Source organism: Abrus precatorius, unplaced genomic scaffold (genome assembly GCF_003935025.1).
Source record: "Abrus precatorius isolate BTA unplaced genomic scaffold, Abrus_2018 Scaffold4, whole genome shotgun sequence".
In the NCBI taxonomy this organism is placed as follows: Eukaryota; Viridiplantae; Streptophyta; class Magnoliopsida; order Fabales; family Fabaceae; genus Abrus; species Abrus precatorius.
Window position 1 is genome coordinate 3,048,970 of NW_020874384.1, and position 144,179 is coordinate 3,193,148.

Here is a 144,179-nt window from a genome sequence, read left to right on the forward strand (position 1 = left end):
ACTGCAATAAATCAACTCCACCACCTTGTCTTTTGTTAAGTTTCTAAGAAAATGAAATCTTATATCAATGTGCTTGCTTCTACCATGGAAAATAGGGTTTTTAGATAACTTTATAGTAGAATTGTTATCACACTGAATCAAAGTACTCTTCTCCTCTTTATGACCTAGTTTTTCTAACACCCTTCTTAGCCAAATACATTGATAAGCACAAAGTGCAGCAGCTATATATTGCTTCTATAGTAAACATGGTCACTACAGGTTGTTTCTTAGAACAACAAGAAATTGCTCCAGATCCAAATAAGAAAACAAAGCCTGAAGTACTCCTTCGATCATCCAAATCACTGTCAGTGTAAGCCACTAAATCTGTGTAACCTCCATTTTTATAAAAAAAATTTCAAGATCTGTTGTTCCTTTCAAATACCTTAGTATTTTTTTTGTTGCAAGCCAATGAGATTCAGTTGGATAAGACATGAATATGCTAATAAGACTTACTACATACATCAAGTCCGGTCAAGTTGCAGTCAAGTACATCATACTTCCAAACACCTGTTTGAACAAAGTTTCATCAACTTTTGTTCCAACTTCATTCTTAGACAACTTTGTGCCTGGAACTATAGGATTTTTTTTACTAAATTGCTTTTATCTATTCCGAACCTTGCTAAAACTTCATGAGCATATTTTCTCTAACACACAAAAATTTCATTTGAACTTTGTATCACTTCAATCCAAGGAAGTATCTCATCTTTCCCAAATCAGACATGTCAAATTTCAACATCATTGAATTCTTAAAATCATCACATACCTGTATCATCTTTAGTATATATTAAATCATCAACATAAAGGCTTATGATTAAGATTTTACCTCCCTTCTTTGACTTTGTGAACAATGTGTGTTTACAAGAACACCTTTCAAATCCTTCTCGAAAAAAATAAGCCTTTATCTTGTTATATCATGCTCTTGGTGCTTGCTTCAAGTCATACAATGCCTTTCTTAGCTTAACAACTTTCTGTTCTTCACTTTTCTTCTCAAATTCCAATGGTTGTTGTACAAAGATTTCTTCATTGAGTTCACCATGAAGGAATGTGCTCTTTACATCAAGCTAAAAAACGTCCCAACTATTTTGCGCTGCCAAAGCAAGTATCAATCGGATGGTGTCAAGTCTAGCAACCGGAGCAAAAACTTCAGTGTAATCAACTTCGTACTGTTATGCATACCCTTTTGCTACTAATATCACTTTGCACTTATCTATCTCTCCGTTCTCATTAAGTTTAGTCTTGAAAATCCATTTAACACCAATTCACTTCACTCCTTTCGATAGAACAGTTAACTCCCAAGTCTTGTTCTTTGCAATTGACTCAATCTCTGCCATCATTGCATCCTTCCACTTCTTGCTTTTCACAGCTTCTTTAAATATAAGTAGGTCATTTTCAGTGAACATTATCATAGCATTCAAGCCATCTTCATCTAACAACCCTTCACATGTTTCATAATCTACCATTCAAGATGGTGCTCTTCTAACCCTCCCTTCATTTAGAGTGGGAGAATTATTCTCATGTGGTTCATTAGAAGGTGAACCAACTTTACTTAAATCTCTTCTATCAACACCATTATCTTGTTCATTGTTATCTACTCCGTCATCAGCATCACTCTCATCATTATCCTTCCACTTTAAAACATCTAATCTACATTCTTCTTTGTTGTTATCCCAATTCCAGCCTTCATCTTCTTGAAAAATCACATCCTTGCTAATGATGATTTTCCTTGAAACTGGATCATATAATCTATAGGCCTTTGATTCATCACTTAGTCCCAAGAAAACACATTTCTTGCTCTTATCATCTAACTTGCTTCGTTTTTGGTCTGAAACATGCGTATGAGCTACACACCCAAAAACTTGAAAGTAATCAACTGTTGGCTTCACACCGTTCCATGCCTCTTCCGAAATTTTGTTTTGTACAGCTACAGTAGGACATCTATTAAGGATATGCACACTCCATTTTACAACTTCAGGCCAAAACATTTTAGGAACTTGCTTCTCAGCCAACATTGAGTGCACTATGTTCATTATCGTTTTGTTTTTTCTTTCAACAACTCCATTTTGCTGAGGGGTATAAGCTACAGTCAATTGTCTGCTTACATCTTGATCTTTACAAAAATTTTCAAACTCTTTTGAAGTGAATTCACTGCCTCTATTTGTCATTAAACAAGCAATATATGCACTGGTCTCCTTTTCAACAAAAGCTTTAAAAATTCTAAACATTGCAAAAGCCTCTGATTTTTCATATAAGAAATATATCCATGTTTTTCGAGTGAAATCATCAATAAAAGTTATGATGTACCTCTTATTGCTATTTGATTATGGTTTAATGGCCCTACATGTCTGCATGCACAAGTTGTAGCTTGTTGGATGCTCTCCATGAACTCTTCTTAGGCATAGGGTCTCTGTGTTGCTTTCTAGTTAAGCACTGTATGCATAACTTCTTTGGGATCTTGGGTGAAGGTAGTCCATTCACCATATTCTTATAATAAAGTATCATCAATCCTAAACCCTAAACCCTAAACCCTAAACCATCTTCTTATAATAAAGTATCATCAATCCTTTATAGCTTAAGTGACCAAATTGGCAATACCAAAGATTATATTCATTTATGTCGTAGTTTGAAAACATGAAGAATCTTTGGGTATCAAGGTAGCTAAAAATACAAACATTCTATTGGCACTCATATATGTCTGCATAATTAATCCTTTCTTAGGGTGATATAACCTACACTTCTCATGTTGAATCAAAATATCCAGGCCTTTTTCTTGAAGTTGCCCTATGCTCAATAAATTATTCTTAAGTTCAGGAATATAGTAAACATTAGAAATTACCCGAGTAAATGCACTTTCATACGAACATTGCCTTTTTTCGTCATTACCTGAGTTCAACGTGAGACATTAATAGTAATTTATCATCCTCTTTCTCTTCTAATTTAGTATAGTTGGCCTTTCTCTCCATATCAGGACACTCATATTGATAGTGTCCTAATTTGTGATATTTGAAACACTCAATAACAACTTTATTGAATGATTGTCTTCCCCTTCCTCTTCCTTGACCTCCTCTAAATGCACCTCTGCCTCTACCTCTCCCTGCTTTGTCTTCATGGAAGATCTTCAAAACCTGTACTTCTTCTACATGGCTTGTCATCCTTTGCTCATGAACGAGAAGACTACTTTACAATTCATCAATAGTCATCATGTTCATGTTGTTAGATTCTTCAATCAAACATACCACATAATCAAATTTTGAGACCATTGATCTCAAAATCTTTGCAGTGACGAGTGTTTCGCTCATACTTTCACCATGGGCCTTCATTTTGTTGGCTATGGCTAGAGTACGAGAAAAATATGGATTCACGGTTTCTCCTTCCTTCATGTGAAGTATCTCAAAATCTTTGCATAGAGCTTGCAACTGGGCTCTTCTAACTCTGGTTGAGCCTTGAAATTTTTGTTTCATCGAATTTCATATACATTTGGTTGTTTCCCTCTTGAGAATTGTTTCAAAGACTTCACGATTGCTTGGAAAAGGTAAATCTTTACTTTAAGTCCTTTAACTTCTGCTCCTCGATCAATTTGTGTTGTGCCTCGATAGGCTTGACTCCATTTTCCATCTCCAATATTCCATTCTCAATAAGAAACCAATATTCTTTGGAACGGAGAAAATTTTCCATCAACATTGCCCAATGGTTATAGTAACCATCAAATTTGGGAATAGCGGGCTGAACAAAATTACTACTACCACCTTTCACCATTAACTTCAACTACTACCTGAAAAAAATATGTAGTTTCTTTCGTATCACACTCTCTCTCACTATTTTTCTCACACTTAGGACAAGTTCTCGATAACTAGCTCAGATACCAATTGTTGAACATAACAAAGGTACACAAATTTTATTATGAGAGAATGTATGTTTTAATTCAGAAATTAATATTGGCTTTATAGTCTTACAAAAGTAAAAACAGAAGTAATAATATAGAAGTTTGTTTACCAAACTGATAAAGTAAAAATAAGAAACAATAAAATAATAACTAACATACATTTCCCTTAATTGAGATCTAAACTGATAATAATTCAAACTCCTATAATATTAGCGGGCCTTAGCTATAGCTATAAATCCACAATGATTAAGCAAACTGAGCATATTCACTCACTCTTTAACCCCTCAAATTGGACCATAATTTTGCGACTATGAGTTCTGTGTGAACAATAACATAAACAAGGGTGTGTGTGTCTCGTAATATTGTGAATTTTAACGTATTAACGGGGCATGCATTCAATAACGTTCAAGCCTTCCAAGTTGTGCTGTGAACCTTGATAATGCTAAATCTTCTCATAGTTAAAATTATTTATTAATTCTTTAATATTATCTTAAATGTAATGGTCAAGAAAACCATTTTAATCTTGATAGCTTAAAATCTTTCCTTATAGTTAAAATTTTTGTTTTATAATAAAAATCTATTTCGAAATCATTAATGAAAATGCACATTGATAAATATGTCCCACCAATCAATACATAAATATTAATTACCTATTATATTGTGCATTTTAAGGGTGCTTGTAAAATTGATTGAAAAAATGGAAGGTGAGTAAGTTTTTTTTATTTATTTGAATAATTAATATTTAATTAAATAAGAACATATTAATATAATTTGACCTACAGGTAATTCATAAAAAAAGAAACATGTGATTAAATAAGAACGAAAGGCATAGAGGTTAATCTGTTATAAAATTAAAAGCTCAAAGTTGTTTTATGATAAAACATTAATATTTATTTTTAGAATTATTACCAATTATTGGTTACAAAATTTTAAATATAGAAAATTATAATAACTTGAAAGCAAAATTAATTTTTTTAATTAATTAAACTGATTGTCCATCGATCAAATAAATGAAAGATAAAAAACGTATCTAAAAGGAAGGATTGTCTTTCCCTGTCACAATTGACTCAAAACTTTAAAATTAACGTCTAGGCTGATATTCTAGGGAGCTTATTGTTATAATGATCATTAAAGATAAACTTTCAATATTCAATAAATGACCTCTATCTTTCAAGTTCAAATTACATGAGAATGGCTCCATGTATTTCTCATTTTGGATTTCATGGCAGCAAATGTTCAAATCAGCATTAATGATAATTAATAGGAATATAATTTTCTGAAGAAGAAACTATGTCTTTAAGTGAAGATGCTTTCTTTAAGTTTTAAAATGTTTAAAACAAATAATGTAACAAACTAATTATTATGTTAAGGAGAATGATTATTGATGCAAGTTTTTATACCAGTAATTTATCAGAACATGCAGAAATTCTTAAATTTAGACATCAAAATGAATATGAAAGGCACGAATACAAAAAAGTAATAACCGTGTGTAATCTTAATTTGTTCATATGATATTTCCTTTGTGACGCTTAGCCATTTTCTAAATGTAACCTTTTCATAAACAGCAATTATATATCATAATATATCCCTCACAAATAAATGCGGAGTTACATATAAAACTACAAATATAGTTTTGTTAATGTTAAGGATAGAGTAGCAGCTCGTCTAATAAGAATTTTCACACCATCCAATTAACCCAGTGGACTAACAAAACAAAATTTCAAAGACTACTATTTTGCTTTGCAACTACATCAGATTGGACCTTTGATCATGCTCTGCACAAACTGATTTAAACATTTTTGGAATAATATGCAAAAACATCTTCATTGACTTTGTTTCATGTAGCTACTTTTTTTTAATTTAAGATCGTTATCAATTGGTTAAGAACCCCTTTTCTCCCCCATCAAGCAAACGTTGGTCGGTGGCGTTTCATTGATGAGATGATCCTAAAAGATAAAATGATCATATCCTAGTGAGACATTACCCTTTCTATTTTGTTTTTTATTTTTTTCATTTTAGCTTTTTTTTTTTTCCTTTAAATCTTGGTAAGAGAGGTGCATTTGGAAATATACACCCAAGGCCCATGTAGGGCCCAGAGGTGGCCCATTTTCGCGGGCTACAGAATTGTCTTCTTGACTCCAGAAAGGCAAAAAGTTGCGCCTTCTATGCACCCTGCTTCACTACTCAATGCCTAAGCTTCCAATTTTGTTTCTTAAGCATAAGAACTTACTTAACACCTAATTAGAATTAATTATACATACTTCTAAACTTTGAAACATATACTATTGATTATCATGAAATCTAAAATCTATTAATCAATTATTGACTTATAAAACTTTATAAAAATGTTCTGTTCATTTATTATCAACTACTGACATTGCATGTGAGTTGCACATTCATTCAATAAGGAAAGTCCAGAACCAAGCGCGAGAAGGAATAAGTGTTTGGTGGAACCAGAACTCAAAAACAAGGGACCTTAAGGGACTTGAGATAATTTATGTAAATAATTGTAACACCGTTATATTGTTAATTTGTTGTACATATATTTTGTTATATTATTTCAACTATTTAATTTAAATTTATCACTTTAATAATATATACAAAGTTTGTTTAACATATTTTATATATTGAAATTATTTTTAAAAAATTACAATTAACCTGTCCAACGCATAGACATTATAACTAATGTAATACACTTCTTTTGTAGGTGAATTTTGCGACTACATTGAAGATAACAAATTGATAAGGAGAATACACAGGGAGATTACACATGCCTGCCATAACTTCTCTAATTTATGTTCATTGAAGTTTTTCTGTTCATAGTTAATATTGTTGAGCTAATTTAGCTACTTAGGAGCTTCCAACTACTATTCTCCCAAATAAAAGACAAGAGCTAAAGACTAGTATTCATGGAAGAGCTATTCATAAACAAGCAATTGATTGAGAGCCAAAAACCGTTGAGGTGATTTCTTGAACCAAAGGGTTGCCTTAATAGAACTTAATTTACATCAAACAAAGTATGCTAAAGTAAGTGGAAAAAGTATGGAGTCTTCATCTGTCACCCAGAAAAGCTTCAAGGTTTTCCTTATCCAAATCAAGAGGGTAATTTAGTCATTTGGAGGTGGATGAGTTGAGGAATCACATCAACAACGATTTTATGCTTTAAAAATAAGAAACAAGTCACAAGCAAATGAGAGTTCTTGAGTTACAAGTACTAATAATGCTCACGCAGAAAGGGTCCCTAAAACCCGTGTTAATATGTGTCAGCATGAAACACTTGCATCAACCTTGTTCAGATTCCATTATTTGCCTAACAGCAATCAAGAATAAGCAAGAGGGAAACTTTCTTCAAACAAAGGAAACTAAACCAAGAGGGGAGAACCTTTCTAGTTGTTGGGGTTTTTGTCCCTCTTTTTTTTAAATGTGAACTTCCTTTGGTGGAAAACCGAAGCACAAGAAGATTTATTTTTTTCTTCTTGTGCTTGAACGCCACCACAGAAAGGAAAAGTAATTTTGATTCCAAATACCCTCTTATTATTTGGGTGGTTTTCTTTTGAATATGGTTAAGAGAATGGTTCCAAGGAAGGTTGGTATCCAAGCTGATCATGTCAAATTTGATAAGCATTTGGCACTCCTGAAGTCATCTTCCTCTCAGCACCAAGACGGCAAAAGCAAAGGATTTGATAAGATGAATGAAATGAAGGAGTCCAGGTCAATTAAGCGTTCTGATTTGGAGCATCCTCAATCACCACCTTCAGTCAAGAGCTTATTCCAATCAAGACAAGCACCACTTCTTCATGTTCCAACAATTGCTGCACTACCACAACAGCAGAAGCCGTTGGTGAGAAGGTCACCAAATTACATGAAACCTACAACCAGTTCAGATGCAAAAAAGGAGCTTTTGCTGGTGAGTCTTCAGAATACTCCATCCGGTTCAAATGGTAAGAATCCACCACGAAAATGCTCGAGTATTTCAAAAGCTACCAATGTTTCTAGCAAAGATCCTGCAAATACTTTGTCAAGATCATCTAGTTTGAATTCGGTGAGAACATTGACAAAGAGTCCAAGTTTTATGCCTTGTAAAGCTTGTTCGAGAAAATCTACTTCAGCAGTTTTGTTTGAAGATATGAATGCACCAGATAAAGCTACCTGCTCTTCAACTTTGAAAGACTCAAAGTTCCCTGCATACCTCACGCTTCATCCTGGGGGAACCGAGTCTGAGGGAGCTTCAGTCATGAAGGTTTGCCCATATGCATATTGTTCTCTTAATGACCATGGTCATGCTTCTTTGCCTCCATTGAAGAGCTTCATGTCAGCAAGGAGGCATCTTTTGGAGACTCAGAAGAATATAAAGCCAGAAGTTGTGAGCCCTCGGAGATTGAAGGTGCCACGTGATACAAAAGAAGACTCTGATATTGAGCAAGTTGTCCTTGATGGAAAACTTCCACGTGATGAAGCTGATAAGGGTAACCCAATAATCACTTCCTTGGTACAAGAAATTGATAGGGATTTCTTTATTGAAATTTATGATGAGGAAAAGGAACGAGCTGACAAAATGGGAAGATTCAACTCTGTCAAAGACCTTGAGGATAAAAAAGATATGGTTATTGCAAACGAGAAGAATGGCACTGCAGCAGAAGAGAATGACATCAAGCAAGTTATTCCAGGTGCGACTCATGATATCCCAAAGTCCCAGATCAATTTCGAGGAGGATTTTAAAAACTACTTTGATGATGCTGCTGCAGTTGAAGCAGATAGCAAGGGGAGCTTTCACTTAGAACAAAATGCTGAAGATGCCGATGAAAACCACCCACCTGGCGGGTTTCATGAAGAAACCTGTACGAGAAGCTACTGCGATGGGAAACACCAGGAGAATATTGAATTGGATGAGTCCGATTCCCAGTACACTGATATGGACTGGGAGGAGGAAAAATTCCGTGAATTCAACTATGAAGAGGATATTGGTTCTTCCATCCGCTCGATGGATGAGACTGGCTCAAAACTTGAGTCTTTATCAGAGTGTTCGCATGATACGTGTGAAATGTGGTTAGATGACATCTTTAGCAGCCATGACGAAGACATTCTTGTTGAAAAGACACCCCAAGAAGCCGAAGAAAAGAAAAGCACATGTTTTGAACCACAACATCATTGCACTAATTTTGTCCAAGAAGGAACCAATGAAAGCATCGAGTTGGATACTCAAGAAAAAGAATATCCATCCAACAATATGAGTTTTGAGTATAACCAATATACTTTGACAGAGGAAGTATTTCAGAATAACACAGATGCAGGAGATAACAGTAGAGAAAACGATAAATATGTGGATTACGAGGCCAGTTGTGTCTCAATGGTACTTGATGCAGCCACAGTTGTCAATAGTGAAGGCCACAAGACTAGTGACACTTGCAAGATTGATGATAGCCAAGACAGCAAAGTAAGCCAAGAGAATAATGATGATAAAATAAGGCAGAATATATTGGAGGAAAATCAAGTTAAATCTAGTAAGTTTCAGAGCAGAAGCTGCACGGGTGGTGAAGAGCAGCATACAAGCAAGAAGTGGCAATGTGCAACTAAGCGCAAGAGGCCTATGGAAGATGATGAGGAAATGAGAAAGATCAATCCCCGAAAGCCGAATTTGCTGCCCATGGCTCCTGACCCAGAACCACAGAAGGTTGACCTGAAGCACCAAATGATAGATGAAAGAAAAAACGCAGAGGAATGGATGCTTGATTTTGCACTCAGACAAACTGTCACAAGACTTGCTCCAGCAGGGAAAAAGAAGGTGGCATTACTAGTTGAAGCTTTTGAAACAGTAATGTCAATACCTAAATGTGAAACTCGCATGAGAAATGATTCACCCTTTGCTCATGCAAGACCTATTCAAGCATGTAGCTGATGTAAGTTGCTGGGTTAAAAACTGAGGTTTTCTTATCCCTTCTCTGATTCCTTTGAAAAGTGCTATATTGCACAGGAATCAAAGGACTAAGACACCCGCAAAAAGGCGATTTCCAGGACCTGGAGTAATCTGAAAACCTGTCACAAGGAGTAACTTGTTATGCATCTCCTCTTTGAAGATTGGAGAAAATTCAAGTTGCAGGGTCGTGTGACTTTTACATGGAAACTGAAACACGAGTGAGATTTTGTGGATCCCCTAAGCTGTGTGGATTTGCTCCACAAATTTGTCATATTACTTTGGTGATTACTTTCTTTATGTTGTGTTTGATGCACTGATATTTTTGTAATGTTATAATACAGGGAAATTGTGCTTCGAATCTGTTAATTTTTTCAATTTGTCTGTATCATGCAGGAGCATAGCTAATAATATGTGCTTTATATATAATTTTTTCTTCTATCTTTCATCATCAGGAATTATAGAAATACAGCTAGTGAATGTTGTGTTCAATAATAATTTCAATGAAATATAATAACGCTGACTTGCTGAGGTTTTGTAATTCAGATTGTGCTTGGTAGTTTATACATATGTGCACCGAGGAATTATAAAATGCAGACTAACAGTGTAGAGATCAGATAAAGAATAAACTTTTTCTGCCGTGTTAATTCATGATGAAGAGCATAATGTAAGATATGAAGGAAACAACACAGCCAGTATCGTGTCTAGCTCAAGCCATATATATACGAGACTAATGAACAAACAACTATAAACTACCGAGTTAAAAAGTCCAATTAGGGGAAATTTAAGCAAAAAGTAGTTATAATTACTTCATAATGTAAAATTATGAAAAAATGACGTGATGATGCACTCCACTGAGATTTTTTTTTTTTAACTACATGCTCAACTTGATTTTTTATCAAGCTCAATAATATTGAGGTTCTTCTTGTTACAGTTCAGAAAGCAATTATAAGCACATTTCAACTTGTTTTATTGGATTCAACTGTGTTTAAATTTTAAGTTGAAGCCGCAAGTGCAACATTATCTATTTATTTATTGCCAATGGTGGATTCGACGAAAGGTTAAGAGCTAATTCTGCTTTGACCATTAAGTTTAATTGCCAATTATATTTATGATCAATACTACTGACGCTAAGAAAAAAAGATAAAAGGACAGATACAACTATAATTTTTTTTTATTGAAAATTTAGTTTTCGTTACCAGCAAAACAATTTCTTTTAAAATGTATGAAACTCAACAATTAAAACAATAGATCTGTTTCTACAATCATAAAAATGGAAGATATGTTCTACAAGCAACTCTATCATTCTATGCCAAATTGTCTTACCCAAAATATAGTTATAGATTTGTACATGGGAAGGTTGCTCTTGCAAACCTGCAGCGTGATGACTAACTTGAGCTTGTTCACTCTGTTCCAAAGCTTCATGTGCTTTGATTTCTTCATTAAACAATCTAAGGGCATTTGTTGTTGACAAACAGTGCATTGATTCATACACCCCTTGGAATTCGTTTCGTTTTTCCAGTATCTCTACCAACCTCTCTTTTAAATTTAATTGACATGGAAGATGAGAAAAAGCACTTCACAAGAAGCAAACAGCCAAAAACAAAATTTCAAAAATATAAATAAATTAGGGAACCAGTTATAGAGTTAAAATTCAAATAACCAGCTATAACCAGCAAGGAAAACTAATTCAATATTGAACCCCTCCTGTGCAGAAGCTTGCTTCCCTGCCATAAGACCATCTCGATACCCAATCTAAAATATGATGCCAAATGAAAATAAATTGCTAATCACTGATTAGAAAGTAAGAAATTAGAAACTAGAATAAGGAAAACTAATTCGAAACACCGTATGGAATTGATCATGCCTCCTCTGCCACTCCCTGTCCAAATCTGATGAACTATCCAACTTGTCATCAGACCCATCCCACAAAGAACCATCAAGGGTTACATCATCACCATCACATTCTGAAAGCATAATACACAATTAGATGGCTAAGGAAGAGACTGAAAAACAATTTCACTAGTTTATATAACTCTGAAAATTGCATTGTTTTCCTGTCAATTCTTGCTACTTTTTTACTAGCTGGAACCATCAGACTAATTTCAAAATAAATTATCTAAAGCACTTAGCATTAGTAATAAAGTTTCCATATCAATTCACACATGCTATATCTTACCATTTGACCTATTTTCTTGATCAACAGCAGTGGTGGATTTGAGCTCTAATTTTGACCGTCGTAAACTTTTAGCATAAAGTTGACAAACCCACACAAACTACAAAAGGAATAACGCTAACACACTCGTTGAAACACATATTTAATATTTACTTTATTGTTAACTAAACTTAATTAAAATTTACAAAAATACTGATCTCACTTTTTTCACTCCTAAATTGATATTTTATATATATATATATATATATATATAGGACATGATGTTCTTATACCAATAAAAGTCTAAAAATTTTTAAATTTAATCTAAATCTTTTATTTAACTTACATTTAATGGTAAGTGAAATAATAAATTATAACTCATTAGATATAAATTAAATGAAAGACTCAAATTAAATATAAGAATTTTTAAACTTACATCATAAAAAGGCTATGCATTAGTTTTTAATAAATAATTTTAATCAACCGTAAAAAGCATGTTAAAAAAATACGTTAAAGAATACTTTACTAATATTTTTTAAATAAGAAATAAGCTAACTTGATAATTTCATAAGGCGAAAACAAAGGTCGAAATTTCAATTTAAGAAAATGAAAGACTCATTTTTGGACCAAAAATAATTAACAGGCTGGGTTGAAATTCAGTACTAATTTGGGCCTCATCATATTATTTGGGCTTCTTGTTCAAAGTTACAGCGAAATCCACTTGTGATGTTTCAATTGGTTAATACTTAATATACTTAACCTTTCTCCCAAGTAATTGCAAGATCCATTCTTAGCATAACCGTTACGTGAATTCGTTATATATATATAAACGAAAGTTTCTTCTCAACTCCTCACTCTTCATTCTCAATATGAATCGAACTCTCGTCTTCTTCGCTCTCTTCTCCGTCCTCTTCGTCTCTGCAATTTCCTCCGACGGCGACGGAGACACCTTCATCCGGCAGGTGGTCGACGGCGTGAGGTTGGGTGCAGAGCACCACTTTTTGGACTTCAAGCGTAGGTTTGGCAAGGCCTACGCTTCCCAGGAAGAGCATGATTACAGGTTCAGGGTGTTCAAGGCTAACTTGCGCCGCGCTCGGCGCCACCAGAGTCTGGACCCTTCGGCGGTTCACGGCGTGACTCGGTTCTCCGACCTGACACCGTCGGAGTTTCGGAAGAACGTTTTGGGACTGAGAGGTGTGAGGTTGCCTTCCGATGCGAATAAGGCTCCCATTCTCCCCATCGATAATCTTCCAAACGATTTTGATTGGAGAGATCATGGAGCAGTTACCTCTGTCAAGAATCAGGTACCGATGTTGTGGCTGTTTGGGTTTTGTTTTTGGCTTATTTGAATTAATGTTTGATTTTGATTGTTTTGGGAATTAGGGTTCGTGTGGTTCGTGTTGGAGCTTCAGCACCACTGGGGCACTCGAAGGTGCTCACTTTCTCGCTACAGGGGAGCTTGTAAGTCTTAGCGAGCAGCAACTTGTTGATTGTGATCACGAGGTTTGTGTCTAACAACTTTTAGCCCATTGTTGTTCATGCAACTTTTTGATATTACCTGTGTATCTATTTCTATACTCTCTATCATTGCTTGTTAAGATGTAATTTTTGTCTGAATTTAATTTAATAGACCAAGTTTGATGGATGTCCTCTGGAAAATTAGATTTACACATGTAGATGAAGCATAATGGTTGATTCTATTTTGGGGTCTTTAGTAGTGTAAGTGGCATGATGGAGTTATAATATAATTTGGCATTTTTGCATTAAGGTATTTCTAGTGTAACTATTCTAGTGTAACTATACTCTTTTTATTATTGATTTCAAATTCTGAGTCTGCCATAGTGCTTTATGGAAGTCATATATAGCCATCGGATGTTCTCTTGACTGCCAATGACAGAGAGTATGGTATTGTTAGATAATAGATGTGTTCCAATCCAAGTGTTCGTATCATTTTAAAATCACCATTTAAATATGTGTACCTTGCAGGTTCCTTACGTATATAGGGTTGGAACAGTTCAGTTTTAGAATTGACAAAAAAAAGTATTTGAAATAAATACTTTACAAATTATCTCAGAAGGGAAATGATAAATCATAAGATATTTACCCGCTAAATAATTTGTAAATGAACTGAATTCTTGAATTAATCATTCTAAACTAGTTTCGTAACAGTGAAATGAATTCTTTTGAATTTAAAGATTGAAACATGAAAAGGGAGAAGGATTATCAACGAGCAGCTGTTCCTTGCTTATTTTGTCTAAAATCGACACATTCCTGTGTGCAGTGTGATCCAGATGAACCGGGTTCTTGCGACTCCGGGTGCAACGGTGGATTGATGAATAGTGCTTTTGAGTACATCCTTAAGTCTGGTGGGGTCATGCGCGAGGAAGACTATCCTTATTCTGGCACTGACAAAGGGATCTGCAAATTTGACAGAGCAAAGATTGCAGCATCAGTTGCAAACTTCAGTGTCGTTTCACTTGATGAAAACCAGATTGCTGCGAATCTTGTGAAGAATGGTCCTCTTGCAGGTGAGTGCTACTACTATGAACTACCTACTCTGTTTGGAGCAATTTTTATTCAGTTTAATTCCTAATATCTCACGGCACTTTGAATGGGCACAAATGCAGTGGCCATCAATGCAGTGTTTATGCAGACATATATTGGGGGAGTGTCATGCCCATACATATGTTCAAGACGGCTGGATCATGGGGTCTTACTGGTGGGATATGGTTCTGGTGCCTATGCACCCATTCGGATGAAGGAGAAGCAATATTGGATCATTAAAAACTCCTGGGGAGAGAACTGGGGAGAAAATGGATACTACAAGATTTGCCGAGGACGAAATATCTGTGGGGTGGACTCCATGGTTTCAACTGTGGCAGCTGTTCATACAAATACTCAGTAGGATTAAGATGTATGTTTGCTTAGTTCACTTTAATTAAACATAATAGTCTTATCTGTTCTGTTTTTTTTACCATAAAATATGAATTGCCACCCCCGTTTTAAAGCGGTGCCGAAGCAATTAACCCATACAATCTTTAGAAACAGATTCTAGACCCTTTATTTATGAGATTTAATTATCTTAGAAGATGTGTAGAGTAAAAAAAAAAAGAAGTATATATTTATTACTAATTTAATTTAAACATTTATTTTATATTACTAACTTTTAAATCTAAGATAAGTGAAAATGTACTTTCTCAATTTACATATTTATAACCGAGGGCTTGCTCTTTCATTTGCAAAATATTACAAACAACTGTAAGCTGAGTGCGAGTAATTTTTTCGCGAAATATTTAAATTCAAACCTTGCTCTTCATTTGCAAAATATTACAAGCAACTGTACAGTGTGTTGTTAATAAACGGCATTATTTCACGTCCCTTATATTTTTTCTACTTTTGCATAATAAATTTTAGTCTTAGACATAATATAAAATTTAATATAATAATATATTCTTAATTTTGAAACAATAAAATTTTATGTCAAATCAATTTAATACTTTCTAAATTTTTAAAATTTTAAATATATATTAAGTATAATAAAAATTGTATAACATTATTAAATAATTAGAAAAAGAGCTTACTGGTTATAGTTATCCTACTCAATTTGAATATGATTGTTTTTATTGAAAAATACATATAGTCTAAAAAAATTATCTTTTGAATTCTAATTTATATGTTATTATTAAAAAATAATTTTTATAAATAAAATATTTTTGAATTTGTACTTCTACATCTCATTTATATTTATGATAATTCATGCAATGTATGTACAGTTTGTTCATGTCATTCACCTTTTTTAAACACAAGAAGGTCTCGATTAAATTTAAGGAGAAATCATCATTATAATTTTCATAATTTTTAGGGCACAATAAAATAATCATCAAGCTAAAATAATAGTTATATTAACTCCTAATATATACAATCATCAATCGTTTTTTATTTTTGTCCGTAGAACCACCGATTGTTAACTAAGCTAACAGAGAGGCTAATATAACACGTAAAGCAACAAAGGAGATGCACATGTAACTTTGATATTGGGTAGCATGGGAGCAATAGTTTCTAAAGTTCGGTAATTTAGTCCCTAGAACATAGAAAAGTCATTTTCGTCTCCAACTTGGTCCTTCTTGAGACCTTTTTCTCGTTGTCAACAACCTTTTCTCCCGCCATCGCCTCTTCCTCACTTATTTTCAACATGAATCACAACAAGGATGGGTGAATCACAAAGACAAACAATTTATTGAAGTTGGGAACATTGATGAGTTAAGGGACTACCATAGCAACTACAACAGTGAAGATGAGTTGAAATCAGGAGGAAGAGAAAGGGGATAATGGGTAGTGCAAACGTAGTAGTGTGATTTTAAGTAGAGAAAGGCAGAGTTGGTGAAATGAAATTGGGGAGTTGAAAATGCAATTAGAGATGAACTGCAAGAGTCATCGAAACATTTGTTGACGTTGCTGTGGTGACGTTGACGTTGCGTTCTCCACGTAGCACATTTCTTCTTTGCATTTTTTAAATGGTTTTAAACTTTAAAAGTGACGAAGACAGCATAAGTGAATGTAGATGACAATGAAGAAAAGGTTTCAGGAGAGTTAAGTTTGAGATAAAAACAATAAAGACAAAAACGATATTTTGTTTAGATTTAGAATTCCAGAATCTAAATTGACAAACTTCAAAAGTAATTCCTTTTTATAACAAAAATAATTCCTTTAACGTCACCCATCATTAAGGCCACCTTACATGTCTCATTAACATTTTTATTAGCCCAGTTAACTGTGTGTTATTTTAAGAACCAAAATAACTACCAATTGTATAAGCTGAGTTAATATGACTATTTTTTTTAGCTTGAAAACTATTTTAATAAATCATAAAAATGATGAGAAATAAAATGGTGATTACTTCTTAAATTTAATGATGAGAAAAGATGGCAGGGCCATATAACTTCACGTTGTACCAGCAAATATGCTTTCATTTTTAATTACTACTGAATCATTCCAATATTATGTAAAGACATCAAACTAGGGATACTTATTGTAAAATAAAACAAATTAAGATATCAATATTAAGTTATTTTGTAAATTATAATTATTACACCTGACCACGCCTGCCTAGCTCGTACAATGTTACTCCCCTAATTGGGAAATATTTATTCCCTCAATGGATAAATAAACAAAATACGGCACGATGTTCGATGAAAAAGCTCCAAGGATTTCATCGCATACAATGCCGCAGTGCGCAGATACCAATCACTGACTTGTTACACCATCAAATGAAAGAATCAATTCCGGTCCAAAGCTATATAACTCCTCATTCTTATTAATGCTACTTTAGAGGGATGTCATTCCTCATCGTCTAGCAATGAGAACGCGAAAGGGTGAAACTTGTAACCATCGCCCTCATAAAACTTGTTTTGGAACTCCACCCAGTGAAGTCGTAACGCATGTAAGAAGGCACTCAGAGTTTCCATGACAAGTAACACTCCAACGGTAGCAAAAATGAAGACAATGAGACCCACTATCAGGATAATCACATTATTGTACCTGTGACATCAGGCAGAGTAATTGAGTTAGAGAAAAACTGAATGATTTAGAGAATGAACAATGACCGTTGAGCAACAAGAACCAGTGAGGCTCATGCGTTTATAGCCCATCGGTTCATGTTAAACGCTGACCACTTTACCCTTCACAATCCACATCATGGAAGTAAGAAAATGTAACAGTAATATATAACATACCCCCATGCCATCATCAGAACCTTCTCGTAGAATACACTTGATAACTCTGAATGAGCAAGACTGGGTACAAATAAAGGAAAACTCAGTAAATGCACTACTGCGATCTAATACCCGCATAAAACATATATATAGATGCATACATAAACAAAAGCAATAATCTGCATGATGTGAGGCCCCAATGTTGTTTATCCGGTGGGACTCAAGCATTAGTATTAGACTAGAACAATTGCTACTTACGAACATACCTAAGGGCCCATAGACGGAGGTAGGAAGCTGTATTAGAGACTGCTCCAAGTACAAACTCTATGGTGTGTATGAGTTGATGAACAAAGACTTCACTGAACTCAAATTCCGCATGACCATGAGAATCATGATTTGACTCAACTTGCAAGCTCTCGTCTGCACTTTGAAGTGGTGTATAGGATTCAACCCCATGCCTCTGAAGTAGTATAAGTGTACAACTATTAGAAGTTAGAACTAGAACAAATATAGAAGTTCCATGCAAACAAATACAAAAAAAGTTCAAAAACATACCGCTTCATGTTGCTTCTTCAGAATAAAGGGTTTTGGCAATAGCATCCAGGGCACAGAGACAAAAGCCAGAAGCAAAAGCACAAGCTGTTAAAAACAGAACGATTACAAAGCATGTAAATGTTATTCAAATAGAAATACATCATTCAAACTTAAAAAGGTGTCTAGGTGGTCTTGGAAGTATAACTAACCTGTAGATTTTTCTGGCCAACAAAGAGTTGGTTCTCCCCCAACTCATCTGTTGGGCTCAGGAACATGTAGATCATTATATGGTACAAGTCAGCTTGAGAACCAGTGCACCACTTGACAATGATTAGAAGGGATAGGTAACCAAACAGACTGTTCAGAAATATCATTTGGGGAATAAATTGGAACCTGAAAGAGTCAAATATTGAAATTGAAAAAAAAATCACATTAATTTTAAATTAGTAAGCAAGTTTATACTGATAGACAGAATCAGTGCAGAAATAACTGCACATAACTACATGTGATAATAAGTACCATTCAAATACCTATTTAGTAACTTACCACACGTTTACATTGTTCTTGAAGAATTTGGCATTGCAATAGCTCATTATAATTCCAAGGTTCATTTGAGCAACTCCGAGAAGAATTGACATTTTCATCTTCAAAGAGTTCAAGAATGGTAGTTCACTTCGAGTACCATGCCATACAGGATCCACTCCAAAAGGGTAAGTGCGACGCACTTTTATCAGGCCCACTGTTGTAGCGTCCCTGCAGCAAAAGGAGGGGATACAAAAAGAGCATAAAAGACAGTGACGAGCTTAATGAAAGCATATTGCGCAATATTAAATGTTATGAATCAACGGGTTTTGATTTACCTGCAAGAAAGGTCACGACATTCATATGCAGAGGGACCAAAGATTTCAAATGGGACAGAAAAGAACTCGTTATAGATAAAGCCAGTGTAAATTGAGAAGAGTGCCATCAACAAAATAACATAGCGACCTCCAAAAGTCATTTCTGTGATGTCGTCAAGCTTCTGTTTTTCACCCAAAGATTCCATGTTAGTAGACTGGCTAAAACATGTGCATATACACACAAAAAAAACAAAACAAAAAAAAACCTTGAAATATAATTATGCAGGAAGAATAAAAGTAATGCACCACCAAGCAGAAGTTGAAAAGTTTTCACCAAATTGCAAAGATTTTTCATTATCTATAGTTACAAGAAAAAAATGAAATTGTGGTCAGAAGTGTTAGTTATCTGGGTGGGTTAGCAATGTCCTTTGCAACAACTTCATGGGACCAGCAGCCAAATACCCAAATCCACCTTCATTGGGAATGAAGAGGACCTACCCCATTAACACACCAATAAGAAATGATGATCTTTTTACAGTAAAAACAACCACCAATTTGAATGATTTAAAGCACTCCTGATACTCCAGAAATAATTCTGTATCTCAAATGTCATCAGTCATCATTCATCATGCAGTACTATATGCTATAGAAGAGTTTCTCCGTAGTTAAATAAAGGTTTTCACTGACCACAAGGACTCTAACCTCATCAAAATGTCAGCACTAATTACCAGTTGGGTAATGCATATACACTCATCAAGTCATCATGCATAGCACAAGAGAAACTTGGACATTTTCTGCTAGGGCGGAGAAAATCTACTTATTTCTCCCATTAAAATAAAATTTAAAGGGTGAGTTTTCAAGGCAAACTGAAAGGTCACCTGGCTAGAAAGCTTCCTCTCCCTTAGTATGAAATATAGAGCTGCCAGCAGTAAACAAATTCCATGCCCCCAATCACCAAACATTACAGCAAAAAGAAATGGAAAGGTGACCACAGTATACACAGTAGGATTTGCCTCCTGATACTTAGCAACCCTGAAATACCAGTATAAAAAATTAACAGTATAAGATTGATATCTTTCAAAAATAAAAGAAACAAATATGGGAGTAAGTTCTTAAACTGTCAGGATAATTGCAATCTCTCTCTTTTTACATTTCAATATAAATTTTGACCAATATATTTAGAAAGTAAAGCACTTCAATGGAAGAAATCAACTATATTTAACTTTTGCATTAGAATTGTTCAGATAATATGAACTTAAGAATTCTCATTTCTAAATAATATGTCAATGAATTTCCATCCAAGTCTCAAATCTTGTCCACATAACCTCCCTGTCTATTTTTACATTGTGGCTGCTATTCCAATTACTTCAGTTTGCTTACTCAACCTATTACTTTATTGCTATTGAAGTGCAGGACAAATTCAGGTGGGTCCAGAACCAGAATATGCCTTCAACTCTGTCTAAATGTGATGTGAAATTGATAGTTTTATTCAAGACATAAAATATCCATCAATATTTGAATTTAAATGAAACCATTCATAAATTGAATTTTTTTTTTTTGCCCAGCGGACCAAGTCCAATGAATCACAAATTGGAGATGGTATATTAATAAATATCTGCCAAAAAAAAGGGATAACCAAAATGGGTAGTGCTAGTGGAGGGGTCCACACTCCACAATATTACTTCTAGTAGAACAACAAAAATTTATCAGATTGTGAAAATGATTGATCTAATTATATGTTGATCATGACCTGCAACTATAAACATCATTATTTTGGTATGTCCAAACTCTAATGGTATATTGAACATCAAACTTACAGTGAAACATATTGCAAACATGTGATCATGGAAACAATATGAATGTTGCACTTATTCTGCACATATTATTAATAACTAAATCTCCTCTTTGCACAAAAAAACACAACTACAAATAAATGAATAAAAAGGGGAAAAAAAGAAATCAGCATGATGCTCACCCATATGAGTCAATAATTCCTTGATATGAAGAAGTAAATTTGTTTGTGCGAAAATAGGTAGGTGGCAACTCCCTAGTATGCAAAACTTGAAAAATGGCACTGACTTGAGAATTAGAATCAAATGCTGCCCGCTGTAATGCATCCTGTATCTGAAAATTAAGGTATGTTCCATAAAATCAATTTTACCATCAAGAAGTATTAACTCTGGCCAGACCAAATGAAAATCCATGATAAAAGGAACCTGCAAGTACAATAAATACCTGCTTAGATGCAAAAACAGGACTCCACCCCTCAGCCACAAGACATTTTTTCGTCACATCAAGGCTTAGCATGTTCAAGGTATGGTGAATAGATTTCTCCTTTTTCACCTTCATGAGTTTAAAGAATATTGTCAAGTGAAGAGAAATTAATCATTGATGCCAATGGAAAACAAAAAAGAATAATCTATGAGTAACTTGCATACTTTAGAAGTAAAATTACTCAAAAACAAGATGAAGAAAGTAGGAGATTGGGCATCTACATTCATGTTAATCACATGCTTAATGTTAGAACATGGTGAGGTTTAATTTTTGGCTTACCAATAGATCCCATTCCTCAAACTGAGCCCCAATAGTATTTAACAAGTTGTCGCGGTGCAAGAGTCCAGCATCTATAGTGGTCTTCAATTCTAAAAGTCTTCCAGAAACCTGCAAGTGAATTTGTTAAAATTGTTGACAATTAAAAAGTTGTAGGTTTCCTAATACATTGCACAGACAAAGGATGAGGTTTCTTTGAAATAAAACATGCATAAAAACAACTTAGCTAGATAAATGCCATTGTTACACATAAAAAAGAAAGATTAGGCTATCTGCAAACAACTATAATGATTAATTTTATTATTAGATAATTTCTTTCACCAGTAAGAATCATTTCAGGAGCACAAAGTCTGAGTGATGCAACTATGAAGGAAGAATATCTAAGTTACACAATCAACCAATTATAAACTGTTCTGACAAATATTTGCTTTCAATAACAGCATGTGTAAACATCACAATCAGTAACGGACTACATGTTTGCAGTACTCACTGTCTCACTGTAAGCATGGTTATGTAGAACATCTTGGAGGAAATGATTCTTAATTACCTTTTGGCCACTCACTCAATGCCTAATGGTTACAGAAGACATCACAGAAAAACTTAGAAATTGAGCCAATCCTCTCTTGGCCACCCTAGGGCCACAACAAAAGCTAGTGTTCACTCATGGAGGGTGAATCACATTGTTTTCATTTAATCTTAACACTATATCTCGCATATTACCCACAATAAAAATATAAAAAGAGGCGAATCCATATTTTATCTAGGAATTCAATATCCAATCATTTATGGCAATCAATTCATTATACTGAGATAAAGCAGTACTACACCACCAAGAGACTTGGGGGGGGGGGGGGAGTGCAGAAAATTTTCCTTAGAAAAATTAAGAACCAGTTACAAACCTCTGTAATCATTTGAGCTTGTTTTCCAAGTTCTTCAGCAAAAGGATAACGATTAGCACCAAAGGCTTCACATATTTTCAGAATCTTGGCTTTTGCTTTTTCACCAGCATAGAAGACCACAAACACATTTTTCTCAGTCTGCAGGTGAACATCCGTCAGTCAACATAAAATAGAATATAAAATAGAAAAATATAAATCAACAGGGAGAAATTTATTTCAACCATGAATCAAAAACCTCATTTTTTGATACAATCACTAACAACCATATATTTATAGGTACGGCATTGAAAAGTATTAGCTTATCACTGAATATTACCTCCATTTTTCATTCTGACATTCTGTACAACATTAAAAATTTAACATAATAGTCAAATACAATAGGAAAATCCAATATACAAAACAATCAACAGAACTTGGCCTCCTATTCATATTTCAAAAGAAAATACACAATTAACAGAGGAAACTGTCAATGATTTTTTTCTAGAAGAGCAAGGCAAGCTGTGCTATGTGTGTGCACATTGCACAATACATTCTTGACAAGAATCAATAGTCAACAGACCTAAGTAATTAGACCAACAAACTCACTGTATCTAATGAGGTTTATGTAATGATGCACAATAGCACCCATTATGCATACAAACTCTAAAAAAGAACCATTGAATTCATCCAGACTAGCATGCCTCTGGACAAGATTTCAGTATGGTTTAGTACAGCTATATTGCATGCAGCAATATATGAAAATTAATAATAGCCTGCAACAGTACAACTCTATTTAATTTTATAGATTTTATGAGGATGGAGGAAAGATAGATAAGCACCTTTTCTCCAGAAACAGGGTCTATGACAGGATCCTCAACAGTAGCCTGCCTCAAAAATACATTTCCTCTAGTGGCTCGAAATAAAATTCTCTCAAATGTCATGGACTTCTCCCGGGGAACAAGACCTGCTAAAAATCCCAACTTAACTTGCTTTGATGAATCACCTGTCAATTCCTTCACAACAAAACCAGCAGAAGGAACCAGTTCATCATAAAAAGGCTATCGCCAATTTTATAAAAGAAAAAAGTTAGATATGAGCAATAAGAAGCCTACTTGGTCCTGTAACAAAGGTGTTTCCATCGATTCACCACTCAGATGACGTGATTCATATTCTCTCTGCTGCTCTATGGCACGACTTTGAGCTGAGACAAAAAATTCCCCAGCCTGAAAAGGCAAAACAACTATTTAATGATTGGCCTGTCATACCTTAAGAGTTACATTATATGTCTAAAATTTCAACCCTATACAATAACAATAGAAAGCTAATATACCTCCCATATCCAGACATCAGCATTAATAGAATGTTAAACTTTAGCAATCAAAAAAGTATCGAGAATGATTACTGATTCAAGGGATATTTGACCACCCCAATCAACATACACAAAAAATTGATAAACTGCATTATACTACATGCATTTTACAAATTTAGTCCAATCAACATACACAAATGTAGAAGTACAAGTATAAGCCATGCCACATTTTCAACTTCATTTTGCCTTCTATCAAGCAAATCCTAGTTTCAGACTGCCAAGTATTAGGACAGAAGGGTAGGGAGTAGTTAGGGACAGTAAGAGCATTTAGTTAGTTAGATGGGATATCAATTAGATTAATGAGGAGAAATAAGGATGAAGGGGCTCAATTAGAGAAATGATGAGTATGAGAGGGGAACACCATGAAAACATTTACTTGTGCTAAATTTATCCTCAATGCAACAATTTAATAAGCAGAGGAATAATGCAAGTCAAGAAGCCCCCAAGCAAGTATATGGAAATAAATTGAGTTTCATTTAGGATTACAAAGAGTAGAAAATAAAAGTTCAGAATTGATTCAAATGAAAATATTTGATTTTAGTGAGTTTCACAAAAACAGCCTTTCCAGCTAAAAACACTCTCTCCAAGGTTATGGTTATAGACATTTTTTAAAACAAAATGAGATGATCCAAACAACAATGGGTAAAAGTGAAACTTCCATGTATTCTAGTTCTAGTACAACATCAATCCAAAATACTTAGTATTAGAAATGGACCAAGCTTAACCCGAAAGCTAGTTTTGGGGGAAGGAAATTGTCCAAGTCTTATAATAATTATTTTGTTCATATTACTAGCCAATGTAAGATATCTTAACATACTCTCTCGTGCCTAAAATAAGCCATATGGAACATGAAGTATGCACAACTGACAATCTGTGTTTTCCAACATTAATACTAAATAGGCTCTAATACCATATTTGAAATGGATTGAGCCACACTCAACCTTAAAAGATAGCTCAAGGAAGGGGATTGCCTTAGTCTTATATTGAGTATTTCAGTCATATTCTTAATCAATGTGGAACATCTTAGCACTCATAAACATTTTCTAGTTTCATGATTCCATGTAATTAAGGAAAAGTCATCAATTTACCCTTTCTTTAGTTATTTTCATAACTATATATCATGAAAGAGCATAGTGCTCATTATAGACCCCTTAAAAAAAATATGAAGCAGTAGATAATTAGCATAGTTCTCCCTTGATTATTCATAATATTAGAATACAATACACATAATAGCTTGTGGTTTAAGCATAGAAGAATGTACCTTCTGCAGAACAAGCTTATACTCCACAAGTTCATTGTATGAGCGCTGCAATTTTTCACCATTTGCATTCATCTCAATTAAGTCTGACTCAATTTCTGTAAGTTTCACCTATTTCAAGACATAACAGATGTCAACTAAAAAGATAAATCAAAAGAAAGAGGAAACCAACTTTGTCTACAAGCATGTTTGTGTACCTCAAGGTCATCAATGTTCACACCAGCTGGTATTGTGGAATATTTTGGTGAAACACCTGCCTTCAACATTTGCTCCTTGAAAAAACGCAATCTACGAGCCATCTCTCCACACCTTTTTATCTTCACAAGGACCAATATATACATCCCCAAACATATTTAAGAACATAATATCAATATTTTGTTGTTGGTAAAACAAGAAATTCATAAACAGAGAAAGAAATACAATGATTTTGGAGGACAACAAATCCTACTTAACAATGTAAATGCAAAACAAAAAAATAACAGAGAGAAAAATAAAACATCAATGGAGAAAAACTATCCAAACCATCAGCAAAATTCGTCAGGAAACCTCCTAAAAAAGATTAATGTGCTTTACACCAAATGACCAAATAGATGCCAAACAGGCTTATCCCAGATCAGTTGATGCGCTAAAGACGCCTCCTTAAGATACAAGTTACGGTCCAACCATACTATTAATATATGTACCAAAAGCTAAATTCCAAGGTTAAGTAATGTGCAAGAAATAATAACTCCAGAGGAAAACTCTCAAAATTATCCACAATACACTACCCAGGATCTCCTCAACCCCCCCCCCCTTCTCTGCATCACTAGCCATTGATCTTATAATGAAGGAGAATTCTTGGCACATCAATTAAAATGAAAAGATAAACAGGACAACAAAAAGGCAAAACGGATGTCATTTTCAAATAAAAAAATCATTCCCAAAAAAGAGCAGACAAAGAGAAAGTAAAAACATTTCCACATAATTATCACTTTCAAAAGGTTTTGTCAAGCAGTTAGTTTGCATGCAATGCAGACAAGGCCAGCGATATATGATAGGCCTTAATTATCATCATCATTCAAAACAATTCACTGCAAAACATTTTCATCGAACTTTTCTACACAAAGAGCATTATGTTCAGGTTCCAGAAGCAAAGAAAAAAAGTGGTTTATCATATCAGAAACCAAACGCACCTGAGCTGCATAAGTCCGTTGAAAAGGGCTCTTATCTGCATTGAGCTGGAAACAACATAAGAAAAAACACATTATGCTTATATAGACCTCTCAAAGCAGCATGTCGTCATGCTTCAGTTTAAGAAACTAGGTAACAAGCTTGATTAATTCATTGCCAGAGTTATCACTTTTCCTCAATCTATTCCACACAGTCCTTTTCCCCTTGATTAAACACAGATATAAACCAAAATTATAAAAACAAAACCGTAGTCACAATCCGACGAGACCACGATCAATATCATCGTTCCAGGCTGTTCCGCTTTCCAATATCAAAATTCTATTACCAAAACTACATTCACCATTCATTCAACAGCGATTTGAGAAACAAAGCGATAAGGTTCAATTAATTAATCAATGATCGTGAAAAATATCAAAATAAGTCTAGTCATCTACTCAGTAACAGGGGAATGAAGTAGGAGAGTACACCCGCACTCATCCTATGCCAAAAATAAAAAATAAAAATCGCAGTTTCTTTTTAGATCAATAAGCAGACAAATTATAATCGGAGAGCAAAGGAAAACCTAATTACAAGCTAGCGACGAAGAAATTAGAAGTGAGGAAGGGTTTATGAATAATCGGAGAGGGAAAGCGATGGAATACTGACATCTTTGAACTGAAGGAGGCCAAGGTCGCCGAGGTAGGAGACGGTGCGGTGAGCGGATTCGATGGGGATGATGAGCTGAACCAGTTGCATCGGCTCCGAACGGAACAGATCCATCGGAGGGCAACAACCTCCACGCGCCACCTCTCCCATTCTCTCTCTCTCTCTCTCTCTGCTGCGAATTCGAAGACGGATGATCGAGGCAAGGCAAGGATCGATCTCAGTCTCAATTACGGCCTCAGAGTCAGAGAGACTTTCTCTTTCTCTCCTTCCCAACCCTCTCTCTCTTACTCTCAATATAATCTCTCTATCTAATTACGAGCTTCCAATTCCTTCACGTCCCCTTCCTTTTTAAATTTTTTCATTTTTCCAGCTATTTTTACCTGGCACCCAATCCAACGATTACCACACCTTATGTAACCCCCAAAAATAATAATAATAATATATATATAATTTACTTTTCTCAATTAATAAAAAATATTATGATAAAATAACTATGATTGATATAAATGGTTTTTGGTACAAATAATTTAGTATAATTTGCCCGTTTATATTTAATTTTTAATATAGTACTTTTTTTTCTATTATTCTCTTTATTTTTTTTTACTTTTATTATTCACCGTTATTTTTTATAAATATATAAAATTATAAATAATGGATGACAATAAAAGTATAATTGAAGAAATTAATAAATAATATGATCTTAAATTTTTAAAATTGATAGATAAAATTAAAAATTTCTTCTAAAAAAATAAACAAATGAAAAATTAAATGAGCAAGGAAAGTGATGAATTATGGTAAAATCGCATGTTAAACAAGGGAAAAAATAGTCAAATATTTTTTTAAAATGGAAAAATTATGTAAAGTTAAAATAATAACTTTTTCTCCAACTTTGATTTGAAGTGGGCTAATTTCACGAAGTATAATAATTAAAGATTCTTGTTAATTAGTGTTCTAATGATATTAGTTGTTAAATATGGAATTAATAATTAAATTTTATTAAAATTACAGTATAAATGTATTAATGTTGGTTAACATTTTCTCAATTTAAGTTAATGGTGATTGGACACATCCTTTAAAATTTATTTAACTTAAATATTTTTGTACTTTTATTTCATGTCTTTTTATAAATAATTATAAAAATGACACCTTTTTATTCTGTTTTTTATTTTAAAATATTTACATAGAAAATTGTGAAAAAATTATTTCTTTAGTTAACATGTGATGTGATTTTATCATAATCCATCACTTTTTTTTTTCTTTCAAATCTCACTTATTTATAATTTTTAAACAAACACTTGTAGTGTTTTTATGTTAAAATTTCTTTTATCTCCCTAAATCACATATGCTTATATTTTTTAACTTAAAATTTATTATCTTTTCCAAATATCAACTGCTCCACTAATACTTGTTAAATTTGAATAAACCCTCTTTAAAATGCTTAATCTTTTTCTACTAATATCCTTTCAAAAGACAGATATTGTCCTTTTTTTTTTATTCAAATTTAATCTTGTGTATCAAAATTTTCAAATTTTATAATTTTTTCAACAAATATATGTTTTTATATTTATTTAAATTAGTCACTGCACAAGTAAACTGTAATTAATTATTCCTTTCAAACTACAGGACAAGAAATTCCAGTAGCTGTCACGGACATTATGAAACCACCTACATTCGGGGATTCGTGGTGCGACATTATGCAAATGTGTCCGTTTGCTATCATTGGACCCCAGACTTTTTCTTATGTATGCATATATATATTGACGCTTTGTTTCGAATGCTGTACGAAAATACAATTTGATGCATTACATAAAGGATATGCAGATAATTTAATCAACTGCACAATATACTGAAAATATCAAATTCTACTATTTTGTATTCTTAGAACCGCAGGCATCTATTTTAATGTTCTATGAATTATATTAGAAAAAAGTTAAGATCAAGTTACTTCAATGAAAATTCGTATTGAAGTTATTTGACGTAATAATCCTTTATAAATATTAAATTTTCTCAATTCAACACGCCACAATATCGGTTTCGTTAAGAAATGTATATGTTGAAATTACATGAAATGCTTACCTAGTAAAACTATTTTATACTTCAGACAGGGGCAGGGTTACAAGAAATGAAATAATCACCAAAAATTACATTCACTAAACACCTACAAATTTACTGTATACATAAAACTATATATGAAACATTTAGCACCGGGTACCGAACTGTTGGCTAAAAGGGTTACAATTAATGCAGAAAACCAGTAGCCACCATAAATATCAAAGTCCACTGAGCACTAATGAGCCTCATGTAATCACGACCTTTTTAAGCTGTCACCATGCATGGTAACAAATCCTTCGCTAGCGAGAGTAGCAATTGCATTCCTCAGCTGTATTAACACGAGTTTAGTCCATTAGTCCACTAAAACACAGGTTTAAAAATTGCTTTTTAAGGGGAAGGCCACACTTACATCAGTAAGATGAACTTCAATGCCAGTATTCTGTTTCTTCAATTCTTCCAACAACTAAATGATCATTTCATCCATGTTAGAACGTCATCGCAACATTGACAATCTAGTGTAATGTTTCATAGAGCAAAGCTAGCATACCTCCAATAACCTCATAGATGGACCCCCAATTTGCATCTTGTCCATGATTATGTGGCGAGTTGCTTGTTGCAGACTTTCTCGTCTCATCCTTTCACTTGCCGAAACTCCAGTGGTAATAAGATCCATGTCAATAGTTCCTGTGAAGAGAAAAGGACATGAAACGTAAACATATTTCGATCTTGTTTGTTGTCTAGGTTAAATATAGGAGAAAATCAGGCTTGTTTAGGAAGCTACCAGTAGAGTGATCCGTTGCAGACTGCTGCATTGCAACTTCCAGAAGCCGAAATGCCTCCATTACATCACGCTTTTCAACCTGTGTGCGTCAAGCTATTTAATAACTGTACGTGCTATTCCATTTTTACACATCACGAAGAAATAAAGCTTAACAAACCCATTCTGAGAAGCGAATCCGAGCCAATGCTTCACTGAGGCGTATCAGACTCTCAATCTGTCTTGGTGTCGCTGTTATCACCTGTTTAATTGAATGACAAGATTAGCATACCTAGCAAAGAAACTATTAAGAAAATCCAAAACAAGCACGCATACATATCGAAGAGAGTATGAAAACTGAAAATCGGCACAATTCCAATATCAGGATTTAATTCATTCACACCATAGACATCAACACAATTTATTTGTAGACAATAACGGAAACCTATCATGCACATCATTCTTAATTGTAACGAAATTACTCAACTCATTACAGCAAACAAAGGGAATTCATGATCTAAACAGATTGTTGAGCAATTGAGTAATATTCTAAGAAACAAACATTTTAATAGCACCCAACAAGTAAATATACAGAAAATAAAATCATTTTGAAGAAATGAGAGGTGTTACCTTTTTGCTACTCCCAGGAAAATTTCCTCTTCTTCTTATTTCCACGTAACCTCTAGTCAATTCTTCAGCAGCTTCATCAGACAGCTGTGGGTGTATGTGCTTTCGGGCATAGCTAACATAATCAGTTAGCGTAAAAAGGTCCAATACATCCTGCTCCATGTTCTATAATTACAGACACAGTACATTGTAAGCAAAAGCACTGAAGTTTGGATCTTAGTCTAGAATGAGACAATTACAAGTTTTCTGGACCTCGGGATTCTCAAAGTGTAGGGAAACAATATGTTTGGCAAGTCGTCTGTCAGTCTGTTCATCAGCCTTGTCAAGAATCAAGTAAATTAAATCAAACCTGCAAGAACAAAGATCAACTAAATTCATAGTAACCACTGCAAAATTGTTGAGTAACTGAAGTTTATTTTTACTGGGCATCATTAAAAACCTCTATTTTAATCCCTACTTCTCACACTTCGGTTTGATACAGAGAATTAACTGATTAATGGCATGCTTAATATTACTCTTGCTTGAGAATGAATCATAAAAAATTTGAAGCAATGCCAGGGTACAAAATAGCTAACAGCATTAAGATGCCTATGTAGGAAATTGCATAAATATGCAGCCAGACCCATAATCTAGTTAATGGAGCTTATGTCCAGCGTCTAACCTGGACAGAAGTGTGGGAGGAAGGTGTATGTTGTCAATAACGGACAGACGAGGATTATATCTTGATCCACTAGGATTTGCGCAAGCCAACACTGAAGTCCTAGCATTGAGGGAAGCAATAATACCTGCCTTTGCTATTGAAACGGTTTGTTGTTCCATTACCTGGAATAGAAAGTAATGAGTGCATTAGTCTTCAGTCATTCGATAGTAGAGAGCTGACAGTCTTAGTCTTGAGGGAATTGTCGAACATATATCTTATACCATACAAGTTTTGGAGAAAGAATAGACAGATATGACTGCAAAAATTCTTTGTTTGCAACTATATATAGACAAAGAATGTAATCAACCTCATGTAACATGCTCCTTGCATTGTCAGACATTTTGTCAAACTCATCTATACAGCAGATTCCTCGGTCACTCAAAACTAGGGCACCACTCTCTAGAACCTGTAGTGCAAGCAGAAATAATTAGGTTCCATTATGTTTCTTGTATGGAAGAATAAAAAATCTTGTATTCATGGTCCATACAGTTTCGCCTGTTTCAGGGTCCTTGGTTACATAAGCAGTCAATCCAACAGCTGAGCTTCCTCTTCCACTGGTGTAAATGCCACGTGGAGAGAGTTTGTGTATATATTGAAGTAGCTGGGATTTGCTTGTCCCTGGATCACCAACAAGAAGAATATTTATATCACCACGGAAGCTAGCACCAGAAGCCAATTTCAAAGCATGGCCACCAAAAAGCTGCAAAGAAGTACAAACTAGCATCTTTAGAAAATTAGTCAAATAATCAATGAATGCATAATTAGGAAGATGTGTTACCTGACAAAGAAGACCTTTCTTCACATCATCGAGCTCCCAGATGTTTGGTGCCAATGATTTTGTCAGTCTTTCGTATATATCTGGCTGTTTTGAGAGCTCCTTCAGTTGAGCCACCTGCAACTCATACAGGCATGCATTTAGCAAGTGAAAAAGGCAAGCAGTGGATTTCAAAGATAATATATAGAAATTGTACTTTTTCTTCGTCAAAGAGAACTTCTTCTGCGTTTCTGCCTGCGCCGTTTTCAACATCCATTGCATCATCTACCAGCATCCTGGACTTATCAGTCTTCTTTATGTGAAGACAATCAATATATGTCTACAACATGACAAGGACAAAACAAAAATCAATTGGACAAGATACAAAATGTGAGGGTGGAGCTCTAATTGTAAATGAGTTAAGAATGTAATGCATACCTTGAACAATGACTTGACAGTTCTCTGAGTTGGTCCAACCCTCACACTCATAGCCCTATAAATACCAGTCACCTGATGAAAACCAAAAAACTTGTCACGATTAATCAAGCTTATAGGCATTGACTTGTCACAAAGTATGACATTGTATGGTCTCACCTCAACTCTGTCACCTGGCTTTCCAGCATCCACAAGCTTGTCATGCATCAGCAAGCTGACTGTGTGAGGTGTACCTCCTTCTGGTATCTCATCAGGTGTTTCCTGGAGCCTCACAATCTGCTTGTCAGTGAACCTGATTTTAGAAAGTAAAAAAAATGTAAATCACAATTTCATAGTTACCAGATCTGAAATTCAAGAGCATAATTTTAAGCAGAATAGTTACAAATAATCAAGAAAACTTTTTAAAATAGAGGCTAATGGCCATAGTCATCATCCCATTTATTTTATGGGTTACTAAATTCTTCCCACTATACTTCAATTATAAGCTCTTCCTTATACAAATTAACCACAGGTGTGGATTACCTGCATCGGTTGTGAACCAGTGTCATGGAGTTCCTAGATTGACACTCTTCCCTCAAGCATACAGTGGGTTCAGTTATTCGTCCTAAAAGTCACAATAGTCAGCCAAACACTACAAGTGTAAAAATAAGATTAAATTGATAACTCACTACATAAACAAGCAGAAATGTCCCAAGGAAAGTTACCTCTCTCCACAGCAACTGGGTCAGAGCAGAATCCACAAACAAGACACCTAAATATAGCTTCCCTAATTTCCGGTATGATTGAGCTACATCTTATGATCATTCCCTTCAACGACACCATCCTCTCAATATCTATAACAAAAGGGGTCCTCAGATCATTAAAACAGCCCAATTGCCTACAATAAGACACAGAATTTTGAATGATGCACTAAATTCTCACCTGATGGGTTCAAATTCCTCATTGAGATTGAAGTTTTGAGATTGAAAATCCGAGTTTGAATGTGCTTCTCGAACATGGGTTTGATTCGGCTGACCATATTCATCAAAACCAAGTCAAATATTGCAAGCACCTCGAGGGGGTACCTAACCATCTTGGTGTACAAATCAGGGTCATGATCAAACACGTCACACGCATTAACATACAGAGAATCCCCTTCAATTTCTATAACCTGTTTGATCAACTTCTCATACTTCCCTTCCGTATGCAAATGTAACCCATCGTCATCACCCTGCGACGAAGATGCTTCTCTGAAGTCCCTCAAAAACCTCTGAATCGCATCGTTCACGTCTTCCACACTTATATTCGTACCCCACACGAAGGTGGGCCTGACGTCGTCCATGTCATAACCGTCGCCCCCGTCCGACGAGACCGGCACGTCGTCGGTAGTGGAGGTGGGCGTGGCGGGAATGCGCGCGCCACCACTGATGCCGCTGCCTCTTTGCCGGGAGCGTGAGGGAGTTGGGGTTGCATCAGAGGAGGCGAAACGGGACCGGTGCGGTGGAGTTGCAAATGCGGAGGGAGTGGAAGAGCGACGGCGGCGTCTCTGAGCCGGCGAAGAGAACGTGTTGCCGACAGGACTAGAGAGGGAATCGTCCGGGGATGAAGGACCTGAAACGGAGTTTCAACGAATTTCAAATCAGAGAGAAAGGAAAACGGAAATCACGAGAAGAAGTTAGAAAGAGCAGAACGATACGAACCGTTGTTGAAATTCATAGGAGAAGAATCGGAAGCCATCGTTTCTGTGCGCTGAAAGAAAAATCAGAAAGAGGTAAAAGAAGAGTGTGAGGAAGTAGATCAGTGAGTAGGGATGAATAGCTGCAAGACATGGCGGGGAAAGAGCCGTGGTTTTCCCGCCAGAATATGTGGGCCATCTGGGCCTTGAATTGTCGCGCGTATCAGCTAGCTAACGTAAGCCAATTAATGGCAAACCTATGTATACTTGGGCTTTCTCCCTCTGTCTTTTTGTTTTTGGGCCTTATGTTTTTTGTGACTGACATAGATACTAAAATGCTTCGTTAACAAAATCCTTCTAATTGGAGTAAAAGTGTGCTTTTTTGTATGTAGTGTATAGTTGTAATGATTGATTATACCACGTGATTAAATAAAGTTATAAATGAAAGGTGGAAAAATTACTCCAAACCCCATAGCCATCATGAATAAAGGTTGTTTGATCTAAGAACTTTCTATATTTTTACTAATACTAGTAAGGATGTCAAATTTCTTGTACCTTAATTTCTGTACAATTTTCTTATATAAATGAAAAAAATTATATATTGCAATATTTGTAATTATTTAATAAAAATAAAAACAAAAAATGTTTCCTCAAACCAAACACCCTAACATTTCAACAAGTGTTCGAGGTAACTTGGTCACTTTAATTTTCTTTTGCAGTACATTTAATAAATAATAAAAAAAACTTTTATCAAGAACCCACCGTTCCTTTAACAACCACAAAGTAATGTTCATCAATTTTTAAAACACTTTGGTTTAAAGGCTTTAAGCTTCTTTTAGTCGATAATGACATATTACGTAATATAATATTTGTGGTGATTAGATCAGCATCTAATGGCTGGTTAATTAGATTAAGTAAAGCACAAAAAATACACTAACTATGCTACTTTTAGCATAAAATATCATAGACACAAGAATCAAATAAGCAATGTGTTGATGTGTGTACGTTCTCATGACATCCAGCTATGGACGAATTACAGATAGATAAACTTAAGTATTATATATCATGTCTGGAAGTTGGAACTGACATCTAACTATTAGTGAAAGAAGTGATTTTGGGTCAAAGAAAGAACAACTAAAAATGGGGGGAACACAACATTGACAAGACCTATATATATTAATTAATGGGGGTAGAGAGAGGAAAGGGAAATATATGCCAATGCATGATATACTAATTACTTTTTATCTACTCTTTAAAAACATTAATCAAGTTCCAAATAATGAGGCATATTATGATCAGTCTAGCTAGAACTTCGAATTCCATAATTTGAGTGGCAACATGGTGAGGAGCTTGACACCATCTTCAGCTTAATAAAACTCGAACGCTGTTGTTCAATATAAAAGAAAAGGGATGTTTGGAGTTCATATTATTATTAATTAAAAGCTTTGCCGAAAGACGTGATTTCATTGCTAGGTTTACTTTAAGAAAGTTGATGTTCTCATCCTACTCTTTTCCCACAACGTCCTCCATTTGAACATTTGTGGGATAGAGAATCCATGCACTCTGGAAATTTCTTAGCATAGTTAGTTCTTGGACAGTATTAGACCTAGCTGATATGTATTTCGATATTTTAAGTAGATTTATATTGTTGATATTAATAAAATTTTGTATGATACTATTTTTTTTATCACATCAATTATTTTATTTCATTCTTTCTATATATATATATATATATATATATATATATATATATATATATATATATCTTTTCTATATATATAAACATCATAAAATATAATTCTCTTTCAAGCATATAAAGGATATATTCCCAAGCTGTGTACGAGTATTCCTTATAGTTAGTGACTGCCTCTTTTCTATAAAAAAATTTGAGCGCACTCGGTTTATGCTTTTGCTGCAAAAGCTAACTTGAACTAAGTTTCACAAGATGCCTGGTCTTGTACTCCTGCTTTGTCAAGAGATATTGAGGACAAGTACTTCTTGTACCTATATAAATTTTCCAGAATAAATGTATTTGCTCATAAAAAAATAAAAAATAAAAAGAGGCTGGCCTTATATATATATATATATATATATATATATAACAACACTTTTGTACAGCATCCAAAAAAAAATAATCTATCATTTTAAATTATTTAGGGTTACGGATGATTCTTCCCAATTAAGTTCTTAAGTTTCCCTCGTATATTATGTACGTATATATTTGCTTGTCTATAATAGATATGTATATGTGTGTGTTCATGCGGCGCATGTATGTAAAATTCTACATGGGAAAAGTTATATATAATTTGTCTCAAACGCATTTCAACTTTTCAAGCAAGGCAATAAAGAAAAGGAAGATTCAAATGCATTCTCATATTACAACCTAATTAGGTAACTCAGCAATCAGCATTAATTCTGGTCTGGAGAGGCAAAGAAAAAAAGAATGACTTTCTGGATGTTTTTCATGCATCGAAACAAACAAAAGCGCCTAACACTTTGAAAAATCCTTGGCTTGCCAACCACAGATTATCTTCATTAGTTATGTTATCATGTGTGCTTGTTCCTATCTAGAAACATTGGGTTTGGTCCAGCTTACAGACACAACAGTACACAACTTGTATTTATCAAGTATTAAATATTGATGATAATGAAAACTTGGTTATTTGTCCCGACTTTGCTTATTAGAGTATAATGGCGACAAAAGGGACTAGAAGTAGGAACATTATGATTAACAAAAATGTAAAAAGTGATTCACAACAAAACAAGAAGACAAAACTGCCAAACCTATATGTAGGGGCAAGCTAGCTACATGCTAAATTAAATATCAAACTACAGGTAACAAATTAAATGTATAATATATATAACTGAATTGAATCATTGGTAACCAAAACAACGAGCAGCTCCCTCAGTCTAGCTACATTGATTAAGGAATTTGTCTCCCTTATGTTGCTTAGTTCTATCTGCTTCAACAATAAAGTCCTCCAAACAGGCGTTAACTGAATTAGTAAGTATTTTTGTTCCATTCTATTCTTTTCCCGCATCTAATTATAAGTACCTTAGCTTCTCATTTTTTGGAGTATCCAGAAAGAAAATAGTTAAGGTTTTGGGTGTGACAAGTATGTCATACCGGGCCTGAAGGAAGCAAGGGGGAACGGATGCGATGGAGGAAGAAAAAGCTCATGAGTTGCAGGGGCTGATAGTGGAGCCATAGTTGCACTTGCACCATCACTGCTAAGATTGAGATTGTGTTGCTGATCAAGAGGATCCATGTCACCCCTAGCATTGAAGCTTTGTTCAGGGCCTTGATCATAAAGAAGACCACTGAATACATGTCCTCCAATGTTCACAGATGTCTGGTAGGCGATTTCATTGACCGTATCATCCATAGAGCGCACCCTAACGCAGCTGAATAACGCCATGGAACTCATCACTGCAGGAAATTTGAACTCCTCTAAACCTGAATCAGTAAACACACACACATAATATTAGTGCTATTTATTGGTTACATAACAAAAAATGAAGGGGGGTGGGGTGAAAAAGGAAAAAGAACAAAAAAAAAAACAATAATTTTGAAACCAGATTCAAGTTTGAGCTGAAAGATGATAATAGGATGAATAAGTATATGCTTTTATGAGGCATAGAACTTTAACAGAAAAATTTAGGGAAGAGAAAGTTAGGGCTCTAATATTATTATATGTAAGGATGTTAATTTGGATTATAATGGAGAAGTGCATGTACAGTACTTGAATATGAGCTCTGCTTGTGCCTCTTAGGAATATCTGGTGGCTGCTCCACTCTGTGGCGCCTTCTATCTACAGGAATCCAAGTGCTTCTGATGTGAGTTTGGCACTCGAACCCTTTGTTCTTGCAGCAAGTTCTGCACCTTGAGTATGCACAATCCTTCTTAGCTTGGTTCCCACAATCATGACACTTTGATCCTTTTACTATTTCTTCTTGTTGCGTTCTGGACATGTCTTTTTCTCTCAAAGATGCAGTACCCTTATCAACCTTTTGGCCTTCCTCTACGATCTGCCTCGAGTAGAACTGCAAGTAATATGGATGTGGAATAAAGCAACAATTTTCATTATATATGAGCACTTCAAACGAGTTCAAAAAAAAAAAATTTACGCCATGGTAAAGCTGTGTATACAAGGGAATAAATTCTAGTTTTGAGAGTATGAACCAATATTTATAGGAAAGGATCATATATATACAACAAAATGCAGACATATATTAATTTATATATGTAAAGTGATTTTTACACATCTTATAAGAGATTAAATAATTTTTTAACTGTCTGTCAGAAATATCTTGGTTAAAAAAATAATGCAGCCATACCAATTGATAGAGTTTAGGGTGATTTTGAGTAAAAAAAAAGAATCATCAAATTAATATATGCGTCTTAATATATAGTTTCTGATTCGGTGTCTCAAATTTTCATCTCTTTATTATTAATGGTGTGGTGCAAATATCAGCTGTTAGTGCGATAACAAAATTATAGGGACAAAAGTTACAAGAATTCACAACCAAATTATCAACTGATTCGGAGCAAAAACAAACAAACAAACAATTATTTGTGCCTCCGATGGTTTGGTCAGAGAAACGACCAAATTTCTGATTGATTGAGACATTAATTGAAAAGTGGAGGAAAATTATTGTTTGACATCTCATTCTGGAGTGTAAAGTAGATAGAGAAAATAGAGAAATAAAAATCTTAGATATTGGACCATACTATAAAAAAGGTCTACATTAGATAAATACAATACAATCAAACTATATATTATTTTACAAATTAAAGAAATTAAACTCAATCAAGCTTTCTAAAAGTCTTAACACAATCTATTTCTATTCCAGAGAAGGATGAATGCAATCGAGTTAGGCTTATACTTGTTCCTCCTTAGTCCTACTATCAGGGAGACAATGGTTAGACTTGGAGGCTTGAAGAACATTTTGCAATCGGGGCAAACGAAGATAACAAGAGAATGAATGTTTATTTGGATTAGAGTTTGCAAAATTTATTTTATGAAAATGATTTCAGATAAAAAAATGGTATAAGAAAATTAATTTGTTTAAAAATATTTTAAAATTTTGATTTTTATATAATAAATAATGTTAAAATAAAAATGATTAAATTACATCAATGCAAGATATACTCACTTTTATATTGTTTATTGAATAATTTAATATTAAAATAAACTGTTAAATTAAAAATTACAACTATATAAACTATGTTTATAAAATTTCAAAACAATCCAAAATTGTTTGATGTGTGATTCATATGCAATAAAGTTAATGTAATATCTTGTTTTTAAAATATATAAAAATGGAAATTATTTTATTACAATTTTATAGTTGCTCAAATCATTTTCATTTTTAGGTACAATTGTGATACATATACTTTTTTTACTCTTAGTAAGAAAAATTATTTGATTCTAATATTTATTTCTAAAGCTCAAATTTAAAGCTAACATCTTTTAACTGTTCATCTAAATTATATCATCTTTAAAATACATATATATATATATATATATATATTTAAAAATATTATTTTGTATATTTTTTTGTAAGCACTTTGATTCAATACTTAGTTAAACATTTAAAAACTTCAGACGAGCGTTAATGTAAATTTACCCTTAAAAGGTATGTAAGTCACTTTTTATCAACTTCCTTTAAAGTATACAACTTCTATTGTTGAGATTTCATTTTGCTTTTAACAATTAATGTATACTTAATAAAGAATAATAAATAAGATATCAATTAATAGATAAATGATATAATAAAAAATTAGATAATATTTTTTAATTCTCATACAAACTTTGAGAATCTATTTGGCGAATAAAATGAAAAATGATAAAATACCTGTTTTGTTTATAACATTCATTTAAGCAGCAAAATATGATAAGTCAATGTATAATAAAATTCTCATAAATTTATCCTATTCTTCTTTCTTGTATAAATTTTTTAATACATAAAAACATAATTTAAAAATAAACAAAAAATGATAACATAAAATATTTAACTCATTATTTTAATATATATTAAATATATAAAATAAAATAAAAAGCTATTCTATGTGTTCCAAAAGGTCCTTCCTTAACTCGAGAAGAAGAGAAAAAAGGAAGGTAACATTTTAGGTATCATTTTGGGAGCACATATTCTTAGAGACATTAAATATATTAAATTTAGGAAGAATTGTTTTTAGAGTTAAACTTGAGAACAAGAGAAAGATTAAAAAAAAAAAAGGTTTATTTGATAAAAATATTTATTTAAAAATTTTAAATGTGAGAGAAAATTTTTAAAATCCATTTATTTATTTTTTCTAAACTCCTATTTTAAAAAATTTTCAAATTATTATTTTTATCATCTTCTTTTCTTTCCTTTCCTTTTCCTTCTTTTCAGTTTTTCTGTCTCTCCAAACTCGTGTAGATGTATCTTGACACTACATAACTGGGGGAGAAGCCGATGTTAAATTGATAGTTCCCATCTAACGGATTGTTTAGTTCAAAAGAGGGGAACAGTTTTGTAATGAAATCCGCTTCAACAAAAACAAGAAATAGGTTAAAAGCGATTTTTCAGCCACAATAATTGAAAATCAAATTCATAGTCCTGCTTCATTCTCCTTCAAAAAACAAGGTGTTTTCTCTGCAGAATGGATTTCAATTCAACATCCTTAATCTTTGATCCCAATTTTGGGTTACCAGAATCAAATCCGAACCATTTGCCTTCACAAGAACCAATGTAATTTACCCACCAAAAACATAAAATCAGCATAACATATACAAAAGCAAACCAATTTTTCCATTGAAATATACATTCAGAATTAAAACACGGTATCCACATAAAAGAAAGACATCAATCATTACATGTCCTAATGATCTTGCTAACAGATTTCCAAATACAAATCTCAATCAAGATCAACGAAATCTAACAGTTAAACTAACTAACTAACTAACTAAGTAACTAATCCAATTCTTAAAGAGGGTCCAATCAATTAGGAATCAGTAACTATGCTTAAGGCCTAAACCATGCTTGCCACGAACACATCCTGGCCTCACAAAAAGATAAGGACACCTCTTCGAATTGTGCATTTTCGAAAATGCCCTTTTCCCTAACTTCCTCATCCTCTGCCTCTCGAACTTGTCGCTCACATTCCACGGAACAAGTTCATCATCCAAACCATACCCATCATCATCGTCATCCTCATCATCACCATCACCATCACCATCGTCATCACCATACCCATCTGCATCACCGTCATCTACGTCCTCACGGTGATAGCGGGGGTGGTGATCTTGATCTTCCACACCCACATCGCGATGAAGAAGCAGATGGCGAATTCCTTCAATTGGGGCATCGTTGGGAGAAGAACCCCAAGAATCGAACCCATCGTCTCTTCTTTCTTCTTGTTCATCTTCTTCCTCGGCTTCAACAACGTCGACGAGTTCCCACTGAAACAGAGAATCGTCGTTCACCTTCAAGAATTGAACCTGTTCGAGGAGGAGGAACTGCATCGATGATGGGGTTGTGGATTGGTTTTCCATTGTTTGGTTCTTCGTTTTCTCTTCTCTGGTTTGTTACTTGCGTTCGTTTGTGGTGTGTGTCGATGATATGAATATAATAAATTATATAAATAAACAATAAAATGCGTTACTTGCAATGCACGATACGTGTCGTTAAGAGACAACGTGACAACAGTTTTGCATACGTGCTTAAACCAATAGGCAACCAACACGTGTAAATCCGTACCGGTGGGTGCTTGGGGCTTACGCTTACTTTCAAATATGCGGAATTGAAATTTCAACCTTCAAACAAACAAACCTTATTTATTTCTTGCTTTACAAATTACAATTGCTTTCCCCAATTTCTTTTGGAAAGTGTTTTTAGTATAAAATTAGAACTATAGAAAGTTATTTTTTAATTTTAAAGCGTGTTTATATATATATATATATATATATATATATATATATATATGTATAATGTTATTTTTTTTAATGTTTAAACAACACAACTTAATTGTGTAAGATCAATTTTTTTTTCCATTTACTGGTTCAATTATCTATAAAATGTTTCGTGAGTAATTATTAATCTTATCACTGGACAGAAATTAATACAAGGCACTCTCTCCAATTGAACATTAAAAATGATATAAATTTAATTCATGTACGTAATGTATCTTATCACTGTTCAGTTGGCTCTGAAATGGAATCACGAAATTAAAGTGGAAGCACGTAAAATATAAAATAGAATAAATTAAAAAGTTTGTAAGCAACAATTTTTAATGGTGATTTTAAATAATTAAAAACAATATATATAGACTTGTTCTGGTTTTGTTGACTTTTTTCTTCCCTTCCTCTTATGATTGATTACCTAATTGTTATTCTTACACTCTCTTTTAAATGATTCATTACAATTAATGGTAATAATTTTGTTCCAGATTTTTTATGAGAAAAATAGAGAAAAGGAAAAAAAAAATGTTTCTCTCGTTTACTTGGCATGAAAGATAAATATAAAAGGAAAATGCATAATGCCAGTGTAAAAGTACAATTTTCTTTTGATAATAAAGAAAAAAGTGTAAAGGAAAACGGAAGAAAACTTAGTGAAGAAGTTCCTCAATAAAATAAATGGTAGAAAAAATTCAGAGAAATGTTTTAATATTTTTATACAATTTTTTCAATAAAAATAATAAGTATTGTGATAAAAAAATAAATGATATTAGAAAATATATTATAAAAATAGTATATAAATAATATAACTCAAAAATCAATAATACTAACAAGTCAGCGCATTCAAAATACCTAATTTTATGACGTAGTAAAACATTGTTATGCTAATGTTAATTACACCCGCATAAAGCAACCAAAAATGTGTATACGACTACTCTAAATTTCACTCGTTTTATAAATAAATATTTTTAAAACTTATTTCATCTTAATTTTTAGATTTTAAAAATTATGTTAATTAATTATTTTGTTAAGATAGAATTAAGTTAAACAGAATAAATCCCAATTCTTAATTTACGCTCAAATTATAGTAATTAAATTATTGTTATTTAACAAACAAAATTTTCTTAACTATTATTATAGTACGACCTTCGCACCGCTTCCTTCTTCACTTTCGTGGTTCAAGTTAAAATAATAAGCAATTGGATACAAGTTAAACAAATCAAAAGGCTCCGAGTTGAACGCAACAAAGCCAGAAAATGTTGAAAATCATAGGTGGGAATTCAACAAAGCTCGTAATTGGTAATTCACCATGCTTCATTGCTCCACATTATGCCCCCGAAACAAAAATTTCACCACACAATCAAAATCTCACCTACATAACTTAAAAATTAAATAAAAACAAAACTAGTATATGTGAAATTCCACAACATTCTTCAATATTAACGGTGATGATATACATTCTTAGCTAAATTCATGCACACAAAATTGAAGAGCAAGAATAATTTATCGAACATCAAATGATAAATACAGCTTGATTGACTTAGGAATGAAAATAGGTTAGAACATGTCATGTTAAAAGTTTTATTTTCAATCTGATCTAACTTAGCCTGAAACATACTAACAAAATTTGCTATAATTTTTTTTAATATTAATAAAAATATAAATATTTTATTATTAAATTAGTTTATATATATTTTTAATTTTTATTTGTGCCGTTGATAATTGTAATAATTTTTATATAATTTTTAAAATATTATTTAAGCATTAATTATAAATGTTTCATATTAAAAAATTATATTTTTATTTTTCTTGATTTTTTTTAAAAAAATTATTAAAGTATTAAAAATTTTAATTTTTTTAAGAATTATATTTTGTTTGTTTAAAGACAACTTATATTCAATAAATAAAATCACAGTAAATACATAAAATTGATAACAAAAAATAAAATTCATAAAATTTGTTGAATTAGTTAAAAAATTATTATATTTAAAAAAGTAAATAAATATTGTCATTTTAAAATTATAGATAAAAAATATTTATCTTATAAAATTCATAGATGTAGAAAAATAATATATGAGTATAGTAAGAATTAATAGAATTTATATTTAAATTAAAATAACTTATATTTCTAAACTTTTATCTTAATAAAAAAATATGTGATAAAACTTAATATAAAAATTTAAATTCAATGTATTATATAATGACAATAATAATAATTATTAAATTAAAAAATAATTACAAAATATTTAATTTATTTATTTTTTAAATTAACAAATATATATAAAATTAACTACACTATAACATTAATATAATATAAAAAATATTATTGATATAATATATTAAAATATATATTTATATATTATATATTTTTTTTAAAATCTATCTACATCTATGTCAAATTCATTAAAAATAATTATTTAAAATTTTACATATTTATATTTAGGTGTGTGACTGTGTATTGTGAATCTGATATCTAAAAACTTTTTTATAGGTACCTTACTCAACAAATTTATACCAATAAAAATAAAATACTTAGCAAGTTACAAAAAGTATATATTATTATATATAATTTATTTAAAATTATATTATTTATATTATTTACTATATGGTTCTATTATATATATATATATATATATATATATATATATTGTATATTAAATTTTTTATTTTATTTTTTACCATTTTTTAATAAAATTTTAGTTTTGAATAAAATATAATTCATATTTAAACAATTTCTATTTATTATAAATAAAAATAATTAAACATAATATATTAATATAATAATTAAATAATTAAATATTAATAATAATAAAATTAAGAATATAGAAAATATATAATATAGTATTATTATTTTATTTTTAAATTTTATTTCGTTAAGTTTTGATTGCGTCTTATTCCTATTTAAAGACTTAATTATTCTTTAACTTGTTTAAATGTAACAAATATGATAATTTATTATTAAATAAATTTATTATTTAGTATAATCGTGTATAAATATTTTTAATTTTGAATATAATATAATTTTTATTTATTATAATTATAAATAAAAAATAATAACATAGTATATTAAGTTAATAAAAGGTCAAGGCTAACATGAGTTAACATATTAGGTAACTCACAAATAAGTTAGCAAAATGACCTGCTATAGTAGGTTTTAAAAATTTAAAAATTAATCCTTATCAAATTTTGCAGATAAAGGATATAAATCTCTTAAATATTTAAAATATGTCATTCTTTAATAGAATTCTTTTTCAAGTTAATAAAAAATGTAATTGCTTATTCATAGGAAATCATATCATGTTCTCTCAAACTCACTCCTATCTTTGTTTTTGAAGAAAAAGTCAAGTAATCCTCTTTTGGAATATTGTCGTAGAAACTTTGTTTAATTTTTCTTTCTTCTATTTCAATTCTTTTTTCATTTCTCCTCCTTAATAGTATACAAACCTGTTTGTCATATCTACCATAAACCCTAAATCCACATAATCATTCTCTTTTTCGATTGTTATACTCTCAATTGTAAGGTTTTTCTATTTGAAAATATTGTATACTCATCCCAATTATCTTAAAAATAATCATTTTTATTTGATCAAAATAAGGGTGATGATTAAAGAGATTTTGTTGAATTAGAAACAACGTATGAATTCACTTTGTTATAAATTTAGCTTAAGTCAGAATTATCCGCTTAAGCTAAATTTACACAGTGATTAATGATGAGTCTATAACTCATCTAGGAAATTAGAGATTTTTGGCATATTTCATTGGATTTAAATCATAAGTTAATGCAATTAATTGGAAAATTCAATGGTATGTTGCAAGTACTGGAAAATTTGTATAGATCATTCATATTCTGATGTTGGCAATTGAATTTTTGAAGGATTTAAACAAAAAGTGGCAATTGGGCTAAAGGACGAAAGTTAAGTGCTGCAGAACACACTTTGTGGGGACACGAACTTTTATTTGTGGAGACACGATGCTGACTGATGCATATAAAAGCGAAAAAATTCTGAAAAGCATCTTTTATCTTTCTTTTTTTAGAACATTCTGGAGCACAGTTTTCTAGGTTTTCATACAGTTTTACGTAGAATAGGGTAACTAGGGTATTTTTCTTTACATTTTGGTAGAAGGATTCTCATGGGAACTTGGATTTCCTTTCCATCTTCTCTGATTTTTGTAATAGAACAGTAACACTTTCATTCTATCCTTTTGCTGTAAGCTTTTCTATAACTATGAATTTCATTTCTGCAATATATCTCAGTTTTAATTCATTTCTTTTCATAATGTCTAGCTAAATCTCTTTGGGGTTAAGTAAAGATGAACTTATACCTTTACCCATTGCAATGAACTAAGCATTGTATGTGATTCAAGATGGAAGCTTTAATCTAACTTTTTAATTATGAACTTAATGCCTCGCTGTTCTACGTGAATGGAGTTGATGAAAAGGAGTTCATTGCTGGAAAGTTGTGAACTTTCTTGGACTGGAGTTAAAATGCTTATTATGAATTGTCTAGGAATATAAATTTATGATAATATGGTCATATGGGTTTTATCCTTAATGCTGAACGTTTTTGGTTTACCTAAGGGATTAGGAGATTAAAAGTCGTTTTAGAACCAATTACCAAGGGATTAGAGTTGGATAATTGAGACAACCTGACCATTAGATTGGCTAAAATCAAAAGTTTGGAGCGTCACAAAGGTATGTTATTTTGCACTTTCTTGCTCTATTTTTGGTACACTTCTTCATCCCTCTCATGCTTCATTCTTGCATTTGTGTGCTATGCAATTTATCCTCCCAAGTTTTGCATTTGTTCTGTATCCTCTATGGGTCTTTGCTTGCATGTTGGTCCCATTTTAAATTTTGGGTATGTTTACATGTTGTGAAAAGGGTGACAATTTGTGTTTTTATGCTTGCTGTGTACTATACATAATCTAGGGCACAAAAGTTTCCCCTTTTTCTATTTTTGCATCACAAATGGTCCTTAGGTGTGTTGCAATATGTTGAAATTTTCTGCATTCTCCTCTGATGGTTATTCACTGAAATTTCTTGAAAATCCTTTTAACAGTGATGTCGTAACTGCACTATCTTTTTGATTACAAATTTCTACTAGCACTCTTGTTTATTAATGTTTAAATCGTTAATTTGTACATATATGTTTGGGTTAAACAATCTTTCTTCTATGAAGAAATTTTGTTTTTCTATGTGCATACTTTTGAAAATTTTTGTGTGCAATTTTGCTTCATGTTTTAGTTGTTAAGGAACAATCCTGGTTTGTACAGTTCATGTCTTGTAGGATAAATTTAATTGTGGAATTTCATTATCCTTTTATTTTTTCTTACAAGCTTCAATCTCTCTGACCTTTCATGTCTTTATGTATTTTTCTGAATACTTTGTTATTATGTTCTTCATTCTGGTCTATCCTCTTTATAATGTTTTTCATTTTGGCAACTTTGGAAAATTTGGTTTTGCGGTTTTCAAGCTTTTCCTGGTTAAGTTGCAAAATTGGGCATTTGTCAAATGAACAGTGCATGGTTCAATTGTGCTTTTATTTCTGGGTGTAATGCAGTCCCCTAAATTTTTTTTTTCTCACTGTCAATAATTCTAGAACATTATATCAATAGTGATACACTTTTTACTTGTTGGGGTTGTGTTTACTTTGTCTTTGCGGGTTTCTACTTTGGTTTATTCAATGTTGTCATATTCTTACTCTTAAGGGGACATATGCAACTCCAATCCTTTTTAATGGACAAATTTCATTGATCAAATTTGTACATACTCTCTTGGGTTAAATTTCAGTGCTATATTTTCTAACTATGTGTAGTCTGCATATTTGCTTATTACATTGTTTAAAAAAAAAAACAAAAAAAAAATAGGAGAAATTTTTGGTTAATGTTTAGTTGTTAACAAGCAGTTTTTGTTTGTCCAGTTCAAGTCTCTCGAGAAATATTAATTTTATTTTTGTTGCAGTTTTTGTTAAGTGTTTCAATACCCAAAATGCAGTTTTCATGTTTGTGCAGTCTTTCTTTTATGCAGAATTTAAAAATTCTGGGTTTCCATTTTTGCCTTATTTGAATACAAATTCTTCATGCTTTTGGGTCATGATTTATTTAACTATTTCTGCATTATGCTGTTTTTACATCATCCATAAAAAAAAAAAAAGAGAAAATCTTATTTTATAAATTTGTTGCACAATTTATGTATCATTTTGTGCATTCTGGTGTGTTTTGTTAAGTGCTTTTATTTATAAAACTCCCTCTTAAATTTGTTCATGTGCTCTTTGAAATTCTTGTTTGTGTCAATATCTTTAAGTGAGCATCCAATTTTTATTAAGAAGGATTTTACATTGTTCTGACTCACCATGAGATTTCACTTTCTGAAATGAGATGCATGTACACAACATTCTAATTTTTCCCCTTGCACATGCTTTTTAATTGTTAAATATCATATCATCTGTGATACTCTGAACTCATGTTTGCAAACTACATTAAGCACCAAATTTTTATTCTGAATTTTTAATATTCATTGTTCTTTAGTGGTAATTTTGTCTCTGCAAGTTTTCATCTTGGTTTGTGAGTGCTGTAAAAATTATACACAGTTGCCATGTGCATCTTAATTTTTTATTTTATTCTGCTACACAATTTTTCAGCATGCCATGGCTTCCCTTTTATGCAATTCAATTTTACCTTAAGTGGTTCCAGTTGACAACACTTGAATGCACAATATTTTTAAGTTCTAGGTGCTACAATTTACAAATACATGTGCCTTTCTTGCATAATTCTTGTGATACATTGGCTGCACTCCTCTTTTTGAACAATCAGACTTGGATTTTTCAATGTTATATTCTATTTTGTGCAGCATGCATTCTTAACTATTGCTTCATTTTTCTAGCTACAAAATTCTGTTTTGCTTGGTAATTCTTTCTTCAATTCATTGATTCAGCCTGGCACTTTTACACAGTCTTCATGTATGTGTTGTTAATGCTAATTTTATGTTAAATTGCTTTGAATTGCAGGATGAGAAGAAAAACTGTAGCTAACCGACCCAAGAGGGCCAGAGCGGACCTCTATGATTCTGAGATTGAAGAAACACTACCTGAAGGTCCTTTCCGCAGCCCCTTCCACGAGGAACATCATAACTCTAACATTAAACTGCGTAAGATTATAGAGGATCCCCATCCAGATTACTATTCAGGTGCGCAACTGGGAGTACTTATGTGGATTAACCGGAAAAGGATTTCAATCTTTGGTCCGAGAGTTCTACACAAATGGAAGAGCAGACCCTTCAGCTGAGAATAATCTTTCCCCATATCACACTGTTGTCAGAGGAATAAAGGTGTCTTTTACACCAGGGGTCATAAACAGGGTGCTACAAATCAAACGCACTATTGTCGGACCACCCAAGGATGAATACACTGCTATCCTGGAGCAGGAACCTGATTTTGAAGCTATCATTTGAATCCTATGTAAGCCTGGATCAGAATGGAGACCACTAGGTGGCCCAGAACCTCGCAGCCTGCTGGTAGCTGACTTGCTACCTATACCTCGGGCCTGGTTTCAGTTTATGATAGGCTCCTTGACCTCTGTCCTTCATGACACAACACTGCTCCTACGTCGTGCACAACTCTTGTACTGTATAGTCATGGGGAAAAAAATTAATGTGGGAAAAGTCATCCATCAAGAAATGAGGCAGATTATGGACGATGATAGTCAAAAGTCATTGGCTTACCCCTCATTGATCACTTTATTATGTGAAGATGCAGGGGTCACCATTGATCCTAATGATGTTCCTGTCCAAAAGCCAAAGTGGATCACTGCAGCCACCCTTTCCTCTTTTGTTGAGAGCTCCCACAAGTGACCAGAAAGACCTTCCATTAACCCTACTGCTCCAGCCTCTTCTTCATACACCATGACAAGCAAGCAACAATTAAACTTGGTTCTCAGCAGCATTGCTAAACTTTAGAAATCACAAGAGCACTTGCAGAAGTCCACAACTAAACAAGCCCAACTTCTGATGCAAGGTATGATGCGGCTGGAGTCAAAAGTGGATCGCATTGCCCAAGATCTACAAGTTAATGATGAGGAACTAGAGGCCCACTCCTGTGCTGAACTGTTGCACTTGCTAAATGATGAAAACCCAATGGAAGATGAAGATGCTACAGAGGATGAAGAAATTTGACCTTGCTGTTGTTTTTGTTTCATGTTCATTTTGATTGTTCACTTTATTTCATTGTCATCTTATTTTTCATGTTTAAAAGTCTGAACTTTTGTTTCTTCTTTTGAGGCATCTTACTGCCCATGGACAAATTGTTAATTTCCAGTCTTTTATATATTTAATGCTCTATTTTTCTCTAATTTTAGATCTGTCCAAGAGTTTAAGAAAGGAGCAGAGGCAAGTTTCAAGCCTCAGATTGCTCCACCACTCAGGGGAGTCCCCTTCTGCATTTTCTTTTTATTTACTGTCACTTATGTACTCATTTTACAATTAGAATTTTTTCATGTAATTACCTGATTGCTGTAGTGTAAACCCCACTGAATTCAGCAGATACCTCTTTCACTCTTGCACAGTTCACACAGTTAAAAACATCACAAGCAAAATTTGCACATTGCTGAACATCATGTTGAATTAAATTCCATAAATTTCCTATGTTAGCAATTGAGCCTATTTGTCATTTCTGTGAGCATGCTTGCTGTGATTGTTATTTTCTTTGCAAGATTTGTCAATTTTCTGCTTTATCTTAAATTGTTTTCATGTTATAAGGTGATTGAGGCCATTTTTTGTTGAACATTTATTTAACTATATTGCCTACCCTTCTCTATCCCTTGCTGAACCCTTTGAGCCTGATTACTTTCTTTCTTGTATAATTTCACTCTCAACCATATAGACAAATCAGTATTCCTCCATATGACTTAGAAAGTATGAGCTTCTCTTTGGATAACTTAAAAATTCTAAGTTTGGGGTTATATTAGTGGTTGCTTGAGGACAAGCTTTATTTTCAAGTTTGGGGTGGTATATATATCTGGAAAATTAAGTAATCACCTGATGTTATTGAAAGAAAACAAACTCAAGTATTTTAAAAAAATAAATAAATTTGAATTGCTCAAGGAACAAGTACACACAAGTATTCCAACTCTTAGATTTTCTAAGTTATCCCTCATACTTTCTTTGATATAGGGAATGACCAGCAGCCAAAATATTCTCTCATCTGAATCCTGACCATGTGTTAAACCTTATGAAGTCCTCTTGATTATAACTAATTGCATGAATAGATGTGAACTAGAAATTTGTCAAATCTAGAGCAAAGAATAGTAGCAAATGCATTAAAGAGAGCTAAACACAAGCTGATACATTAAGAGAATGGAGTGAAAACAGAATTCCTGGGAGAGAGTTTAATTCAATCCTTGGTGTTAAGAAAATTGATGCATGCTTGTGATTTTCAAAAATTTATTTTGCTGTTGCAAGAGAGAAAAAGGGGACAGTTTACTAGAATTCAAAATTTCTATTCATGTGAAAAACAAAAGAATTTGCTTGAGGACAAGCAAACATTTAAGTTTGGGGTTGTGATGAGTCTATAACTCATCTAGGAAATTAGAGATTTTTGGCATATTTCATTGGATTTAAATCATAAGTTAATGTAATTAATTGGAAAATTCAATGGTATGTTGCAAGTACTGGAAAATTTGTATAGATCATTCATATTCTGATGTTGGCAATTGAATTTTTGAAGGATTTAAACAAAAAGTGGCAATTGGGCTAAAGGACGAAAGTTAAGTGCTGCAGAATACACTTTGTGGGGACACGAACTTTTATTTGTGGGGACACGATGCTGACTGATGCATATAAAAGCGAAAAAATTCTGAAAAGCATCTTTTATCTTTCTTTTTTTAGAACATTCTGGAGCACAGTTTTCTAGGTTTTCATACAGTTTTATGTAGAATAGGGTAACTAGGGTATTTTTCTTTACATCTTGGTAGAAGGATTCTCATGGGAACTTGGATTTCCTTTCCATCTTCTCTGATTTTTGTAATAGAACAGTAACACTTTCATTCTATCCTTTTGCTGTAAGCTTTTCTATAACTATGAATTTCATTTCTGCAATATATCTCAGTTTTAATTCATTTCTTTTCATAATGTCTAGCTAAATCTCTTTGGGGTTAAGTAAAGATGAACTTATACCTTTACCCATTGCAATGAACTAAGCATTGTATGTGACTCAAGATGGAAGCTTTAATCTAACTTTTTAATTCTGAACTTAATGTCTCGCTGTTCTACGTGAATGGAGTTGATGAAAAGGAGTTCATTGCTGGAAAGTTGTGAACTTTCTTGGACTGGAGTTAAAATGCTTATTATGAATTGTCTAGGAATAGAAATTTATGATAATGTGGTCATATGGGTTTTATCCTTAATGCTGAATGTTTTTGGTTTACCTGAGGGATTAGGAGATTAAAAGTCGTTTTAGAACCAATTACCAAGGGATTGGAGTTGGATAATTGAGACAACCTGACCATTAGATTGGCTATATTTTGAGTTACAAGTATATTTAAGTAAGGGGAAAGGGATAAGGGATTCTAAACTCAACCCATTTATTAATCTTTGCAAAACCCTATTTTCTTTACTTGAGTTATTTACATTCTGCAATTCTGTTACTTATTTTCTGTATTAAGTTTTACTTTTGTCCATTTATTAATTGTAATTCCAGCACCTTTACTTTCAGTTTTAAAATTCTGCTGTGTTAAATTTTGTATTACTATATATACTCTGTTTTGATGACCCAACTAGTAATATTCTTGTGGTTTGATACTTAACACTTATCCCAGTGGACGATAATCTTTGTAACTTCAACGATTTGGTGCACTTGCCAAAATTTTTTATCAATTAATCTAATTTGTTCATCAAATTCGCTTAAGCTAACAAATATACACAAAAACTAATCAAAGACTGAGATGAATTTAAATTAAAAACTAATCAAAGACTGAGATAAATCAAAAACTAATCAAATTAGCTTAAGCCAAAACACATGAGCTTAAGCGAATTAAAGACATAAATGAATCTAACACACATTCGCTTAAATGCATAGGTTGTGGCTTAAGCTAATCTAAGATAGAAATGAATCTAATTTGTTTGTCAAATTCACTTAAGCTAACACACATACGCTTAAGCTAATCAAAGACTGAGATGAATTTAAGTTTTTCATCAAAATTACCTTAAGCCACAACCCATAAGCTTAAGTGAATTAAAGACATATATGAATGTAAAACACATTCCTTTAAGCTTATCAGTTGTGGCTTAAGCTAATCTAAGACAGAGATTAACCTAAAATACTCGTTATAATTAATTTAAGCGTATAGTTTAGCTAAAGCGAATTACAGCTTGGTTAGAGTGATATTTTATTTAAAAACATTAATTATTTTTCTATAAATGGGCATAAATCAATGTTATGATTAGTAAAAATGATATAATAAAATATACTTGACAAACACAAAGTTGCAAAAATGATAGTAATAACATTTTATGTTGTCAGCTTTTGAGGTAAGGATATTATTTAATTGAATTTAACTTTTAATTGCCACACATCTCTTACTTTATGTTAATTTCTAAAAGATTAATCATCTTATTTATACAAGGTGGCATGATTTGGATTTTGTAAAAAGTGTTCAGAACTTGATAATATATAAATAAATACATGAAGAATAAATAATATGTAATGTAGTAGAAGGTAACTAGTTTCCCAAAGTACTTGGATCAACAAAGGTATCACTAAAGTTAGTTGAATAGTAGTGCAATGTTTTCACCTTGGATTCAAATTATATTTTTGAAAGTGTTGTCTGCTTTTGTTATAGGGATTGGATGAAATTTTGTTAGACATAGAACATGAAGGTGAATTTCATTTTGAATATGAAGACGAAACTGAAGTTGAGGAAACTTGCGCTGATGATACAAATGACACTAATATAAATGATGAAATGCTTGATGGAGATGACAATGATGTGGTAATTAAAATTGATAGCTTAGAAAACACTCTTGAAATGGATCTGAAAAACTTTAGCCCTCACTAATAAGAAATGTTAATTTCATAAGTTTAGAAGTGGCGTACTTGTTTTTATACAAATTATTAGCTACTTTATTTTATGGACTCATTCTTATTTTCACCTAAAATATATACTTAAATTTAAAAGTAAAATATATATATTTTCTATTTGTTAAGACCTTTCCCTAGTACGAGAGAATCAGGAAGGACGCACCTCTAGTGTGCCAGTTATCGTACCCACGGTAAACATTGGGTAGCCAAGTGCGGAGCAGATAATTGCTAAAAGCATCTAAGTAATAAGCCCACCCCAAGATAGGTTCTCTCCTATTCCGACTTTCGCAGAGCCTCCGGTAGTGTAACATCTTATGCTTTGTGTCATGCCTGTAGTATATTAATGAGAAAAATCTATAGTACTTTGTGAGCAGAAAGAAACCGTGTATGTACAGTAACCCCTAATGTCAACAATGACATAATGCTGATGTCATCGGTGACATCATCGCTGACCTCACGCTGACATCATCGCTTATGTCATCGGTGATTTCACGCTGATATCATCGCTTACATCATCAGTGACATCATGCTGACATCATCGCTTATGTCATCGGTGATCTCACGCTGACATCATCGCTTACATCATCAGTGACATCATGCTGATGTCATCGCTTGCATCATGCTTACATCACATTGACGCTGACATCTTCAAAAAATTTTCTATAAATAGGGGGCTTCACATGAAATTTTCATTCCCACCCAAGGTTCTCGAAGGTTCTAAGGTCATATCTCGCCATTTTCTCCTATACTAAACATCCTAAACTTAGATTTCTCTTCAGATCTGTGATTCTACGTCCATTCTAAAGGATTTCAAGTAAGTTTCTCTAAGTTTGAAGTTAGATTTACCGTTCGTTTCTCTTTTTCTTCTTTTTCTTATAGATGTTCATGATGTTCTTAGGAAAAAACTTCGTTCTAGAGTTAAATCTTTTGTTAAATCTTTGTAAAAGCTCTATTTTGAGGTAAAGGGGGCTCTACTTTATCATTTTGTTATGCTTATTACTCGTATTCCCATAGATCTTGTCATGTATGTGATTATATGTGGAATAATCCTTGTTTTATGAAAAATAATCGGTGAAAAGTGAGAATAATTGATTATTTATGTGATTTTATGATGAATACATGGTGAAAATGTGATATTATGTCCAAATAAGGCATGATAAGGTATATTGAGGATGGTTGATATGATTATATGATTTTGTGATATGAAATATACAAAGAGATGGATGTTTCATGTTTGAATATATTGTGTTTCATGTAAAAATGATGTGTATTGTTAATATGCCATAGTTTGATGCATATGAGATGAAAAGTATGTGGAAATATGATGAAAAATATGTGTGAATATGAGAAATGACATATGTGAACATGTGAATATACTCGAAAGAGTATGAGATGGAAAAAGATATGATGTAAATAGTTATAGAGATACACTGGGGAGTGGAAGATGGAGACGATATGGGATATCTTGGGCAAATGCAGGGTGGTGAGTGACATTCGGGATTGTGCACGGAATATTGTGTTCGAATGCATCACATGGCCACACACTCATTTCCCGACTTGACTCCTGACCATTACCTTTGCTAAGGGACCGTCTATTACATGCGTTGTATCCGTATTGCATTGGGCCATCCGACGACTATTTACATGGATGTGTAAGACCTCGAGATAGAGACATCGGATAACTGTGGCCACAGGGCGCGGTAAACGCGGATAAAAGTAAAAGAAATTGTGAATCTGTGGAATATAATATGTGTTGAGATGAGAATATGCTTTTATATGACACTGTGATATGTAATGCCATGATGTTTTCTTTAATCGTGATAAGATGTGTTTTGTGAAGAATGTATATGTTATGTATGAGTGGTAGGGTAGAGACTCACTCTTACACAATATTTTTCAGGAAACCAGGATGAATAGTACTAGGCTTACAGTGCATGGATGGATGAGAACTGCTATAGGACTTAGTTATTTTGAGTTATGTAATGAATATTTTCAGTTCTATAGCATTCTTTTGAAACAGTTGTAAAACTACTATTTCTTTTTATTGCTGATGAAAATTCTAGAATCTTTATTTTTCTAAAGTACTTATGAATTAATGAAATTTTACTCTATGAACCTTATATCATTTCCATGTCTGTTTCTATTTAGAGAGTTTTTGAAAGAAAAAAAAAATTACTCTACTATTTAACTTTTTATGAAAATTTATTATATATTGAGAAAAGAAATATAAGGCGTTACAGGTAGCACAGCCGAGATAGTGATGGGTTCTTTGCCCTTGCGGGGATGGAGCGAAAGAAGTTTTGAGAATTCAAGAAAAAGTCACAGCGAGATGAGCCGTTTCTCATTAACAATAGGTGTCAAGTGGAAGTGCATTGATGTATGCAGCTAAGGCATCCTTCCAACTAAATACAATTTAATTAATTTCATATCATGTTACTTAGTTAAGTCATATGTTACGGTCACAAATTTCAAACTCAAAATAGTAGAGTATAAAAAGTATATTTTCTTTTGTGAATTTTAATTTTTTTATTATTTATTATAATTTTAATTTAGACATACATTTCAATTATAAAAGTTGGCATTAACCCTAAGAATGTATTTGGTAAAGCTTTTTAATATTCAAAATCTTAATTAAATAGTTGAAATAACTGTTAAATAACACATTTTTCATTTGTTAATGGTATAACTAGTATTTTTTATAATGGTATTAAACTTTTTTTACAATTTCAGTAATAGTTTTTACAAGTTTAAGACAAATTATCATAAAAATAATTAACTAATCATTAGATTTATTAAAACAATGAGTAGAATAAGGTGGAAGGCCATCAAATTTGTTTCAATTTTTCTATGATATTATTTTCAAACATTTTAATTACTTTAACTTATTATCAGAATTTCAATACAAATTTTTTAAATTGATTCCAATGACAATTTTTTAATTTTCAAAAGCTTGCGAATATTTATAATTATTGTTGTTTTATTTTGTACTTATTTCGATAAATTTTTTAATATAGCTCATTATATAAATTTTTATGAATAAAGTATACAAAATTGTTTATTTAATAATAAGTTAATTGAGTTGTATTCTCAAACAAACTCTAAATTTATGGCAAAAGTCTTAACATAAAAAAATATTGATTAAGTAATTAATTAAACTATATACTTAAATATTATTTTTTATCATACAAAAATGACTTGTAACATTAAATTTTGCATTCTCTTACAAATGATTTTAACAAAATTTTCAACAATAATGTTTGTCATTGCATGAATTTACTTAACAAATTCAAATACTTTAAAATTAAAGGTTTCTTTAATAGCTTTATTCCTGCATATTATAGTTTCTATTGTCTATCGCTTGCTCGTGTCTTGACTTTTAGACTAATTATTTTCTCATAATTTGCATACCTCATATAGTAAAATTTTCATATATATTGTTAAATAAAAAATAAAAAATTATTATATAGTCTCCATAGTCTATCACTCATTGCGATAAAACTTATGGAGAGACATGCATAGAGACCTTGAATGAGCTCTTTTTCTTTCATATGGTAAATTTTACATATAATTACCAATGAGAACTTTTGATACATATTAATTTCAAAATATACTTCGTGAATTCATATAAAGGTTTTTTTTTTTAATTTTATTTATAACCTAAAATGTTAAGAAGTTAAAATTTAGTCTTTGTCATCAACTCTCCTTTTGTTGGTTTCAAGTGCTCTTCTGTCAAGTTCTATGCATCAACTTCAAGATTTTCAATAAGATGCATGTGCTCATTGAACTTTCCAAGTCTAAAAAATAGAGGGAGAAGGAGAAAGAGTATAGAATTGAAAGACATATTTCATATTTCTCTTAAGCCGTAGTAATTTTGCTTGAGCTCTATTGGTTATAATGAAAGGGTTTATTTACCTTAATATTCGCTTAAGCTAATATTCACTATTTAAGCTAAAATTGTATTGTATTTCACAGATTAAGCTATTTATTTCCCACTTAAGGCTTAAGCTAAAGTTGCAGAATTTGTGTGATGTAAACCAACCATTATACAGGGAGAAGATGAGAAAGATCTAAAAAAGCATTAAATAATGTATCAATACAAATGTCATTTTTGTGATGAATTGAGATTGTAAGAGTAAATGTAAAAGTATTAATTCTAAATATCATTAACTTCAAAATTAGGGTTTGTGGAGAATCCATAATTGTTGCCATTACGTCTCTGATTAGCGATATGGGCCATTATTCAACATGTTTCTATCTAAGTGATTTCATTCATACCTTATTCCCTCTGCCACCCTCACCCTTCCAAACTCCTTTGCCTTATGTGTTTAGTTAGTCTGCTTTGAATGGTCATTTCAATCTTCGAAGGTGAGCAAAGTATTTCAAGGGATTAGATGGAAGGAACCTTTGCCAATAATTGAATATAATGTGTCCTTATTTAGCTTTCAAGTGGAAGAGAACTTCCATATAGTGAGTCCTTCGATCGCAGGTTTTCAAGATACAAAATAAAAGGTTTTAAAAGTCCAAAGATAAAATTATGAAAATTTTTATGAAGGATTAAATGATAAATATACATAAACTTATGTTATTAAGTTATAGGTAAAAGATCTGAACCGTTTATAGATTTTAAAATATATCTAACAATTTAAAAATGGTTACTCACTCATAAGTAGTTCTATTTTTAAATTATATATATATATATATATATATATATATATATATAGGCTGATTTATCAAATTTAATAGACTTTGTAAATAGTTAAGGCCTAACTTATTTACTTAAACAAATTTTGAAAAAAGTCTGAGCTTTATTTATTTATTAAAAAGGTCAGGTTAAGCTAGATCCTAGGTTTCTGTCAAGTGGCGTGACCTGTTTTTATCCTTAGTTAGACTTGGACGGCTGGTTTATACTGCAGAAAGTTGACCTTAAATTTCGAAAAGAAAATATCTTAAAAGACGGTGGCAGTGGACCAAACAAAATGGTGGTAAGTGATTATAATAGTAAAATTAGTTCCGAGAAAGTACTTGTAGCATATTTTATTGTGTTTCCGTAGATTCACCAATCTGATAACGTGATTCAGGTTCTGCTTATTAGAGATGACAATGGGTAAAGTACCCGATGAGCACCTGCAAAATTTACCCACAATGGGTAGGGTATTTACCCGCTATATGGGTACGGGTATAGGTGTGGGTAAAAACCTGCAAATTTTAATAGAGATAGGTGCGGGTATGGGTATCTAAGTACCCACCCTGCCCCATACCCGCTTATATATATATGCTTGAACTTTGTTCAACAATTATGCATTGAATTTTTGTATTATTATATTACTTATGTGAACCTATATAAGATTAATATAAAAATATATTTAATAATAAAGTAAACTAAAAAGTTTATTTTGATTTATATTTTTAATAGAAAAATTTATTTACCATCTTATATCATTTAATTAAGCTAATACAATTTAATTATTATATAGTTAATATGAGATTGACTTTTTTAAAATATTATTTATATATGACACACATAAAATATTTTTCACACAAATATTTTTGTTAATAAAATGATATTAATATTTAAATCATAAAGTGAATGATAAATAATAAATATATTGTAAATATTTTATAACCACCTATTATTATTGTAAACTTATTATTTATTGATAATATTTAAATTTTATTTTTTATATTTTAATTTAAAATAATATTTTTCTGTGCAACATATGTATTACAAGCACAACTATAATCTATTGAATTTAAATAATATTATTCTTACTATTTATTCACGTTCAAAAAAGTTTTTAAAAAGATATAAAATATAAAAAAATTATTGTTAATTTTTATTTGTTAATTTTTCTTCAGATAAAAAAAATAATTATTTTAATATACATATATTTCTTTATTATAAAATTTTATTGTGACCATTTATCTTTTATTCAAATTCTTTCTTTTAAAATTTATGTACATTATAAATATTTAATTCATTAAAATAATTTTTCAAAAGTTTGTATTTTGACAAAATACTTTCGTATAGTATATAGGTTAAAAATACTAGTATTAATATATATATATATATATATATTAATTATATTATATTATTTTAATTAAATCTATTATTTTTCTTATAATTTCAAATTCAAAAGTTAAAAAAAATATATTTTATGTATTCACTTTTCGTGTTAGTACTTGAATTTCTCTACCCTAACTTTATTCTATTCTCATTCTCAATGTCTGTCTCATTAAAACCTAACAATTATAAAACGTTATTCATTAGAGTTAGTTGTCAATATCGCCACAAGAGGTCACCAAGTGATCCCACACGAAGGGACACCTATTGTATAGATCTATTTTGTTGTTGCTTTGACATTGTTGATTGATCGAATCTCACACAAGATAGAGTTATCACTGACAAATAACTTGTATGTTTAGTTTCCCTTATTATTTCTAAGAATTTTAATTTAGAAAGTTATTATATTGAGATACATTTAGCAGTTGTGATCTTTGAATGTTTATTTTTTTTTATCTATGTTTATAATTTGTTTGACAACTAAATATTAAATTTTTGTATTATTATGCTACTTATGTGAAGTTATATAAACATATTTTTCTTTAAAAATATTTTTTTCTCAAACAAGCGCGAGTAATAAGTACAAAATAGGTATGCAGATACCCAAAAAATACAGTTACAAAGATTAATATTTATACCCACGTGGGTATAGGGCTGAGTACAAGTATTTTTTTTTAAACACAAGTATGGAGTAGGGTACTATAGTATCCTACCCATTATCATCCCTACTGTTTATTGCTCTAAGCACCAGCCTAAAGTAAAGAGGAGAGAAACAAACACAGATTGAGTTGCTTGTCATGTCTTACGATTTACATTGATTTTAATGGTATAGAGTTTACAGACCAACACCGTCAATGGGGGATCTGGATTCAGTACAGTTCCCGCAAAATTTTTTTAAGTATTTTTGCATTCTTGCTTAAGCCCATATATTCTTGCTTAACCAAAAATACAAATTTTTGTCTAAATGCACAATGCAATCCTGCCGGAACTGCACTGGATCCGGGGATCCGGGTCTGTCAATGGGAAGGAATTCCGTTGCTAATATCTGAACATTAGCATGTGTAAAACAAAACAATTATTTGGAAGTATATAACAACTATTATCATAAAAAGTGTAGCAAATCATAATTCTGAAAAATAATGGAGTGTTTTAAGAACTGAAGTCAGCTTTTGCAGTGCCCCAATCATTATCTTCTCGTCGTTACAGTACACACATCGCAGATGTGCGATAGGACAATCGAAAAATGCTCAAAATGGCTTATACTGCAAAGCCAGTCTGAATGGAAAAAACAAAATAATATGTGAATTGACGTATAAATACTTTATTAAAGCCTCAAAATGTTGCGATTTCCAACTCAAACTAATAAAATTTACTCAACATAATACAAGAAAACTTCACATGCACGAAAGATTCATAGGCTTAGCAAAAGGGGAAAAAGAATTATAAATGGAAACCCTCAAAAAACGGAAACAAAGAAATTCACTCAGAAACAGTAACTCTTGACTATTTCTAGCTTCTACAGAAAATATATTTAATTGATCAATAGGACTCTTATCAGCTGTTGAAAATTGATCTGAAACAAAAATTCATTAACTGCTCCAGATCCAGTGCAATCAACGAATTTGGGAAGGAGAACAGAGCAATCCAGAAGCATCCGCCCCCACCACTGAAAGGTCACACACAGCGCATAGCTGCTCCTCCTGGCTTGGCACAAAACGGGAAGTACAGTATGGGCAAGAGACATCCTTCTGTCCACGATAAATGGGCACATAGGTTGCCCCACAAATTACAAATGGATTTCGAAAATCATAGTTCAACTGAGTGGCATCAGTCATATTCCTTTCAGCAGCTGCCAGCACTTGCCTTGCCGTCTTAGCTTGGTTTTCAATGGTAGGATTGGTCTCAAGTAGCCTCCTGGCAAAGTTAGCAGCTGTGGCAAGGTTCTTTGCCTTGTAGCAGACAGTCATTGCATTCAGCAAAGCTAGCCTCAAGTGAGGCGTTTGAAGATTGCAGTGGGTAAAATAAGCTGCAAGCTCTTGCTGGCGTGCTGGATTGTCCTTAATTTCCCTTCTTTTCAGCTCCATCTGCAGACCCAAAACATATTCTTTGATAATGATAATCAATTCTTTCACGTCATCAACCTCCCTTCTTGACTCAACGACAATCAAGGGAATTGTATGAAGAATATTGACAAAAGTGCGAAGAGCCTCAGTAAATTTCCCAGAAGTTGTTGACTTATATCCAGCTTTGAGTTTTTCATCTAATTGAGACAATTTGAAAGGAAGTGCCGGTGGGCCCCTCACATTTGGACTAGATGACTCGGTCCAACCTCTTTCAACAGCAATTGATACAACTGGAGCAGATGAAAACGCACGCAGATAGGAATGGCTGCCAGTATGTAGATCTAGGAACATGGATTTCAAGGGGGCAAAGTTCTTGATTCCAAGTTGCCTGTTCAGTAATCTCATTGCAGTATCAAAATTCCCAGCAGCTGCATGATCAGCTGCAAGAGATGATCTCTGAATCCATATCTGGCTAACTGCCATCCCAAGTGTTGGGGCGACAAAAACAGAAGATCGTGAACTTATGGAAGCTTTTGGAGTGTCAGCTTCAGGGGGAAGCCCTAAATCTTCTAGCTCCCATCCACCCTCTTCATCATCCTCTTCAGCCACCTCTCCATCACCCAAAATTGCAGCAACTTCTCCATTTTGCAACCCATCCACATCAACCATGTCAAGCTCCTCACCCCAATCACCATCAGCAGCCTCATAATCTTCATCATCAGCATCTCGTTCTGTATTGTTAAAACCACCTTCAAATATTCCCCTCATGACCCTAAGAAGGGGCCAATCACCGCCACACAATACAGGTGATGGTGGCATCAAGAGAGATTGTACTTTTCCCTCTGGCAAAGATGGAACATTATCCCCCAGTTCTGCTGCAAGCCTTTCAGCAACATCATGTAGCCCATGGACAGATGCAGTAATGTAAGCAAGAGGCAAATGTCCAACATTCTCCAATATCTTTACACGCTCACGGATGTCACCCATATATAGGGCATTGTGAAACTGGCCCATCACATCATTCTTGACTTCAGCAATTTTCAACATTTTTGAAAGTTTCTCCACATTACCAGTAATGAGATAAAGGAAAGACAATCTTTCAAAATTTTTGGTTCTCTGGTATGCATACTCTACTATACCAGCATTGCCTTGACGAAGGGCTTCAACCCCTAAACGATACCAGTGATCCTTCTCATCAATTGCTGTAGCTGATGCAACGGCAATTTGAATGTTCCCACTTTCCAAAGCCAAATTGAATCGAATTCTCTCATCTTTCACAAAATGGAGAGCAACCTCAGGAAACCCTTTCTGTTGTAGATAAGCAATCATAGCCTGCCCACAAAGCTGTGAGTTCTTTATCATATTCATCACATGGTCATATCTTTTCTTCAACAGGGAAAGCTTAAAGATATATTCTGTCGCATCAATAGTTATAGCTTTGTTTTTCCCATCCCGACCCAAGCAAAAGATGGTGTTTCCAACAACCTTTGTGATATAAATTGGGACATCCAGTGTTTTTATTATCCCACTATCTCCATTGGGGAGGCAGTATTTGATATGATTTAATGTTGTGTAAATAAAAATGCCATTGTCATCCCAGGCTCCACTTTTTACACGGATTGTCTCGTGGAGGGTGCACTGGTGCACAAGCTTCTTGCTAGCAATGACAATCGCATGTTTGCTGAGCAGAGCAACACTTTCCATGTCATTAGACCAGACTACATACTTTATAAAAGGGGTCTGAAGATCACCAAGAACAATCCTCTGCTGAAGATCGAATATGAAAACCCTATCCTCTGACCTACATAACAAGTTGCCTGTTCCAGCATAGAATATAGCATCAGTGGCAATTGGGAGGGCACTCTTTTTGACAAGCTCATTCTTCAGATTTTTTACAGAGACTTGGTTGCTGCCTTTGTCAAGCACAGCAAACCTATTCCGAGCCACAAAGACTGCAGATCCTCCAAGACCTTTCTTTGGATCTTGCATATCACCCCTACTAAAACTGTCCTTTATTGAGCCATCCTTGGATATGCAATACAACTCATAAGATCCCCCATCTACATCTGAACAGAGAAGAATTGCATTTTCAGAAGGGCTGTAGGAAAGAGTCTTTGGACTTTGATTCAGACTTGAAGAACCAGGTCGTCGAATTGTAAGTACTTGTGTCTCTCTCTGAGTTGAAAATTCATAGAAACGCAAAAACCGATCTTTTGTGTAGAACAAAGCATCACCACTGACGGTGAAAGCAGGCCTCTCTCTCTCCAACTTAAAGACTATCATGCCACTGTCATGACCAGCAGCCAACAAATTCATTTCAGGATGTGTAGCAAGAATCCAAAACCGATCGTGCTCTCTGCGGAAAGTTTGAATTCCAGTCCTCTTTGTTGCATCCCATACTCGAATACTTTTATCCTCAGAATTTGACACAATGATGTCTTGTTTGGCGTGGAACATAACACACGAAACATTATTCATGTGCCCTCTCAAAGTATCCACTTCCCATGCCTTGGTGTCTGAAAACAGTGAAACAAACAAACAAACAATATATTAGGGACAGAGAGAGGGTCACTTTACACTAGGTTTTATTCCTTTTGTTAACCAAATACTGAAAAATAAACACAAGCAAGAACTGACTTGTATGAAAGTTTTCGCTGCCAATAATACATCTAAGTTCCTCCAAACACTGTTTTGTTAATATTTGTAACTATCAGAATAGCATCAAGATCATATATGAAAGCCCAGTCAGCTAATGTCTAGAAAACGAAATGGAAAGCTGTGGATATTCCCAGGTAGTTATTATTTAGGACAACATAAAGTAAATATCTTGGTTTCAAATTTACCATTCATCCTCCAAAGTTTCACTTGTCGGTCATCAGCTCCTGATACAATGAGAGGCAGTGTAGGATGAAAAGCAGCCCAGTTGACACCCCGGTCATGACCTTCCAACACATACTTAACAACTGCATCAACACCTCCAAAAAGATCTGTGTTCATCTGACTCAATCGTAGAATGTCATCTGCAGGAGGCCCAGCCTTCCTTTTGAGAGAACCAATATCCCAAACACGAACAGTCTGATCCAGAGAGGCTGACACAACAATATCCTCTTTTGGATGGAATGAAGCACACATAACATAATGATTGTGGCCAGTTAAAACAGATATACAGGTACGTGACTGCCAGTTCCAAATGCGAATGGTCTGATCATCACTGGCACTCACAATCCACGGGTTCTCATGATGAAATTGCACTGTGCGGATATAATCAAGGTGTCCTAGAAGAGTGAACAAACACCTATGCATCTTATAGTTCCAAACCTTAATCTTGTAATCATCCCCTGTCCCAAGTAAAAAAAATAAAAATCAATAAGAGGTAAATTGTATAAAGCAAAATCCTCCCCTTCCATGTGTGACAACAATTTATTTTATCATGTACATACTACATAAAAATCTCCTCTACCCCAAGTGAAAATGAAACATTTGGAAAGTCACATTAAACCCAACCATTAGAACAAGATGTCATGCAGCACTACATTATTTGAAAATTCAGATTTATATTGGCAACTAATTTCCAGACCCAGTGCGTTTCAATTACACCAAACAAATCTTTTGCATTTTCAAATAAAATACAGCACAAATAAATCTGGAAAAAACATATAATATGTATCCCTCATTCTCACTGCTCACTGTATAATCTTCTTTCATCACCCTGGGACAAGTAAAGAACAAAGGTGAAGAGATAATAGAATCAGCAGATATATGAGAAGCGTTAAACAGTTACCTTAACCCACAAATATGAGCCATCACACACACAGTTCTTCTAAACCTACGTCATTTTAGTTCCATTCGTTCAACACAGTAGATCTAGACAGAGAAATGCTTCTACACACATAAATCTACGCAAACCAAAAGAGGTTTAGTGGATTCTAGAGGAGTTCAGAATTCAGACGTGTCCCATGTAACTCATGTTTGCCACCGGTGCAGATATAGAAGTGGCGCACATAAATAAGTGCTCCCACTTAGATATACGCAACCCAACAAAGAAAAACAAGAAGAAACGATGCATAATTAACGGATCAGAGTATTAGACAGTCTATGTAGATAGTAAATGTTAGATACAGAAACGCAAAAAGGATTGTAAATAAGGTACCTCCAGAGACGAAGAGAGGCTGAGAATTATGGAAATGAACACCTCTAACGGGACCGTCATGCTCATCGAATTTGTCAATAAGAGTTCCCATCCGGTAATCCCATAGCTGGATCACGCCACTGTGAAGACTCGCGAGGATCCACGGTCTCTTGCTGTGGAAACTGAGTCCCTTCACTCTATTACTTTTGGTCTCGAACTTGGTCAACATCTTCCCTCAATCACAACCACTCCCTCTGCACGATCCAATCAAATTGTTACAAACTCTCATTTCCAATGGCTCAACAATAAGCTCGAATTCTAATCCCCGCGCAGAAACGCAAAACGCGTTTATATTGCATCACAATGGAACTTCGAAGAAGAGTAATTTCGATACAAAGAAGAATCAAACATTGGACGAGAATTTCACACGGATTGTGACAAATTAGAAAGCTAATTGAATCTCATCGTTCAACATGGAATTGAAAAAATAGAGGGAATTTACCTCAGATCTGATCACAAAAATGAAATCAACAGGAGGCTGTTAACGCATCCAGAATCGAGTTCACCGACAGAAGTGTGGTGATAAGCATGTATACAGAGAAGAGAGAGAATCAGAATATTCACTTCTCTTTTCAGATGAGATCTGGTTATGGTTATGGAGTGTGTTAATTTTCGAAGAAAATGAATAAGGAGACACAGAAAGAGAGAGAGTGAGCGAGATCGGAATGGAATTTCTATAAGTAGTGTATAGCGTATTCATCAAAAGTTTGAAATTCTAAATTGCATTGGTGCCATCCCCCATTCGACACACTTAACCTTTTATTACATATTTATTAACGATTAATTTTACGAAATTAATATTTTTTAAATATTCTTACATAAAAAAATGTCATCAATTCAGTTACGACAATTGTAATAAGAATTCAATACTTAATTTTTTCTAACTGACTTAAATAGTAATTCAAAATAGTCTCCTTTTTTTTAGTACAAAAAATTGGTATTAGGAGTATTATTAATTTTTAAATGAAAAAATTTTAAGAACATATTTAAATGATAATATTTTTAAAAATATTTTTAGAAATTAATTTTTATTTCTTACCGTGTCAAATAATTTTTTTAATATGTATTTATTTTTTAATTTATGGTTAATTTAAATATTATCTATATATTTAATTTTGACTTTATTTAATATAAAAATAGTCATATAATATATTTTAAATATTTTAATTAAATTTAGTTATACCTGTATAGTACATGAAAGGATTACTTGTCAGTAGTTAGTTATAATTAACGTGTTAAATTAATTTTGACATGAATATGTTTTTGTCTCCTAAAATATATCATATTTTAATTTTAGTCTCAATAAAACATTTTTTTATTTTAATCTGTATACTTTTTAAAAAAATACATATGAAATAAAATTAATGCATAATAATATTTAAATTAATCATATTATTATTCAATAATGATTAAAAAATTGATAATTTTTTTAGAAATATAGGTAAACACTAAAATAAAAAAAATCATATTTTTATAAAAATTAAAATCAAAATCAAAATAAGATATATTTTTATACACCATAAACGTATATAACCCATTAAGTTATATATTTTTTTTTAATCGAAAAGCTCTGAATTGATGATCTATTGCACGGTAGTTAATTGCTAGCTTAAATTTGAAGCAAGTCTGGTACAAACAAGAAAGATGTTAATATGATGGAATCATACCAAACAAGGAAAATAAAACTCATTACTAGAGAAAGCTGTTCCGTTGATTAGAAGAAATCGTGACGCTAGGAATAGTGATGTTATTTACACAAATTAAAATATTTTTTTATATCATTATAAGAGTTTTTTTTTTATTTGATATGTATTTTTTAAATGCATACAGAAAAAAAAAGTAAGTAAAAGAAATAGTATTATACAATATTACATTTGCTACCAATGTTTAATAATTCAAATAATAAAATTATTACACAAACACGCTAAATTTCTTACCAATTGTTATACTAACGGTTGGATTGTTTGTGATAGGATATTAATTTCACTCGGTGCTAACAGTGTTTAATCCTTATTATCTTAAAAAAAGAAAAACTAAAAGAGAATTTATATCGTGACTTTTAAAGAATAATTTTGACTTTTTATTAAACAATTATAATTATTAATTTTATATTAAATATATATAATAAATAATAAAAATTAATAATTTATTTAAAAAATAAAAATATTAGAATAATTACAGCCATTTATTTAAATAGAATATAATATATCATTTTAAGTTTATTAGTAAAATAGAAAGTATTTTTGGATAATTAAAAAAAATTATAGCGTGTCAAAAAAAATTTAAGATACTTTTCTGTTAATATGTTGTTATATTTTTCATGTTTCAAATTTAAGAATTACAATCCACTCAAAATAATTAATATATAAATTTAATGTTAATTGACACTCTTATATCAGTGGGACATTAAAATACACAAAAATTTAACTCATGCTCAAAGCAGAAAAGAGGAAGAAAGTTTTCTATAATTTACTTAATATATCATTTACTAACTTAATTTAACAATGGTACATAGGTGATGTCTTTTATAAGAAAATATAACAAGCTTTACACAGGGTTTACAACTATATATTTTTATACATCAAAGTGGTTAGGCCCATTTTTGTTCAAATATGTTAAACCATATGGAGCAATTGAACTTGAAGAGCCTACCACTGGAAGAAATGGACAGCTAATGGTAAAAAAAACTCAAGCCTTATTTGGGTGGTGTCAAGCTAAAGACATTAAATTAGCATGTTTGGTGTTAATTATGTGTGAATTTTAGTTTTTGGTATTCATATTGTGTGATCAAGTATGTGTGTGCTGTTGAATGTTGAAGTCATTTTGGTTGCTTGCTTAGTTGTAAAAGTTGAGTGTTGTGTTAAGTGTTATAATTACATGGAAGAGTCCCATGAGAACCAAGGAAAACTGAGAAAACAGGGAATGAGGGTCAAGGAACCAAAACCCTAACCATGAAAACTTACCTCCAAATGCCCCAAATGTGAATTTAACCCTCAATGTTACTCCCAAATGACTTTGGAGGCAATTTAATTAGTGAAATAGGGTTTGAGATTGAGAGAATAAAAAAAAGGAAGAAAAAATGTAAAATAATCCATTTTCTTGAACCCTAACCCCTTAAGTACCTCTCTGGTCGCGACACTCTCGCTACAGCGAGATATGCAGTGACATGCCTTCTCGCTACAGCGAAAATCTCAGAGGAAACAATACTTTAGTTTCTGCAGAATCTTGCTACAGCGAGACTGCCCCCAGAAATACACCCCCACTATCGTCTTCTCGCTACAGCGAGAACGCGACACTTTTACCCCTTCTTTTCCAACGCCTTCTCAGTACAGTGAGATATTCTCGCCATAGCAAAAACGACACAGTTTCATGCTCTTCGCCCAGGGCCTTCTTGCTACAGCGAGAACACCGTGCAACACTCACACTTAACCTATTTTCCTCAGTCCAATTCCAATCACAAACCAACATATACATATTTCTACACACGTATTAACATCCTAACAAGGTCACATACACACATCCACATCATCATCATGTAAATCAACACACCACATATGGCAATCCACATATATATTAATAATTAAATAATATTACAAAATTTGAGGCGTTACACATTAAAATTTCATTGAGTTGTTTCATAGTTCCATATTTGTGCTTTCTTTTTGAAGTTCGGGGTTGTGGGATTAACCCTAGCCTCGGAAGTCAATCATTGTGGAATTTTCATGTAGTTGATAATCTATAATGACTGATTCTTATGTGTTTTACATGTGAATTAAGTTGATGTACAATTTGGCTGATACATGAGTGAAAATATGTTTGAAAATTATACTTCAAAGAGCTGCATGCAAAGTGTTTGTTAAAATGATTATGTGAAATTGAATGGATGAATACATTGGAATAATGTGGTTATTGAAGCATATGATAGACACTTGTCATCGATTGAATGCATTTCTGTAATTTTTGTGATGATTAGTTCATTTTTGGTGTTTGATGAAATTTCAAGAACTATGGCATAAGAGCACTTTTGCATGCAAGATATTTGTGGTTCTTACTTCTATTACTATACACGCTCCACCAGGCTAACACTAGAGGCAACATATACCATTGGCCTAACGTTGAAGAGTTTGCTGACCAAGTTTTATGGCCTAAGGACAGTCCTATTTTCTTAAGAGAAGGTGGAATGCAGCAGCCAGGAGTTTAGAGCATACAGCCTACTGATGTCGGACAAGTAGGAGGAGGAAGAGTCTCAGTCTGACTGTGGAGAAAAGAGATTCATTTTAAATTTTTGCAATTTAAATTCTAGTATTTAAATACTATAATAATGACCTTTATTTGAGTCTATTTTCAGTTGTTGTTATTATATTTTGGAATGTTGCATGAGCAGTTGCATTATTTTTGGTGTTTAGTTTGAAAATAATAACTTGGTTGTTTTTTTGGAAAGGTCATTTTTTTTATCGCATTGACCTTGTTGTAAATAGGTAAAGTGATAGCAAAGGCTAACTATTTTTTGGAACTAGGTGGTTTAACCAACAAATTTTTTTTCAGGAAACATAGAAAATCATTCTTCAACTTTAACTTTACACTTAAACTTTTTCAAATCAAATTGGTTTATAACAAGTTGTTTGAATATCAATAAGAAAGGAATTATCTCATCTTGAAATTCACTTTTTGAAAAAAAAGAAGGTGTTTTCAATACTCATTTGTGGTTGCACTCTGTCAATTTATGGATGATTATCGAGTTCATAAGCATTTCATTAACTTGACATGAAAGTCAATGGGTTGAACTATTTATCCAAATCGGTGAGTGAGAGTGTCTTAATTGATGCTTACAGTTACATTTCTGAGAGTCATCATCATAGTATATGTATATGCATTGGTTGAGTCTTGAAATTGTTGCTCTTGTAAGAAATTTTGGAAAAGATCAAGGCATTCTATTGTGTATAAAAAAAAATTAGCTTGGGGCCAAATAGCTATTCTAAAAAAAAAAAATTCTTTTGAAACTTGTTTGAGCCTGTTGCTTTATTCAACCCTTAACCCTAAGCAAAAATGCAAATTCCTCACCCTTACCAAACCTTAGAGAGCTTGATGAAAATGAATTCGGGTTAAGTTGGGGGAAGTGAAGTTTGTTAAGGTTGAAGAAAAGAGAAAATAATTAGCATGTTGTAAATTGTAAAGTGAGAATTACCACTCTAGTGTTATCATGGTACAAATATGGCAAAGTAGCTTCATAAAATAAAAAGAAAAAAAAGAAAGAAGCTAAAATAATGTACATAAATTTTAAAATAGAGAAAGGGTTCTCCACATTGAGTTAAAAAGAAAAAAAATATTAAGAGGGTACAAGTGAACTTTGAAGGAAAAAATTGGGCTGAGAGATGTGGTTGGAATTAAAAATTGAAGAGAGTGAAACATTGTTGAGTGACATTAGTCATATTCATATTGCTCTCTAGTGTTTGGAACTTTGCTTAGTAAAAAAAACCATGTCTTCTTTATTAATTAGGCCCCATTATAACCCTCAAAAGTCCTTGTGATTCTTATTTTTTTTTTTCAAGAATGATAGTGGAGAGATGATATCAATGCTTATGTTCATAGAAATGATGTGCAGAGTTGAGAGAAACACTTACCCATGTAAGAGATTCACTTATGAGAATTGTATTTGGTCACTGATTTGTATTGTTCATTTTATTAACTTGTCGTTTGAATTCTCTAGTTGAGTATGATTGATTTTATGGGCACTTCAAGTAAGTTAAAAATGGTTTCATGAAGGTGAATTGTTTGGTGAACTTTCCTCTTGATAAAAAAAAAAAGCAATTTGTAATTTGGCTTGTGTTGTCCATGTTTTGTTTGGGGACAAACAAAAGAGTAAGTTTGAGGGAGTTGTTAAGTGCTAAAAATTTATGTTTTATCATTAATTTGGCACTTTTTTGGATTAAAATGTAAATAATTTTGGGCATGTTAATCCCCCAAGTAGGTAAATTAATCTAATTCAAGACGTCACAAGAGTGGTAATGTTTTGGTTTAAAATACCTCTCTTTTTGTGCAGAATTTGATGAAGTCTAAAGTCCAGGGCTACAGCCCCAAATCTACAACTGCAGCCATAAAATTGTGCAACAAAATAAGAATTTCAGAGTTACAGCCATGACTATGAATCTATAACTGCAGCCATGAGAAAACAAAGTAATTAGGGCAATCCCGATCTCCACAGCTGCAGTTGTGAATCCATAACTGCAGCGGTGAAATTAAAAATCTTGAATTTCTCTTATTTCGAAGCCACGTATAAAAGGGGAATTTGGGAGGAGACTTAGAGAGACATATATATATTGGAAGAAAGAGAGAACCAAGAGAAAATAAAGCATAAGGAAGACGTAGGGAACAGATCGCTTGGGAGCAAGAAGCCTTCTCCATTTCTTCCTCTTCTTGTAATTTCATTTTGTATCTTGCTATGATCCTTACTATAAGTGGCTGAGCTCTCTTGGATTGTATTCGATGTAACTACTACCTCTATTTCTTCTTGAGTTTATATGATATTTAGTTACCTTACTTGTGTGTGATTCTAATCTTAATGCTTATTTCGACCTGATCATCCGTTTTATGAACTAGGGTTTAGAATTTTGTTGAAAAACATTTTCTTCTGAATCATCACATCTAACAAACTCTCGTACTAGGAATAGACTTGGGTTTGTTAGCCACTTATGTTCAAGTTATTGTTCTTAATGCAAGGTGTTATTCTTACTCATAGAGGAATAATGTTTTAGGATTAACTACCTTAGGACTTAATTTTGAGGGATCTGGCTAAGTTACTTAATGAATGTGGAAGTAAAATAGTTGAAATCATATTTACTCATTAAGGATAAAGTGTTAACAAGTGCATTTGAATCCAATCTCTTTCTTGCATAAGATTTTCTACTAAATTTTACTCTATTTATTTTCAGGCAAATCGCTATTTCAACCATGCTTTCCATTTCTATATATAAACAAGAAAGGAAATCACTATTATCACCAAATCCTTGAGGACGATATCAATTTACTACAACGAAACTCGGTCCGCTTGCCAAGTGTTACCAAAAATGTCACCAACTTACCCTCGACCCTTCGACTTGTTTTTCAAGGGATGATAAACACTAGCCTGGGACCCATCACCAATATGGCTAGAAGCCTTATTGGAGTGACTGCCTTTTTGCTGATATTTTTGTACCTCTACCGGATGATGGATGCATCACCATACTTCCCCCTCCCACTTCTCCAATAGTATCACCAAACCAAACATTACCCCTTAAGCTTCCCAAAAACCCTAATAAAGGTAAGGCTCTTATGAGTTCTGAACTCTCATCTACTTCTAGTTCAAATCTTACTCCCGAGCCTGAGTGGAAGGATATTGGAGTTGTTGAGTCTTCCATTCAATCGGTACCCCGTTGTTCAATGAGAATTTCTATTCCCCTTTCAGATGAAGCTGGACTCGTTGTGCGACGTCCATCACCACCACTACCTGCATCACGCTCACCACTCCCTACCATTGGATGGATTGACAACGATGACGATGACGATGACGATGACCTGCCCCTTCTCCCTAACCTTAGCCAATGAATGACTCACCCTTTTTCGATGGAATGGAGTTCAATCCTAGCGAGTATTTCCTTCCCTTATGATTTTTATGTATATACTTGTATGTATAGACATGGGAATACTGCTCATAGAATGGATTTATTTTAACTCATTTTGAATTACTATACATATCAGGGGTTGCTTTGTTATCGTACTTACTTTTTGGACAGTTTGATTTGGATGAACATACTTATTCACTTTTCTATAACTATACGCCTATGCTTTAGGATTTTGATTTCAAATTCATATGGCGATGTTTTTGTTTATTTTATCCCTTTGATGTGGGTTCATATCCCTGTTTGTGATTGAGGTGATGTGTAAAAAGGATAGTAAATGTTGCAAGAACTCATTTGAAATGAGCAAGATTTACAGGTGCCAAAAATGATTTAGAATGATTGGAAAGATTGTATGTTGATATTTCCATGTCTTTGTTGTTGATGATGATCCATAGTTTCCATTTGTTTAAATAAGAATTGATGTAAAATGTTACAAACAATATGGAGATGAGCAAGAGAGAATAAGTGATTGTAGCCATTGTCTATATATGTTTATGAACTATAGGGGAATTGAAAGTGGTTCCTCTATATTGGTGCTCAAGCATGTTGGCCTACGATCTTATAGTATCTACTTAATATATATATATATATATATATTAGAATGTTGTTATATTTGATAGTACTTAGAAGTGTATATTTAAATTAATTTTTCCCTGTCCAAATATGGACAATTCCATGTGATCTATTCTAGCAGTAGAATGTTATCTTAGATTAGAATTCAAGGGTTGTCACAACTTAGTTGTACTAAGGCTTTAGTAATTTATGTGTCACACTGATCATTTGCAGCTTCTTCAAAAGTCACTAACTCACAATATACAAATAAAGCAAAGTTGATAATTTCTTCATCAGATGGGTCATTATCATAACTAGCAACATAATCCTCTAATCTGGTTAGTAATTTTTGTCGCCTTTGTGGTATGCTTGATATTTCTGGCTCATCAAGTGCTAGGTTTGTATCTATTATGCTCAACGTGACTATTTGGAATCACTATTGGCTATTTCTGAGACTTATGAGACCAATCTCACGTTCCTTCTTCATCAAATGTCACATCTCAATTACTAATCACCTTCTTTATCTCCGGCTTGTAGAGTCTATATGTCTTTGAATTTGTTCAGTAGCCAATAAACACCCATTTTTTTCCTTTATCATCAAGCTTCTTTCTTAGTCAGTCTAGTACATAGGCATATGTTATACACTCAAAAAATCTAATGTGCCGAATAGAGGGCTTTATTTCGCTTTGGGCTTCTTCTGGTGCTTTGTCATAGTTGCTCTTTCTCGCACACATGTTCAATATATACACAGCAGTAGCAACAGCTTCTGCCTAGAATTCTCTAAGCACTTGTTTCGCCTTTAGCATGCACCTCACCATGTCCATGATTGTCACGTTTTTTCTTTTTACAACTTCATTTTGTTAGAGAGCGGATCTGGTTGTCAGTTGATGATAAATTTTATGTTATTCAAAGAAATGTGCACAGACGAGGTATTCTCTCCCTTTGTCTGTTCTCTAAGCTTTAATCTTGTAGCCGTTTTATTTCTCTACAAATGTCTTAACTAACTTAAAGGCATCACAAACTTTTCATTTCTACTTCAAGAAATACACCCATGTTTTTTTACTAAAATAATCAATAAAGGTAATAAAATACTTACAACCACCATGTGTTGGAATTTTAATTATGCACAAGTCTAAGTGGACAATTGTCAGTGGCTTTCTTGTAGGTAATGATTCTTTGTGCTCCTTTCCCAATTAGCAAGTCTCACATACATTGTTGGAAACATTTACAATAGGCAAACTAGAAACATATTCTTTCTTTGACATATAATTTAAAATGAAAGAGTCCACAATGCATATGCCATAACCAATCATCATTTCATATGATAGAACTCAAACAATAATATTTTTCATGTTGAATTTTCAATGGGAATAGGCAATTTGGAGTCATTTTTACCTTGATTATAAATCTCCTATTCTTGTCATTCAACGTACAGTTCTCACGATGAGTTTGCATGTTGTAATATTTCTCTGAAAGTTACCCTATGCTCAATAGATAATGATGAAGACCAAGAGCATTGGGCAACTTTTCAATCTAATTGTGTAAATCATCTTTCAATCTAATTGTGATTCAGTCTTTGTCAAAATTGGAATATTAGTGTTGTGGCCAAATTTAATAGTTGAACTAATTGTTTCATCAAGCGAGGAGAATAATTTCTTTTTCCCACACATATAATTGTTACACCTAGTATCTAAATACTAAACATTTTCATCTTCAAAGAAATTATTGCTTGCCAGAAATAAGCTTTGTAGATTATTAGAATTTCCACAAATCTGGTAATGGTTTTCTGCAATGTTTGCCTACTATCAAAATTTGCAATTTGTGACATCTTAACATTCCATCAAACACATATATAATATAACTACGTAAAATTATAGAGTTAAAGTCTTTGAAGAGAGAGTTAATGTGAATAACCTAAGTTATTAATATTATTATTTTTAATTAATTGGATATATATATATATATATATATATATATATATATATATATTTGTACCTATTTTACCTTGTCAAGGTATATCATTCATCACATACACAATCATCATGCGTGCCTACAATAATCAAAGTTTTTGCAGAAAGTTAACATGAAGAACCTAAGTTATTACTATCTTTATTATCTTTTATTATATGAAATTCTAGGTGATTAAACATATTGCTTTATTACTACTAGTGAGGTATCATACAATACATCAATCAAGGCATACACATCAAGAAATCATCACATTATGACCAAAATACGTTAATTAACAGTGTAGAAGTAAATAATATATCACAGGAAACATAGTGAGTATTGTATACTACTACATCCTAACTGGGACAATATCATACAACGCAAAATGATGTCAACCCCTATATTATCCTAAGCAGTCTCACCTATCAAAACATATAACAACCCAAGGATGTCAATCTAGAAGAGTGTACTCTTCTGAAGGATCTGAGTCAAAAGAGGTAATTGATGACACATCATGGTCCACATCCTCTATCCATCCAGGTGTGGGTGCCGATAAATGGGAAGCTAGGGGAGATAAAGGTGGAGGGGGACTATGGTGTGAGGGTCTGGCTTCATCGATGATAGGTAGAGAAGGTGGGCGAGAACTGATGGTAAATTACTAGAATGTCTGTCCATTTAGGTTCGATAGGAGGAGGAGAGGAGGGTCTGGGTACATGTACATCAGAAGTTGTCCTTGGGGTTATCAAAGGAAATGGAATAGCAATGGTATATAAAGCTAAAGGGAAGGTAATCTCAACTAGCAAGTCAGTGATACAGCAGGGTTCCCAACTTGCCTCAATAACTAAGCCCAGAGATAACCTAACAAATCCTTGGTAAAAGGTATGTTGTGTAAAGTCATCATAGTACCACAAGTCATTCGTGGTTGGGAGTATCGTCATTCGTATCCTGTCTAAACTAAACACAAGGAAAGAAAAAGGATGAATCCATGAAAACAAAGATAATTCATACAATGATAACACAAGAAAACTTATTATCTATAAATTTATAATTTGTCGTAATCAGCCAAATATTGTGATGAATAATGCATGATATGCATGAAGTATAGATTCTACGTGTATGCAATGCATAGGGATCCCATAATTTCTTTCAAAATCTAAGGTAATCAGAGAACTTCATTCCCTACTATCACATTTTGTATCGAAGTCTTTTTTCAATCATATGCCTCAAAAGCATCATTCAGCGAAGAACCTACCACGATTTTGGTAATGAGTGTTCACATAAGGCTTAGCAAGGATTTGCTGACGACGTGACCCAGTCACTGTAAGCTACTTTACGTCATTGGGTGATCTCCCCATTACCACCCCCAAGGTTTGCCTTTGAACATAACACAAGCATTCTTTAGCTGTGCTGACTGTGACCTTGGTTTTCTCTGATCAATTGTATGATGCATGCTCTTAATACAATCTAGTATGACACTAAATTTTTATCAACATTAATTTCACAAAGAACATGAAATATATTTACATATGTATTCACCTTGATAGTTATTATTTCTAATAAATAATAGTGAAAACCTCTTGTAGTGTGATTTTAAGGGTTATCTAATTTTTTGTTCAACTCCTAATTATAAGATGTTTGATGGCGTTTCTTACTATATTCTAAAACAGTTTAAGTATTATTGGTTCTTAGAGGTTTCTTTTCTCCTTGGTTCATAAATTTCCCTTCACCTTGGCTTGTTGTCCATGTATATTATGCTTAGATATTCCTAGGGGTTGATTACAATTTTAATTAATCTATTTAATTTCTGTTATTAACAGGATTTTCTTTTATGCCATATTAGATAGTGTATTACCAATCTATTTGTTAATTCTAGGTATCAAGTCTTTTTCCTCTTCTAAAAGTTATGAAGAGTAGCTAGACTTGCACTATTTTTCATCTTAAGGATATATATCTTAAGTTTAATATCTATGTTGCTGACTTGTTTTGGTTAGGTCTTGGTCACTAGGCAGTGTCAAGAGTAAGACTTCATATTCTCACAATATCTATCCTAACCACTCAACATTTTCTAGTGTCAATTTATTACACATTCCATATACTCATTTGATATATTTTTTCCTTCTTCAAGTGAACTCGTGCTTATACACTACTTTATTAATAATCTGTTCACTATTCCTTTTGTGTAGAAATGACACTTCTTACCAAGCAAGTCTCCTAATTGAGTTTGGTTTAGCATCTTGATCATCTAAAGCTAAATAGTTAATTTAAATCAATATTTAGGTTGTACAGTGGTACAGAGATGATTATTTATTATGGATAGATGTGATTTTCTTTTTGATTATACAAAGGGGAGAAATCAATGACTACACTCTATATACCCATCAATTTCAACAATTTTGCTCATGCAGAGATGAAATTAGTATAGTTACCTATGTACACGTTTTTAACTTAGTGCCCACTTATTGCACATCCTTTATGCACCATTAATTCAATTTTTCTTCTAGGGATAATATCAGTACATTCATTATGTATATATTTTTCAATATTTATATTATACAAAAGTGAGATTAATGCAGACACCTAATATAGTAGACAGGACCTTGCCCGAGACTAGTTTTTACTTTACTTATAAGGGAATCTTCAAGCCTATTGTGCCTAATATCTCTAAGACACATTAAGGAAGCAGCAATTGTTTTATGTGTTTCAAAATTTTAATTTGATTTATTAAATCAAAAAAATTCTTATCAGAGTTGATTGCAAATCTGCCAAAGAAATTTTACAAAAAGATGTTAAAAATCTTGCCTCTAAACAAATTTTTGCAAGACGACAAGCAATTTTAAGTGTTTTTTATTTTGAAATTGAATATCTCAAAGGCACATCAAATTCCCTTTGTGATTATCTTACATATGAATATTTATAGGACAAGTAAAATGTCTATAAAGGAGACAACTCCCTCTCCAGGTAGGACTACCAATAGAGGAAGAGCCAAACTTGCTCTAGCTCTAAGTAAATCAAAGGCAAAATATGTTTCAGCATATGCAATGTCAACCTCTTTGGAGTCATATACTCTGGCCAGGTTATTTACCCAAAAATTTATCCAGATAGTTGAGTCATCAACTCAATCATCTGTGATTCCCACAAAAGAGTCATCCAACAAAGCAGATTCTTCTTCTTCAGAAACAGCCAAACAAACTAAGGCTGATTATGCCTTACCAATCAGTACCTTATTAGCTATCCAACAAAGAAGCCTTAACCAATTACTAAAAAAATCTTAGGAAGATATTGCCTCTGAAGATAAAATGGAAATAGATTTGGTAAGCCTAAACACTATTAATGAATCCACATTTTACTAAATTTTTATACATTATTTATTACTTTTTATAGAAAAGAATAGACTTAGATAGTGTAAATAAGATGAATATTCCAATTAGGCTAAATAATATAAGTTTCTTAGTTTTTGGTTAATTTACATTGATTTATATAGTTTATTTTATATGTTTTGATCATTTGAATAATGTGGCAGGAATCCCCAAGCTTATTTTGAAGAATTATTGGATTTTGAGGAATTTGAGGTGAAAGTAACTACTTTCAAGATTGAAAGTGACAACTACAGCAAGCCACTTCCCGCAAAGGGACCAAAGTGATCACTTTCAAAGCTTAAAGTGACAACTACAGCAGCCCAGAATCCACTAAACTTGCGCGTGGTTACTATGAAAGTGCATAGTAATCACTCCAGAGCATGCAGAATTAAAGGTGCTACGTGTAGTTACTATCAAAGTTCATAGTGACAACTCCAGAGAGTCCAAAATGTCCCAGTGCTGCGCGTGGTTACTATGAACTTTCATAGTAATCACTCCAGAAAGGCAAAACCCAACTGATGCTGCGCGTGTTTACTATGAAAGAATGAAAGTAATTACTTTGGAGAGTGTCAGCTTTAGTATAAATAGATTTTTACCAAATTAGGGTAGAGAGTTCTTATACTTTTGGAACTTTTTATCTTCTTTACTAAATTTAGGACATTTTCTAAAGCTTAGGGCAACCTTGGGTGACAGCCAAAGGTCCAACCTATGGTTTGGTTTCTCATTTTTTCTTGTTTTTACATTAATGTTAATGAGTTTTCTGCAATTTTCAACTACATTTTTTACCCCCATTTCCATGGAGGGCTAAATTTTGTGTAATCCTTAGTAAGTTCACACGGATTCTTGAGTTCCTTGATTTTAATGATAATATAATTTCTTTCTTCTCATGAATTACTTCTTCCTTGTCTCTTGAATTGAATTAATGGTGAATGAGGGGGATATTGCTTAATTAACCCTAATTCGTTTTAAGGAAATTCTAAACTAGGGATTGCTTAATCCTAGGTTTAATTCTAAGGTTGCGTAACTTTGGGAGGAGAGATTAGAGCCCAGCAAATTGCGTAATTTCGTTAGGACAATAAGGTTGATTTTCGCTTGTTAAATTAACCTAATTCATGGGAGAGAGGATAAATGTTAAATCTTGAGTGGAATGAGGATAGAATCTTTGTGGATGAACTAAGAATTGTTGTTTTCTATTGTTTGGATTAATTAAACTTGTTTGCTCATTGCTCTTTATTTTGATTTGAAACCACGAAACCCCCCCCCATTTTAATTGTTTGTTCAATTAATGCCTTTAACATGTTTAACAAAGATTAATAGCCAATGTTCACGGGAGACAATCTAGGGTAACCCTAGTACTACATTAATTTGTTTAAATTTTGATGAGAATTTGCGACAAATCTTTTAAACACAACATGAGAAAGCTCGATCATCAACTATCATCAAATCCCTAAACCATTCTCACAAAACTATCAGTCTTCCAGGAGAATCAAGTAAAGCCATTACCCAATCTCAATCAAAACAAATTGCCAAATCTACATCCAATACATCCCATTATATAACAAAAGGAAACCTTTCCTCTGTTATCCAAATGGAACCAAAATTTCGGGACAAAAATCCCTATAAAGCAATTACAAAAGTATTTCCACTTGGATTTCATTTTAAGCCAACATCTTTAAATAACACTAGACAACTTTATGAATTTATTTTAATAGATTCAGATTCAATTTCAATAAAACATTATAAGGATTAAAAAAATCCTAATGTAATAACCCATTCTACAATACAAATCCTTAAAGTCCTATCTCCAAAAGAATTTGGCAAAAACTTGAATGCTTATTAAAAAAAATTTCCAACCATTTGATCTAGGAGGTTGTAATTATTAGGACTATATGCACCATATACCAGAGTTTTCTGGCAACAGAATAAATTCAACCGACATTCTTGGTTAAAATAAATCTAAAAATAAATTCAACCGACAATTTAGAACTGAATTTGAATTAAAAATTTGAAAACAAATCTAAAAATAAATCTGAAAATGAATTTCAATTTCAATTTGAATTTCAAATTTGAAAAGAAATCTAAAAAAAATAATTGAAAACAAAAATTGAAACAAGAACAATTAAAACTAACATGAATTAAACCCACGAACCACAGACGCAAACTAGGATTACTATACCAAATTTATGCAAAATTCAAATGCAATAGAAAATAATCGATCAATATTACATTCAAGAACAAAATCAAATTCAATCAAATTGTGCATGCACAAATCTTAATCAAGAATTGCGAGAAGGTAAAAAGACAAACTCGGAGCGCTCAATCGATCTAGCAATCCATGCTTGAGACGAGATGATTCGCGACACCAAATAATTAAGAACACAACAGGATCCAAAGAGACGCAAGCAAATGGAACGAAACAAATTTACTCTTAAAAATGGAAAATTGTCTTTACAAAAAAAATGAAATTATTAAAAGGATAAGAAGAAGGGTCCAAAATCAAAGGCAAAATCTGTTTCAGCATGGATGGCATCTTGCCTCAGGGCAATCTGTCTCATCTGCTCTCTCATCCTCAGTGGAGTGTCCCTCCTGTAGTCAGTTAGTAGTGACAACCCTGGGTTAGCACTTTTCTTGGGCTTAAATAGCTCCTTCACCATAGTTGTGGAGATTGGAGGGGCTGCTTTGACTCTCTGCTAGTAGTCTTCAAAGTCTACCCCAGCATCTTAACATAGCATAGCAATGATGGATGAAAAACCAATGGAGTCTCTGCTCCTGCTCAAGATGTCCATGATGGCACTGCTGATCACTTCACTAACATGGATGGGCACGCCTGTGAGAATGACATAGATCAGCTCTGCCCTCTTCACTGCCAATGTGGAGGAGTGGACAACTGGCATGAAGGAACTAAGAATGAATATACTATAGACTTTTGCTGCAAGGACCAGGTGCTTTGTTGTCAGGTTCTTAGGCTGCATCTTGCAGTCAAACTCCCAGTTCTCACCCTCCTTGCAAACGGTTTCAAGGATAGGCATATTGTAACGCCCCAGATTTTTGTAATATCGATTATTATTATGTGTGTGTGTGTGTGTGTGTGTGTGTGTATGAATGAATGTTAGAGTGTGCACTTGATTGCATAATGATGATGTCGATGTGTATGAATGCATGTGAATGAGTATAATTGTAGTTGTATATGATTGGATTAGATTGATTGGGCTGAGAAAACAGGTGAATGGTGTAATACTAGGGCATTCTCGCTGTAGCGAGAAGGCTCTGGGAGAAAGGCGTGAAATTGTCGCCTTCTCGCTGCAGCGAGAGGTCCTTCGCTGTAACAACAAAGCGACAATTTGGGGTGCATTTCTGGGTGTAGTCTCGCTATAGCGAGACTCTACAAAAATGCACCTTGCAATTCCCTCTGAGATTTCCGCTGTAGCAAGAAAGGGTGTCACTACAGTAAGAGTGTCGCGACCAGAAAGGAATTTAAAGGGGTTAGGGTTTAGAGAAGTTTCATTTCTCACTTTCTCTTCAAGATTTCTTCGATTCCCTCACTCTCAAACCCTATTTCACCGATTAAATTGCCTCCAAAGTCGTTCGTGAGCTAGATTGAAGGTTGGATTTATGTTGGAAACGCTTGGAGGTGAGTTTCCATGGTTAGGGTTTATGATTTCTCGTCCCCACTCACCGTTTTCTCGGTTCTTCTTGGGTTCTCATGCGGTTCTTCCCTGTATTTAGACAAAGTTCATATGGAGGAGTGCCTACCTTGTTGTTTTGGTGTGTGGGTCATTTAAGGTAAGGGGGGACTCTACCTTACCTCATTGTGTTTAAATTACCGTTTATTTCATTGAATGTTGTGATGTGACTAAGATAAGGAGTAGAAAATGTGTGATTTGATGGAAATTATTGTGTGTTTGGAGTGAAATGTGAATTGATTATGGGGTTGACATACCCTTGATTGAGAATGTTTGTGACCATGTTGAGAAATGATGATTGAATGATGTAATTGGTTGGAAATGGATATGAATGACCTGTTGATATATTGTGTGATGGAATAATGGTATATGTGTCGAGTATTGAGAATGAATTATGGGCCTCTGTGCTGTGTAATGTGAATAAATGTGGGCAAAGTATGTCATGTATGATATGCTATGAATGGTTCAGTGATACACTAGAAGTGTAGAAGATGGAGATGATAGAAATACCTTGGGGAAGAGAGAGTGGTGGTGACACCAACAGTGAGCGTGGGTGCACCACAGACCACACACTCTTCTATGAAATGGAGAACCCTAACGCAGAAAGAGAAAAATTGAAATATTACCTGGATAGGAGTTCAAAATTAGTGCAAAAATGCATAATTGAATGGGTCTTAGCACAAAATAGTGAAGGTGAAAGAGAGAAATCACAAGAAGGTTGGGGACGAGAGTGAGTGCTCTCAGAGGTTGTGAGTGAGAGTAAAGGCTAGAGTGGCCACTTTTTATTTGTATAGGCTTTGGGAGTGGCTACTTCAAAATCATAGTAGACACACGCACTAGGATAATTCCATTTAATGTTGCGTGTAGTCACTATGAGTTGGGAGTGACAACTACAGAGAGGGCATATGTTGCAAAATTCATGGTTGAGTTGCACATAGCTACTATGAAATGGGTGTAGCTACGCGCAGCATATGTGCCCAGGAAGGGTCTCTATAGTGTCCACTATGGAATGAAAGTGGAAACTACAGAGAGCCTCCTTAATTCTTAGTGTCTCTGCGCGTGGTTACTATGAAATAAAAGTAACTACGCACAGACTCGTGAGCCCAAAAGTCATTGAAAGTGGTTACTTTGGAAGTGAAAGTGATAACTACAGGGGGGACCACTTACCTTAGCTAAAAGTGATTACTATGAAATGAAAGTAGTCACCTCCGATGATGAAATTTAAACTTTTATCCCAGGTAATTGTATTGTAAGGTGAAAATGGGCATTCTTCTGTGCATTTGAATTTCCTTGAAATTGTGTCTGGATCGAGCCCAAAATTTTCAGTCCCTACTGTAAAATTCTGAGAATATGCAAAGAATAATGTCACTTCGTAGTTATAATGCAGAAAGAAAAACTATAACAGTAAAACTATGCAGAAATCGTTTATATAACACAGCTCAAACAAAAGATGCTTATTAAATGTAAAAGGACAGCTAAAACTCTAAATCAACTTGTGAGTTGTCTCTCACACAGTGTTTCTTTAACGTCACTAGCTTGACGTATGGAGGGAGTTATGCAGGTCAAGGGTTATGGTTAGGATTTGTGTAGGATAAGTGCAAGTCAATCTCCTCAACTTCCTCGATGGTGGCTGAATTTTGCAAGAATGGCTTCAAGTGGTGTCCATTTACCATAAAGCTTTTGTTCGTGGAGTCACTTTGGATTTCAACTGCACCATGAGGGAAGACCTTTGTGACTGTGAAAGGTCCAATCCATCTTGATTTAAGCTTTCCGAGCATGAGTTTGAGTTGAGAATTGAACAAGAGGACCTTTTGACCAATGTAGAATTCTTTTCTTGAGATCATCTTATCATGGTACCTCTTGGTCATTTCTTTATAAATTTTGGAATTCTCATAAGCCTCAAGATGCAGCTCCTCCAACTCTTGCAATTGCAACTTCCTCTACTCTCTGGCTGAGTCATAATGGATATTAAAAGTCTTCACTGCCCAGTAAGCTTTGTGTTCCACCTCAACTGGCAAATGGCAAGCTTTTCTATAGACCACCCTATATGGTGACATTCCCAAGGGTGTCTTGAATGCAGTTTTGTGTGCCCACAAGGCGTCATCAAGCCTGCGGCTCCAGTCTTTCCTATGTGGCTGCACTACTCGCTCAAGTATTTTCTTGATTTCTCTATTAGAGCGCTCAGCTTGTCCATTTGTTTGTGGGTGATAGGCAGTGGAAACTTTGTTACAACTTCATATTTCTTCAACAAGACTTCCATAGTCCTATTGCAGAAATGACTTCCTTGATCACTAATGATGGCTCTAGGGATTCCAAACCTGCAAAACAAGTTGCTACGGACAAAATTTGCAACAACTCTGGCATCATTAGTCCTGGTTGCCTTAGCTTCCACCCATTTTGAGACATAATCAACAACAAGAAGTATATAAAGAAAACCAAAAGATGAAGGGAAAGGTCTCATAAAGTCAATACCCCAGACATCAAAGATGTCACAATATGAAAGCATTAATACCCAATGGTTATGCAATATTAATATTCTCTTTTCTAAATCAATATCCCCAATAGTCATGCAAGACATTAATTTAAGAAAGCTTTAGGAGTCTACGAACTTGTTAATTTAATAACAATTAGAAGAGAAAGATTGGTTTTGTCCACCTAATCCTTTGTCTCATTTTACCCTATAGATCTATTAATTAACTGAGGTTCAGTCGCCTGACGATATAATTAATTAGGATTAAGAAAGAAGCGCAATAGGATAAAATCTAATCACAAAACGGAAATCAAATTCATATTCAAACATTAAAATTCCATAAATTCATGAACAATAGTTCCCATACCCTAGCTATGGACTTAGTTACTCACGCTAAAGAAGAGAACTAAAACAATCATAAACAAAGCCATAATCAAAAGAAATAGCAAACTAGAGTATAAGATGTGTTCCCGGTCTTCAAGTATGATCGCTTGAAGCTCCAAGTCTCGCCAAGCATGTGCCAAGGATCCTGTGCAAGAGAGACGAGATCCGATGTATTCTAAAGCAAAAGCCAAGATGTAAAAACGATCCCTTTACGATGCCTGAAATCTTCCCTTTATAGGATTTGAAAACCCTAAAAACTCTTCATAATTGGGCTTTCTGCAGATGAGCACGGCTGTGCAAGGCCTTAAGCACGACCGTGCATAGGCTTGAAGCACCCCTGATCTTATTGAATGGGTCTGGGCGTACTGACTACTGTGAAGCTCTAATCTTCCATCAATTTGGGCCCAGAATGCACCCAAAATCCACTTGCAGCCTCTTTATACCAAACTGCACAATTAATATATAAATTAGTGTAAAACCTAAATAAAATAAAGGTCAAATATGAATATATGGGTTGTAAAAGAGGGCCTAATTGCAGACTTATCAATACTCTAGACATCAAAGATGTCACAATATAGGATGGGCTATTGGGGCATCTCCTGTCTCCAAGTAATTACTCCTCATGCTCTTTGGCATTTCTCACAAATGGAATATGTTTGCCATGAGTCTTTGAAAATTGAAGGCCAATACAGTCCTGCATCTAGCACTTTCCTTGCTGTCCTCTGGGGTCCTTGATGACCTCCTACAGCTAAAACATGGCAGAACTATAGTATGGATGGAATCTCTTCATCAGGTATGCACCTTTTGATGACTTGGTCACTGCAGAACTTCTATAACTAAAAGTCATCCCAAACATAATGTTTGGCATCACTTCTTATCTTTTCGTTTTTAGCTCTTGATGCATCTGTTGAAAAGGCCCCTGCTACAAGAAAGTTAACGATGTCAGCATACCAGAGTGCCCGTGAAGCATACAACTTTAAGAGTTGCTCATCAGAAAAATCATCCAAAAGTGGAATAGGATCAAGAACTCCTTTTATCCTGCTCAGGTACTCTGCTTCTAGATTCTGAGTTCCACTTTCCACTTCTATCTTTGATCTCTAAATCAAACTCTTGAAGTAAGAGCATCCATCTTATCAGCCTGGGCTAAGAATCTGTCTTTTTCAACGAATACTTCAAGGCAGAATGATCAGTAAAAATCACAACTTTTGACCCCAAAAGATATGACCTAAATTTGTCCAATGCAAAGATTATGACCAACAATTCTTTTTCAATTGTAGTGTAATTACATTGTACTGGATCCAAGGTTTTAGAAGCATAATAAATGATGTGAGGAAACTTACCAACTCACTGTGTTAAGGCAGCTCTTACTACAAAATTGGATGCATCACACATCAATTCAAATGGCTTGGTCCAATCTGGGGGTTGGATGATGGGTGTGGTAGTCAGGGCTTCCTTAAGCATATTAAAGGCTTCTTTGCACTTTTCATCAAAATTGAACTTAGCCTCTTTTTGCAAAAGCTTGGAAAGGGGAATGACAATTTTGGAGAAGTTTTTTATGATCTCCAGTAGAATCCTGCATGACCAAGGAGGCACGAACCTCTCAAACACAAGAAGGGTAAGGCAATTGTGCAATAATATCTAATTTTGTAGGATCTATCTCAATGCCTATTTCAGCTATGATATGACCTAACACCACACCTTACTCTACCATGAAATGACATTTTTCAAAATTTAACACAAGATTAGTGTCAATGCATATCTTCAAAACTTTCTCTAAGTTAACTAAGCATGCAGAAAAAAATGAGCCATATACAGTAAAATCATCCATAAAAACTTCTATACAATGCTCTACTGAGTCAGAAAAAAATGCTTAACATACATCTTTGAAATGTGCTTGGAGCATTGCACAAGCCAAAGGGCATTCTCCTATAGGCAAAAGTGCCAAAAGGACATGTAAAAGTGGTTTTTTTTCTGGTCTTTAGGTGCTATGCAAATTTGAAAATAACCAAAAAATATATCAAGGAAACAGTAATGAGACTTACTAGCCAACTTCTCCAGCATCTGGTCAATGAAGGGCAAAGTAAAATGATCCTTCCGGGTTGCTTGGTTTAGTTTCCAGTAGTCTATACAGACTCTCCAACTGTTCTGAACTCTGGTGGGTATTAATTCATCTTTCTCATTCTTCACCACAGTGAGTCCAAATTTCTTTGGCACCACTTGGACTGCGCTAACCCAAGTGCTGTCTGAGATAGGGTAGATGATCCCAGCCTGCAGTAACTTGGTGACTTCCTTCTTCACCATGTCCAAAATAGTGGGATTTACCCACTTCTGAGGCTGCCTCACTGGTTTAGCACCCTCCTCTAATATTATTCTGTGCATGCATAGAGAGGGGCTGATTCTAGGAATATCAGCGAGGGTCCAACCTATAGCTTTCTTGTGTCTCTTAATCACTTCAAGGAGCTTCTTCTCTTGATCAATATTCAGCTTTGTGGAGATTATCACTGGAAGCTTTTCATTTGCCTCTAGATAGGTATATTTCAGATGCTCTGGCAAAGGTTTAAGCTCCATTGTGAGAGGTTGCTCCACAAAGGGAAGTGATCTGGTACTCTCAGTAGAAGAAATTTCTACAGCATTCAAACCAAAGGGGTTAGATTCAACTATACTTGTTGAACTCAATAAATCACATTCTCGCCCTACTAATTTTTCAATTTCTCCAATATCAGAAGTTGCAGAATTTACCTTCAAAAAGTCAGAAATACAAGTGTCACACATAAAAGAATTAATACAATATTCACAAATGGGAGTATCTATTAATTTAGAAAAATTAAGAGAAAAGTCTTCTTAAGTCTTCTTTATCCTTGGGCATTGTGGGTTCTTGTAAGGAGGTTCCCTGAACCTTGAGATTGCATCTGGTTCAGAGAGGAGGCTAGTTGTCCCACTTGATTCTCCAAAGTCTTGATACTAGCATCAATTCTCTACTGAAAAGTAATGTTGTTCATGATCAGTTGCTTCATAAGCTCTTCCAATGATGGCTCATTTTTTTGGGATGCACTTGGTTATGAGGAAGATAGTTGGTGATGGTGTTGGACTTGTTGTAGTTGATGTTGGGATTGATGGGACCTATTTGGGCCAGCACGATGTCCTTGATATTGGTTGCCTTGCTACTGGTTTTGCTGTTGAGAATTGTTTCTCATCTCAAATTTGGATGGTTCCTCCAACCTGGGTTGTATCTATTGGAAGATAGATCCCAATTGGGTTGTTCCTGCAAATTTTGAAAATGAAACTTATTAGTATAAATATTTGCAGCATAAGCTTGAGGATTACCTTCTAGAGTGTCAGACTCTTACAATGTAGAACAGCTATCAGTGTAATGGTCTGTAGTTGAACAAATGTCACACAGCATGGCTGGAGTAGATGGTGGAGGAGGTAAAGATGCAACAACACTCTTTTGTATGAAAGCCAATTGCTTCACCATGGATGCTAATTCATCAAGCTTGTGTTCTAGCTTACTAGATTCAGCAACTTGTACTTCACTCACATTTCTGGTAACACAACAATTTTGCCTTGTTACAATTTGTTAGGAGTTGGAAGCCATGTTCTTTATCAAGTTATAGGCTGCAACCAGAGTCTTGTCTACCAGTGCCCCTCCACTTGCGGCATCTATTATGCTCCTATCCATGGGGTGCAGTCCCTCATAAAGGTATTGGATCAACAATTGAAGACTAATTTAATGGTGAGGGCAGCTGGCACACAACCTCTTGAATCCTTCCCAATATTCATAGAGGGTCTCTCTTTCAAGCTGTCTTATCCCACAAATTTCCTTCCTTATAGTTGTAGCTCTTGATGTTGGGAAAAATTTCTCCATGAAAAGTCTCTTCAAGTTATTCCAACTAGTAATAGATCCGGGAGGGAGATAGTAGAGCCAATACTTGGCTGCATCCATCAGAGAAAATGGGAAGGCTTTCAATTTAACATGCTCTTCAGGTATACCTTGTGGCCTCATGGTTGAACAAACTATGTGGAATTCCTTGAGGTGTTTGTGTGGATCTTCACCTGCAAGACCATGGAATCTAGGCAACAAGTGTATTAGTCCTGTCTTAAGAACAAAGAGTGCATCAATGTCAGGATACTGTATGCATAAAGTTTGATAAGTTACATCAGGTGCAGCCAGCTCCTTTAATGTTCTTTCATTGTCAGCCATTTGGTTCAATTCAGAATTTCAAGAATGTGGTGATGAGTAGATAAATGAAGGAGATGAAGGTTCCTCAAAATGTTCAGAATTATGCCTATGTATTATATTGTTACCATGAAATGTCCTATCAATCTCTGGATCAAGTGGATACAAGTCTCCATGATTTGATCTAGTCATGCACTAGAAACTAACTATGAGAAATGAAAAGAAGTAAACTAAATAAAGTTGCAAAAAAGCAGAAAAATACAGATAATAATTATGCAAAAAACTAATGTCTAGGTGCAGTAAAATAAAGCAAAGAAGTTAAGCAACAAGAAACATAAAGAAATTACAATTGATTACAAAAAAAAGCAGCAGAAAGTCACAAATTCTGCAGAATTCTATAGAATTATGCAACAGAAACTGAACAAAATGCAAAAAAATTAAAGACAAAACACGAAAACAGAGTAATTAACAAGTTCAATGCAAAATTAACACGAAAGTCTCTGGCAACGGCGCCAATTTGATGAACGAAAGATTTGTCGCGAATCCTCATCAAAATATAAATAGAAATTAATGTAATATTAGGGTACTAACTTAGGTCGACTCCAATGACAATGGTTGAGAATGTGCATCAAACATGTTAAAAACATTAATTATGAAAGCAATTAATTGGAAGGGTTTGTGTAGTTCCAAGGTTGAAATAAAGAACAAGAAGCAAAATTATAAAGTTCAATCAATAAAAAGTGGTAACCCTTAGTTCATTCATGTAGACTATATCCCTATTCCTCTCAAGATTTAATACTCTTCCCCTCCTCCCAGAATTAGGTTAATTTAACAAGCGAAAATCAACCTTATATTTCTATATGATTTAAGCAATTCAATGAACTCCAATCTCTCATCCCAAGATTATGCAATCTTAGAAATAAACCCAGAATTAAGCAATTCAAGTGTAGAATTTTATTAAAACGAATTAGGGTTCATTACGCAATGCTCCCCTTATTCGCCCATTAATTCAATTCAAGAGTTTGAGAGACAGAAATTCATGGAAGGAAAAGAACTATATTAACATTCAAAACCCAGGAATTCAAGAGTCTAAATGAACTCTCTATGAATTACAAAAGGTTTAGCCCTCCATGAGGATGGGTCTTACAATTATCAAATGAAAATGAAGAAAAACCAATAACATTAATGCAGAAATAAAAGAAGAATTAGGAAGAAAATGGAAATCAAACCCTAGGTTGGGTCCTTGGCTATCACCCAAGGCTGACTTAAGCTCTCCAAGTGTTCTCAAAATGGCAAAAATCTAAAAAATGTAAAAAAATCCTAACCCTATTTTCTAAAATTCTATTTATAGTGCAGTGGTTGTCGTCCATAGTAGCTACTATTTAAGTCATAGTAGCTAGGTGCAGCTTGCATCCTGTCATCCCTCTCTGGAGTGTCCATTATGAGCTCGCGCAGCGTAAGTAGCCACTATGGAACGACAATGGCTACGCGCAAGATTGGGTCAGTATGGCCTTCTTTAGAGTGTCCACTATAGGATCTAAAGTGGCTACGTGCAGGCCCTCTTCAGTCTGGGGTCTCTGTAGTGTCTACTACGACTCTGAAAGTGATCACTTTAGTCTGCCCTCTGGATCTAGCTTGTTGTAGTATCCATTATCATTTCTAAAAGTGGTAACTTTCAACTCAAATTTTCTCAAAGGCTAAGAATCCATAGGATAAGCCTAGAAAATCCTGCACAGTTATTCAAATGATCAAAATAGTAAATTATATCTATATAAATCAATGTAAATTAACCAAAAATTAAGAAACCTATAATATTTGACTAAAATGATATTTTTATGTTATTTATACTTCCTAAGTCTACTTTTTCTATCAAAGAACACTAAAAAAACAAGTGAAAATTCAATAAAATGTGGATTCATCAAATATAAGGATAAAAGAAAAGAAAAGAAAGAGGGAACCACACATAAAAAGCATTAAAAAAATAAAGTGATAAAAAGAGTAAAATAACAAAAAAAATAAAGAAATAGTTGTGTAATAATTACTCTTTATAATGAAAGACAGACAAAATAAAAGAGTAATGAAAATTTGTACTTTTTTCTTACAATATCCTTGTCTTTTTTTTTGTATTTTTAGTGTGAAAAATTCTATGCAAAAAGTCTTCTTTAAGAAATCCCTTCTGAAAAATCCTCTCTTCAAAATTACTCTCTATGAAAGAAATTCATCTAAAATTCCTCTGTGCAAGAAAATCTTCCTTGTCTGTACAGGTTAGTCACTATTTATAATATAATTAGTACCTAATAAAAGGAAATTAAGTATATTTTTTAGACATTGATTATTTTTCTTAACTATATATTCCTAAATTAACTAAAATTAAAAATGGAAACAATTATTATTATTTACAGAATATCTTTATGATTTTTATTGATTATATGTCTTTTTAATTATTCTTTTTATTTTTTTGAAATTCATTATTTATTATTTAATAAAATTTGCAATCTGAACAAAAATGAGTATTCACAATAAGTTTCTGCTATTCTAGAAGCACATTTATAAATATTATTCTGTGCTAAATTCAACAAAGAATCCCTCCTAGGCAAAATTTATTTTTTATAGTCCATTAAACGAATCGAAGTACATTTCACTTAAATGAGGGAAATCAAATTTTGTACACAAATATTAAAGTGCTGCAGTTCATGGTCTCCTTCCTGTATACAGAGGTCTGAAAAAACATAAGTGAACAGAATGTATAGAATAATTGTTAAGTGATCTTAAGGATAAAAATGATTTAGAGAAAAAGGGTGACAAAGCGGTTGCTGCACTTTTATGTTGCAATACTGCGAAGGCTTAACCAAATCATGTCATGCATCCTAAATACCCTATAGTTGTTGTTAAGTTTAGAATAAAGGGAACTTCTCCTAGACACCTAACCATTCTTAATATGCTACCTTTTATGATTGTATCCCAACTATTGAAGCGTAATTTATTTATGTGATAATAGGGTTTACATGGGCAATTTAATTAGAATCTAATTCAAATAGTCTATTGGGTAAAGCCCTAAGAATTTAGTCGAGCTCACACATGTTATAACATTGGGAAGTTGTAATATCGTTCAATGAGTTAACCGAAGCTAGGTGAGGAAAAATGCTATATGTGTAGCAAAGAGTGAAGGTCCCCCATGTGTCATGTTTGGAGGGAGTTTTTCAGTCTGCATTCAGCTAGCATGGGACAAGGTATTAAAACTTAAGATTGGATGGGTATTAAAACTTATGTTTTTTAGTTCACATGTTATGCAAAAATGTGTACACATAGAATGGGTATTTTAAAAAGACAAGATGACGATATATATATATATATATATATATAGCTCTACTAATTTTGAAAAAATTTATAGTATTTTGGGTAGAAATTAAATCATTCTTATGCTAAAAGTTGTATGTTGACTAAAAAAAATTCACATTTTTCCTAAAGAAACCAAGATGAGAAAATTTAGAGTATTACACAATCTGTTGTTATATGGTCAAACTTTCCCTAGCAAAAGTAATTGAAATTTGTTCTTTTTTTTTATAGTTATTGCCTCTTCCTCTACCATGTTTGGTAGATTTGAAATTATTTCCACCACTTTCTTTACTAGGTGGTCTGAAATTATTGTCTAATCCTTTGTTGAAATTGTCATTTCCTTTGAAAGTAGATCTAAAATTATTTTCATTACTTTCTTGATTATGCAGTCTAAAATTATTCTCCTTCTCGGTTGAAATTGTCACTTCCTCTTCCTTTGAAATTACCACGACTACTACCTTTAAAGTTACCTCTTCTTTTATTATTAAAATCAACACAACTTCTCCCTTCTCTACTTTGGCTAGATTCAACTATTTTGTTGAAATTCACCAGGCTCTTCAATGCTTCTTCGTTTACTTTTTCAATTTTTTTCAAGATTCTGCTTACATTGCTTTCAATGCTTCCTTGCAACTTCTCAACCGTCATAGTGTCTATTTCGTGAGACTTTATTATTATAGTCATCACATGATCAAACTTTATCAATATTGTGCATATAAATTTTTCCACCACCTTACTTTCAGGAATATCTTCTACTTACATCCTCATCTTATTGATGATGTTTGTAATACAAAGAAAGTATTGCTTTACAGTTTTTGAGTTAGACATCTTATATCTTTCATATTCTCTTCGCAAGGATTGCAATTTGGATTTCTAAGATTTCTCTACTCCTTTTCATAACAGGTTCAAAATGTCTCATGCTTCTTTGGTGGTTTTGGCATTTTCTATTTTGCCAAAAATTGAGTAATCTACTCCTTGGTGGATTTGTGAGAGCGCCAATTGGTCCCTTCTACAAGCACCATCATCAGCTCCTTCTTACAAACATGGTTTAATAAAGCTCAAAATATGGTGAGCTTTCAAATGGGTGGACATCAACAATGCTTAATAGTTATAATCAAGTTTTACATCTAATTTAGGATCGAACCAAACAATATTGTAGTTTGTGACCATCTCTTTGTCAAATAAACTTTCAAAATTTTAGTAAAGTAGAAACTCTCTTGTTTATTACACACTTAATAATTTTTTTTACACTCACTATCTAACAAATTCACCAAACTAATGTTGGATCTAACTAACTCTAATACTAATTTGATAACAGTTGGACATTATAACACATAAAAATTTAACTCACCCACAAAGAATAAAAGAGGAAGAGATTTTTCTATACTTCACTCAATATATCATTCACTAACTTAATCCAACAATGGTACATGATGAATCCACATTTTACTAAATTTTTATACATCATTTATTACTTTTTATAGAAAAGAATATACTTAGATAGTGTAAATAAGATGAATATTCCAATTAGGCTAAATAATATAGGTTTCTTAGTTTTTGGTTAATTTACATTAATTTAGGTAGTTTATTTTACATGTTTTGATCATTTGAATAATATGACAGGAATCTCCAAGCTTATTTTGAAGAATTATTGGATTTTGAGGAATTTAAGGTGAAAGTAACTACTTTCAAGATTGATAGTAACCACTACAGCAAGCTCCTTCTAGCAAAGAGACCAAAGTGATCACTTTCAAAGCTAAAAGTGACGACTACAACAGCCCAGAATCCAATAAAACTGCGCGTGGCTACTATGAAAGTTTATAGTAGTCACTTCAGAGTGTGCAGAATTGAAGGTGCTGCGCGTAGCTACTATCAAAGTTCATAGTAGTCACTCAGAGAGCCCAAAATGTACCAGTGTCGCGCGTGTCTACTATCAAAGTTGATAGTAGACACTACAGAAAGGCAAAAAATCAACTGATGTTGCGCATGTCTACTATGAAAGAATGAAAGTAATCACTTTGGAGGGCACCAGCCTTAGTATAAATAGATTTTTGCCAAATTAGGGTAGAGAGCTCTTACACTTTTCGTACCTTTTCTCTTCTTTACTAAATTAGGACATTTTCCAGAGCTTAGGGAACCTTGGGTGACAGCCAAGGGTCCAACCTAGGGTTTGGTTTCTCATTTCTCTTACTTTTACATTAATGCCAATGAGTTTTCTGCATTTCCAAACTATGTTTTTGACTCCCATTTCCATGGAGGGCTAAATTTTTGTGTAATCCTTAGTGAGTTCACATGGATTCTTGACTTCCTTGATTTTAATGATAATATAACTCCTTTCTTTTCATGAATTACTTCTTCCTTATCTCTTGAATTGAATTAATGGTGAATAAGGGGGACAATGCTTAATTAACCCTAATTCATTTTAAGGAGATTCTAAACTAGGGATTGCTTAATCCTAGGTTTAATTCTAAGGTTGCGTAATCTTGGGATGAGGAATTAGAGCCTAACAAATTGCGTAATTTTGTTGGGACCATAAGGTTGATTTTCGCTTGTTAAATTAACCTAATTCATGGGGGAGAGGATAAGTGTTAAATCTTGAGTGGAATAAGGATAGAATCTATGTGGATGAAGTAAGGATTGCTGCTTTCTATTGTTTGAATTAATTAAACTTGTTTACTTGCTGCTCCTTATATTGTTTTGAAACCACAAAACCCCCTATTTCTATTGCTTGTTCAATTAATGCCTTCAACATGTTTAATGAAGATTAATAGTCAATGTTCATGGGAGACAATCTAGGATAACCCTAGTACTACATTAATTTGTTTAAATTTTGATGAGGATTTGCGACAAATCTTTTAAACAAAACATGAAAACGCATCATCAAATTAGCGTTGTTGCTGGGGAACATTGGTGTGGATTTTTCATAAACATGTAATTTGCTCTAGTTTCATTTTCGTTTTCTGCATGTTTAGTGAATTCTCTTTGAACTTTTGCATTGTGAATACTTTATTATAGTTGTAGTTTCATAGGTAAGTAGAGATATCTTGCATTTAGGTACAACCAATTGCTTTTTTTTGCATTTTGTGAATTTTGATTTCTACACTTTAGTTTGCTGCACTGCATTTTTGTTTACTGCACAATTGCCTTATTTCTACTGTAGAATTCTGCAGGATTTAATCAATAGGACTGCACACTTGTTGTTTCGTTTTCACTGCACATTGTATTTAATTTTTCTGCATAGTAGTTTCATGCATAATCTACACTTTAGTTACCTCATTTATTTAATTTCTTTTCAATTCTCATAGCTAATTCCTAATGAATGACCAGATCAAATCCGGGAGATTTATATCCTCTAGATACTGAAATTGATAGGACATTCCTTACGAATCTTGGGAACCTTAGGACAAATAGACAAAACTCTGCACATACTGAGGAACCATCTTCTATATATTCTTCTCTGCATTTTTAAATTCTGAACCTTTAGAAATGGCAGAAAATGACCTGACACTTAAGGAGCTTGCCACACCGGACGTGATTTACCAGATTTTGTGTATCTAATACCTGGATGTGGATGCCCCTTTTGTTCTTAAAACTGGCCTAATCCATCTTTTGCCTAAATTTCATGGTCTTGCAGGTGAAGATACGCATAAACACATCAAGGAATTCCATATTGTTTGCTCTACAATAAGACCACAAGGTGTGCCTGAAGAGCATGTGAAATTGAAGGCTTTTCCGTTCTCTCTTATGGATTTGGCTAAAGATTGGTTGTATTATCTTCCACCTAGCTCTATTACAAGTTGGGACACCCTCAAGAGAATGTTCCTGGAAAAATATTTCCCTGCCTCAATAAGAAAGGAAATATGTGATATTAGGCAGCTGGAGAGGGAAAGTTTGTATGAATATTGGGAGCATTTCAAGAGACAATGTGCTAGTTGCCCCATCATCATATAAGTGACCAGCTGCTACTCCAATACTTCTATGAGGGGTTACACCCAATGGATAAGAGCATGATCGACGCAGCTAGTGGGGGAGCCCTAGTTAATAAGACTCCCGCAGCCGCTAGAAACCTCATTGAGAATATGGCAGCTAACTCTCAACAGTTTGCTACAATGCAAAATTCCATCATCTGTAGGAGTGTCAATGAAATTCAAACATCAGATTCACACAAGCTGGAGCATAAGCTAGATGAGTTGGCTTCTATGGTAAAACAGTTGGCATCTATCCAAAAGAATTTTGCTGTATATGGACCTCTGCCTCCACCCATTCCAGTCATGCTTTGTGGAATCTGTTCACCTACGAATCACTTCACTGATAGTTGGCCTATATTGCAAGAAACTGAATCTTCGAAAGGTAATTCTCAAGCTTATGCTGCTAATATTTTTGCTAATAAATTTCCTTTTCAGCAGCCACAGCAACAACAGAGTTGGGATTTGTCTTCTAATAGATATAATCCTGGTTGGAGGAACCATCCTAACTTAAGGTGGGGAGGAAATGCACAGCATCAAAGCTCTACCCAACCAACCAACAACCATTTCCAACTGTATCAAGCTAGACAAAACAAGCCATATCCAGCCCAGCAACATCACCATCCATCATCTTCATCTCAGCAGCACCATCAAGCATCCTTTTCACTACCTCCTGCACCTCAAAAGAGTTAGTCATCCTTGGAAGACCTTGTGAAGCAACTCACTATGAGTAATCTCAATTTCCAGCAACAGAGTCAGGCCTTCCAGCACCAGACTCAAGCAAGTATCAAGACCTTAGAGAATCAAATGGGTCAACTTGCTTCATCCCTAAATCAACTTCAATCTCAAGGTTCAGGCAATCTCCCTGTACAAACTATAACAAACCTAAAGAATGTGAGTGTCATTACCTTGAGATCTAGTAAGGTGTTGCAAGAGCTGGAGATGCCTAAGGAGAAGAATCCTAGTTGCACTCTAGCTGCAAAAGATGAAGGAGGAGAGATTAAGAGCCAAGAGCAGCCTGCACCTACGGCCACACCATATCAACCAAGAGTAGTAGACAAAGAAGAGAGATCCATTCCTATTCCTTTCCCTCAAAGAATAGCTCAGTCCAGCAAGAAGCAAGAAGAGGTTGACAAAGAAATTATGGATACCTTCAGAAAGGTTGAAGTCAATATCCCCTTGTTATATGCTATCAAGCAAATCCCAAAGTACGCCAAATTTCTTAAGGACTTGTGCACTCATAGAAGGCAGCTAAAGGATAATGAAAGAGTGAACATGGGGAGGAATGTATCAGCCCTTTTTGAGAGGCAGAAAACTTCCATGCCTAAGAGATGCAAAGACCCAGGGACATTTACTATTCTCTGCATTATAGGCAACAATAGGATAGATAATTCCATGCTTGATTTAGGTGCATCTATTAATGTTATGCCTTTATCTATCTTCACATCTTTGTCTCTTGGACCATTGCAGCCCAGAGGTGTCATCATCCAGCTAGCAAATAGGAGCACCACTAATCCAACCGGCCTTGTGAAGGATGTTCTAGTGAGAGTGAATGACTTGATCTTTCCTGCTGACTTCTACATCTTGGACATGCAAGAAGAAGAGCCAATAAAAGGAGCTGCACACATCATCTTGGGGAGGCCATTCTTGAACACAGTCAGGACCAAGATTGATGTGCATGCTGGGACTCTCACTATGGAGTTTGGAGAAAGTGTGGTTCGCTTCAACATATTGGATGCTATGAAGCACTCACCTGAGGAACATTCAGCTTCCACATTGATGCTTTTGATAGCTTGATAGATGATAGTTTTGTTGAATTTTTAAGAGACTCTTTCTTTGATTTTTTTTATTGTGTAGATACCATAGATACTAAAATTTGTGAATATTGTACTAATTCATCTTTGTGTGATACTTGCATTTTTGATTTTCTAGATTTAAATTCTACAACTTCTGACATTAATGACATTGAAAAGTCAAAAGGGATAGAATGTGGTTCATTGAGTACAACAAGTGTAGTTGAATCTAACCCTTATGATTTAAATGTTGCAGAGATCATTTAAAATGAGAGTGCTAAAACACTTCCTTCAGTTGAACAGCCTCCCACCTTGGAGCTTAAACCCCTTACTTAGAAGCAGATGAGAAGCTCCCTGTGATCATATCCACTGAGCTTGATGAGGACCAAGAGGAGCAGTTGCTCGATGTGATTCAAAAGCATAGAAAGGCTATTGAATGGACCTTGGTGGATATCTCTGGAATCAGCCCTTCCCTGTGTATGCACCGAATTTTGTTGGAAAAGGGATCCAAGCCAGTAAGACAGCCCCAGAGGAGGGTAAACCCAATCATTTTGGAGGTAGTGAAGAATGAGATCACCAAGCTACTACAGGCAGGAATCATCTACCTGATATCAGATAGCACATGGGTGAGTCCAGTGCAGGTGGTGCTCAAAAAGTTAGGGATTACAGTGGTGAAGACTGAGAATGATGAGCTCTTGTCCACTAGAGTGCAGAACAGCTGCAGAGTCTATATTGATTATAGGAGGCTCAACCAGGCGACCAGGAAAGACCACCTTTCTCTACCTTTCATTGATCAGATGCTGGAGCGCCTGGCAGGTAAGTCTCACTACTGTTTCATAGACGGACTCTCTGGTTATTTTCAAATATGCATAGCTCTTGAGGATCAGGAGAAGACCACTTTTACATGCTCTTTCGGTACATTTGCATATAGGAGAATGTCATTCAAGCTTTGCAATGCTCCCGGTACATTTTAAAGATGCATGTTGAGCATATTTTCTGATTTGGTTGAGCATTGTATTGAAGTTTTCATGGATGACTTCACTGTATATGGGTCATCATTTTCTGCGTGCTTAGGAAACTTGGATAGAGTTTTACAAATATGTATAGAGACTAACCTTGTTCTAAACTTTGAGAAAAGCCATTTTATGGTTAGGCAGAGGGTAGTCTTATGACATATAATATCTGAGAAGGGAATTGAGGTAGATCCTGCTAAGCTTAATGTCATTTCACAGCTTTCTTACCCCTCTTGTGTGCGAGAGGTGCGTGCATTTCTTGGTCATGCAGGTTACTACAGGCACTTTATCAAGGAATTTTCCAAGATAGCCTTTCCTCTTTCCAAGTTACTACAAAAATATATTGATTTTGAGTTTGGAGCCAAGTACAAGGAAGCGTTTTATTGCCTAAAGACTGCCTTCACCACAACTCCCATCATTCAGCCACCAAATTGGACACTCTCATTTGAGCTCATGTGTGACGCATCCAATTTTGCTGTGGGTGCTGTCTTAGCATAGCGGTTTGGTAAGGATCCACATGTCATTTATTATGCATCTAGGACTTTGGATCTTGCACAGTGTAACTATACCACAACTGAAAAGGAACTATTGGCCATAGTATTTGCTTTAGATAAATTTAGATCATACTTGCTAGGGTCAAAAGTTGTGGTGTTTACCGATCATTCTGCTCTTAAGTTCCTTTTGAAGAAGACAGATTCGAAGCCAAGGATGATAAGATGGATGCTTCTACTTTAAGAATTTGATGTGGATATAAAGGATAGAAGTGGAGCAAAAAATTTGGTGGCAGATCATCTTACTCCTCTAAAAGATGATTTCCCTGATAAGCAACTATTAGAGGTTTGTAGTTCAAAGTTGCCTTGGTTTGTTGACATTGCAAACTTTTTAGTTGTAGGAGTTTTTCTAATAGATGCACCAAGGATTAAAAAGGAAAAGATCAAGAATGATGCCAAGCATTACCTCTAGGATGACCCCTATTTGTGGAAGTTCTGTAGTGATCAAGTGATTAGGAGGTGCATTCCTGAGAAAGAAGTTGCATCAGTTTTGCATTTCTGCCATGCATCCACTGTAGGAGGCCACCTTGGGCCCCAAAGGACTGCAAGGAAAGTGTTAGATGCAAGTTTTTATTGGCCTAAAATCTTCAAGGACTCTTGGCAAGTGTGTTCTACATGTGAGAGATGCCAAAGAACTGGAGGGGTAATCACCTTGAAGCATGAAATGCCTCAACAATCCATTTTATATTGTGATGTATTCGACGTTTGGGGTATAGACTTCATGGGTCCTTTCCCTCCTTCCTTTGGTTTCTTATATATTTTACTTGTTGTGGACTATGTCTCTAAGTGGTTAGAGACTAAGCCCACAAGAACTAATGATTCAAGAGTGGTTGCAGATTTTGTGCGTACTCATTTGTTTCGTAGGTTTGGAGTACCTCAAGCTCTGATTAATGACCAGGGTGCCCACTTCTGCAATAGAACCATTGAGAATTTACTAAGAAAGTATGGAGTAGTGCACAAAGTATCCACCCCTTATCATCCCCAGACCAATAGGCAGGCTGAGCTCTCCAACAGAGAAATTAAGAAGATTTTGGAAAGGATTGTTCAACCAAATAGGAAAGACTGGAGCAAGCGTCTTGACGATGCTCTTTGGGCTCATAGAACAGCATACAAGGCCCCTTTGGGTATGTCACCTTACATAATTGTCTATGGAAAAGCCTGCCACCTACCAGTGGAAGTAGAACACCATGCTTATTGGGCAGTGTGAGCCTGCAATATGGACATAGACAAAGCTAGGGAACAAAGGAAACTGCACTTGCAAGAATTAGAAGAACTTCACCTTGAAGCATATGAAAACTCCATAATTTATAAGGAGAAAACAAAGACATTTCATGATGGAAGGATAGCAAGCAAGGAGTTTTTCATAGGTCAAAAGGTTTTGCTATTCAATTCCCGTTTGAAGCTTATGCCTGGAAAACTAAGATCTAGATGGATTGGACCTTTCATTGTGACCACCATTTCTCCCTATGGAGCAGTGGAAGTAAAAAGTGAATCCACAAACAAGGTTTTTAAAGTAAATGGCCATCGCCTAAAGCCTTTCAATGGGAATCCTACACTTGAGGCTAATGTGGAGGAAGCTTTCCTAGAGCAACCTCCAGCTGTTCTTGATTCTTTGGTTATTTTGGAGTGAGAGCTCCATAAAACGTCAAGCTAGTGACGTTAAAAAAGTGCTTTATGAGAGGCAACTCACAGTTTTTATACAACATTCTAGTTCTCTTTTAATTTCAATAAGCATTCTTTCATTTGAGCTGTGTTACTAGTTATGTTGCTTAGTTCATGTTGCACAAACACTTTGTTCTACACTTGACTCATTATTTGATTGATGATTTGTTCATAATTTTTGTAGAAGAAAATTTGCTTTATTTAGACTCAATTTCTGCATATATTCATGGAAGTCCAAGTGAAGAAGGAGGAATAATCATCTCCATGGCACCAAGCATTCACTTTAGGAAAGAATTTTGAGGTTTGCCATGAAGGTAATCACTTTCCCCAAGCCATAGTGGTAACTTTCTACCAAGGTATGTAACTTTACTCTCTGTAGTTGTCACTTTCAACTTTCATAGTGACCACTTTGAAGGCTTTTGAATTCGTTGGTCTGCGCGTAACTACTATGAAAGTTCCTAGTAGCCACGCGCAACACCCTGGAAAATACACATGAAGGGCGCCTCTGTAGTTCAAGTGTTCAAAAATGGGTTCTGTAGTGGTTACTATGAAAGTTCATAGTAACCACTACAGAACCCATTTTTGAACACTTGACGCACGTAGTTACTATGAAAGTTCATAGTAACCACACGCAACATCTTTTGAAATAACTGAGAAAAGGCACCTCTATAGTGATTACTATTAAAGTTCATAGTAGTCATGCGCATCCCATTTTTGCAAAACCTCTTGCGCATGTCTACTATGATTCTTGAGAGTAACCACGCCCATCATTTTCATATCAATAGGGCCCCTCTCACGTTCATTCTCACTCTACATTTCTGAGAATTTTTTCACTCCCCTTCAAATTTTTGAAGCACTCATTCCCTCAAATTCGATTCCTTGCATTTGAACATCACTTTCCTGCACTTTTGCACTTGATTTGAACGACAATCCAGGTAATTTCCTCTTCCTCACTCTCTGCATTAGGTTTCTTCGTTTTTAAATTAGGATTTTTTTATTAGAACCAATTTTAGTTGAAATTACTAGTTAGAATCAATTTCTGTAAGGATAATTACATGATTTTAAGTTAGTGGAATGATTAATTTGATTCTGTGTGTGCAAATTGACATGATTAAACCCTAGGGTAGCTACTCTCATAATTCGTAGTGATTACTTTGTGTGTAATGCTGAAATTCTGCTCTCCCTAGGTTCGTTTTAGTCTTGAATGTGATTTCTATGTATTAAAATTTCAATTCTCATGATTAGAAATCGATTTGCATTTTTCCTTTGTGAATTTGAAGTGTTTTTGCTCTGGAGTAGTCACTATCAACATTCATAGTTATCACTCTCTATGAATACCTTGTGTCTTCTCACTTTTTACACTCATTGCTGATCTGATTCAATTGCATTACTATGTACTCACATTTTCACTCACTCCATGTTCTGCATTCTAGAAATTTGAAATGAAATTGGACCCATATTATTGTACATACTTTTTGCCTTAGCTGATTTAGTTGAATTCATCTTGTGCATAGTTGTTTTCTGCATTCCACATGTTGCTGATTGACTTAGAAATTGAGAATTAGTCTGTTTGGATCCAAATGCACTCTATGTTTAAATTTTACATTCAACTGCTATCAAATGAATCTCTTTTGCAGACCATGATTCAATATAGGATATGTGTTTTTCTGCATTTTAAACAAATGAATTATGGATTCCATTTTCAAATTGTTTTTTCTATCATAGTGGTTAACTGCCAACATATAGTGATCACTTTGAACTGAAAACTATTTCCTTCTACACTGGACCTAATTTGTTGCTTGATATTGCAAGTAATTTCTGTCTACATGCTATTTTCATGCTAATAAGTTTCACTGAAAGTGTCCACTTTCATAGTGACCACTTTTATCACATCAACATTATGAAAAATTACATGACTTATTTCATTTCCTTTGCATGTGCCTAACTGTCTGTTCTGTCACTAACAAAGTAATTACTATCAATTAGCAAAGTAGTTACTTTTGTATGTAGAACTACTCTGATTTGCCTCAATTTTCTCTGATTCATGCACACTTGCTGTGAAATTATGCCCACACCATTACCTCTGCATTCTGTCATGCTTTATTGCCAAAGTAACTACTTTCATTCATCATAGTAGCTACTTTCTTTTGCAACCGTGCTGTAATTTGCTTGAATTTTCTCTCTTTCATTTCCAAATGGTGTGAAATTCTTGCTGCATGATTATTTCTGCACTATCACTGATTTATCCCTTTTTCTATGTGCAGATTAATGGCAAACACTCCTAGGAAGAACACACTCAGGGCAAAGAGGGTCAAGACAGCTGTTGCTTCTTCTTCCAGGCCTCAGGCTGCCCATGATCCCAGATTTAGGTCCCTAGCTCACAGGAATTTCTTCAAAGCAAATATTCTCAGGTGACACATTGTGCAGGACAGGAATTTTGACCTGCAAAAAGGGACCTACCCCCAATTTAAGCAGGAAATCCAGAAGAGGGGGTGGGATTTGTTCACCACGTATGCTAGGCATGGGTGGAAGGACATCACCTAGGAGTTTTATGTCAATGCCTTCAAGGTTAAGGGAGATGATTTCCCCTAAAGACACTCATTGGTTAGAGGCAAGGTGATAGATGTAACGCCCCAAATTTTGTAATATTAATTATGGATAATTATATAAATCTAAATGTATATTCATGTGTGTATTTTTAGATATATGTTGTGAATATGTATATATATATATATATATATATATATATATATATATATGGGTGTATGCATGACTAGTTGAGCTAAAATAGGCTAAGTGCCTAAGTGTAGGGCATGATACTGGGCTGTTCTCGCCATAGGAAGAGGATTCTCGCTGTAGCGAGAAGGCCCTGGGAGGAAGGTTAAGTTTATTTTGCTTCTTCTGGTGCTGAATCTATTGTCTCTTTGTGCAGAGAATGCCCTCAGTTCCATCAAGAGAAGCATCATTTTTTGCCCATGAGTTGAGGCACTGTCATTCATGAAAGGGGGGTGAAGTTCTTTGCCTCTATTTCATATACTCTTAACCTCATTTTTCCTACACAATTATACATCAAAATGAAAAAATAATTCTTTGTTCTTTTTCTTTTTCATTAAATCTAATTTTGTAATTCCAATTCTAGACTCTTACTGCAATTTTCATTCAATTCATGATCACACTCTACTTTGGTAAATAATTCTATCTCCATGCAATACTGAATATCTTTTCTTGCAAGGTGAATTATCCTCACATAATGTTAAGTAGTTATCACCATTTTTACCATGGTAGAGAATTGAACCCCTAATTTCCTTTCTGTGTGTATATTCCATGTAATTTTGCATCTATCCTCTAGAACTTGCCCTGCTCCTTAGTTGAATATACATTATGCAATTTTTTTTATCTAGATGATTGAGGCCTCCTTTACACACACCCACTCACCATTGCCCACCCTTGTACCTTATTGTATTACATTCCTTTCTTTTGCCAAACTTAGTATGCCAAAACATTTTTTTTCTTCCATCAAGAACGTATTTCTTTTGAGTAACATCAAGAGTGAATGCAAAACCTAAGTTTGGGGTGTTAATTTTGACTGTAGTTGCTTGAGGACAAGCAACCTCTCAAGTTTGGGGTGGTGGACATCATACATGTTACTAATATCAATGTTCATAGTAGTCACTCCAGAGAGTCCAAAATGTACCAGTGTCGCGCGTGTCTACTATCAAAGTTGAAAGTGGACACTACAAAAAGGCAAAAAACCAACTAATGTTGTGCGTGTCTACTATGAAAGAATGAAAGTAATCACTTTGGAGGGCGCCAGCCTTAGTATAAATAGATTTTTGCCAAATTAGGGTAGAAAACTCTTTCACTTTTCGTACCTTTTCTCTTTTTTACTAAATTAGGACATTTTCCAGAGCTTAGGGCAACCTTGGGTGACAGCCAAGGGTCCAACCTAGAGTTTGGTTTCTCATTTCTCTTACTTTTACATTAATGTCAATGAGTTTTCTGCATTTCCAAACTATGTTTTTGACTCCCATTTCCATGGAGGGCTAAATTTTTGTGTAATCCTTAGTGAGTTCACATGAATTCTTGAGTTCCTTGATTTTAATGATAATATAACTCCGTTCTTTTCATGAATTACTTCTTCCTTGCCTCTTGAATTGAATTAATGGTGAATAAGGGGGACATTGCTTAATTAAACCTAATTCTTTTTAACGAGATTCTAAACTAGGGATTGCTTAATCCTAGGTTTAATTCTAAGGTTGCGTAATATTGGGATGAGAGATTAGAGCCTAACAAATTGCGTAATTTCGTTGGGACCATAAGGTTGATTTTTGCTTGTTAAATTAACCTAATTCATGGGAGAGAGGATGAGTGTTAAATCTTCAGTGGAATGAGGATAGAATCTATGTGAATAAACTAAGGAGTGCTGCTTTCTATTGATTTAATTAATTAAACTTGTTTACTTGTTGGTCTTTATATTGTTTTGAAACCACAAACCCCCATTTTAATTGCTTGTTCAATTAATGCCTTCAACATGTTTAATGAAGATTAATAGTCAATGTTCATGAGAGACAATCTAGGATAACCCTAGTACTACATTAATTTGTTTTAATTTTGATGAGAATTTACGACAAATCTTTTAAACAAAACATGAAAACGCATCAGCAATACATAGGCGATATCTTTTACAAACTAATATATCAAGTTTTGCACGATTTTACAGCTACATATATTTTTTGGATTTTTAATTCAACAAAAGTTGTACAACTTTAACAAGGATACTAATTGGGGACTTATTCACAACTTCCACCGAATTCTTTGTTGCCAACTTTGATCAATGATATTATACAACTAATAAGCTTATCAAACTTGTAAGTTGCATAACAGTTTAATTTAATTAAAAAAAATCACCAACAATCCTAAAAGTATTGGTTAAAGAATTAAAACTCAAAAAAATATTGACATAAAATATTTAACCATTTTTAACATATTTTAATGTAATTTTTAATAAGATTTTATATTTTAATTTTTTAACTATTGTCGTTAATGAGTTATGCAAGTGATATTTCACCAGATGAGCTCTTTCATATTTTAAAGAAACAAATTGAACACATTTTCATTAGAATTGTGAAACAAAACCATGCTTTTAAATTTATAAATGTGATTCATATTCTTTGTCTTCTACTTAACCGATGTTATTCCTTTGATGTGAAAAACAAAGGAGGGAGGTGCTTACCAACAGCAGATTCTGACAGAATCCCTAAAAGGCATTGAAACTAGAGAGGAGGAAATAGTTCAAGTGATTCAAGGATGGGCTTGGCAGTTCGGAAGGTCCTAACCTATCACAATTTTCTGCAGATGCTTGAAGAAATTTGTTATTTGTGGAGCAGATGAACCTAAAACACAAGGATTTCAAGAAATTTAGATGATAATATCTTCAAGCAGGTAGTGTTAGAAATTTTCCTTTTGAACCAAACGAGAATTCAAATGAAACTCAAGAACTATTATGTCATATTATCTATCGAATAGAGATAAGAGGTTATAGGAATACCTTGATCCATCAGCATTAACCTGGGGGTTGCAGCGGAATAGTCCTTTGCTGTAATGATCTCAAGATTGCAGTAGAATAGCCCTTTGGTGCAATGATCTTCCTCAACCAAAATTACCAGATTCCTTAACAGGACTTTATGTTTCTCTTATGATGGGGGCATAGAGAGACGTATTGTTATTTTAGCATATTGGGGACCATGACCAACTTTATGATTTTAAACCTATTAGGGTTCCATCAACCCCTGATGGGCCAAATTCAATCTCCACTTATTGAGCCCATATTCCTTTATTCATATTATTTTTAATTAGCAGTCTAAAGGCTCTCCAAAATTAGATCACTTTTATTGAGTCCAACACAATGTAAATAGTTAATATAAATGCTATAAATAATATGTATTACTCACATTAACTATTAGAAATAAAATTTCTAACAATCTCCCACTTGGGTTTCATATTCATTTAAGCATTTATATCATAAAAATTCTTTATGTGCGCAACTGTATGCTATTCACTTTTAGACTCCTCTTAAACAATTTGGTCCATCTCATACAACAACACGGAACCATTGCAACTTTTATCATAATCCAATCTGACTAAAATACAATGATCACCACAATTGTATGTACACAATGACATAGATCAAATATGGATAAGTGGCATGTAAATTACATACAATGTGATCTTAGTCATGTCTATTTCCAATTGGTCCAAACTTTATTCTTTATAGAGATCAATCCAGAGTGCAATATAATTATTGCAAAATTTGAATAGAGCAGAATGACAAACACTAACTTTATTCTTTAGAAGATGCAAAGGAAAGATCAAACATATAATGTATATAGGACTTCTCAAAACAAGCAATGAACTCAACAGTCATAGTTGAAAGAGCCATAATAGTCCATTTAACAGACTTTCAAGAGATAGCTCCTCCAGCCAACATAAAGATATTTCTATATGTGGAGCGTTTGCGGTCTTGGCATCCAGCAAAATCAGAGTCAGAGTACCCAATGATCTCTAAACTGTCAGACTTCTGATAATTGAGATTATACCTCTTTTGTTCTCTTCAAATAGTGCATTATACGCTTCACTGCCTTCCAATGCTGCATCCTAAGATTTTAAGTATCTGTTCAAAACTCCCACTAGAAATGCTATATTAGGTCAAGTGCAAACTTAAGCACATTAGACTTCCCACAGCTGAAGCATAGGGAATCTTTTGTATTTTGTTTCTTTCGAGGTCATTATTAGGACACTCTTTGAGACTAAATTTGTCTCTATTGGCTATAAGGTGTCTCCTGGTTACTGTCTTTCATGTCGAATCTATCCAAAACTTTTTTGATATAGCTTTTTTGTGATAACTTTATGATACCATCAGAACGATCTTTGAGTATCTTAATACCTAATACAAAAAAGGCTTCACCAAGATCTTTCACTTCAAAAAAATTCTGTGTTAAAAAAAATCTCTTGGTTTCATGCAATAAGCCTATATCGCTGCTAGCAAGCAGTATATCATCGACATATAACACCAAGTACATATGTTTACTCCCCCTGAACTTATGATAAATACAATCATCAACTTTATTTGCTTTAAAACCATATGAGATAACAATTTGGTGAAACTTGTAAAACCTACACAATATCTTATAAAGAAACTACTAATTGTTTTGTGAACAATGAAGGATATTAAGCCTTTTTCATCTTATCAAATTTCTTAAGTTTCTTGCTTAGAGACTATTAAAATTTCACAATTTTTGTGAAGGATTTTCTTTTTTGCCAAAGAATTCATCACTAGCCTATTTACGATGGAATTTGTGACTAAACTTACTTCTTAGCATTACTCATCTCAAAAAAAAAAAATTAACAACTTGATGAAACTTGTAATACCATTGACAGGAAGCTTGTTTGAGACCATAGATAATTTCTTTGCACTCCATAGATTTTGAGCCACCAGACACAATTTTCTGGTTGCATCATATAGATCGTTTCTTTAATGTCACCATTTAGAAACACAATCTTAACATCCATCTGATGGAACTCTAAATCATAATGAGTTGTCAGTGCCATTATTATTCTAAAACAATCCTTTAAGGAAACTTGGTGAAAAGGTTTCTTTGTAATCAATGCCTTCCTTTTGAGTGAAGCTTTTAGCAACTAAACGAGCTTTATATCTCTCGATATTACCTTTTGAATCCCTCTTGGTTTTAAATATACATTTACAACCAATAGGTTTCACACCTTCAAGTAAATTAACGAGATCACAAACGTCATTGTCATGCATTAGCTTCATCTCATCCTTCATGGCATCAATCCTCTTTTAAGAGTTAGAACTATGCATAGCTTGACAAAAGTTGATAGGATCATCCTCTATTAAACCAATGTCATGCTCATGTTCTTGGAAGAACACACTATTATCATCCAGAATTACACTCCTTCTTTCTTTAGTGGATCTCCTTAATAGCACTTCTTGATGTTGTTGAGCTTGCTCTATAAGTACTTAAGGGAGAACCTCATTGTTGTCTTGTGCTGAGACAGTGTTAGGAATAACTCCATCACTGTCATCTATTACTGGAGTAGGTACTAGAACAGTAATAGGCACAAGAACTTGATCATTGTCAATGACAGGTTCTTCCTCAAAGACAACATTCCTTATGTTCTCTTCCTTCCCAAACTCAACATCCTCAAGGAATCTCGCATTTCCTGTCTCAAAGAATGATCTAGTAGTGGGATTGTAAAATTTATTGCACAAGAGCGTTCAAGACAGCCAACAAAATAACAACTTTAAAAGATATAAAAACATACAAGGGTTGAGACTTCTCATGAATTAAAATAGGTAATCGTGCCTTGAATAATCATCTATGAACGTAAGAAATAGTCCATTCCAAGATGCCATAGGAAGTCCGCAAATATCAGTGTGAATTAATTCCAAAACATCCTTAGATCTTTCGACACCTAATTCTCTAGAATTTGTTTGTTTATCCTTAATACACTCAACGCAGACCTCAAAGTCTAACAAGTGTAAGGGTCCAAGAATCTCATCCAACACAAGCCTTTGAATTCTCTGTTTAGAGATATGACCTAAACGTTTGTGCCATAAAGTGGTTGAGTTCTCATTTATTTTACGTTTCATACCACGAGAATCGACGTGAAAGACTTCTTTATTGGAACTAATTGCATCTAGCAAGTATAAATTATCAATTAAAGAACCAGAACCAACAACATTTAAATTTTGACAGAGGCTAAATTTATTATTTTCAAATAAATAAGAAAAACCAAATTTATCCAAACTAGAAATAGAAACCAAATTCCGCCTAAAAGACAGTACAACAAACATCTCAAATAAATCCAAATAAAATCCAATTTTTAACTATAATCTAAATGTTCCGATAGCCTCCACTGTGACCTTGTTGCCATCACCCATATGGCAGTCGGCTCCAAAGACAACCCTACATGGATATGCTAATGTGAGGAGTAGCTCCATAATCTACCCCACCAAGTATCATGTGGTGCAAAAGCTAAACTTACTTCAGAATAAACAAAAGAGAGCATATTATATTTCTTTACACGCCAAGTGGCATATTTGGGACACTTTTTCTTCATGTGCCCAAGTTTCTTGCAAAAGAAATAGGTAGGAGTTTTCTCTTCCTTGTTGGCTTTCTTTAGCTGAGAAGTCTTTTCTACAGCATCCTTATAATTCTCTCTTCTTATTCTGAGAATTTGAGGCCAAATGAGCACTTTCAATCTGTTCTCTTTGTTGCCTTTCCTCCTCTTGCACACTGTGAGAAATTAATTCATTCAAGATCCATTTATCTTTCTGAGTATTATAACTCACCTTGAACTTCTCAAATTGTGTAGGAAGGGAAATCAAAACTAAATGCACAAGTAAGTCATCAGACAATTCTAACTTTAGTGCTTTTAATTTTCATGCAAGATTAGACATTTCCATAACGTACTCCCTTATGTTTCCTTTACCTTTGTATCTCATAGAGATAAGCTTAGCAAGCAAACTGCTTGCATCAGCCTTCTCATTACTGGTGAAATACTTCTCAACAGCATTAAGGAAACCTTTAGCACTCTTACTTTCACAAATAAAGCCTCAAAAAAATTTCTACAATGAATCGCTTCATAATCATCAAGCACATTCGGTTTGAGCGTTCCCACTTTTCAACCTTATCCTCCTCCGGTTTCTCTAAAGTTAGAGTGGGTTTATCAGCCTGAAGTGCCAAATCAAGATCCATGCATCCAAGAATAATCTCGACTGCTTCCTTCCAGACCTTAAAATTTGTCCCATTAAAAATAGGATACTATTAATTTTAGCAGACATGTTAGCAGCGCAAGCAATAGCAACTGTAATATAATATAGTCACAATTAATTATATGCTCATGAACAGTAAATAATAAATGGGAATTGAGCATAAAAAATTATTATTATAGATCCAACAAGATACTAAGCACTCCATCAACCCCAAATGCCTTTGGGCATGAAAGTTGGTTTGTAAACGATACTCTCACACAACGATCAAATTTTGACAGTAAGTTCTGTAAGGTAAAATCCCATCTTTGGACAGAAAATCACCCACATCAATAAATAACTTTATAACTGTCAAAAATTTACCGTCACAGGCATAAGAATATTCAGTCAAATTGTGTTTCACCTGTGGGTGGAAGCACAACCCACATGAATAACCTCATGCTAATTATTATTATAAATTCAACAAGATACTCAGCATGTAACATCCTCTTTTCATTTTTCAATAAATTATGTTTTGTTCAATATTAAGTAGTATTATAGTGCACCTAGAAGAGAATATAAAGGATTCTTTGAAGAATTTTGGTGCAGGACATCTCGCTCAAGCGAGATAGATATTTTAGGATCGGGTGTTTTGGACCAATCTCACTCAAGCGAGATAAGCCTCACTCAAGCGAGAAGGGATAGAGTTGCTCAATTGCCCTATGGGATAGAGTTGCTTAATTTTCCTCTCGCTCAAGCAAGAAGGGAGCTTGCCCAAGCGGGGAGTGGCTGGCCCAACTGAGATAGAGCTCGCTCAGGCGAGGTGTCGCAGAGAAATCTAGAACTCTCTGGACCCATCCTTGCTCAAGAGAAAATACCTCTCGCTCAAGCGAGGATATCAGAAAAATCATTGTCAAGTCAGAGCCTGCTTGCTCAAGCGAGATCGCACGTGTTTGAAGGGTATTTAAGGACTTTTACGTTTAGAAATTTCATTTCTCACCAAAATCACTTCTTTTCCTCTTATATCTCTCTGTTCTCTCCCTTTCCTTCTTAGAGAAAACCCTCAATACTTCTGGATCTCTGCTAAATCAGAGCTCTAACATCCATTCTTCTCAAATCTAAAAAGAATTCTAGTTTTTAGGGAGATTCACCAATTAAAGCGAGAAGTTTCTCTTAGAGCTCACAAAGAATTTAGTGTTTGGACTCATTTCCAGGTAAGAGGAGTATTCTCGAACCTTAGTCGTATTTCTATATGTAATAACCTCATAAGAATCTAAGTAACCTATTTCAGTAATAATTTATGAGATTTTTATGAAAACATATGGTAAAAGTATATTTTGGGTATAAAGAAAAGTATTGGAATTGTTTTGGAAATATATGAGTTAAGTGATGAAAGATAAAGAATACTGAACTCTAGGTTAGAAGACCTTATTGGAACTGAGAAAATATGACAACTAGTTATGTAACACCTTAAATTAATTTCTAAGTAATAATTTTGCAAAATGGGAGTGATAAAATTTTTATTTAAATAAAAGATCTCATCACAAAGTTTCGTAAAACAGTTCAAAACAATAAAGGATTATAAGTTTATATCAAAGACTGCTACAGGACTAATTCAGTTACATCATAATTTCAAAAATATAATTTAAGTCCTATAGCAGTTCATCCTTCCTTCACTGAGTCCGGTGCTGATCGTCTTGGTCACCTGAAAATTAAATATAAGGGTGAGTACTCTACACTATCCAACACACATAAACATAGAAACTCACCTCACATACTACACATTTACTAACATATTTTAAATCATGCATCCACAAGACAAGTATCTCAATCTCAGTCACAATCATCATTGATCATCTATTCTAATTCAAAATCACAGTTTCACACCATGAATGGTCTCTGGTTACCCCCGCCTCGTGAATACCGTGTGGGCAGTCACGAGTCACTCAGCAAAGGTGTTGGTCAGACGTCTAGTCAGAAGGAGAGTGTGTGGCCTGTGGTGCACCCACGCTCACTGTTGGTGTCACCACCACTCTCTCTTCCCCAAGGTATTTCTACCGTCCTCATCTTCCACACCTCCAGTGTATCACTGAACCATCCATAGCATATCATATATGGCATACTTGCCCACATTTATTCACATTACACGGCACATAGGCCCACATTCATTCACCATACTCAGCACGTATGCCATTATTCCCTCACACAACATATTAACATGTCATCCATTTCTAACCATTTACATTATTCAATCATCAATCCTCAACATGCTCACACACATTCTCAATCAAGGATATGTCAATCCCACAATCAATTTACACTTCACTCTAAACACACAATAATTTTCATCACATCACACATTTCCTACTCTCTATCTCAGTCACATTGCAACATTTAACGAAATAAACGGTAAATTAAACATGATGAGATAGGGTAGAGTCCCCCTTTACCTCAAATGAAGACCCACACACCAAATCAACAAGGTAGGCGCTCCCCCACACGAACTTTGACCTAAATACATGGAAGAACCCCATGAGAACCCAAGAAAATCGAGAAATCAGAGGATGGAGATGAGAAACTGAAACCTTAACCATTAAAATCCACCTACAAGCATTCCCTACACAAATCCAACCTTCAATCTTGCTCCCAAACGGATTGAAGGCAATTTAATCTGTGAAATAGGGTTTGGGAGTGAGAGAATCGAAGAAATCTCAAAGGAAAGATAAGAAATGAAACTTCCCCAAACCCTAACCCCTTTAAATCCTCTTCTGGTCACAAAAACGGTACTATCACGTAACGATCAAATTTTGACAGTAAGTTATGTAAGGTAAAATCCCATCTTTGGACTAAAGATCACCCACATGAATAAACAACTTTATAACTATCACAAATTTACCATCACAAGCATAAGATTATTCGATCAAATTGTGTCTCACCTTTGTGTGGAAACACAACCCATATGAATAACCTCATGCTAACATCCATGTAATTTTTAAATAAATCAATTTTTATAACAATGACTGCTTTAGCAATATATTATATCAACTAATTTAATTAAAAAATTACTAGACAAATAACAATTAAAAAAAGGGAGGATCTATAATCTGCTAAATGAAATTTTACTCATTCAACAAGAACGTCTTGATAGGTATAAATTACATATGTACATGTTATATCATTTTATGCAACAATTATATATATACATATGTATGTATTTTACAGCAAATTATATGATTCCAAAGAATGCCAAGCATTATTAAAAAAAAATATTAATATAATCATGCAGCACATGTTATCATATATGTACAAATTATGCATAAGCATTTAGACATATACATATTATTATGCATTTGAACTTCAAACCCCAAAATTAGATGAACCCATAAAATAAACTAAAACCAAATTGATTCTAGAAAACAGAAATCAATCAATCTTAAAATTCAATAATCTAATAGTAATGGGACTCTGACACCACTTGTTAGAAATTTCCCTTTTGAACCATAAGGGAATTCAAATAAAACTCAAGAACCATTACGTCCGATTATCGAATAGAGATAGGAGGTTATGGGAATACCTAGATCCATCGACGTTAACCCGAAAGTTGCAGCGGAATAACCCTTTAGTGTAATGATGTTCGAGATTGCAACGAAATAGCCTTTTGGTGCAATGATCTTCCTCAATCAAAATTACCAAATTGACAAGACTCCATTTAAAAATAACTTAAACATGTTGTCTTAATTATAAATTATTACTTTACTTATAGGTTATTCATTTGTTTAGCACATTTGTTTCAAAATCAATTAACGATAATTCCTATGTTTATATGCTTGATTAATATAAAGTTATTAACACAAGATGGGAGAAAAAAGTGAGAAGAGAGAGGTCATGAAATGAACAATTTAAAACACAAATTTTCATTTACAAATTTTATGAATGAGTTAAAAAAAACAATTACAGTAGTTTGCATTTAAAATAACAATTTGGAAAGATATAAACCATAAGTTACTCGTCGAAAGTGGAGTAAATTATGGTAAGCAAATTGAAGCGAAAGTTCAATCCCTTATGTTCTCAACACTGTGATTTTTCAACTTTGTTTTCTCCTGCACGAGTTACATGATATTTTGAAGGTAATAAAATAATGATCTTAAAAAAGTACAAAAAAATATAAATATAGTAAGTTCAACTTTATTATTCTGAAATAATATCAATACCATTATAACGTTATTTTAATGTATAGATATACTTAATATTAAAATTGTTCATTTATTATTTACAGAAAGGAAAGTTCTTCAAACAATATAAGAAACATGAATTTGAGCATGATTATGATGCACTTGGTGAGATATTCAATTCTAGTAAGAAATTATATCAAATTTTTACATAATTTAAAATGTTACATACTACATCATCCACTTGCTACTTTTCATATTTTGATTATTTTTTATATGTATATTTTTTATTTTTAAAATATTAAAAAATATTATTCTATATATTATACTAATTTTATAAATTTTATAAATTTATTTATATAAATTAATTTAAAAATCCATATTTATACTTATTTTTTTATTATTACACTTGTGGTGGTTATTTAAAATTTTATATATTTATATTTTGATAATAATTTTTAGAACGTAAGAATATATGCACGTATTACCAGAATTCTTATAATTAAATAGGAAAAAATTAAGAGTATACACTTTTAAAAAAATTTAAACCTATTTTTATTATAATTAATTAATATATATAAAATTAATAAATTTATATTAAAAAAACACTTATGCATTACATAAAATTTAAATTATAATTATAGTTATATTATATTTTTATTATTTTTAAGTCTTAAGATGCAATGATAATAATATTTAAACTATTTTAAACAAAAAACATTTTCAATATTTTTTGTTTTTTAAAACAGAAAATAAAAAGTCAAACCAAACGTATTTTAATTTTAAAAATTTAAAAATATTTGAAAATAAAAAATAAAAATAGAAAATATTTCCTAAAACTAAATAGGCCTTAATATACTCTATTAAATGTTTTTAATTATTTAAAAAAGAGAATTAATCATTTTGTGCTGTAGTTTAAAGAAATGTTAGGTATGCATTTATATTCTCTTTACGTTTATTTATCACAGGGTTGACATGGAGCTGCAGTAATATGTTATAAAATCTTGGTAAAGACACGGGTTAATAAATTGAAAATAGAAATTATTTCCATTATTATCTGTGGATCCATTTATCAAAATATTGTTTCATCATTCAAAAGATACGAATATTCATAAAAAAAAGTATTTAACAATTATAAATAAAGAGTTGTGATTGGTAAGTTTTGATTGAAAGTTAATATTAAGAAAAGAAAGAAAAATATTTCTTTAATAATAATTCCTATTTTAAAAATTTTTAAATATAAGAATTTTATAAAATTTTAAAAACTTTATAAATTCATATTTTTTATTTTTTAAAATTAATTTTTCTTTTCATTCTCATTTTTCTGTCCCTTCCGTTTTCTTTCTTCTTTTTTTTCTTAATCTTTCAGCTTTCATTTTAAACTCAAATAAAGTTTAAGATAAATGCATTTTTTAATAGAAAATTAAGAACTAAACAATTTTAAAAATCAAAGAACTATTTTTTAAAAATTATTTTTCTTGAATTCAAGCACGTTCTTGCTTTAATTTTATATTTATTTATTAATAATTTAACATAAAAGTCTTCAAAGTTTGTCATTTCTTTGATAAAAATTTTATATTAAATATACAATTGAGTGTTTTTCTACAACATAAAAGATTAAGGTGCAGACACCTTTGATTATGGATTCAAGGAACTGCTCGCATCGCAAGCTTTTCATTAAAACATCGCAAACCATGAGGGGAAAATGGGGGAAGCTGAATGATCTTATACTCTGCAGAAGACACCGGATATGCAACCAAAAATTCTGCTGTTACATAAAACAAACACACTTCGTGCATATGTACTTCAGCAGTTCTGTTTACACCTTTTCCTTTTTACATTCGTTTTCCCACCCGTTGGTCTCCCCCTATTTATACGGTTTGCAGGGTAAAGTAAAAGAAAAGAGATACTAACAATATACCTTTTTTAACAGTTTTACATGCAAGTAAACTGATGAAAGAATTGCACCCTCGATCATGGATATATTAGTTCAATGAGATAGATCCCTGGAAATTCTACAGCAGTCAAAAACAAAAACATGTTACAACGTTTGTACTTGTACAGCACTCGAATATAGCTCATAAAAGAATTTAAAGAAAAAATTGCAGAAGACCTTTATTTAAAGAGTCAAGATGTAAAAGCAAAAAGCCTATCTGCAATGTTTGTGCGGCATATTGGACATTCAGAGCAAGCAAGTGAACAAGATTTACACACTGCAAAGGCAAACACGAGGTTTGAGATTCAGACTAAAAGATTTGTAAATCCTAAGGAAACTGCCAAAAATTGAGAAGAGCAAATATCCAGACCAGATAGGAAAAGACTTACAACAAAAATGACGACATGGAAGAAGAATTGCTGCAGTTGAAGATTCAAAACATACTTTACAAACATGGGAATTGGCATCTCCGTTCCCAAGGTGCCTGACTTCTTTTTCCTTCATCTCTTGCATGCGTGCCTGAAAGCATGAACTACAGATCAAAAAATGTACCTTTGGAGCTTTTTTGTTGCTTCACAAGTTACAAGACTGTACAGCAAATGGGGTGCTTTCTCAGATCGACTCACCCAACAAATTTCAAGATATTTATCATGCAAAGTAAGAGTAGCACAGTCCAAACAATTGCATAGACTGCACACTGACATAGAATTTCGGTTCCTTCTTGGTACCAAAATCTTGTAGCAAACGACAGAAACGGTAAAATAGCAGGACATAACCAAGGCTCCTTGAGAATGTCAAAAAAGATTGTTTCAGAGAAAAAGTAGCTTGCAATCATAAAATTAAAGACTAGCCGTTTTAAGAACATGAATTGCACGACAAACTGAGAGAGCAGTCTGAAGTTCATCATATGCGAGGCCCAGGAGTTTATCCTACAAAAGATGTGGAGGGGGGGCTTTGGACTTCCAAATGAGTCTATCGAGGAAGAATTTATGGCTATTTGAAGAGTGACACTATTTAATACTCAGGATCTAACCAAATAATAAGTTCAAAATTTCCATGATAAAAAACATACAAATAAATGTAGAATGGTTGTTACCTTAAGACGAACAACCAAAGGCTCTGCCTGGGGAATTTCATTGTCTGTTTTTGATACATCTGTTAAAATATGCTCCTTGGGGAGAATACTACTTTCAATGTCATTAGGTTTCAGATCATTTGTATGTGCTTCTACATCAACATTTTTTTCGTCAATGTTTGATTCTGGGATAGCACCTCCTTCTTTCTTTAACTTAGCAACAAGAACCCACATATTTGCTAAATCATTCTCCAAGGAGGCTTCTTTTTTCTTGCCCTCCTCAAACTTTTTCCTGTACTCCTCTTCCACAAATTCCTTTTCAGCTAATGCAGCCTCAAGTGCTGCCTCTCGCTGTTTCCGAGCCTGCAGCTCCATCTTCAAATCATTAGCATCAAGATTCCACGACTCAAACTCATCCATACCAACTCCCAAAGGTTCATTAGCACGGATAGAAATTCTCCCCTTCCTCCCAGGTCTTGCATCATTATACTTGCGGCTAACTCCTTTGACTGTTTGTACAACAGCATTTCGAGTGTTGGCCAGGTCTCGAGCAGCCATCAATTCTTTCTCCAACTTTGCATTCTGCAAGGAAAGTTTTGTCACTTCCCCTGCCAAATTCTTCAATTCCACAGCAGCCGCAGAGGCCAATTCTTTGGCATAAGAAGCTTCTTCAGAGAGTTTCTGATTCTGCACATGTAAACCGCTATTCTCTTCTGACAAGTGAACTTGCTCTAGCTTCAGTTTTTCATTTTCAATCTCCTGCGAACAAAGGAAAAAGTCAGTTGCGCAGTTCAATCGAATCAGAACTGTAAATTGGACAATAATAACTATTGTTTACGCTACTATTTACAAATATTTAGTTGCATAATCCTTAAAAATGATTTTAAATAGTAGTCCTAACTTGATTTTATCAATAAAAACAACAGACAGAAGGCGGAGTACATATACTGACAAGCAAGGTAACATTAACAAAGAAAAGAAACAAACCAAACCCAAATGAAAGAGAATTCAGAAAGAACATAATACTTTTCAATCGTTCAATTCAAAAGCAAAATATTTGCAGTTACCTGGGATTGTATTTTCCTTTTCAACTCATCTATGTTTTCTCCAGATGGACATTGATCTACTAGCACTAACGAGGTACCAACTGTAACTGTTGCCAGGTGCTGCTCTAGCAGCTTCACCTTTTCTTGCAGTTCTCTGTTTTCAGAACACTATCAACAAATTACAAAAAAAAAAAAAAAAGGGAGGGTGTCAACAAATACAATTTCATAATTAAATGTGGTTTTCGCTACATCTTCAACTTAAGGAAGAAGAAAACAGTGAAGAGATAAACACGTACCTTATTATTTAACTGTTCTTGAAGGACACGGTTGTCTGCAGATTTTAACTATAGATATATATATTTAAAAATATTAATTATTATAAGCGAATAATCAATGGAACTTGCATATTCATAAATTTATATTCCATATTAAGAATAAAAATTGTAAAATGCAATGGCAAAAACCTAGCTTGAAAAAATCAGTGTTTTGAAAACGAACTGATGAGTGATGACTCAAGATGAAACCTTAATATAGATGAAATAGTAGAATAGTACACACCTCCAGCTCAAAGGCCTTTTCATCACACTGAGCCATTAATCTTGTGATTGTCTGCCATGACAAACCAACAAACGAAAACAAAATTATAAATGAGTTTTGTTGAAGCATTCACATAAATATACAACCTTCAATTCTATAATACAGAAGAACTCCAGTTTCAAAATTCAAAATAGCCACCTGCTGCATTTCAACCACTGATGAGTTAGCTACGGAAGATTCACCACTTTCAATTATTCTTTGTTCTAAAACCCTCATTTGCTTCCTTTTTTCTTGGATATCTTGTTCCAAGTTCTCAATCTGTAATCAGAAATGCACACTTTCCATATAATCCATTTCTAACAATGAGTTAAAACAGCAACATATGGCATTTCAATTAATCATTAAAGTTACGTGCGGGATTTTTTGTAACATGGCGCACCGCTGCCCCGTAACATTTGTGCGTGTAACTGCTTGTGTTTGGAAATACATCAACTCATGTGACAACGGACATTCTTAAATTTAAATAACAATAGAAAAAATAAATATATAAGAAATAAAAGTATAATCATCGTTAAATAATAGTAAAATTATGCGTCGTGCAAAGACTTCAAAATTAATTTGCATTATTTTATTAGATAAGATTTTTTTAAGTAAAAAATTATAGAAATTATTTTTTTAATCAAGATATACAAAATCCATGTGTAGTGTCCTGAAATTCAATAATTACAATTCAATTCAAATAACTTATTTCTATATATTTTTTACTTCAAAATTTTAGTATTAACTAGATTTAAGCAATAATATTTAACTGAAATAAAATAGAATGACATATTTAACGTAAGAAAATTTATGTGGCCTAATTAAAAGATGAAGATGATAGTTCATAAAACCTTTGGATTTAAGAGGAGTGATTGAATCCAACAAATTGCAAGTGTTACAAATTAAAAATGAATTAAAAAAAAACTAGAATACCATTATAGTAAAATACAAATTAATTTATGTATCTATAAAATATTTAGATAAGTAAAACATCGTTTCATTAACAAGCGCCTTTATTCAATCAAACTTTTCTTTTCTCGGGTAAATTTGATTTTTTTTACAAATGAAATTTTTGTATTTTTTAAAAAATTAAATTAAGATTAATTTCTTTGGTACATAATAATAATAATAATAATAATAATAATAATAATAATTAATAGTAATAAGCCAAAATAGAAATACTGAATTATCTTCACTTTTGACTCTCATTTTGTAAGTTGTATTTTCACTAATATTGGCAAAGGCCCAAAATTACATTTAATATTTTTGTAATGAGATATTTTTTTTCTCAGGTTTAATTCATGTAATATATTTATTCAATATAACATGTACTTATAACATATGTTGTTAAAAAAATTATCAAACAAATTATGTTGTCACATTTCTAAATACTTTATTGTGCAAAGGAAAAGAAAGCGTACTTATTTTTGCTTTTTATCATTACCTTCAGTATTATATATATGATATAAAATACGCATGTTCAAAGGACTACGACAACCACCAAAACTCATTAGATGAGGATATTAAAAAACTTAAAATGAAGATAAAGTTGAAAAGTAAAAAAGAAAGTTAAAAAAGTAAATATGAATAAGCAGGAGTGCCAGTAGGCTTATCTTATTCTTATCCATAGATAAAGCTGCTATGTGAAAAGTATATATGGATGCAATGTGCATGTCATTTGATTACGTCGCCAATTTTAGCATACCCGCTTGTCATTCTAAATTTCTAATTGCTTTTATATGGAAAAATCATAAGTATGCTAAATTAGTAAACTCCTAAAGTAACTTCCAATATTGTATAAACTGGGTATTTTATTCTATAACATTTTAAAAACTTTTTAATAATTTTAATTTCATAAAGAATAATTTCTTTCAATTTATTTATTTTTTATTTTATTAAAGTATGCAACAAATATTTTTTTAAATCAAGCACTAAAATGTCCGGTTCATAAAAAGTTATTAATTTTCATTTTTTATTTTACTTTTTACTGGCATTTAAAAAATGATATTTTATAAAATTAGGGACAAATATTTCTTTTTAAATTTAACACTAAAACATCTGATTCATACAATTTAAATGACGAATTTAAAGATTTCCTCTGATAAATACTTTATTAGCCCTTCTCACCTACCAATACGTTTGAGAGCATCACAGTTCAAAAACAAGGCAAGAATACCTGTGTTTTGGAGCTTTCAGGATCATTTACAGACTGCTCCATTAAGCGTTTCAGAGTGCTGGTACTGAAAGCAATGTCTCCAGCTAGCATTTTGACTTGCTCGACTAGAAGATCCATCTCATCAGACATTGCCATCCCTCCCTATAATTCAATAAGCAGCCAAAAAAAGAATTTTATGAAGGGACAAAGAAACAAACCACAGAAAACAAAAATAGATACAAAAAGCAGCACGAAACCCACATTATTTTTAAACGGTTTTTTTTTAAAAATAATATATATATATATATATATTCAACAACGTGCATTTTAATATAAATTGACATTGTAAAATTCGAACACATTAAAATCGTTTTTTCAAAACATTCTAACAAAGGAGATTATATCATTATTTAATATAAATAATTTGTTTAGCAGTCAGAAAATAAAAGAAAACAGTTACACATAAATAATAAAAACAGATGAAATCATGCACAAGTCACAAGGGTAGCCCATGTGTACACGTCAGCTGAGTATGAGCCAAGTGTCAACTTAAAATGAATTGGACAATATATTCCTTAGCTAGCTTTTTGAATTAAGTTAGGTTAATCCTCAATTCTAATACGCTTTTTATCTGCATTAATTTTTCCTGAACTGTCACGCATTTCCCAAAGCTAAGGCATTTAATGGGGGGCATATTACGGAGTGAGATTAACAAACAAGTATTGACGAGGGGAAGGGGAAACATGAATCTACCGCTGGTTTCCTTGTTCTGCTGATGAGTTCACCAGCTTGCGTCGATTCAGCGATGATACTGCTAGTTGGAGAGAGTTCTTCGTTTGGTCTACTTGACGATCTTCTATGTCTAACATCATGAGACGGATCAGATGACACAGTGGAAACATCTTTTTGACTCTCATTTTCGATCAAAAGAGATGCTTCACGTAGGGCATCAAATTTCTGGAAAAGGAAAAAAAGAATAAGCTAGGTTTACCTACTCTTTACATGTTCAATAAAAATACAGTCATGCAATGCAAGGTTCAGATGTAAAGAAAATAACTTTCTGAAAAATTAAATATTTGAATACATGTAGTTAAGTAGAACACAAGAATCAACACAACCTAAAAGAATAAGCAGCAGAGGCCTAAGAATGGTTTATAGTTTATACCCCCTCACGAGAACGCCATCTGGACTTGAAATGTAGACAACGCTTGGGGTTGATGTATATTGTGTTGAAATTTAATTTAATTGTGAAGAAAGAAGCAACAAGGATGAAATACTTGACCACTTTATTAAAAAAGCATTGTGATATACTTTTAAAACCAAATATCAACCTAAAATAATGACCTACTCGGGAGTATAAGAGGCTCATGAATGATTGTATATATCTAACATAAAGTGCGAAAAGCAAAGACCTACTATTAATGAACAAATTCACTGACAGAAGAAATAAACTCACTACCTAGCAGTCAACAGCTAAAATTTGTCAGCTATGGAGATTTAGAATATGAAAAGAAACTCAATCTGCAAATAATATTGCAGCAGATCATTATACAGAGTTTCAAAGTACGTGCACTTTTGGAAGAATATTAAAAAGAATGGTAAAACACACTTATACACCAATTAAAGGAGGAACTCACATCATCCTCGCCAACGGAGTGACTTCGATGGTGGCTGGGAGCATCAGATAGATATCCCGGAATTGCATTCTTTGATGAAACCAGAATGAGCTTGGTTAGCCTCTGTATCCGACTCATAAGAGCAACCTTCGCTTCTTCCTCTTCTTCCAATCTTGACTGCATTTTCACTTGACCTTCTTCCAACTACTCGTATATCAGTATAGAATAAGAAGCAAAACTCGTTATTCAATCACCACAAAACCACCGTAATAAAAGAAAAATATGAAAACAACTCGGGGAGCTAAAAACCTTTTGCTTTAAGCTCATAATTTCCTCGTGGTTGACACCAAGTTGAAGCCCTTTCTTCAGCTGATCAAGTTCGTGTTTGAGGACTGAAATTTCTCTCTGGTATTTCTTAATTAGAGATTTTTCATCAATAATCTGCTTTAACAAATAATTCAAGAATGAATCAGAAAACTCCTCACGCACATTCTAATAGTCATGCAGTTCTTTTTTATGAATAAGTGGCTAATAAATTGATTTTGAGTGGACCTTATTACGTGAGGCGTATATTTCTACTCTCTTGGCCCTGCTAGCAAACTTCAAGGTATTGTGAGTTTCTTCCAAATTACTGGATGCCGGAGTTACAGTGCAGATTAGCTGAAATTTCCATGTTAAAGCCAACCTTAATATCGTGCAATGGTGCTCATGCAGACATTTTAACGTACTTTGTTCTAAAACACCCATGAAAGAGAAGAAAGCGAAAGGAAAGAACTTAAAAAGCCATAGCCCTATATTTAAGGGAACTATTGCAACAAATCAGGGTTCAAATCGTAAATTTCCATGCTAATTTTTGAATGGTAAATCGCATCAAATTGTAAAATTCAAAAATACAAGGAAGAATGCTTGAAATATATCATATAAATGAATAAAATGATATATAATGCTTAATGTAATAATTTTTAACCACAAAATGAAAAAACAACTTACTCATAACCATAAGTCTAACAAAATAAATCATGTCACAATTAAGTCTGTGAAGCCTTTTATTTCAGAACATTGAAAAGAGCAATGGAATGGCCAAATATAATGCATACAATAGAATGAGTAAGTGATGGTGTGAAATGTTTCGACACAATGAAAACAGAAAATCAAACTGATTAAATAGGGTGTATTTAGCAGTGTTTCTTTTCATTTAACAAATTTAAACTTTGACTTCTCTATTGCTTTGATCAGAAATGGTGAAAAAGTATAAAATAAGGAATCGTTGAATCACGAGAACTGTATCGATGATGTAGACTCACACCAACCCATCCATACATGGCAAGATTTAAAGTCATTTGCAACTCATCACATAATACGAACCAAGAATGGGTACGATTTTAATAACTTGGGCCTATTGAAATAGAATGATGACTCAACAATTATACTAAACTAAAGGCACAACAAATACAGTTACAGAATTTGATAGATAAAAGTGCAGTAGAATCAAAACTCACTGAAACATGGCCATGCCCACTAAGTGAAGACTGCAGGAGGCGGGTAAGCTTTGAGTCTCGATATGGAACATGAGATGCTTTTCCCTCGCTCAATTTTCCAATAACCTTTAAATTAAAACCATAAAATCAAGACTGCAGAAGGCAGGTTTTATAATATTTTGCAAAGATGTAAATTGCAAATTATCTAACTGGTGATCTCAGGTCATAGTAGAACTTCATAGCCAAAAAATATGAGAAATGTACGACACCTACAGTTCCAAGTGTCAGAAGACTTTTGTTTATGTAAGATCCTTCTTTTCTTCTTAATCCAGTTGTTTCAGTTTTCGAGCTCTCAGATCCAGCAAGATCGATCAAATTCTAATAGAAGGAAACAAGCCAAAAGAATAAAAATGAGAAGAGACAACCAATGAAGTGCATGTGTTGTCTTAAAAGTTTTTAATAATGTTCACATACAAGCTGAGAGAAGACCACTCCATCATAATCTTCACCATGGGCACTGCTTTCAATCATCTGCGGATAGCAATAACAATACAGGTCAGGAGTGAAAAAAAAGGCCCAACGAAGTCCAGGAACAAAACCACATATGTCAATATGTTACTTAGCAAAATTAAACATTTAACCAGCATATAGGAGAAGTAGTAAAACATCTAAGCAGAATGTACGCATGCAACTTAGCCATTCAAAAACCTACGGCCAGGCTGTGATGTAGATTATTTCCTTTGACAATTGGATCCAGTGTAGAAAAAGGTTGCTTTGAGCCTTTGACAATAAATTTTAATACCACAATTTCAAGAATGCTTACTAGTGTAAAAATTGTGTGACTTCGGCTGCTAAAGAGGTTAAAATTGTTTGATCCAACATGACGATGTTCTGCCATCAAACAACTTCCTTATTAATAAAGCTTCTGAACCAAGTAACCAACAATTAACCATGAGAGTTATAATAATAAAAATAATTGGAGTTAAATATAAATATTGTCAATTTATACCTTCTCCAGCAGCAATAAAGGAAAGAGCATGTCCGGGAGACAAAACAACTTCTTCCTTTATACCCTCCACATAAGTTCCCTGAAATACAGGCCAACATAAATCGTTGGTTATATGATCTCAAACTAGTATTGAGCAAACAATGAAATTGTTTGAAGAGTTTAAAATAGACAATATTTGTCTAGATTCTACTCCAACAACAAATGTTGTCTTTGATTTTTCTTAAAGGAAAAATTAACATAGAAATGAAACTTTTATTTATAAAGAAAATATTAACCTCAGAGCAACTAATAATAGAAAAAAATATTAAAAAAATTTATTTATTATACTTTTATACTTTAATGCAATGAATGTGTCCTTTTCCAATAAAAAATCTACTACTTTTGGATGCTTAAACACAGTCTTAAGATGTGGTTAATAAAATTCCATTTACAAACAGAAGACAATTTAAATTGATGAAAATAAATAAATAAACCTTCAAACAATGAATCCCCTCATTCCATCAATGTTCACACTTCACACTCTAAAACAGGTTTTTAGTTAGTTCTTAGATACATGCCATGCCATGCCACATTTCAAAGACAATTAGAAATATCAATTTCATGTATCAAAAGACAACTGAGAATAGAGTAACAAAGAAACGTGCAAAGAATTAACTCAGATATATAAATAAGATTCCAATTTCAAAAAACATTAACCTGTGCATCTTCTCTAACACGTAAATTTTGGCTAGTCGGGTCAAGCAAGTCATTTATTACCTGATACGAAGTAGAAACAGGGAAAACATCTATTAAAACAAAAAAGAAAAAAAAAATCAGACAATATAAAAAGTAAAGTGACAATCAGTATTGCAAAGTGGCATGTACCAGGAAAATATAGTTGAGTCAAGGCAGAAAGAATTGCAGTTAATTATGAACTGAAGTACTAAACCAAGTTCAGAAGTGTGCACACAATTTGTTCTGCATTTACCTCATTGTATATTTCTAGATATGACACTCGGAGTAAGAACTCTCTTCCTGGAGTCTGCGGTGAATACAAATAGTCATTCCAAGCAAATTACAGCAATATAAATTTAATAAAAACAATAGAATATTCCATAACTATGCCAAGTAAAAGCAGAAACAAGTAATTATAAATAAAAAATGAGTATTAAGATGTCTTACCAATCAAGACATGCAGCACATGTATCCTTATAAAAATAACAAAACCGGGAATAAATTTTGACTTTTGATTGGGAGGTAATGGTATGGCACGGTATGCAAGACAAGTAGATGCCAACTGGCCACCAGTACAGTACAGCACAAAGCAAGAGAGAGTATTGATTTGATAACAAATACAAAGAGATTGTTTATTTTTCAAAGCATATATTATAACAAATAATGGGTGGTGCTGCATGTGTTTCGAAATAACTAATGTATAACAATGGCTTAACCAACATTTACTAAGTTTGCATGAAAACTCACATCTTGGATAATGCTGAAAACATCTTTTATAGCCAGTGGTATGATGCCAGGAGAATTTTGATCTCCCTGCAAATATCATTATTGAAAAGAAAATCAGGAATACCACAACTGAAGGGATCACATCAATTAAAAAAGGTATACCATGAAACAGTTTATAGGCAGAAAGTGACTTGAAAAAACAACTAATATAAGCTAAACAGTAGCAAGAACTGCAAGTTAGCCAAATGTTTGATTCCCAAATCACCCCACTAGATCTCCAATTTAACATGTGAAGTCGCAATACTTAAGTACACTATATAACCTGTACTTAAAAAATAATATGTACCAATCAATCAAATGAACCTAAAAAATGGTTGCCAGATTGATGTGATAATTGATCTACTCTCAAATCAAATGATTCAGCTCAAGTGTTGAAGTACAAGGTCCTTGTATAAAGCTAATGTATCGTACCTTTACATTAACAAAAAGACCTTTTTAACTAAAATCATACTTTTAGTTATACTTCTTTTAATTCAACCAACACTATCTATATCTCTCAAGGGCACTGCTAAATTTTAGCTTCCTGTAAGAATGATCTCAATCCAAGAAATTTTCCATTTGTTAAATGATAACAAATATAGTGCTCGATGGTAGTTCACCAGGTTGTCTATTACATGAAACAGACAAACTAACTATCTTAAGAGTTCCCCCGGAAACTTCCTTACCCCTAACCAAAGAATCATCAAACAGTAGCTGAAAAGATTTTATGCTCACATTCTTCCGGAGAATAACATAAAAAAATAATTCTTAAAAGAAAGTTGTTTTCATGTGGCGTATGTGCTGTTGTGTTAGAGAACTCATATCAGAACAAACTAGTAACTTACCAAAAAGATCTAACAATTGAAAACTGACAAATAACCTACACCACGTTATAACACTCCTGTTCAAAATATATACTGTTCAACATTATTCACTCACGACGACTTAGAAAATTATAAAATAGTATCAATAACAATAAAATATACATTTGACTAACTTATCCTCCATTAAAACACTCAAATTATCATCATTCCATTAATGGTCTCTATCATTCTTCAAAATAAACTGAACCAAATCTGTAATTACTGAAAATATCAAGGGATGAGGATAGAATTGGTAAAGAAAAGCATAATTAAATATGTTTTTGATATTCTAAAGATAAACTGAAACAAAACAAAATTCCTAAACCGCCAGATATTTTAAAATGAATGGACTAATAAATAATATCCCGTAGTAAAAGTCAATGTAATTTAATGACAAACTTTATGTTGCAATATGATAGATAAGAGGTAAAACAATAATTTGACTTTCAACCTAAAAACTCCAAAGAACAAAGATAAAAATCAATACATTAATTTTAAAAGTGACACTTACGTGCATAGTATGTGTCTTACCACTACTCGTCACACCATAGGCAAACACAGTTCCTGCAATGTTTATCATAAGTTATCTTTCAAAAACGAAGCTAACTCCACCAGGCACTTGAACACTAAACCAATAAGCAGTACATATTAACCATTGAAATCTAATTATTGACTACATACATGAGTTGAAACTAAAGCAGCTTCCATCAAAGAAACACAATGACTCGGTAGTTGGTACCAAATAAGACACCGCTTAAAAACATCACATTCCTATTGCAATATATAATTTTGAATTTAGATAGTAATATTTCATACCATTGACCCCTTCCATGGCAGCCTTCACTACAGGTTTTGCAGCTACTTCATACACCTCATCAGAATTTGTATGTGGCCCAAACACTCTATCTGCCACAAATCAAATCAAAATTCTAACGTCCATATCCATAATTTCTACACCAAAAGCAAACAATATCACCAATTTCCTAGTAGAAACCTAAGACTAACTATTCTCCACTAATTCCCCACAAAATCACGCCAAGAAGAATTAGAAATGAAAATACCAAATGCATAAGCAGTAGCTGGATTATATTCATTTCTCACAATCGTATCACCATCCGCATACCACGCGATATCATCCCCTCTCTGATACTCCCTTTCACTGCAACCAAAACCGTAACCACTCATTTATCAGATAACACAACGCTTAACAAAACTGAATGATTCAGTTCCTCTCGTTTTCACAGCGAATGGATCTGATACTATAACCGCGGATCTATGCATTACCTCAATGGTCTGAACCGAATCGTGACCGAAATGCTATCGCGAGACCTGGACGAATCCACAGGTTCCATGATCACCTCCTCCATCCCGAACTCCACCGGTGAAGGACTACCATAACCGTAGAAGGTCAACTCACTGTGACCGCGATTCGGAGTCATGGATCGGCCACTGAGTCCACCACCACCGGAGTTAAAAAACGACGACGTAGAAGAACAGGAGCGAGGCATTAACCGTCCGTTGGTGAAGGAAGAAGAAGATGAGGAAGAAGAGGAGTGTGGAGTGGAGGGTTTCCGGTGTGAAAATGGCGAGCTACTCCTTGCTCGTGAGGATGAGGCCATTCATTGACTCGCCGAGTTAGTGAGTCAAGCGAATAAACCAGCAAAATATGAAGTAAAGGGAAACAATAGAAGAAGAATAGAATGTGTCAGAACTCTCACATGGCAATAAGAAAAAAAAAGCTAAGAACATATTAGTTCTCTTTTTTCTTTTTATTTTTTCTTTGTTACTTTGACGCTTTAAGGTATGATTATCACAGAGAGAGTGTTTCGTCTTCTCTAAGACAATGAGCGTTGCAGTGGGAGAGAGAGAAAGAGAGTAGGTGGAGAAAGAGGTGAAAATGGTGAGAAAATGTGGGAGATGGTCTCAGTTTAAATTTATTTTCTTCGTTGTAATTTTGAGTTTTTTATGGGAGGGATTTAAATTTTGATTTGGATATTCCAAGTGCCCACGTGTCGGATGAAGAGATTGAGATGGGTTTTAAAACTCGTAGAAGGTTGGAAGCGCCCGCGCAATAATATAAGCGACGAATGGCTTTGAAAAAGTAAGGCTAAAATTGGGTTTGAGCGGGAGTAACACGAATCATCAACACAAGACTTAAACATTTTTACATTAACTAAGTCTGATGTGTTAAATTTAAATATTTGGTTTTTATTTAGTATAATAATTTTATAAAAAAATTAATATATATTTAATAAATAAAAATTATAAATAATATAAATATTTAAGTTTGGCACTCAATATATTAATATTATTACTCTTTTATACCATGATAATTTTTGTATGATTTTATTTTGCACATTTTAATATTTACTTCAAGTAAAAAAATATTTCAAAAAATACCGACATTAATTCATAAATTTTTACAAAATATATAAATGTGATAAGTTCTTTCTACTGAAAAAATATTCGTTAATTTTTAATATAATAAATATTTCTAATAAAAAAAAATTTAAATACTTAAAATTAATATAAAAAATAAAGAAAATAAAAGGTATGTCTTTGTTATAGCACGTAACTTATATAATTTAACTGTTTTCGTTATTTAAGCAGCACTTGGCCCAATATGGGTGTCAAAATAGGATACTTAACTTGATTTGTGTTGATCCAATTCAAGATTTCAAATTCATTTAACATGGATTAAAAAAAACTCGATTAAGGATTATTTTATCTGTGAATTACAATTAATACGCTAGTTATACTTCCAAAAAAAAACAAACACAAAAATGTTTATGAAACGACAGAATCACACTTTTAAGAAAGTTTATTATTTGCGTGGATGCGAAATTATGTGATGTCATCATATCCGGTATTACCTTATTTATATTTTAGGTCATCTTATTGTTATTTTTTAGAATTTTTAGTGAATATTTGGATAAGTTAAAAAAAACCATTACTTAATTTATTAAAAAATCATCTCATAAAACTACAAAAAATTATATTTTAAAAAATACAAATTAAATACGTACTTAATTTGTAGTTCTCTTTATTATTTTGTATTCGTTTACATTTAGAGCATATTTAAACAATACAAATAAAATTTTTACTTGTACTGTGTTTAGATAGAAAGAAGGAATTAGAGAAGGAAAAGATAAAAGAAGGTTTGGTGTTTAGATGAAAAGAGAAAAAGGAAAAAAAATTGAGTGAGATCTATATAAAAAAGAAAAAATCCCCAAAATGGAGAGAAATAGGAAGGAGAGAGGAGAGCGAGGGGTGACAGAGGGGTTTTGGTCTTTTGGATAATTTTTTTTATTGAAAATATTTATATAATAAAATTATAGAAAAACATTAGGAAATTTTCATTAAAAATATTACAATAAAAAAATAATTAATTTATAATATAATCTAATTGTTTTTACTATATTTTTATTCATTTAAACAAGAAAAAAACTTTTTTTCTTCTCTGTCTTTTATTTTAACTTGTTTAAACATTAAATCCATTTTGCTTTTCTTTTTTTCCTCTGTTGAACCTTCGTACAAGCGGAACGTAAAAGATGATTTGAAATCTTTTTGGTATTTGAAGGTGGAGTCACGGCACCGTTACCGCGGTTGCATGCGTTAATGCGCAGTGCTTCTTGTTAGACAAATTTGGCGACATGAATAGAAGACGATGAACGAATTAATATAGACGAACAAAATATAATTCAACTACCTGAGCTAACTCACTCGTGAGTTAAAAAACTTGCCCATGCATGTGATTTGCAGAGGTACACCCTTCTCTTTGTACCAGAGGTATCTCGAATCTCAGTTGTATTTTTTCTCTACGGTTCCTGATTTCCTCCAATCGCAGTTAGTAGTTTTATTTGTGGACAGTCAATCCATGAGTTTGGATGTAATTTAACATTTGTCCATTAAATCATTTTGAAAGCACTTATTCAAAACATTGAAGTTGTATGAATTTACAAAGGTGGAACAGCTTTTTCATAAACATGAAAATTAAACGAGGAAACCATAATCTTTAAAGATTAAAGCATTGTTTGCGACGTGTTTGGAAAAGATGAGTGGGCAAGATTTATATTTTAAGTAAATATATTAACATAAATTCATTGTATTGTTGTATTTATCATTACAAATGATATATAATTTTTTAATTTAAAACTAAAACATATATCTTCTTTTATTTAACACAAACATACTTTGAGGTTGTATTTGCAGCTGATTTAAAAAAAAAAAAAAAACGGAAGAATTATGTAATGTTTATTTATGTTTAAAAATTTTTAGATAAAAAAAAATATTATTTATAAACTTCTTAATATCCTATTAATTTCATATTTTTACGTTATCTCAATTTAGAGAGTTTTGTATTAAATCTCTTCTCTCTTTCATTTCAAAATATTTATTTCTCTCATTTTTCAAACTTTTAAATAAAGTTTAAATGATTAAACTAACGGTATTTAATTCTTATAAAGGCTTATTTTGATATTTATAATAAATAAATAAATATTTTTTTCTTATTTAAAAAAATAATATTAGATAATATTTTCAGATCTTAATAGAATATTAATTATTTTATTTCAATTTCATAACTAAATAAATGATAAATGTAATAGTTTTCAAGTATATTGTGAGTTAAATACTTAGCAATTAAACAAGAAAATAATTTATTGTCTTTCTTAATCTTTATAAAAAAAGTTTTACACAACGTTTTTTAAATAAAGTAATAAAATATGGCATCTATCTTTTGAGAATTAATAGTTTAGAGTATGTTTAATTTCTGATTTAAAAACAGTTTTGTATCTTTAAAAATAAATTCTAGTATAAATTTATATTAGATTTTATTTTTAAAAATAAAAAAATGTTTTTAAAACAGATATCACTCTAAATTTAAAAAGAGGTTTCCAATCTTCCAACGATTACTTTTTTTTTTATTGAGTTATTTGTCTAAAAATTTTACGAGGGTATTAAGATACAACTCGTACAAGGCATCAAATATTCTTTTTTAAAAAACTGACCACATTCGATAAATAGTTAAAAGTTTTAATTACATTAGTTAATATGAAATTTCTAATTACGTGCATAGAAAATGGATTTTATTAAAAGGCTGTGTAACTTAGAATTGAAAAAGTTAATATTAAAATTCGAAAACAGGCATTAAAACTACAATCGCTAAATATTATAACTTGAAAGGGTGTATAACTTCATCACTCAACCTAATAACTTTGGATGTTGCCATAAACTTTCAAATGGCCCTCTACAATGGCGTATAACATAGTTGACTACTAAGATAGGTTGGTCACAACCGTTAATTTAGCCAATGAATGAAGGAGGTCAACTAATATTGAGCATTTAAGACGCAAAGTTTTTTCATAACAAGAATGATAGGGATGTCTCCTAATTACAGTTCAACATAAAAGTGATTTCAAGACAAAACAAAAAAAAATGGACGAGATAAAGGTCAGTTACATGATACATCCTAGTTACATATCTACAAAGTAGAGCAGCAGATCTATAATCACTAGAAAAAATTTACGATTTATGGCGCAAAAATAGTCATTATAAAATATAACTAGAAACAAAATGTTAATAAATACATTCTCTCACATATTGTTTTTAACTAACTCTTAATTATTAACATAATTTATTAAAAATTATGTGTTATACTTGTAATTTTTTAAAAAATTATTTTTAAATAATAATTAAGAGTATGTTAAAAATATGTACTAAAAAAGTATATTTTTAAACTATGTTTAATTTCTTTTTTAAAAACGGTTTTTAATTTTTTAAAAATAAAATGTAGTATAAATTTATACTACATTTTATTTTTAAAAACTAAAAACTATTTTTACAAAGAAAATCAAACATGCTCTTAATATTTTTTGTAACAAAAATATAGAAATTCATGCATAAGTGGTATACAAATAAATTAAATTAAGGTTAATTTGCTTTGATTTTTTATTTTATTTTTGAGGAAGAAATTTTTTATGGCAATATAATATTGTCTTAAGTCAAAGTTCAAAAAATAGAGATAAAGACTTCAAAACTAAAACAAATTTTCATATTTTTATCATACTAAGAAAATGGTATAATTCAAACCATCCACTTAAATATTATCACTCGTCCACTTAACATATCCTAGTGTAGACAGGACACCTAGGGACGGTTTAGCTTTAAGAAACATTTTATGTTTTTTAGAATATGTATAGGAAATATTTTGAAAAAATTATATTTTTACTGTCTTTTCTTTTTTTACAAATCTAAGAAAATAAAAATTCCACAATTTTGTAATTAGATGTGAAAATATAACTTTTTTTTTCCAAAAACTAAACAAGCTCTATCGTCTCTCCATGCATAATTTTTATTATAAGGCCACCGTGTATTGTGTTTATTCACCTGTACTTAAAGCATTTGGTACTGCACGTTCAAAATAAAAAATAAACAAAACCATCCCTGTATATTGATATGTGTATGAGTTTTTATTTAAAAATAAATAAATAAATTTGTATGAAGTGATTGATCCAAAATTAATTTTTACGTTAATTATTGTCTGATTTTGATTAATTTCGATGGATTTAACATGTTTTTATTCTAATCTTCTGAAGTGACCAAACCTGTTATCTGACTATTTTTGGTTAAATCTGGTCTAATTCAATTTTAACAACTATGCTTGCACTTTCTTACAGTACACTGCTCTTGATGTAACATACAGTTGCAACATCTTTTCTGTACAGAGAAAATTCCTGGAAAGTTGAACTCTAATTAGAAGTTTACATTGCATTCTAATGGATTGAATCGACAAAACCGTTAATTAATTTCATTTAATAAAGCTGTATTTAAAAGTATTTTAGATCTTGTTTTTATCTATAAATACAGGAATTTAGTCAAATGAGAGAAATGTTACTATCACCGAGTATTAAATATATTAAGCTATTTTTAACCTCTTACTTAAGGTTTGAGTTTTTAGAAGTAGTAATTTTTTTATTAAAACAATATATTTATTACATTAAAATTATAAAAATGTAATAAATATTTAATATTTAATAAAAATTATTATTATATTTATTTAATTGTAATTTTTAGAACCGAGATTAATATTTTAAGTTTTTCGTCTTTATGAAATTATATAATTTATACTTAATTTTTATAAAATAATTTATTAGAATATTTTACTTACTTCTTTGTGAAGTGTTGTTTTTAATCTTTTTTTAACTAATATGTTCTAAACTTAACTCAGTAGACCACATCAGCTGTATGCACTACAAAAAATAGTTTGTAAAAAAAGTAAAATTATATCATATAAAAATATTTTACACGAATCAAGTCCATATTATAGGATTAAACACTTAATTAAGTTTATTGAGTATTTATCTTTTTGTTCATTTTCCATGGTGGTAATCGAATTCGTTAATAAGACGTTGGAGGAGATGAGTGAGACAGAAAGAGAAAACAGATGCAGAAAGATGTTGACTCTGAGTGCTGAAGAAAAATGACTGGTTTTGCTTCCAATCCAAAGGACCACGAGACCATCAATCATAGTCCACAAGACGAATCGTAAACCCAAAAAAAGAAGAGCAAAGAAAAGCGTAAGTTGTAATTGTGGGGTCATCTCAAAGGAGAAGTTAAAAAGATGGATTCCTTTCAACTAACCAACAACCGTGCATGCACCGGTAACAAAAATCTTCCACGATAAGGTAAACAAACAAACGCCAAAAATATTTTAAATGAAAAATAAATTAATATTTCTATTGTAGTCAATTCCAAGTGTGTTTGAATAGACTGTAATAGAAAAAAAAATTAAACCACAATTTGAAAAAAAGTTTATTACGTATTTTGTTTTTAATCCGAAGTTCTAATATGCTATCCGCGGTCACGATTCTTCTTTTTCACCCTTCTTATAATATTTTGTGCCAATGAAAGAAGAGTACAGGCAAAGAATACAAAGCGAATAAATTGATTTCCACTTTGGCACACTCCACCTTGAGTGGATGTTGTTGGCTTTATGGCACATGCACGAGGTAACCTTTTTTATTTCTTGTGGTCCACTTTTTGATGATACTTGTGACCGTGACGATACTGATCACTGGTGATTCACGTGCAATTAGGGACGTCTTTCAGAGCTTGGGGAGTTATGTTTCCTGGGTGTTCCAACTTTTTTTTCTTTGTTCGATCGATGGCAATATTGGGTTTTCACACTGCAGAGGCCAAAGTTCCCTTGTTTTCCTTTCTTCTGTAATCCTTTCCCAATCCCTAGCACTTTCTTGTGCAATTCAGAGCTCGTTTTTACCTCATAACTTCTTGATTCCTTTCCAATGTGCAACGTTCTATTTCACTGTGCAAAGAGCGTGTTCATTTCAGGTATTATAAATACTAAACTACTTTTTATATATTTTTCTAAAATATTGTTTTTGGTGGTATTATTATTAGAGTGTCGTTTTAAATAATATAATCAAATGTGTTAAAACAAATGCTTTTAACGATAAATTTTTCTTGAATAAGCTTAAAATAACTTATTTGAATAAGTTATTTTAAATAACTTACAAAAATTATAAAGTATTTTTTATAAGTTCTTTCAAATATATTCTAATTGCTTTTTGCTTTCTCTAAAAATACTAATACATAACTGTCTAAGTACGATGATTACACCTAGCATTACTGTAGAAAAATATTTGAGTGATTAAATACAATTAAAAATAATAATAAAGTATGTATGAACTAAATTAACTGGTTTTGGCTCAGGCGTGCAATGTGCAAGAAACTTAAGAATATTTCAGTATCACAAATTAATTACTCGATTTGAGTGATCTTATAGTAATTTTTTATAAGATACAATAATCACATATTGCTAACATTAGACGTGAAATACTAAACGGTATTTAGGGTTTTCAAAAGAACAAGAATAAAAATAAAATAAAACAAAATACTCAGAGTATGTTTGTTTGATTTTTAAAAGGAAAAAACATACCCTTAATGTTGTGATGATCTTTCCAATTTCCCCAAAACAGAAACTTGCACTTTTATAAGCACATCATGTGATTTTATAAAGGCTGAATTCGCTAAAACTTTGAAAATCCGATCTGTTTTGTTTCACATTAAACCATTGCCATTGGTTTAATGTGAAAAGTTGTCAATAAATTGGAATATTAAATATGCTATAAGTGGACCAAAATCATATAGGATTAGTCAAAAACACGTGATGGGCTCTTGTATCTAAGGGGTTGTTTGGTTTAAATTTTGTTTTTATTTTTTATTTTAATTACAAAACATTTTCAGCATTTCGGATATAAATCTTTAAAAATAAGAAACAGAATAAAAATAAAGTGATAATCATGTAATTAAAATTAAAAATAGAAAACGCTTTTTAAAAACCACATAACTTTTTTTTTTCTTCTAAAAAACCCAACAACCGCTACACTTTTCTTCTGTTTCTCTGTTTTATGGTCATTTTTAATGTCGTGTGTTTTTGGGTCATGGGAATAATAGCCAGAAGGACCAAGGAGGGCCCAATGACCCAAAGCCAAAATGGGCCTAAACCATGAGGACGATTCCACAAACACCCGCCACAGGGCATAAATTGTTCTACTACTATTATTTTTGTCTATGCCACCATTGTTTCCGAGGTCCCTTATCCTCGAGGAATGGGCAGAAAAAGTTAAGAGCTAAGAAGATTGCAATATGGTAGGAGCTATTTCAACAACACACCCAGCAAGCATCGTTTTAGTATCTTGGACATCAACCCAAAAATGTGGTATACGACCTTCCTACACGAGCAACTCCAATTTATTCAAATTTTCCCCTAATGCCAGAAAATCTATTAATACTTTGAACCTATCATCAGGCAACGGGTTATGCAATAAAGTAAGAAAACCAAAGGCAGTATCAATGTCCCTCGGAAACGGAAATAGAAATAATAAGATTAAGAATAAAGCAGTTGAAAGGCTCTATCTGGGGTTGGACTTTGGCACATCTGGTGCCAGGTTTGCCATTATTGACGAAGGTGGCACAATTCAAGCTGAGGCAAAGAAAGAGTATCCGCTCTACCCGGTATCATTTTAATCACATGCTATTTTCCTTATGTTTTATTAACTTTAATTCTCAGGACTAAATTTAAGTATCTAAAATAACATATTTATTATATTAAAAATATAAATTTATAATAAATATTTTTATTATTAAATTATCAAACTTTGTTCTGTGTTTGTCTTGTCTAGAAAGAGTGGAGAGTCATATGACTGGGTACGGTCATGGAAGGAGACACTGTCTTCGCTGCTTGAAGATGTCCCACTTGAACTTCGCAGACACATTGCCTCCATTTCTATTGATGGGACTTCTGCAACAACTATCATTGTTGATAGGTGGATGATCAACAATTTTATAATATTTTTGTTAATTAAGATAAATTATGACGTAGGAATGTGAATTTGGGATTGCAGTGACACTGGAGAACCGTTGTGGAGACCTTTTCTTTACAATGAAAGTTGTCCTGATGCACTACCAATGGTAAAATCTATTGCTCCTCCTAACCATACAGTTTGCACTGGCTCGTCCACTCTGTGTAAGCTTGTCTCATGGTGGAATCACGTTGGTTCAGACAAAAAATCTGCTCTTTTGTTGCACCAAGCGGATTGGCTTCTGTGGCTTCTTCACGGAAAGCTTGGAGTTACAGATTATAATAATGCTCTCAAGGCATTATTTAATAACCTCTATCATCTTTTTTTAATTTCTTCACATCAAGGATTTATGTCCAAGTTGGAAAATTTAACCATTGTTTTATGTTTTGCAGGTTGGCTATGATCCTGAAGTGGACTCATATCCTTCATGGCTAGTCTCTCAACCATATTATCATCTTTTACCTTCAGTAGTTGCTCCGGGAACTCCAATTGCTTGTTTAAAGGAAGAAATTAGAAATCAATTTGGTATGTTTTGTTTACATTGATTTCAATTGTAATGAGAATTCCTTCCTAGGTAATATATTCTATTTAAGGAAGCCTTATGAAAAATCAAATTAAACTATTTAAGGAAGCCTTATTTATCTGATTGCAATTGCTGTGCTATGTATCTATAAGAATTTATTTGATTTGCTAATTAAACCTTTACTGCTATGAAGTTGAAAATCAGATGGATAGTTCTTATTCTTTCAGGTTTTCAAAAGGATTGTGTTGTATGCGCTGGAACCACTGACAGTATAGCTGCATTTCTTGCAGCTCGTGCTACTCAACCTGGGAAAGCGGTAATTTTTTTTAAAAAAAAAAGAAAAAGCTTATCATATTTATTTATGATGGATTATCTGCAGACATTTTAGAAAGAAAACTTAAGTTCGTGGATTGTTTATTAAAATAGAAGTTTCATATTTTTTTCAGATTTTATATTCTGTTTTGAATAAAAAACGAATACAGCTTCAAGAACGGAAAATTTGTTGTTCCATTATGATTTTGCATTGAAGTTTTTCTGCTAAACTAGCTCTTTCAAAATTTGAAGATCACGTTTCTTATCTATGCAAATAAGCCACATTAGCTTTTTTATGTCTGATGTAGCCCTTCTTGGTTAGGTTACTTCATTGGGTTCAACCCTTGCTATCAAACTTCTCAGCAACACAAGAATTGAGGATTCTCGGTTTGGGGTGTATAGTCATCGCCTTGATGATAAATGGCTTGTTGGTGGTGCTTCAAACACTGGTGGAGCTGTTCTTAGACAGCTGTTCACTGATGATCAATTAGACAAACTGAGTGAACAAATCAATCCCTCACAAATTTCTCTTCTGGATTACTATCCTCTGCCAAAAGCTGGTGAAAGATTCCCAGTAGCGGATCCAAATTTAGCTCCAAGGTAAATCTCTTCTGCTTTGCGCTGGAACACTTATTTTTGGAATTCATTTCCCATTTCAATTTAGCTTGTTGAATCTTCTGTAAAGTGATTCAATTTCTTTAAGTAAGTGTTTTCAAATAAATTTGAAATTCTGTCAAATTGGGTATGCTCTCAGACCTGGGAAATCATTTTGTTTGATTGTTTCTAAAAGATTAATTTCTCTCTGCCAATTCAGTAAATTTACAAATTATCCCGTGAGGGGTCAACAATACTCAATAGCTAGTGATTAACCTACTTTTATCATTTTCAATAAGAAATGCTTAGTAATCAAAATTTCCATTACGTGTAAGTTCATTTCTCAGTAGGCACTGCTTAAATAGTTAAGGGTGCTATATCTTCGTAGGTGCTAATACTTAGTTTCACATTAACGCGTTTTAATTGGCATAGCGTGTTGGTAATTCTTAATTTTAGAGGAATAGTCGTTCTTTTTTATCTCCTTTAGGCAATTACAAAAGAAAAAAATATTATTTTGTCAAAATAAGTGAATTCAAGGCAGACTTTTGGATGACTGAACCAATTTGCGGAAAGGAGAAACGATGTCTCTAGTTCAATATGAAGAAACAGCTTTGATGGTTTCTTGAATGATTGTTTCATTTTGGATCATGTAACAAATCCAAATTTGGTTCTGCTAGCTGTGCCACCACAATCAAGGCAAAGTCCAGGTGCACATGTCACCACCGACCGATACTTCCAATTTTCTTAACTGAGTTTGATTTTTGGGCAGGCTACTTCCACGTCCAGAAAATGATGTTGAGTATTTGCATGGGATTTTAGAATCCATTGCGCGTATAGAGGTAAAAACCTTCTTGACTCATTTTAGACTTCTTTTTTAGTAAACAAGTGGGTCTGCATTTATGCACTGTAACCTAATGCGAAGCACTCCTGAATGATATTTTAGGCAAAGGCATATGGGTTGCTAAAGGAGCTAGGAGCAACCGAAGTAGACGAAGTTTTCACATCCGGGGGAGGAGCCAAAAATGAGAAGTGGATAAAGATAAGAGAGAGGGTGCTTGGTTTACCAGTGTGTCGTGCAAATCAAACAGAAGCTGCCTACGGAGCTGCATTATTGGCTATAAGGGGTGATAAAAAAAATACATTGTGAAAATATTGCACCATCACATGTTTGGTCAAGTTGACTTGGAGATCGTCTCAACTTCTCAGTGTTGCATTTGAAAGAGTGATTTAATTTGTCATTCAAGAAGTTCCTGAAAAAAATGTAACTTATCGTGGAGAATGATGGAAGAAAATTTCAACAAGGTGTTACATTCTGGAGTTGGGAGTCCAAGTCATATGAACATGTTAATTGATGTTTTAAATGGCTAAATTGATGTTGGATTGATTGTTGCACCAAAAGTAAACACTTCCATCATTTCGGTAACGGAGTTAGATCTTTAAAATGGCTAAATTGATGGTTCCGGAGCATTCAACTTCTAATTTAGGATTTCATATTAAAGGACGCTTCACTTCTAAAAATAAACGTTAAGGACTGCTTTGGAGAGTTTACAAACAGTGCATAGAAGAAGTTTTTTAATATAACTTATCAAATAAATTTTTAGCTTATTTTAATAATAATTTTATTGTTAAATTTATAACATAAAATTATTTTTTAATATGATTTTTATTAAAAGAGAAAAACACAGTAAATCTATGTTGAGAATAATTCTGTTTAGAGACGAATACTAACTGCAGTTGTTGGAAGTTTGTTGTTTTAGTTTGTTTCTTGTAACATGTTTGAGTTTGGTTAATGTGGGATGCACGTAGTATATATATAAAATATTATTATGAAATAATAAAATGCGAGGTATAATATTAGTCTATTTCTTCTCTCTTTGAAAATTCCCTTATTGTATGTGTAATCATTGTTTAAGTGTGTACGAAAGATCTTGAGTTATGATATTAAAGGCAATCTTTTGTCTAAGTCACTAACTCAAATATGTAACGAAGAAAATTAGTGGTAGATTCAAGTGAAAGAATTATGATATCTTATAGTCTTTTTGACGATAAAAATGTTAGAAGACGTGTTATATTGAATATAATTAAAAATAATACAAATGTTAAAAAAATATTGGTAGACACGGAAATGACTCTAATCCTCTTGTATTATTGTAAATATCATTAAAAGGTATTTGTATGAGTGTGATTGAAAAGGAAGATATACCTAATTAATAAAGAAACTTATATGAGAGAAAGTACTGAAATCAAGATAAGTGAAAAAATTTCTCTTAATGAATAAAAATAGAGAAGTTTAAAAAATAAATATGCATAAAAGACCTACAAATTTTTGTTTCAAGTTTTGAGTTATATTAAGTACTAAAATCTGTTTATATAATTTGTTTGTAATCCAATAACAACATATTTTT

At 33.1% G+C, this 144,179-nt stretch overlaps 10 protein-coding genes and 1 non-coding gene across 17 annotated transcripts; 4 read left to right on the plus strand and 7 right to left on the minus strand.

Annotated features, from left to right (window-relative positions):
- The first annotated feature begins 7,132 nt into the window (after positions 1-7,132).
- Positions 7,133-10,169, plus strand: LOC113865206. The gene is made up of 2 exons (XM_027499612.1): positions 7,133-8,586; positions 8,665-10,169. The coding sequence occupies exons 1-2, from the start codon at positions 7,479-7,481 to the stop codon at positions 9,813-9,815; spliced, it is 2,259 nt and encodes a 752-aa protein (XP_027355413.1). The 5' UTR covers positions 7,133-7,478; the 3' UTR covers positions 9,816-10,169.
- A 1,308-nt stretch (positions 10,170-11,477) lies between these two features.
- LOC113865204 lies at positions 11,478-12,773 on the minus strand. The gene is made up of 4 exons (XM_027499610.1): positions 12,765-12,773; positions 12,010-12,106; positions 11,679-11,797; positions 11,478-11,585 (listed from the first exon to the last, which is right to left on the minus strand). Exons 1-4 carry the CDS (start codon positions 12,771-12,773, stop codon positions 11,478-11,480), a joined length of 333 nt encoding a protein of 110 aa, XP_027355411.1.
- On the plus strand, positions 12,772-15,071 carry LOC113864660 (cysteine protease RD19A-like). Its single transcript, XM_027498635.1, has 4 exons — positions 12,772-13,289; positions 13,369-13,488; positions 14,267-14,513; positions 14,613-15,071. Exons 1-4 carry the CDS (start codon positions 12,855-12,857, stop codon positions 14,888-14,890), a joined length of 1,080 nt encoding a protein of 359 aa, XP_027354436.1. The 5' UTR covers positions 12,772-12,854; the 3' UTR covers positions 14,891-15,071.
- Positions 15,072-16,990: 1,919 nt separating this feature from the next.
- LOC113865885 (V-type proton ATPase subunit a3-like) lies at positions 16,991-27,262 on the minus strand. Of its 2 annotated transcripts, XM_027500666.1 has the most exons (19): positions 27,214-27,243; positions 26,940-27,111; positions 26,297-26,341; positions 25,322-25,441; positions 25,128-25,235; positions 23,610-23,720; positions 23,337-23,510; positions 22,519-22,656; positions 21,623-21,730; positions 21,305-21,412; positions 21,045-21,193; positions 19,948-20,101; positions 19,091-19,251; positions 18,777-18,983; positions 18,440-18,623; positions 18,252-18,335; positions 17,963-18,156; positions 17,718-17,777; positions 16,991-17,523 (listed from the first exon to the last, which is right to left on the minus strand). In XM_027500666.1, exons 2-19 carry the CDS (start codon positions 27,087-27,089, stop codon positions 17,322-17,324), a joined length of 2,457 nt encoding a protein of 818 aa, XP_027356467.1. In that variant the 5' UTR covers positions 27,090-27,111; positions 27,214-27,243; the 3' UTR covers positions 16,991-17,321. The 2 variants fall into 2 exon arrangements, with proteins under 2 accessions (XP_027356467.1, XP_027356468.1); XM_027500667.1 differs by having other exon boundaries at positions 21,045-21,187; positions 25,322-26,341; positions 26,940-27,262.
- A 1,837-nt stretch (positions 27,263-29,099) lies between these two features.
- LOC113865500 (DNA replication licensing factor MCM4) lies at positions 29,100-34,042 on the minus strand. The gene is made up of 18 exons (XM_027500098.1): positions 33,944-34,042; positions 33,186-33,854; positions 32,969-33,097; positions 32,787-32,868; positions 32,424-32,556; positions 32,268-32,339; positions 32,047-32,169; positions 31,854-31,967; positions 31,563-31,775; positions 31,383-31,481; positions 31,037-31,197; positions 30,628-30,724; positions 30,379-30,540; positions 29,930-30,010; positions 29,773-29,851; positions 29,539-29,675; positions 29,401-29,454; positions 29,100-29,319 (listed from the first exon to the last, which is right to left on the minus strand). Exons 1-18 carry the CDS (start codon positions 33,978-33,980, stop codon positions 29,245-29,247), a joined length of 2,517 nt encoding a protein of 838 aa, XP_027355899.1. The 5' UTR covers positions 33,981-34,042; the 3' UTR covers positions 29,100-29,244.
- A 2,971-nt stretch (positions 34,043-37,013) lies between these two features.
- Positions 37,014-37,890, minus strand: LOC113865205 (protein SHI RELATED SEQUENCE 3). The gene is made up of 2 exons (XM_027499611.1): positions 37,662-37,890; positions 37,014-37,375 (listed from the first exon to the last, which is right to left on the minus strand). The coding sequence occupies exons 1-2, from the start codon at positions 37,888-37,890 to the stop codon at positions 37,014-37,016; spliced, it is 591 nt and encodes a 196-aa protein (XP_027355412.1).
- Positions 37,891-40,322: 2,432 nt separating this feature from the next.
- On the minus strand, positions 40,323-41,548 carry LOC113865515 (histone chaperone RTT106-like). Its single transcript, XM_027500118.1, has one exon. It carries the CDS (start codon positions 41,457-41,459, stop codon positions 40,917-40,919), a length of 543 nt encoding a protein of 180 aa, XP_027355919.1. The 5' UTR covers positions 41,460-41,548; the 3' UTR covers positions 40,323-40,916.
- Positions 41,549-61,146: 19,598 nt separating this feature from the next.
- LOC113864895 (coatomer subunit alpha-2) lies at positions 61,147-66,927 on the minus strand. Of its 4 annotated transcripts, none has more exons than XM_027499111.1 (4): positions 66,688-66,927; positions 66,207-66,439; positions 64,900-65,394; positions 61,147-64,572 (listed from the first exon to the last, which is right to left on the minus strand). In XM_027499111.1, exons 2-4 carry the CDS (start codon positions 66,412-66,414, stop codon positions 61,607-61,609), a joined length of 3,669 nt encoding a protein of 1,222 aa, XP_027354912.1. In that variant the 5' UTR covers positions 66,415-66,439; positions 66,688-66,927; the 3' UTR covers positions 61,147-61,606. The 4 variants fall into 4 exon arrangements, with proteins under 4 accessions (XP_027354912.1, XP_027354913.1, XP_027354915.1 ...); XM_027499112.1 differs by having other exon boundaries at positions 61,298-64,572; positions 66,207-66,554; positions 66,688-66,923; XM_027499114.1 differs by lacking the exon at positions 66,688-66,927 and adding an exon at positions 65,963-66,074 and having other exon boundaries at positions 61,298-64,572; positions 66,207-66,336.
- Positions 66,928-90,020: 23,093 nt separating this feature from the next.
- On the plus strand, positions 90,021-90,127 carry LOC113866408. Its single transcript, XR_003505047.1, has one exon. It is a non-coding gene; the product is annotated as a small nucleolar RNA R71 (small nucleolar RNA).
- Positions 90,128-118,552: 28,425 nt separating this feature from the next.
- LOC113864803 (kinesin-like protein KIN-7D, mitochondrial) lies at positions 118,553-131,717 on the minus strand. Its single transcript, XM_027498929.1, has 25 exons — positions 131,248-131,717; positions 131,025-131,122; positions 130,780-130,869; positions 130,475-130,527; positions 129,083-129,148; positions 128,589-128,642; positions 128,318-128,377; positions 127,622-127,700; positions 127,436-127,503; positions 127,087-127,143; positions 126,886-126,990; positions 126,634-126,738; positions 125,687-125,794; positions 125,444-125,575; positions 125,156-125,338; positions 124,272-124,475; positions 123,540-123,680; positions 121,523-121,642; positions 121,346-121,396; positions 121,084-121,131; positions 120,809-120,955; positions 119,763-120,500; positions 119,056-119,185; positions 118,845-118,943; positions 118,553-118,738 (listed from the first exon to the last, which is right to left on the minus strand). The coding sequence occupies exons 1-24, from the start codon at positions 131,580-131,582 to the stop codon at positions 118,858-118,860; spliced, it is 3,258 nt and encodes a 1,085-aa protein (XP_027354730.1). The 5' UTR covers positions 131,583-131,717; the 3' UTR covers positions 118,553-118,738; positions 118,845-118,857.
- A 7,837-nt stretch (positions 131,718-139,554) lies between these two features.
- Positions 139,555-143,167, plus strand: LOC113865167 (D-ribulose kinase). 3 transcript variants are annotated; one of them, XM_027499553.1, is made up of 9 exons: positions 139,556-139,702; positions 139,793-139,998; positions 140,170-140,309; positions 140,388-140,454; positions 140,738-140,870; positions 141,096-141,184; positions 141,503-141,780; positions 142,544-142,613; positions 142,718-143,153. In XM_027499553.1, the coding sequence occupies exons 1-9, from the start codon at positions 139,630-139,632 to the stop codon at positions 142,919-142,921; spliced, it is 1,260 nt and encodes a 419-aa protein (XP_027355354.1). In that variant the 5' UTR covers positions 139,556-139,629; the 3' UTR covers positions 142,922-143,153. The 3 variants fall into 3 exon arrangements, with proteins under 3 accessions (XP_027355355.1, XP_027355354.1, XP_027355353.1); XM_027499552.1 differs by having other exon boundaries at positions 140,388-140,640; positions 142,718-143,120; XM_027499554.1 differs by having other exon boundaries at positions 139,555-139,998; positions 142,718-143,167.
- The last annotated feature ends 1,012 nt before the right edge of the window (positions 143,168-144,179 follow it).

Coding starts and splice junctions, on each gene's coding strand:
- LOC113865205 (XM_027499611.1), bottom strand. CDS start 37,890: ATGTCCAGAACGCAACAAGAAGAAATAGTAAAAGGATCAAAGTGTCAT. Junction 37,376..37,661: donor CAAGCAGAGCTCATATTCAA/GTACTGTACATG, acceptor TTACTGATTCAG/GTTTAGAGGAGTTCAAATTT.
- LOC113864895 (XM_027499111.1), bottom strand. CDS start 66,414: ATGTTGACCAAGTTCGAGACCAAAAGTAATAGAGTGAAGGGACTCAGT. Junction 65,395..66,206: donor GCCTCTCTTCGTCTCTGGAG/GTACCTTATTTA, acceptor TACTTGGGACAG/GGGATGATTACAAGATTAAG. Junction 64,573..64,899: donor GAAACTTTGGAGGATGAATG/GTAAATTTGAAA, acceptor CACTGTTTTCAG/ACACCAAGGCATGGGAAGTG.
- LOC113865167 (XM_027499552.1), top strand. CDS start 139,630: ATGGTAGGAGCTATTTCAACAACACACCCAGCAAGCATCGTTTTAGTA. Junction 140,310..140,387: donor ACAACTATCATTGTTGATAG/GTGGATGATCAA, acceptor TTGGGATTGCAG/TGACACTGGAGAACCGTTGT. Junction 140,641..140,737: donor ATTATAATAATGCTCTCAAG/GCATTATTTAAT, acceptor TATGTTTTGCAG/GTTGGCTATGATCCTGAAGT.
- LOC113865515 (XM_027500118.1), bottom strand. CDS start 41,459: ATGGAAAACCAATCCACAACCCCATCATCGATGCAGTTCCTCCTCCTC.
- LOC113865885 (XM_027500666.1), bottom strand. CDS start 27,089: ATGGGAGAGGTGGCGCGTGGAGGTTGTTGCCCTCCGATGGATCTGTTC. Junction 22,657..23,336: donor ACCCTGTTTCTGGAGAAAAG/GTGCTTATCTAT, acceptor GTTCACCTGCAG/ACTGAGAAAAATGTGTTTGT. Junction 18,336..18,439: donor TTGGCCAGAAAAATCTACAG/GTTAGTTATACT, acceptor TGTTTTTAACAG/CTTGTGCTTTTGCTTCTGGC.
- LOC113865204 (XM_027499610.1), bottom strand. Junction 11,798..12,009: donor TCAAGAAAATAGGTCAAATG/GTAAGATATAGC, acceptor TTATGCTTTCAG/AATGTGATGGTGATGATGTA. Junction 11,586..11,678: donor GGCATGATCAATTCCATACG/GTGTTTCGAATT, acceptor ATCATATTTTAG/ATTGGGTATCGAGATGGTCT.
- LOC113865206 (XM_027499612.1), top strand. CDS start 7,479: ATGGTTAAGAGAATGGTTCCAAGGAAGGTTGGTATCCAAGCTGATCAT. Junction 8,587..8,664: donor CATCAAGCAAGTTATTCCAG/GTGCGACTCATG, acceptor ATGCTGCTGCAG/TTGAAGCAGATAGCAAGGGG.
- LOC113864660 (XM_027498635.1), top strand. CDS start 12,855: ATGAATCGAACTCTCGTCTTCTTCGCTCTCTTCTCCGTCCTCTTCGTC. Junction 13,290..13,368: donor TTACCTCTGTCAAGAATCAG/GTACCGATGTTG, acceptor TTTGGGAATTAG/GGTTCGTGTGGTTCGTGTTG. Junction 14,514..14,612: donor GAAGAATGGTCCTCTTGCAG/GTGAGTGCTACT, acceptor GCACAAATGCAG/TGGCCATCAATGCAGTGTTT.
- LOC113865500 (XM_027500098.1), bottom strand. CDS start 33,980: ATGGCTTCCGATTCTTCTCCTATGAATTTCAACAACG. Junction 33,098..33,185: donor GAGGAATTTGAACCCATCAG/GTGAGAATTTAG, acceptor CTTTTGTTATAG/ATATTGAGAGGATGGTGTCG. Junction 31,198..31,382: donor CAAGGAGCATGTTACATGAG/GTTGATTACATT, acceptor TTTCTATTCCAG/GTAATGGAACAACAAACCGT.
- LOC113864803 (XM_027498929.1), bottom strand. CDS start 131,582: ATGGCCTCATCCTCACGAGCAAGGAGTAGCTCGCCATTTTCACACCGG. Junction 127,144..127,435: donor GTCACACAATTTTTACACTA/GTAAGCATTCTT, acceptor TGCTATCCGCAG/ATGATTGAAAGCAGTGCCCA. Junction 125,795..126,633: donor GTGGGCATGGCCATGTTTCA/GTGAGTTTTGAT, acceptor TGGAAATTTCAG/CTAATCTGCACTGTAACTCC.